Source organism: Carcharodon carcharias, chromosome 20 (assembly GCF_017639515.1).
Source record: "Carcharodon carcharias isolate sCarCar2 chromosome 20, sCarCar2.pri, whole genome shotgun sequence".
NCBI lineage: Eukaryota > Metazoa > Chordata > Chondrichthyes > Lamniformes > Lamnidae > Carcharodon > Carcharodon carcharias.
The window spans coordinates 12382508-12497746 of record NC_054486.1 but is presented as its reverse complement, the minus strand read 5'-3'; the positions used below and the strand labels follow the sequence as shown (position 1 = coordinate 12497746).

Sequence of the window (115239 nt, the reverse complement as noted above, 5' to 3'; positions counted from 1 at the left end):
TTACTTCTGAATGCAGGGCACGCATCTTGAAATAAAATACAAATTGCAAAACAGTTGTGATCACATGATCAAATTTCCCTCGTGAATTTGATCCACTTGGTAAACAAAATCTACCATGCCATAATACTAATGGTATCAAATATTATTTGATGACGTTCCAGTGAAGTATTTTGGGAAGTTTTACTATGTTAAAGTTGCTATATAACTGCAAGTTGTTTTGTTGTTGGAGTCAAAATACTGGTAACTTCTGTCTAACTCATTGCTGAGAAATGGTTTATGCAGAATAACATTAATGAAGATTTTTAATTTCCAATTCTATCAATATTCTTTTACATTGATGATAATCTAAGGACTAAACACCTTAGAGTAAATTATTCTCTTCACATGTCTGGGAAGAGTGTCCTGCAGTGAGCATCGTGGTCAAGCAGTCTGGGAAGAGTGTCCTGCAGTAAGCATCGTGGTCAAGCAGTCTGGGAAGAGTGTCCTGCAGTCAGCATCATGGTGAAGCAGTCTGGGAAGAGTGTCCTGCAGTCAGCATTGCGGTGAAACAGCCTTGGAAGAGTGTCCTGCAGCCAGCATTGCGGTGAAGCAGTCTGGGAAGAGTGTCCTGCTGCCAGCATTGCGGTGAAGCAATCTGGGAAGAGTGGCCTGCTGCCAGCATTGCGGTGAAGCAATCTGGGAAGAGTGTCCTGCAGTCAGCATCGCAGTGAAGCAGTCTGGGAAGAGTGTCCTGCTGTCAGCATTGCGGTGAAGCAGTCTGGGAAGAGAGTCCTGCAGTCAGCATTGCGGTGAAGCAGTCTGGGAAGAGTGCACTGCAGTCAGCATCGTGGTGAAACAGTCTGGGAAGAGTGTCCTCCAGTCAGCATCGTGGTGAAGCAGTCTGGGAAGAGTGTCCTGCAGTCAGCATCGTGGTGAAGCAGTCTGGAAAGAGTGTCCTGCAGTCAGTTCTTGTTGAAAATAACAAGAGTGACATCACAAGACAGCATGAGAGAGCTGCGGAGAGATCAGAACCAGCGCGAATGTGGGGAAGCTTCAAAAAGTGACGTCAGCACAAAGGTGAGAACTGATTGGTGAGTAGTGGGTAAGTTTTTTTCTCCAGTTATTTTCCAATTTAAAATAGATTAAGCTAAGAGTTCTAATTTTTATTTAAAGTACACAAATAATTTAATGTTTTTTACTGTATTTAACTGAAAGTAAGGGTTTTTTTCAACTAGAGGCCTGGCAGGGCAGCTCAGTCCCACGTTATGTATCGCCTGCAACATGTGGGAAGTCCTAGACACTCCTTGCGCTCTGACCGACCACGTGTGCAGGAAGTGCCACCAGCTGCAGTTACTTGAGCTCCGGGTTTCAGAGCTTGAGCGGCAGCTGGAGGCGCTGAGGTGCATCCACGAGGCTCAGAGTTTCATGGATAGCACGTTTTTAGACGTGGTCACCCCACAGCTTACGGAAGTGCAGACAGAGAGGGAATGGGTGACCATCAGTCAGAAGAAAGGGGTCAGGCAGGTAGTCAGGAAATCCCCAGGGTGCATCTTGCTCAAGAACCGTTTTTCTGTGTTGGAAAACAGTGAGAGTGACAGTTCCTCTGGCGGGTGCAGCACTGTGAGTAGCTCAGCTGCACGGGGCGGGGGGGAGGAAAAAGAGGGGAAGAGCAATAGTGGTAGGAGACTCGAAAGTAAGTAAAACAGACAGACATTTATGCGGCCGTAGATGTGACTCCATGATGGTATGTTGCCTCCCTGGTGCCAGGGTCAAGGATGTCACTGAACGGCTGCAGGGCATTCCAAAGTGGGAGGGCATACACACAGAGATCGTGGTACATATTGGTACCAATGACATAGGTAGAAAGAGGGATAAGGTCCTGCAAGCAGAATTTAGGGAGCTAGGAAGCAGATTAAAAAACAGGACCTCAAAGGTAGTAACCCCTGGATTACTTCTGGTGCCACACACTAGTGAATATAGAAATAGGAGATTAGTCCAGATTAACGCGTGGCTGCAGAGACGGTGCAGGAGGGAGGGCTTTAGATTTCCTGGACATTGGGACTGTTTCTGGGGGTGGTGGGACCCGTACAAGGCAGACGGGTTGCACCTGAACTGGAATGGGATCAACATCATTGCGGGGAGGTTTGCTAGTGCTGTTGGGGAGGGATTAAACTAACTTGGTAGGGGGATGGGATCCTGAGAGGAGGTTCAGCAGGAGGAGATGCACAGCCAAAATTAGAAGAGTGAGCAAGTAAGCTTGGAAGGCATAGAAATTATAGGCCAGTTGAGGCACAAGTGATGGCAAGGTTGGAAGGTATTTATTTTAATGCAAGGAGTCTGACGAATAAGGCAGATGAGTTGAGGGCACAGATTAACACATGGAAGTATGATATCATTGCTGTCATTGAGACATGGTTGAGAGAGGGGCAGGATTGGCAGCTCAGTATTCCAGGATATAGGGTCTTCAGGCAAGACAGGGAAGGAGATAAAAGAGGAGGGGGTATCGCAATATTGATCAAGGAATCAATTACAGCAGTAAGGAGGGATGACATCTTAGAAGGCTCCTCAAATGAAGCCATATGGGTAGAACTGAAAAACAAAAAAGGAGCAATCACATTGCTGGGAGTGTACTATAGGCCCCCAAACAGTAAGGGAAAAATAGAAGATCATTTATGTAGGCAAATTTCAGAGAAGTATAAAAATAAATAGGATAGTAATAGTGGAGGATTTCAACTTCCTCAATATTAACTGGGTTAGTCATGGTGTGATAGGTTTAGAGGGAGCAGAATTCTTAAAATGCATCCAGTAGAGCTTTTTAAGCCAGTATGTAGAAAGTCCAACAAGAGAGGGGGTGGTCCTGGACTTAATTTTAGAGAATGAAGCCAGCCAAGTGGTAAAGGTATCAGAGGGGGAGCATTTTGCAGATAGTGATCATAACTCCGTTTGATTCAAGGTTGTTATGGAAAAGGACAAGGATGGGCCAGAAATCAGAGTTCTAAATTGGGGAAGGCCGATTTTAATAAGATCAGATATGATTTGGTCAGAGTGGACTGGGAGCAGTTACTTTTAGGTAAATCTGCGTCAGAGCAGTGGGAATCATTCAAGAAGGAAATAGGGAGAGTACAGGGCCAACATATTCCAGTAAAGAGAAAGGGTGGGACCAAAAAATCCAGGGAACCCTGGATGTCAAGGGATATACAGGATTGGATAAAGAGAAAAAGGGAGGCTTATGGCAGATACCGAGGGCTCAAAACAGCCGAAGCCCTAGAGGAGTATAGAGTGTGTAAGGGGGAAATTAAAAAGGAAATTAGGAGAGCAAAAAGGGGGCATGAAGAAACATTGGCAGGTAAAATAAGGGAAAATCCAAAGTTATTTTACAAGTACATTAAGAGTAAGAGGATAACTAGGGAAAGAATAGGGCCCATTAAGAACCATTGTAGTAATTTGTGCTTAGAGCTGGAAAACGTAGGTAGGGTTATAAATGAATACTTTGTGTCAGTGTTCACAAGTGAAGGGGACGATGTGGGTATGGAAATCAGGCAGAAGGACTATGATATAATTAAATAAATTAGCATAGAAAGGGAGGAGGTTCTAAGTGGTCTGGCCAGGCTTAAAAGTAGATAAATCTCCAGGCCTGGATGAAATGTATCCCAGGCTGTTGAGTGAGGCAAGGGAGGAGATAACAGGGTTGCTGCCAATAATTTTCAATACCTCTCTGGCCACAGTAGAGTTGCCAGAGGCCAATGTGGTACTGTTATTCAAGAAGGGAGGAAGGGATAAACCAGGGAACTACAGGCCAGTCAGTCTAACCTCAGTGGTGGGGAATGTATTGGAAGCAATTCTGAGGGACAGAATTAATCTACACTTGGAGAGGCAGGGATTAATCAAGGTCAGTCAGCATGGTTTTGTTGAGGGAAGGTCATGTCTGACCAAGTTAATTGAATTTTTCGGAGAGGTGACCAGGTGTGTAGATGAGGGCAATGCATTTGACGTAGTCCACTTGGACTTCAGCAAGGCTTTTGCTAAGGTTCCGCATGGGAGACTGATAACGAAGGTAAGAGCCCATGGGATCCAAGGTAATTTGGCAAATTGGATCCAGAATTGGCTGAGTGGCAGGAAGCAGAGGGGGATAGTTGAGGGGTGTTTTTGTGACTGGATGCCTGTATCCATTGGGGTTCCACAGGAATCGGTGTTGGGTCCCTTGCCGTTTGTGATATATATAAACGATTTAGACTGAAATGTAGGAGGGTTCATCAGTAAATTTGTGGATGACACGAAAATTGGTGGGGTGGTAAATAGTGAGGAGGATAGCCTTAGATTACAGGAGGATATAGACAGACTGGTCAGATGGGCTGATCAGTGGCAATTGGAATTTAATTTGGATAAGTGTGAGGTGATGCCTTTAGGCAGGACAAACAAGGCACGGGAATACATGATGAATGGTAGGACTAAGGGAAGTACCGAGGATCAGAGGGCCCTTGGTGTGCATGTCTGCCGGTCCCTTATGATAGCGGGACAAGTAGATGTTGGTTAAGAAGGCATATGGGATGCTTGCCTTTATTAGCTGAGGCATAGAATATAAGAGCAGGGAAGTTATGCTGGAACTGTATAAAATGCTGGTTCAGCCATAGCTAGAGTATTGCGTGCAGTTCTGGAATCCATATTATAGGAAGGATGTGATTGCACCAGAGAGAATGCGGAAGAGATTTACCAGGATGTTGCCTGGGCTGGAGAGTCTTAGTTATGAGGATAGATTGGATAGACTGGGGTTATTTTCCCTGGAGCAGAGGAGATTGAGGGGGAACATGACTGAGGTATATAAAATTATGAGGGGCATAGATAGGGTAGGCAGGAAGGAACTTTTCTCCTTGGTGGAGGGCTCAACGACCAGGGGGCATAGACTTAAGGTAAGGGGCAGGAGGTTTAGATGGGATGTGAGGAAGGATTTTTTCACCCAGAGGGTGATGGGAATCTGGAACTCACTGCCTGAAAGGGTGGTAGAGGCAGAAACCCTCATAACATTTAAGAAGTATTTGGATGTGCACTTGCGATGCCATGGCATACAAGGCTATGGGCCTAGTGCTGAAAAATGAGATTAGAATAGTTAGGTACTTGTTTGACTGGCACAGACTCGATGGGCCAAAGGGGCTTTTTCTGTGCTGTGGACCTCTATGACTCTATGACACGGAAGGTAATTTGGCAGACTTATAGACACTTGTATCGAACCTTGGTTAGACCACAATTGGAGTTCCGTGTACAGTTCTGGTTGCCACATTATAAAAAGGATGTGGAAGTACTGGAGAGTGTGCTTAAAAGGTTAATCAAATATGATAGTGATATTTAAGGGTAAGCTAGCTAAGTATATGAGGGAGAAGGGAGTAGAGGATTATGCTGATAATGTTAGATGAAGAAGGATTGGAGGAGGCTTGAGTAGAGCCTAAACACCAACGTAGGCTAAAAGGGCCAAATGGCCTGTTTCTGTGGTGTATATTTCATGTAATTTACCTGATTTTCATTTCAAATATATGAATGAAATGAAAATCTGATGGGTTCTGTAAAGGGTGAGTGAACCATTCAGTCAGGTTACTGCCACAGTAGTGAGGATGGAAATTTATCCCCATGTTACGAGGAGAAATTGATAGAATTACATTTGTTTTTAACTGAGAATGGGTATGTTTCAGGTGTTCAAAATGCTGAAGGACAAGGAGGACTTGACTACTAGAGAACATTTATATTTTTGTCAATTGTACAAAATGCTGACTCCTCATTGACATTCCACCGTCTATTTGGCATAGTCAGGAGTACGATAGAATGCTTTCCACTTACCTGAATGAATGTGGCTCCAACAACGCTCAAGAAGCTCAACAGCATCCAGGACAAAGCAGCCCGTTTGATGGGCATTCCATTCACTAACTTAAACATTCAGTCCCTCCACCACCACTGCACAGTGGCAGCAGTGTCTACCATCTACAAGTAGCACTACAGCAACCTACCAAGGCTCCTTCAACAGCACCTCCCAAACCCATGACCTCTAGCAACTAGAAGGACAAGGGCAGCAGACCCATGGGTACACCACCACCTGCAAATCCCCCTCCAAGCCACTTACCATCCTGGCCTTGGAACTGTATCGCTGTTCCTTCACTGTTGCTAGGTCAAAAACCTGGAACTCCCTCCCTAACATCATTGTGGGTGTACATACACCAGATGGACTGCAGAGGTTGAAGAAGGCAGCTTACCACCACCTTCTCAAGGACAATTAGGGATGGGCAAAAAATGCTGGCCTAGTCAGCAACTCCCTGATCCCGTGGAAGAATAAAAAATGCAGTTCAGGTTGCTCAACCTCTCTAATTTTCTTTCCTGCTTTCTGTCGCAGTTCTCATTTCTGTGAAGCTTGGAATGAAAAGCATTTTTTAAATTATAGTTGTTAATAGCTGATAAATGAAAACAAAAAAAAAAAGCTGAAAAGAGATACACAGCCTTATCAGGATCTTCAAAGAGAAAAGATAGTTCAATTTTCAAGTCTTTCTGAACTGACTGACCAGTTGACACCTGCCTTATTGTACGATAATTCATCAGGTCTTCTTGACCTTTTCCTCACCTTCAATCCTGCAACAAATCATACTCTCTAAAATAATTCCCTCTGGTCTCAATAGGCAGTATAATTCAGCTAATCGTGACACTGTGATTTTTTTTCTTTTTTCCATTGTTCAATTACTGTTTTTATTTTCCTGATATTTACCATTGATTTCCTTAGCTGTTTGGTAATTTATATTGCTTCAATCGTGCTTGTCATTCTGATGTTCTCAAAAACACCATTAGCTAATTTTATCCTGCAATTTCTGTAAATTCACTATTTAGTAACTTTTAAAGAAAGTGTCAACTACTGCCCTCCAGTTTTGCCAGCAGTCATTCCTTCTTGTCTCGTCAAATCTTGTCTCTTGTAACTTCTATAGATCCTCATTCCCACTCCTTTTCTATTTGATGGCACAGTTGCTAGCTATCCTAAGGAAAAGGCTCACTTTCTCTTGCAGTAGTAGTAGAACCATAGAATGGTTATAGCACAGAAGGAGGCCATTCGGTCCATCATGTCCATGCCGGCTCTCTGCAACAGCAACTCACCTACTTCCACTTACCCTGTACCTTTCTCCTGTAGCCCGGTTATATTTTTTCTCTTCAGACAATTGTCCAATTCTCTTTTGAAAGCTACAATTGAATCTGCCTCCACACCATTCTCAAGCAGTATATTCCAGATCCTAACCACTCGCTGCATCTCAAAAGAGATTTTCCTCATGTCCCCTTTTTTTTGCCAATCATTAAAATCACTGTTCTCTGGTTCTCAACCCTTCTGCCAAAGGGAATGGTTTCTCCCTATCTACTGTCCAAACCTCTCATGGTTTTGCCCATCTCTGTCAAACCTCTTCTTAATCTTCTCTTCTCCAATGATAACAACCCCAGCTTCTCAATCTATAAAAGGATGGAACCATTTTTTTGGTACCACATGCCTGTATTTATATAGTCTAGGACTCTGAATGTTTTTTTTAAAACCACTTTCTCAACTAGCCCTGGCACTTTCAATGATTTGTGCACATATACTCCCAGGTCCCTTTGCTCTTGCACCTCCTTTAGAATTGTACCCTTTAATTTATATTGCCTCTCTTTGTTTTTCATACCAAAATGAATCACTTCACATTTCACTGCATTAAATTTCATCTACTTGTCCAACCATTCCACCAGCTTCTCTATGTCCTACTGAAGTTTATCACTACCCTCCAAAAACAGTTCCCAATATTTCCAAGTTTTGTGTCATCCTTAAATTTTGAAACTGTATCCAGTACATGCAAGCCTAGGTCATTAACATATATATCAGGAAAACCAGGGATCCTAACACTGACCCCTGGGGTACTCCATTGTATACCTTCCATTCTCCAGTCTAAAAAACAACTGTTCACCACTACTCTATTTCCTATCACTCAGCCAATTTTGCATCTACTGTCCCTTTTATTCCATGGGCTTGTAATTTGCTGACAAGCCTGTTATGTGGCACTTTATTAAATTTCTTTTGGAAGTCTATGTACACCACATTTACAGCATCGCCCTCATCAACTCTCTCTATTACCTCATCAAAAAGCTCAAGCAAGTTAGTTAAACATGATTTGCCCTTAACAAATCCGTGTTGCCTTTCCTTAATTAATCCACATTTGCCCAAGTCACTGTTAATTTTGTCCCAAGTCATAATTTCTTGAAGTTTTCTCACCACTGACTGGCCTGTAGTTACTGGGTTTATCCTTACATCCTTTCTTGAACAAGGCTGTAACATTTGCAATTCTCCAGTCCACTGGCACCAGCTCTGTGTGTAAGGAGGATAGGAAGATTATAGCCAGTTCCTCCATGATTTCAACCCTTACTTCCCTCAGTAACCTCTGACACATTTCATCCGATCGAGGTGACTTAAGTACAGCCAGCCTTATCTTAATGATCCTTATAAACAGCCTCCTTCCAATGACCTAAATCTGCTTGAACATCAATATCAAGTTCTATCCCACCCAGTTCTGTCTGAACCTTCTCTTCCTTTTCTTTTATTCATTCATGGGATGTGGCCATCATGGGCTAGGCCAGCATTTATTGCCCATCCCTAATTTCTCTTGAGAAGGTGGTGGTGAGCTGCTTTCTTGAACCGCTGCAATCCATGTGGTGTAGGTACACCCACAGTGCGGATAGGGAGGGAGTTCCAGGATTTTGATCCTGCGACAGTAAAGGAACGGCGATATATTTCTAAGTGCGGATGATGTGTGGCTTGGAGGGGAACTTCCAGGTGGTATTGTTCCCATGGCCAGAAATGCCCCACACACCCACGCATAAAATGACACGCGGTGACATCGGGCGAGCATCCCAACATCATCACGTGCCATCATAATATTTCGATGGGCAGGTGCGCATTGATCTCCAATGCATGCCCGCCATTAATTAACGGGCCACTTAAGGCCCTTGGGGCGCCAATCAACAGCGATTTTTCAGCGCCCGTGCAATCTTTGGGTCGGCGCACAGGCGTAACGGACAAGCAGGTAGGACACATTTGTATAAATCTTATCCACAGTTGGGATAACAGGGCTCAGTGGGGTCATGAATGTGCTCTGTCAAATATTGATTTTTCAAAGTTACTGATACTTGCCTGTATGATCTGCAACACTTCAAAACGCATCCCAGCTGCTTGGTCTGGACTCTCAACCTTCAGGCCAGCACTCTGCAGTGAGGAATCCTTTTTTGATCTGCAGGTTTCAGGAAGCCTTCCCTGAGCCTGGGAATGGGAGCTGAACTCTCCACTGGAAGCACCTCCTCTGAGGAGGAAGGGAGGGCTAGAAGGGGGAGGAGGCCTGGGGTGCACATTAGCCTCTCGGGGAGCCACCTTTGGGAGGACAGGTGCAGGCACAAGGGATGCAGGGCCAAGAGGTAGTCCAAGGTGGAAGGGGCCGCAGAAGACGCCACTATCCTGCTTCCGGGGTATACAGGCAGCGAAGCAGCTACCTCAAGGTACTGAGGTGCAATGCCAAAAGAGGCTCTATCTCTCAAGGAAGACAGTCAACTATATCTGTCAGATGATTGGGCCTGAGATCTCGGTGAGCGTATGGAGGCTCTAAAGGTCACAGCTGTCTTCAACTTCTATACCTCTGCCTCCTTCCAGGGCTCCCAATCAGCCGTCCACACTTGTGTCAAGCAAGTTACAGGCGCTCTGTTCAGGCGCGCATTCATCCACTACCATTGGGACCAGACAAACCAGACACAGCGAGCCAGAGGCTTCGCGGCCATTGCTGGCTTCCTCCGCATTCAGGGTGCAATAGACTGTACACATGTGGCCATCAAGGCACCAGCAGGTGAGCCCGGTGCCTTCGTCCACAGGAAGGGCTTCCACTCCATGAATGTGCAGATAGTGTGTGATCACAGAATGCTGATTCTACAAGTCTGTGTAAGGTACCCAGGCAGCTCCCACGACACCTACATCCTCAGACACTCCCAGGTGCCGAGGCTCTTCAGTGCTCCAGCCCGGCTGGACGGATGGCTGCTGGGTGACAAGGGCTATCCCCTCAGAAGGTGGCTCATGACGCCTCTCAGCCATCCAAGAATAGAAGCTGAGCAACGGTACAATAGGAGCCATGGCACCACAAGGGCTGTGGTGGAGAGAACCATCGGTCTTCTCAAGATGGGCTTCCGATGCCTGGACTGCACAGGGGGCGCACTCCAGTACACCCCAGATCGTGTCTTGGTGATAGTGGTTGCACACTGTGCTCTCCCCAGTCTTGCACTGGAAAGGGGGGGGACGCAGTGGACGATGAAGACGTCGACGCAGTGGCTGCGGCTGCACACAATGAGTCCAGCAGTGAGTCCGAGGATGAGCATGCACGGGAAATGCTGAGGGAGTAGATGCTGACCTGGGCATACTCCAGGGACCAGGAGGCTTTAATCCAGCTAGCACACCACACGTGGACCTCCAGGATAAGCCGGGGCTGTAGGCTCCATACTTGATAGCTAAGTGCAAAATCTGCCTGGTTAGGAACAGTAACTAAGGGCCTTGTTAATAGAGCTGAATGTCCCACAAATCACTCATAACATTTTTGGAAACCATCCACCTGCAGAAGGAAAGAGGCACCCTCAGCCATGGTGACATGTCTGAATTTAATATTACAACCAAAGAAACTTAAAGAAATAAAATGACAAAGTTGTTAAAAATCTCACTAACTCATAAAGACCTCATTGTGGGCCAACGCAAAAGCACCAGTGAAAAACCCGTGATGTGCCTAAGGTGCCTTATGTTTACGTTTTTGGGTGCTACGTCTTGGTGCTGACCCCTCGCTGGGAGTGGCATCTGAGACAGCCTGCTCACTCTGCTGTCCTGTTGGCCTCGAAGACCTTGGCAGTTGTCCTCCTGCCTGTGCTGGCCCCGCCTGGGAGGGAGCTGCCAGTTCCACAGCTGGCATCTCCCCAATCGTCGCTGTCTCACCGGATGCACGGTCACTGGCAGAGGGGCAGAGGAGCTGCTGCCTTCATCCAGAGCGCCTTGAGAGGAGCCCGCAGAGATGACAGGCAGCTGCTACGCCGACGTGAGGTCACTTCAGACCTCCCTGCTCACCTTGGATGGCTAGGCACCAAGCTGGGAAACTACATCACTGTCCCCCGGATCATCATGCGCACATTCTTTCATAAGCAATGGTCACCAGTGGACCTGGGCGCATGGTGCCTCTCCAAATCTAGGGCCTCCTGTTTGAAATAGCTCAGAATTGCCAACTGTGCCGAGCTGCTGCCAGTCCTCACCAGCTCGGCGGCATTACGTACATTCTTCTCTTGAAAAGAAGAGAAAAGCATTGATTAGTGCTACCTGTACCTGGACTTTCTTCACAGACCGCTCACCCTAACCAGAGCGGGACATTTCAGGGCTCCAGTGTCTCCTCACCCCGCTGCTGCCGAACACTCACACAAAGATGCTAGGCCTGACCCCACCCACCTCCCCCACTCCAACCCCCTCAGCCATATACTGCTTACATCACAATAGGCACCACACGGTCTAACCTTCCATAGCAAGGAGGCGCAAGCACTTGGAACGCAGAGGACAGCAGATTGATTGGTGCCACGCCACCTTAAAGCTCCCCTTCCAGCATGTCATCACCCTGACTTGGACATGTCCTGGAGTTCCAGCACTGCGCCCAGGTGCAGCTCCTCCAGGTTGTCCCCAGATCAGTCATGTGGGTCTCAGAACTCATCGCTTCACCACTCTCTCAGGATGACCTCGGCATGGGTAATATCTGCTGACTCACCCAGCGAAGGCCATATGCCGTCAATGATTCAATGCACTCAGACTTGGGGGGCGGGGAGGGTGTGGGGGCACCAAGGGGGAAAGCTGACCTGCTGGGTTAAATGCCCAATGCCAAAATGGTACTCACCCTTCCTGAGCGCAACAGGTCATTGAAGCTCTTGCGACACTGGATCCAGGTGCGCTGCACCACGTCACAGGAGCTCACCACCTCTGCCACCTCCTCCGAGGCATGTTTGGTCATGTGAGTGGGGGCTCCTCCTCCTGTCCTGGGGTACGAGGACCTCCTGCCGTGCTGCCACCTTCTCGAGGAGGGCAGCAAAGCAATCATCTGAAAAACGAGGGCACAGTGACCCCCTGCCCTACCCTCCTGCCTGGCCTACTCACCAGCAGCGCTCTGGGGAGCCCTTCCACTGGCCATGATTCGCAGCCTCTGAAAGGCTGCAGCAACTTTTTAAAACAGGCTGCCGGGTCATCATTGGACCTGGTGATCACAGCAGTCCCGCTGCCGCTTGCCCGCTGTCCTCGGGAGCCTCAATTCACACTGGACAGGTTTTAATTGACCCGCACGCTCAAAATGGCAGCGCGGACCCGATCATCGCCTGCGTCGACTCCTGCTCCACCCGCCCGATGGGCAGAAAATTCTGGGTCATGTGTCTGCTGCCCTTGTCCTTTCAGATGGTAGTGGTCATGGGTTTGGAAGCTGCTGTGTAAGGAGCCTTGGTGAGTTTCTGCAGTCCATCTTTTAGACGGTATATACTGTTGCCACTGTGCGTTTAACTACTGATAGTAGTTAAACCATCTCCATCAAACCATTAAACAATTAGTCAGATTTCCCATTTTAAGAGGAAATGAGACACCTTGATACATGAAAATTGACCCAGCTGGGCTGGTAGAAATTAGTGGCTAAGAGCAGACGATGAGGAAAACATAGATTTACTGGCGCAAGGTCAGAAATGGTGACCATGGCAGTCATTGAAAGACCTTGGTAATTATAGCCAATAAAATGAACACATTTTCCAAAAATTGTGATGCAGAAGATTATCCAAAATGGAACAATGGCTTTAAATGAGTTAAGAGCTTACAAGTTGCATACGATTTAAAACAAAAGACATCAGTGGAAAAACAGTGACCAAGGCTAATTGTAGTGCCCCTACTTCGACCACATCTGGGATTGGTTAACTAGGTCCAGGAATTAATCCCTAGACCTCCCTGAATTGTAAGGCTTGATGAATGTAACATTTGTTATGATTAGGCAGAGTCGCCAGAGAAACACACTATTTTTTACATAAGACTTACTTACTGTTTTCTTAAACTTATGTTTTTTATTATGTTTCACATATTTTAATATGGGCAATTTACTGGTAGTAGTGAGGTGAAAATGTGTTCTCGGCTCCAATCACTACTGACTAACTACTCACTAACATTACTGACTGCAAACCCCTCATGTTAAAATATATGTTGAGTGAAACATTGGACAAAAGTATTACTTTACAATAGTCACCTGTGAAGCATTCTATTCAATACCAAACTAGAAACTTATATTTTTGGATAATATTTAGTAATCTGATACTAAACATTTCCAAATATGTCAATTTGCTCTATTGCTACTGTCTTTTCCATACCTCCTCCAACCCCACCTCTCACCAGCCCCAATCCTCAAAGCTCAGCTGCTGACCTCTCCCCTGCACATACTAATGCATTATTTCCCCAGCTTTTAGGAAACTAATTTTCTCCATGAAGCTCGCTGCCAGGCTCTTTCGGCCCCCTACTAATCCAGTTCCTGACCACCCAAACTTTTCCTTTCCAATCCCAAGCTTGCTACCATTGTAACCTCTGCCTTCCTCCAGGCAGTGCCCACTCTTTCAGCCCTGGCATCATCACCATTCTTCTCATTCCTTCTAAATTGCTTTGGCTTCTGTTACGAGTGCGAGATTTTATAAGATGGTTACGTTTTAAACTGTCTCTTTTCATTCAACGTAAAACGAAGATAGACATGTGATCTCCTACCAGTTCAGCCTGGTGATAAGCCTATGTGACCTGGTTGCCATGGGGGCTGGAGACTCAGGTCAAGTCCTATTGAAATCCAAGTTTCAGCTCTTACACCTGGACGTAAAGGAAAGAGCAGCTGGCCTTTCTATTGCAGGCCTACTGGCTCAGAGACCCTAGAGAAAGAAGAACAGCAGCTGCTGCAAACAGCAGGGAAAAAGGCTGTTCTCTATTAGCCTCCAGGCAGGGCTGAGCATTGTAACTGGCTAACACAATGCACGTCTAGCCTGCACCTCTTAAAGCCAGCTACCCCTCTTAAAGGGGAGCTGCACTCGGTGGACTATTATGACCCCATAGCAGATCCCCAAATTCTGTTAAGGACCTGGATGAGACCCCCAAATTTGTTAACAATCTGGTTAGGGACCAGTAACTTTTTTTTAAATGTAGAGGAAATTTTAAATCCCCATTTCTTACTAACAGAATAAGCCCATAATTTTAAACACACAGAAGAAATTTTACTAAAATAAAACTCAGCAAAGCAAACAGTCAACACTATCTATCTTATACTCTAACATCCAGAATTAACATGAAGTAAATGTGAATTAACAGACAAACTGGTCAAACACACCACAAACTGCATATTAAATGGTAGACACAACCAAGACAGATTTCACAAATTTTCTCAGCGACCCACCCAGATATCAATGATCATGGAGTAACAAACATTCTTTAAACTCTGGGCGGAATTCTCCCAGATTTGAGCTAAGTGCGGTAGCAGGCGGGAAAAAGAACGTTTTACCTGTCGGCCGCAATGGTGACTTTTCACGCGGTATCGTCCCAATCCTGCCTCACTAATCATGCATTCCCAGGAAACATGCTGTTTCGATGGTGAGCGGGCACTCATTTGCCCGCCACATCGTCACCTCGCTGCTTTCTCACACTGGGACCCATAGTTAAAGTGCAACCACACACACACCTCTCTGTTTCCAGCCCAAGACTGCTGCACAGAAGACATGGCCCCAAAAGGCAAGAAGGCTGCAGCCGCTCGATTCAGTGATGCGTTCCTGGAATGCCTTTTGGTCACCATGGGGACCTCCTGTGATGTTCTCTACCCCCACTCTGGGTAAAAGCCAGCAAGCAGGATCACCAATCCAGCATGGGAGGCGCTGACAACAATGGTCAACACCAACAGCCTGCAAAAGCGGACAGCCACGCAATGCCAAAAGAGGATGAATGGTCTCATCCATTCCACCAGGATAAGTCACTCTTCTCATCACTCTCAGCTCACATAATCACAAACCCATCTTGCATCCACAGGGATCTCACACCTCAAGCGACAACACCACTAACTCTCTGTTATGACCACAGCAGATTTTATTGCTGAGCAAATCAAATCCCAGAGGGAAACTTGGCTAATAGGCCATACCCTTTTTGTTGTATTCTGAAAACGAGGAGAAATGTATTGATCTCAGCAGCAAGAAGTCCAGTAACATGTTTGGAATTTTAAAAATTAAAAGTTTTATTAACAAGAAGGAAAGAAAACTTAAGCACACAAGCTTGTACCTATACAGTTAAAGTTAGTCTTACAAAACATTCCCCCAGAAGACTCTCTACTTGGTCAGACTCACAAGTAAACAACTTCCAGGCAACACACCCTTATAGATGTTTAACTATAAAAATCCAGTAATATTACCCAAGGCAAACCACGGTAGCTTTAACAAAGGCATACTACATGACCTCTTAAACTTTCTTTCACTCTGTTGTGGAAATCGAAGGCTACAAAACAAGGTTTTTTTTTGCTGCCCAAGGCATTTCTGGCTTGACTGGATGGCTGATTCAATATGCATCTTCTCCTAGCCTAGGGCTGTTTCCAGGAGATCTTCCTCATGCCGCCAACAGCCAACCTCTAAGCTCTCCACAGTAATGCTAAAATACCTTTTCCCCCTTGTACCTCAGGTTCCATTGTTCTCACATCTCTTTGAAACTCAAATCTTTCCAAATATAAAATCTTTCATGTTTCTATTTTGTCTCTGCTTTCAGGTCAATAAAATGTAATCTACCCTCTTCTGTTTACCCATAGAACTCCTGTAAGATGCAAAAATGTTTCTTGTCACCTCTGACTTCCCTTTGATATTCAAACAAACTCAACTTATCTAAAAATGCAAACATCAGATCCAACCTATTTACTTGTACCTACAACCCACCATAATATCTTATTACAAATGCATACCTAACACCTCTATCCTTTCATGTCTTAACCTCCCAGACTAGTAACTTTTCCCCAGCTTAATAAAATCATTTATACACAGATGCATAGCCTTCTTCACAGAATAACACAATATTCCCCCAGAATATTTTTAAAAATAACATCCATTCTAACACTCTCACCCATATCCTCATCTCCATCAGGCTCATATCCTCGTGAGCTTGTGTCCTCATCCCATCTATGGTTCCGCTCACCACACAAACATTCCATGCACTGCCATGCGTCCTGCTCACACTCTTTTCATGCAGGGAGAGGTCCCAGGCCCGGGGAGGGGTGGGGGGCAGTGTATGTGTATGTATGTGTGTGTGTGGAGTGGCCCACATTAGGCTTCTCACTAACTTTGAGGAGCGTGCCATTACACTGACTGGTGAAGATGTGGACTGTGTCTGTGGCAATAGTGAGGTCAGTGGTGAATACCCACGTGAGGATCCTGCACCACATCATCCCATTCTCAATTCAAATGTGAATGCTCTTTCTCCTGCTTTTGACTCTGCTGCACTAATTACCTCTACTTTGGTTCACAGGGAGCTTTGCCAAGTGACCAACCCTCAGCCAGCCAATTCCTTAAGTCCATCCAGGTCCTCACCTCCAGCCAAGAGGACACACACTTCCTCCACTGAAGAGCTGGAAATAAGCAGCCTGGAAGACCCATCACAGCACTTACCCATGCCCTCCACCAGCACAGAGACATACACCTTGGTGGGACCTAGATCTAGAGCAGGCTTGGGTTCACAATCTGGTGGTAACCACAAGGACATGTGTCCACAGCAGGAGGAGGCAGGTTCAGCCGAGCTCCCCGGCACTCAGAGGACTGTTGGGGAAGAGGCATCTGTGAAGTCCGAGTGGATGACGAGCCTCTGGATTTTGCCTTCCAACTCATCGTGGACAGTCGGCAGAAGGCAGGGGAACATGTGATGTTGGAAACCCTCAACTAAGGGGCATGCAAGTTGGAGGAGTGCACCTGCCTGCTCTCTGTTGAACTGGTGCCCACATGTGCACATATGGAAATCTCCATGGGAAGGATGGTGGATGCCATGAAGGCCCTGGTCCAGCAGAACGTGGAGATGCATGCAGACCTGCACTCCATTGCAGTAGCCTTGAGTGACTTCCTGCAGTGGCAATGTGAGAAGGGAATGGGGCACATTGATGAGCCTCCAGGTGCTCCTTCCCCTCAAGGAGTCAGGCTGTGGCCCTCAGGGACCCAAAGGGAGGAGGAGTGGCAGCTGGACACTCCTGGGGCCATGCACAGGCCTTCATGCCATGACTTTGTTGGGGTGGAGCTGGGAAGACGGCAGGATCACCACACTTCCACCTGATTAAATCCCCCCCGCTACTAAACACGTTACAGGGAAAAGCACAGGATTCCGCTCAGTTTGTGAACATTCTCCAGTGATTAGGAGAGGGCATTAACTGGACCTGCATGAGCTGAAACAGCAGGTCATGTGCCAAACCAGTGTTAAATGCTATTTCATGTCATGATCCACCCACTCTGCACGATTTCAGCACTTCTGAGGCTTGTCCAGACTCCCGCCAGAAGTAGCTGGAAGTGTTCTGGCTGGCACCAGTAGCACTTTGGAGCCACAAAGTAAACTGCAGGAAGAAATTGCCAAGGGGAAAAAGAACAGTAGAACTGCTGATGGCAATGGAAGAGAAAATGATGAAAAGGCATAGTGTTCAATAGCACATACCAGACTTGATAATAAAATAGTGGGTGAAACAAACAGACCAGTCCTGATCAGGAAGTACAAAGCACCAGTTGAGGCTGAGATTGAGAGAGTGAGTGGCACTAACAGGTACACAAGGAGCAGAAGGTTATCTGCTGTGTGTGTGAAATTTCCTGATATGCTCCTAGCTGGTGATACTGCAATGGGTAAATTTATCTCTAGTTTTCATACACAGCCCAATCACTAGTTGTATCAAAAACAAAAATAGCTGGAAAAACTCAGCATTGTTTCAGATTTCTAGCATCCGCAGTATTTTGCTTTTATCACTAGTTGTATCACCTGGATCCAAACCTCACTCCAAATGGTTGGACATTCCTAACTTGAGGATTGGTTTCTCAGGTGCTTCCTTTGTCAGCTGCCCTCTGCTACTTACAAACTTCAGTTAACACAGAATTCAGTTGCCCAAGTCCTGTCTCGTGCAAAGCCTTGTATACCCAGCACCCTCCTCTCCCACATGTCTGCATTTCTTTACATGGAATTGTTTTATACATGCAGGTTTATATCATTGTAGTTTGACTTATTGGGTCTGATAAGATGATAGTGGGCATCCTCCGTCTTATCAGATGCAGAGCACTGGAAAACGCACAGGAGGTCAGTCAACATCTGTAAAAAAAAATAAATGGACATGTTAATGTCCCAGTACATGTCCTTCATCAGAAGTTGGTAATCCAAAATAAAACAGAAAATGCTAGAAATACATTTAAAAATGTGTATACATGTTTTTAAATACTGAAGCTACAAAAGGGCATGTGAATACAAGATGAATCAGGAACTTACCAGCCTGTACCAATATAATCCCTTGACACAGAGGAAGCCACAAAGGAGTCCAATGGAAATAAATGTGCACAGCTCTGAGAAAGACATTTGTAATTTCTGCAGTAGTCTGGAGCTTTTCGTGCCGTCCAGGTGCTATCCCAATGGCCTATTTTGCATAACCTGTTTGCCTGGCATTGGTGAGCGTCTGACTTCTCAGTTAGGTGGAAGAGGGGAGAAGGGATAAACAAGACTATTGTTTGCTAACTGGAGTTCTCAAGATGTTCTCATGGGTACTGGGCCAAATGCTGATGTGAATGCAATGGTGTGAGTCGTTTTCACTTAACTTACATTTTTGTTACTCCTATTTTTAAATGTTCAAGTTTCTCACACTGTTGCACTAAGAAATACTTCTGGTCTAAAATGGTAATTTCTAACCAATTCAATTCCAATTATAGTATTCTTTTTGCCGTTATGCTATTTGGCAGAACATCAAGTGTGTTTAGCTGAAAGGAAATTGCATAGCTAAAAATAGCTATTCATTGCTGCCAGTGTGGTCTTTCCCAAAAGACACAAGTTGACTGCCCTATGATGTAATTTTTCAACAATGACTTGAATTTATATAGTACCCTTAACCTAAAGAACAATCCCAAGGTGCTTCACAGAAGCATTATCAAACAAAATTTGATACCAAACCAGATAAGGAGATATTAAGTCAGATGATCAAAATCTTGTTCAAGGAGTTAGGTTTGAAGGAGTATCTTAAAGAGGGAAAGAGAAGTTGCAGCATCACTTGTGCTGTATATTGGGATCACTTCCATCTTATGGCACACACTTACCTCTGTTGTGGAGTATCTAGAAGACACTTGACACAGAGTCGACTGTAGGTAGATTCAGCGGTAGTTCTTTACTTAGTACAAGTGCACACAAGGGAAATGCTCTAAAAGACAATTTGAAGTTACAGTTTCTGTCTTATACCATCTTTGCGGAAACTCGTCATCAACTCACAATGTTCTTATTTTGTATGTCTAATTGTTACATCCTTAATTACGAATGAGTTTACGACATAAACAAGAAATGACCTGTTCATCACCTCCGCAGTTCTGGATGAATTTATAAAACAATCATGAAATGACCTGACTTTTAGCACAAACAACATTCACAATTCACTTCAAAACATAATCTTTGCTTATCTATCCTGATATTTTGCTGCTGTGCTAATTCATCTGCACATCTGAGGTTAAGGAATCCAGTTTATTACAGAATAATTCATAAACCATTCATCAAGTTATTTTATCCAAAAGTCACATTCCTTTAGCTTCATCATGGACTGACCCATGGGCTAGTCATTAGCTTCCAGGCCTGGCCAGGAGGTCATATTCATTATAGTTTTTTTTTAACTGCAGACACTTTAAAACTTATATCTGCAACTTGGTTAAACCTGGGTAATCCCATGATGCATCCTGATATGCCTCCTCATCTCTTTCACCTGCACCTGTGTTTTCAGACACTAACTGCCAATTGTGGAAAGAGTATTGCTTATAGTTTAGAATTCCAGTCTAAGGTTAAACATAATTCCTGCTGGAGACACAGTTCCATCGGCAGGAAGAAGTCCTGATAGCTCATCTTAATGTCAGCATTTGGCTTTTTTAGGAGATGTTAGCCATACCTAATCCGGTGCTTATCTAGCATCCATACGTACGCACTTCCAACATGGATTACTGGACAGTGATCAGAAGCAAGATCATTGTATGATTTTCCATCTCTCACTTCTTAGCCCAGGCAGTGTGGGTAGCTTCAACCCTCAAGAATGGGTGGATTAGGAGCAGCTGGAGGGTAAAAAAAAATTATATTTCAGAATGGAAGTTCAACCTAGTTTTAACATGCTTATTTCTAGGTATAAATGAGTCAAATTGAATGCTGATATATGCCTACTCTTCGAAGTTGGGGATATCCTAATTGGATGCCGGTGGTTATTTATTGGCGCAATTAACATCTATTAGAAGATGTTGATGAGGTCTTTTAAATTGTTCTTTTAACTTGGCTCCAAATTTTGCTTGTGCTGCACAGATTTCCTGGAACTTGAAAAACTGACCAAGGAATCAGAGGCAAGTTTGAGCAGAAGTTCAGGTTGGTATTTAACTTATCACTTCAAATCGATGTTCTCTGGGTCTGCCCTTGATCTATGTCCACCATCCATTCATCCTGAACACCCCCCCCCAATTTCGATTTATGCACTTTCCCATTAAACATAGTTAAGATTGCATCATGTGGGTGTGCATCATACCCACAATGCAGCTGTGAGATGCGAAACCTGGAGGTCAAAATTAATTAGTTTAATCTACTCGATTGACTTCCGGGTTTCCCACCCAATTCCACCCCCTTATACTTGGAAGCTGCCTTCAGATTAATATCAGAGCCAGTGAGGCCAGCTATATTGTATTGCACATGAGGAATTAAACCTGAAAGAGAGTTGGGGTCAAGTATCCTATCTGGATACAAGGCTGATGTGTTTCACATTGCCATGAGAAGAATTCAGAGTTCAAAATAGAGGCTTTCCTAAAAATCAAAGAATATCACAGACAGAGAGCTGTGTGATTTGCAGAGAGAAAAAGCTGTTTGACTTTGCGAGCTACCACATGCGGATATGGCAAGGAGACAGTCTATCGTCTAAGAGACGCATCCCGCAACCATCTAAGGATTCTGGGAAGAAGAATCATCAGAACAGGCTTTATTGCTGGTAGTGGATTTAGAAAACTCTCGGAAAACTAAGGAAAGTGCCTGGAGGCTGTCACCCCTAGTTGCTGCTCAGCAAAATGGGGAAATGCAAACCAGCTGGGAGCAACTGTTTGCTATAAGGACTGTAATTCTGTGGACAGTGCAATGTGTGATAAGTATAGAAGAAGAACATTCCTTTCTGTAGTTTAAAGTATAAGTTGCCTACGAAAAGATGATAAGATTTAGTCAATAGTATTCTTTTTAGCCCTTTGTTACAGTAAGGGTTTTAAAACATGAAATCTTGTGTCATTCTTTCAGCTATTAACTGGGAGTTTTGGATTTTTTTATCAGTTTGGACAGAGATCGTAACAATAGGCAGTGGGCACAAAACTCCTGTGCCATCAAATCTGACAGAATTATAGGGATCCACTCATTGGGAAACAATGGTCCTAACCCTGCTAGAGTATGGAGGATCAAGAATAAATTCCACAATTGAGATAAAATTGGTGGGTGTCCCTATCACGTTGTCATATGTTGAGGGCCTACTGAAGCAATATGGACAAGGGAAGTGGTAATGGGCAACCTGTCAAGCTTTCTCTGGTGTACGTTTACATTTTCAAAGGTTCTAATCTTGTAAAGTTGGTCCGTACTTATGCCAGGAGGAAGGGTGCCATGCCCGCCCAGCATAAGCTAGGCCAGAGGTTAGGTAATTGAAAACTGCCCAGAACCTCTGAGCATATGTCAGCATAAAGCCCAGTAACTGAGTTTTTCTCTGCATTCTTGCCCTTGAAAGACCCATGGAAATTTGAGCCAATCTCTTTGGAAGCTGCCAATTATTTCTCTTAACTGGTGGAACAGGGATGGAAGCAGTTAATATTGAAATGGCTTTTAGTATACGAGTAACTTGAGACATGATGTGGTAAGTGTAGCATGCTTGGGTGGAACAGCTGACTTTGGGCCTGTGGTTCTCATCTTCCACTACTGGGGATTTCCTCGCCTCATGTCTGAATCTGTTGTAGGCGCATTGATAGAGATTATTTGCAATGATTGGCCATCAACTCTATTATTGTTGTATCATGTGACTAGTAGAAGGCAAGCTAAATGTACTGTGGCCTTCTTCTCATCTAGCAATTCCTATTTTCCTATGAGGGTTTGTCAAAAAAGGTAATGCCATTAATACTCTGGTCACTAATCTCTGGTTAGGTTTGTGACTATTATAACACCTTGTCCGACTGAAATTCTGTCTTCCCTTGAATAGCTATCAAGACTTGAAGGATGTAAATAACTTTGAAGGAAGATGAGCCTTTTCCGCAGAACTCACGTTAGCTACTGCAATGTCATTGACTAATTTGTGTGCTGGATCAAACGCCTGCTACAGAACTTCTTAATTCTGAGCTTGCATTTGTGATTTGCATTGCAAATTAATTTAATTTTAGTAATGTATCCTAACTCAGAAATCCACATGAGATGAAGGTTTCTGGTGACAGTCAAGAACAACAATTTTATCCCAAGAAAAAAATGATACAAAATATTTGCAATCTTTTGTGGATTAAAGTGTTCAGACACGATTTGCTTTTATATCTTGAAATAATGGGCTTTTTGTTTGCATAAGAAAATATTATCCAATTCAAATGGAAACATTAAATTGGGAGTGAAAAACTGATCTTAAATTGCAAATTTGGTAGACGAGCCTACCTCAGAGGCTACTTTTTATAGCCACAAGCCCAATGACTGCTTTAACAAATTTGATGGTTACCTGATTAAGAAAATCTTTCTTTTGAAAAGACAAGGCTGAAGAATGGCCTTATAGAGGTCCTGATGAAAAGATTTGATAGGGTAGACATAGAGATGTTTCCACTTGTGAGTAAACCAAAGCTCAGGGCTATAGATAAGATGATGGCAGGGTGTTACAGTTCACTCAGGAGGTCCATGTTGTGGAGATAGCATGCACTTTTTACATGTTTGTTGTAGTCTGAAGATTTGGATAGTGATGGCAGAGGCTCCAACTTTCTTTCTATTTGAGCAGGAATCTCTCTCACTTTTACCACCTGCCATTGGCATGTATTGGAAGGATTTGCTGGTTGATAATCATCCTGTTTGACTGCATGATGAATGCATCTTCCTTGGCCATCAAGTCCTGGGGTGGAACTTGAACCCAGAGCTTCTGGCTCAGAGGCAGGGACACTACCCATTAGGCCACAAGATCTCATAAGTATAAAGTAGTCACTAATAAATCCAATAGGGAATTCAGGAGAAACTTCTTTACCCAGACAGTACCGAGAAAATGGAACTTGTTATCATTGGGAGTAGTTGAGACAAACAGCAGGGATATATTTAAAGTATTATAGATAAGCATTTGAGGGTAAAAGGAATAGAAATTCACGCTGAAGGGTTAAATGAAGAGGGGTGGGAGGCAGATGGCTAGGAGCATAAACACCAGAATGAATCAGTTGGACCAAATGGGCTGATTCTGTGCTGTGCATTCTATGTAACCTCTGCTCTCTGTAAGTCTGATAAAGTGCTTTTACTTTTAAAAAAGTGCTTGTGCTGAGTTGCAGCAGATGTTCCACCAGAGGGGAAAATCTCAAAATTCAAATTTGCATTGCAGTAGGGAGGAGTAAATCGACAGTGACCTCAGAATAGAATGGGAGTTTCTCATGTAAATGCTAAATTGCAGACAGCATTGAGAGTCTCACTAAAAGACTTCAGCGTGTTCAGGTACTACTCTTTACTCCTAAAAGAAGTCATTCAGAAATGGAGAAAGGGCCAGTAGGGAGAAAAGGCCAAATTCCTAGGTCCATTATACTGCTATATTGCTCTGAAGAATCATTATAGAAATATAAAACAACATATTTTGTTGAAGTACAGTGTTCCCAAGATTAGAAAGGCTAGAAACGGCTTATCCATTTTTCTTTCAGAAATAGTAAAATGGAAAGGTTTGCTTAATTAAAGAAAAGGGATTGCATTGTAGTCATTCTGTGTAGCTTGTCCACTGCACACTGGAGAACCCGAACTGATCTGTATATATTTTTAAATATTTTTAGAAATGTATAAGTTGTGGTGTCATTCTGTGGTCTCTGTGGGCGGAAATGATTACGTCTGAAGAAATTAAGTCACCGAGATAACAAGTAGATAATCTTCAGGAGTGTTTGTTTCTGTCTTTTAAAATTATTTTACAAACTGCTTAATGGTTAGTAACTTTTCAGTTAAATGTTAATGTTAAGATTTTTCTCCTGAATATATCAGATCTGATTGTCTTTCCCATCCATACATAAATTGGCTGTCACGTTTTGGAAAGTTCTCTAACGGCTGCTGAACCAGAGTGAAAGTTCAGGTTCAGCTCATTTGCATGTCGTAGGCAGGTGCCAGGCTGGATTTCCATCAAGTAACTGGCACATGTGTAAGTGTGAAGTGTGAAGGAATTCAAGCGCTGCAACAGATCTTAAATGTGTACAGGAGATTAAAAAGAAAATTACATTTTGGCATGGGAAATAACAAAGAGCCTCTGAACCAATTTGTGTGATAGCAGTGAGGGAATCCAAAGAAAGAGACTCCTTTTTTTGTTTTGAAGACCAGTTAAAATGTTGCTGTGGCAGTGCGGCTGAAGAGAAACCTGCTGTTTCCCAGAAATGGCTATGTTGTTAAAAAGGAGTGGCAAGATAGGGAACAAAAATGACAGGGTTTAATTAGACATTGCAATTGTTTACTGACACAAGGTCTTCCTTCAGACCCATGTATTTCTTTGTTATGTCTGCAGCTTCCCGTGGCTGCAGTGTGCACTTTCCAGCACCTCTCCCTTGCCCAGTATCCGTCCTTCAGAGAGGGCCCCAAGAAAAAATTCACCAGTGCTATCAACAACTCATGCTCAGCACCGGCATGTTGCATGCTATTGACTTCTCAGTATCCATGTGTAGCATTCTGATGCAAGGTTTGCCGGATATATTCTGGCCATGAATCTCAACTACTTAATACATGCATTTGATTTATAGAAGAACAGCAGCACATAACAATAACAACGACGATGGAAGTCCTGCCAAGCTACATTTTCCTGCTCCTTGTTAAGGAACATGCCTACAAAATATAAGGCCAGGGATTGGACAGAGCAGGAGATGGGAAAGCACAGGATTTGGCCCTTTGGCTTTGTTTGTCCCACACATCTGTCCTTCACTCTCCATCTTAAAGTAATTTCTATTACATATATAAAAGGTTGGAATAACCAATAGCTTGGTATCAGCATTGTGTTGAAAGTTGCATTGAGGACTATGGATAACAGTGTTTCGCTTCCATTTTCTGTGTCTGCACATATAGCAGAAGAAGCTATGAAGAGGCCATCTGAATTGCAGTCACCATCCACCTTACATAAACCACCATCCATTCCAATTCAGGTAGTTAGTTTGAACCACTGAGCATGAGTGAGCTCCACTTGGCAGATGTGGCGCAAGAAGGAAGCATCTGGAAGAAAGCATTTTTCATTTCTATTCGCAGCTGATGAGGGCAGGGATCCTAGATTCTGCAGCTCAACTTTCAAAATAAAGGATGCTTTCAGAACATGGGAGATTGTTAGGGTCTTTGAGGGGCTTGCAAGGGTCTTTCAACATACAGTGGTTGGTGTGGAGGATTCCACAGCCCACCTACGAGGTGCTCATACACAAGATAGAAGCTTTGGAGTGATTGGCGTTTCCAGTGCTATCTATAATGTAGTTCCTCACAGTACTAGAATCAGAGACAAACTAAGTGACAGCATTTCACAGGGGTTCTGTTGGTCTCCTGGAGCTTCGATGGGACACTTGTGAAACTCTCTTGGAAAATTTGGGGACCCCATCCATCTCCACCTTAACAAACAAATGACAACAAAAGGGCAGAACAAGGGCAGCCTCCAGGAGTTCTAGCTCCCTTATTATAGTCAGGAAAAAACAGTACGAGTGGGATGTGAGCCTTGGTGGTGGGGTCCAGGCCAAGATATCAGGTGGATCCCCAAAGAAAACGCCGCCATTTTTTTACAAAAAGATTAACCCCACTGGGAAGACATGGTCAGTGTTGTTGTGGGATGGGACTGATTGTGACTTAATACATAACGTGGAGAAGATTCAGGAAGGACTGGTAAGGTGAAGAGTCCATGGGAGCATTAGAAGAAAGAGTTCTGTTTCAAGGTCTGCCAAATGGCTGCTGTAGCTGGGAAAAGGGAATAGAGTATTGCCCTTTGAAATTCCAGGCTCCTGTGTTATCTCCTCCAGCTGCTTTATGGAGGCTTCTTACCACATCTACTCTCTATGAGTGCTTCTTTTGGTTACCAGCCTATGGAGAATGCAGCACCTTAACATTTTTCTAGAAATCCTCTGGCTGGGTTAGACTAGAGGGCACCCCCTGATCTGTCAAGACATTTAAATTGCTGCTTCAGTGTCCCTGTGGTGTTATTGATGATGGATCTGATGAGGTATCCACCTCTATACTCCATTGGTGTCCAGATCGGGTTGCTGAAGATCGGCTTACAAGTTAAATCAGTAGTCAGCTGAACTGCACTGTAACAATTCTGTGATATACCAGGATTTAACACTTGTCTTGTTGAATGTCACCAAATAATGGTGACATTGTGCAATACAGTAAAATGAATGTATCACAACTGCTGCTGATGCATTTATCTATCTTGGCAGATTATCACACACAAACAGAACTCTGGAGCAAAATCTTTTGGTGATTCAGGAATGGGAGACCTGGCTCTGCAAAAATATTTACGAGGCTTTTGAAAGCAGAGGTGGGGAATGACAAGGCAGAAGTCTTGGTTGAGAGTGTTCCAACAGTGGAAGCAGTGCCTAATGAGCATAAAATTAGATTTTTGGAATGTTTTGAGGGCTCAATTTAGTTTATTTGATTAAATTAACATGGATTGGATTTGACAGCAATGTGGATAATGTTACTTTGCTCATTACAATGCAATTATCTCATCTGAGACAATAGTTGAATAGAAAATAAAACAATTGGCAGTGAACACAGCAAGAATGGGTAAACACATATATTGTACACCATTTCCGATAAAAGAATGGTGAATTTGAAATTGAAAGTGTGAGCTTGTTTGCAATAGAATTAATAAAGACTTCTAAAGTGCAATGGGTAATCCTTTAATTATTTATGTAGTGTTCAAGCCTCTTGTAGTTAAAATGCTAGAGGATTTATTCAAAATATTTACCAAAGGAAAGATCCACACTACAAAGTGGATTTTACTATATGCTTTTACTTGCTTCTGATCTTCAAACAGATGAAGACCCAGCAAACCTTTTCTGCTATTTTCATGACATGTAGATGGAAAAAAAAAAACTCTTATTTGATACAACTAGGTGATCATTTCACACAAGAAATGGCATTGCTTTACGTTATGGCCCCGGAACTCCTTGGGAATTCCATTGATCACCCACTGTAACTCCAGCACAACCTGTTCTGCACAACAATCTAGACAGGGGTTTTGGGGATAGTCTATTCTCCCTAAGTATGCTGCTCCGAGTCTGTAGTTTCTTAAAACCATTAAGCTTTATTTACAGCAAGTATTTATACATTTGGACCTCTACATGGAGGTTGGAGCTTCTCACTCAAGATCTCTCTTACTTCTTAGTCATGTGATCTGACATCATTATTACATCAGCATCATGTATGCTTCTAATGTTAACTCTTTACTGTACACTTGCAGGAACGGTGACCCTGCTATAGCCTAACTATAGACTTACTATAGTATAACTTTTCCAAAGGTGTTTCTTTAATGTTTTGTAAAGGGCAGAACATTTATTTCCCCTTACAAAGTGAATGGCAGGCTAGGCTAAGTAAGGAGTTCAAGGAGCGGGTTATCTTTTAATGAGAGGCTGAGTACATTGAGTCTACACTCCTTAGAGCTTAGAATAATGAGAAGTAATGTTATGGAAAGATACAAGATTTTGAAGGGGCTTGACAGAGTAGATACTGAGAGGTTGTTGCCCCTCGCTGGGGAGTCGAGGACAAGGGGGCAGTTTCAAGATGAGGTCGATCATTTAGAACTGAGGTGAGGAGAAACTTCTTCACTCAGAGGGTTGAGAGTCTTTGGAATTCTCTACCCCAGAGGGTTGTAGATGCTCCATTGTTGAGTATATTTAAGGATGAGATAAATAAAGATTTGGTCTTGTAGGGAATCAAGGGAAATGGGGAGTGGGTGGGAAGGTGGAGTTAGAACCATAGAAAAGTTACAGTGCAGAAAGAGGCCATTCAGCCCATCGTGTCTGCGCTGACCAATAACAGAAAAAAGAAACTAGCCACTCATTTTAATCCCACTTTCCAGCACCTGGTCTGTAGCCTTGCATCCATGTACCTCTTAAATGAGTTGAGCATTTCAGCCTCAACCACCAACTTAGGCAGTGAATTCCAGATGCCCACCACTCTCTGGGTGGAGAAGATTTGAGGCAGAGGATCAGCCATGATCATTCTGGTTTAGTGAAGCAGGGTCAGAAGGCTGTATGGCCGATTGGCCTCCTTCTGTAATGACTATGATTCTGTGGTCTACTTTTCCTATTTATGTTCCTTTGTTCTTTAGGTATGTGTCCTATCTAAAGCCAAGTTCTCTACCATGCATGGGGGCAAAAGGATATGATGAAAATCAAAAGCAATTATTTGGAATAAATCCCAAAAAATAAATCTTGGAGTTTGTTCATTGACCTGTACATGACCAGGCCAAGTGGTTACTTATCACTTAGACTGTGTAACTTTATCACATTATCAGCAGAATAGTAGATGGATTTTAATTGATTTATTCAGGTTAATTTACTGTTAAATATATATATAATTTAAATAAACAAATGGTACAAACAGCAAAACAAACTAATGTGCAGAAATGGTATAAATCATGCCAAAAATAAGTATGCAAAAGCACAATTCATTAAAACAGAAAAACAAAGCACAATGCTACTTCCATGGATGTGATTAAGATTACCTTTAGGTGAGCAACTTGAGTTAAAATGGTTAGTATTGGTTTGGGGGACACAACCCTTTGGAGCCATTTGCTTTGGGTGGGAAGCCAACCGACTGTGTTTAACGAGGCTTTTTGTATTGTGTAAGAGACCAAGGTCTGAATCATCAGTAAAATAATTAACCAAGTATTAGGCTGTGCAGACTAGGCTCACCCAACCTTCACCTTATCAAGTTTTCCATTTTCTCTGCAGCATGCAATTTACTTTTGTAATATGAAACCTCGAACATTAATCTTCAGAAAAATTTGGGTAAACAAAATGTACTTGCTATCCTAATGTATAGCTTGTAAATCACCATGTGTTAGTCCCATTGTTGGGGTGGAAGGCACCATTAGTTGCACAGTTTTGTCTTCTCTTATGAATTTGGAAGTTCATTTTCCTCAACATCTTAAGTAGCTGTATAATGCTTTGTCCTTACTGACTGCTGATTATATTCTGGATGGGGTTCTTTTATCTTTGAGTGGGGAAAGTGAGTCAAATATAATAAATAAATAGTTGCTCGGTTGAAAGGGAGGCCAGCTATGGTGCTCATGCAGTTATTTGTAATCGAAATCTAATCATTGAGTTTGTTTAGCTAGTAAACCGGGTTGTTGAGATGCCAAGGTTTGTCACTGTGGAAGGAGACGGAACTTGTTGACTGTGATTGATTCTACCATTGTGGCACCGCCAATTCAGACACAAGATTTGTTCCATGTCTGGTCCAATAACCAGTTCTCCACAAAACATTCCATTGACTTGAAGTATAGAAATAATTTGTTTTAATTACCTACTTGTTGAGTAAGAAGCTATAATCTGCAAAGAAATATGCCATAGGAAAGGATTGTTTGATCTGGAGTGACTTAAAAGTATATAGTTTTCCCAATGCTGCATTTTACTTGTTTCAATAATTTCTTTGAGATGGTGAGACAGGATTCATGCAAAAAATTACACCTATGGTACAATCTTCACAGGCTCATTAAAAGATTCCGAAAAGGATTCGATGATTCCAGAAAGTATTATTTTGGGTTGAGAAAAAGTTTAAATTAGTACCTAAAGCAAGCACTGCATTGTGAATTATTTACTGTATAAACTTCTGTTTTTGTGCAGTTGAATATTTGTAAGTAAGTGCACAATTATAAGTACAGATGGAAACCATTTTGCCAACTTCCAATGAAACCTATGATCTCTGCTTACATGTGTTTAGAGTCTTTGCTATCTGATGCTGAAGTTAATTCCAGGTATTAGTGCTATGTGTGAACCAAACTAAAACGATCACTTCTGAGACTATAGGTTATGGGCTGAATCATCCCAGATTTGCACTAAGTGCGGTAGCGGGCATGAAAAACAATCTTTTACTAACCAGCTGCAAAGGCGGGTTTTCACATTGTATCAGCCACTTCCTGCCTCATTAATTATGCAGGCACAGGAAACATGACGTCTCGCTGGTGGGCAGCTTCTGAATCGCCCGCCATACTGTTACCTCACACTGGGTGCCATATCTAAACTGCAGCCACGCTCACAGTTCTTAATGCTTGCAGCCCAGGACTGCTCCAGTGAAGATATGGCCCTGATAGTCAAGCAGAGTTCAGTGACCCATCACTGGAATGCCTTTTGGTGGCCCACTGTGATGTCCTCCACCTCTGCTCTGGCCGCAGGAGGTCCAGCAATCTCACCATTCCAGCTTGGGACGCAGTGGCAGTAGTGGTCGGTGCCAATGCTGCACAGAAGAGTTGGCCATCCAGTGCAGAAAGTGGATGAATGATCTCATTCATGCCATCAGGGTGAGGCAACCATCTCATACTCTAAACATACACTCACAAGCCCATCACACACTCACTGGCATCTCACTCACTGCCAGCTCAAGGGACATCACCACTCACTCTCTCACAAACAACCTCACATCTCCATCTGGCCTCATCTCCTCTGGAGGCTGCCTCCTCAGCTCTCAGCATCTTGAGGCCACATGCACAGATCACATGTGTCCTCCCCACACAGCCTGGGATACACCCCTTCCCCAGTACAGTCCGCACTCTGTAGCCTCTTCCCTTGCTTGGGGCCACTTCTCCTCCTTCCCCAAGCAAGCTGTAGCCCTGCAGCCATTGAAAAGCTAGCCCCGCCTTATGGCTGGTCTAGTAGGTAGAGACCTGCCCATGATCTTCCCTAAAAGTGGCAATGCTGCCTGCGAAACCTGGCGTTGACGACTGCGAGTGCTGCCTGAAGCAAAATAAGCAAACAACCCTCAAAGTCCCGAGTGAAGCGCAGCTCGCCAGGTGCATGTCGCTTATGTACAGTTGTGAAACATTTGGATGATCCAGCGTGGGAGGACGATTCCGGTGAGCAGGGCTTATAATGAGATGCTAAAGTATTGAAATTAGGTTCCTGATGTGCACCATTGATGGGTGGGGTGGATGATTGCAAGCTGGTTTCACGATGGCGTAAAATCAACTTTTGGCTTTCTTGCCATATTGTCCGCACACGTTGCCAAACACGTCCACTGCCAAAGGGAGCAGAAAATTGTGCCCAATGTGTTCAAGCTCCATGCTGGGACTTGAGAAGAAGACTAATGCACCAGTGCAATACTGAAGGAGAGTTGCATTGTTGGACATTAGGTGAGATATTAAATTTACTGTTCAGCTTAACTACCTTGTCGATCAAAAATCTGTCTAACTCAGCCTTGAATATATTCAATAACCCAGCTTCTACTGCTCTCTATGGAAAAGAATTCCAAAGGCTAATGGCCCCCAGAGAAGAAATTCCTATTTAACTCTGTCTTAAATGTGAGACCTCTTATTTTTAAACTATTTCTAGATTCCACGAGAGGAAACATCCCCCTAGCATTTACCCTGTCAAGAGCCTTCAGCATCTTATGTTTTTCAATAAAATCACTTCTTATTCTTCTAAACTCCAATGTGTCTCAGCACAACCTCCTAAATCTTTCCTCTTGGAACATCCCAGGAATCAGCCTGGTGAACTTTCTCTGAACTGCTTCCAATGCAAGTAAATTCCTCCTTAAGTAAGGAGCCCAAAACTGTACATAGTATTCCAGGTGGGGTCTCACCATTGTCCTGTATGGCTGTATCAAGATTTTCCTTTTTTATACATCCCCTGCAATAAAGGCCAACATCCCATCTGCTAATTACTTGTTGTACCAGCATGCTACCTTTTTTGTAATTCACGTACAAGGGCACCCAGATGCCTCTGTACTGCAATGTCTCTCAATTCAAATAATATTATGCTTTTCTATTCTTCCTGCCAAGTGGACAACCTCACATTTTCCCACATTATACTCCATCTGCCAATTTTTTGCCCATTCATGCAACCTATCTATATCCCTTTGCAGATTCCTTATGTCCTCCTCACAACGTGCTCTCCTACCTATCTTTGCACCATCAGCAAATTTGGGTACAATACAGGCTGTTCCATCATTCAAGTCATTACTACAATTCATCAATAGTTGAGGTCCCTTCCTGCAGCGCTTCATTAACTACAGTTTGTCAACTTGAAAATGACCTATTTAACCTGACTCTGTTTCCTGTTAGTCAGCCAATCCACTCTCCATGCTAATTTATCACCCCAACACCATGAGCTCCAATCTTATGCAGTAATCTTTTATGTGGCACCTTATCAAATATATTTTGGAAATCCAAATAAAGTACACCTACCAATTCCTCTTCATCCACCTGGTTGTTACATCCTCAAAGAACTCTAATAGATTTGCCAAACACGATTTCCCTTTCACAAAACAATGTTGACCCTGCTTGACAATGTTATGATTTTCTAAACATCCTGGTACTACCTCCTTAATAATGGGTTCTAGCATTTTCCCAATGACAGTTGTTAGACTAACTAGCCTACAGTTTCTTGCTTTCTGACTCCTTTCTTGAATAGTGGTGTTACATTTACGGTTTTCCAATCTACTGGGACCTTTCTAGAATCTAGGGTGTTTTGGAAGATTACAACCAATGCATCCACTCTTTGGACATTCAAGACCCTAGGATGCAGGACATAAGGTCAGGTCAGATTTGTCAGCCTTTAGACCCATTAGTTTTCCTAATACTTTTTCCTCTTGTGATTATTTTAAGTTCCTCCCTCCTTTTTGCGTCTTGCTCTTCACTTATTCTTGGGATGCTTTCTGTGTCTTCTACTGTGAAAGCAGATACAAAATATTTGTTCAAAGTCTCCGCTATTTCCTTGATTCCCATTATTAATTCCCCAGTCTCACTCCCTAAGGGATCAATACTTACTCTAGCTACCCTCTTCCTTTGTGTATACCTGCAGAAGCTTTTACTGTCTATTTTTCTATTTCTTGCTAGTTTTCTCTCATACTCCAATTTCTCCCTCATTACTATTTTTCAGTCATCCTTTGCTGGTTTCTAAATTTTTCCCAATCTTCTGGGCTACCAATAATCTTTGCAGCATTGTACATTTTTACTTTCAATTTGATACCATCCTTGACTTCCTTACTTAACTTTGGACGGTGTGTCCATTTCATAGAGTCTTTATTTCTCAATGGAATATATTTTTGTTATGAAATATCTCCTTGAATGTCTGCCACTAATTCTCTTTCATCTTACATTTCAACTTATTTTCCCATTCCATTTTAGTCAACAGTCTTCCCCTGTAATTGCCTTTAGTTAAGATTAAGGCAGTAGTTTCCAATCCCAAGTTTCTCACTCACAAACTAATTATGAAATTCCATCATGTTATGATCACTCTTACCCAGTGGATAGTTTAAATTACTATGTAAATTAGGTAAAGTTAACATTTATTCCTCAGCCATCACCACCAAAATCACTAACAAGTTTGCTGTTTATGGGAACTTGCTATACACAAATTGGCTACTGCATTTTCCCACATAAAAGGACAATATAGCAAAAGTGTTTAATTGGTTGATCAGTATTTTGGATGTCCTGAGGATATAAAATGGCACTGTATAAATGTGTTTCTTTCAAGGAGTACTTTCTGGCATCAATCCTATACTTGCCTTTTACAAATTTGTACCTATGTCCAATGAGATGGTGTTCAAGTTTAAACTTTTCTATTCTTTGGAGTCTTATGTATTTCCATGAGGCCTTCTCTCATATCATTTTTAACTGTTCCTCATAACTGCGAGTTCACAGTTTCAGTGTTTCCTGCAGCTCACTGACTAACCTGGATCCATTATTGAAGTTGCAACATGAGCTGAGCACTTAGCAGCTTCAGCAATGGCATCTTCAGAATTATATTCTCCTGATTTGGCAATATAGCATTTTCTTTTGCTAAGTGCTGCTTTGCAATACCTGGAGATGGTCAATGTCAAGTACAGTACTGTATTTCCTCTCTTTTGAGGATTTGCAGCTGAGCGAAGCCTGATCCTTCCTGCCTTTCTGGATGGCAGCCTGTATATCTGCTGCCAAAAATAGCTTAGCAAAATGGACAATTGGTAATAAAAACAGAAAATACTCAACAGTAGCAACTAGTCACTTCTGGCAATAGGTCATTAACCTGAAACATTAACTGTTTCTTTCTCCACAGATGTTGCCTGACCTGCTAAGCATTTGCAGCATTTTCTGTTCTCGTTTCATATTTCCACAGTATTTTGCTTTTGGACACTTGTTACTCCTGCACCAAGCATGCTGACTCACAGGATGCCAACAGTGTTCACACTGCACTGCCTTTTGGATGAGTGTTAATCTGCCTTCTCAGGTGGATGTAAAAGATCCGGTGGCACGATTCGAAGAAAACAAGGGAATTCTCCTGGCTGTCCTGGCAATTATTTATCCCTTGCCAAAGATCTGGAATACATTATCAAGTCATTGTCATCTTTTTCCCACAAAAAATACTTTATACATAAAATTTGTAAAAGTATGTTATGACTACATAAAAGTGCAAAAGAGCTCAATTTCTTTCAGTATAGTATTTTGCCCTCTAAGGTACCTCACTGCGCTTACAATTACAGGTTATATTTACAATGTACATTTACACTAGTCAAACATTCTCTGATGCATATGGCCCAAGGGCTTTTACATGGATTCCAGCCCCTCTGGCACAAGAGCCTAAGACAGTGCCCTCTCATTCTTGATTCTTTCACAAGTAGGAACAGTCTCTCTGTTCTTACCTACTCTGTCCAGGCCCCTCACGATTTTGAATACCTCTATAAAATCTCCTCTCAACCTTCTCTTCTGCAAGGAAGACAGCCCGCAGTTCTCCAATCCAAGGTGATCATATCACCTGGCTATTTGCGGGAGCTTGCTGTGCCGCATTTCTTATATGACAGAAGGGGAAACCCATCCCCCAAAAAAGAGAAAAAACAAAAACAGAATTACCTGGAAAAACTCAGCAGGTCTGGCAGCATCGGCGGAGAAGAAAAGAGTTGACGTTTCGAGTCCTCATGACCCTTCGACAGAACTTGCGTTCGAGTCCAAGAAAGAGCTGAAATATAAAAACAAAAAAACTGCGGATGCTGGAAATCCAAAACAAAAACAGAATTACCTGGAAAAACTCAGCAGGTCTGGCTCCGCCGATGCTGCCAGACCTGCTGAGTTTTTCCAGGTAATTCTGTTTTTGAGCTGAAATATAAGCTGGTTTAAGGTGTGTGTGTGGGGGGCGGAGAGATAGAGAGACAAAGAGGTGGAGGGGGGGGGGGGTGTGGACTCCATTGAGCTGTAAAGGACTTTGGGACGTCCAGATGTGGTGAAAGGCGCTAGAGAAATGCAGGTTCATCTATTCCTCACAGTCGTGTTTCGGGTAAGGATTTGTCTTGGTGGTGGTGGTGGTGGTGGTGGTGGTGGGGCGCGGGGACTGCAAGTTGCTACGAATACAAAACAAAATGAAAGGGTCAGGAGAAATCTGGAAACGGCGAATGTCTTCAAAGTCGAGAAATGAGGCTCCGGAAGGCGAAGTAGGCCGTCCGTTTCTATGGAGACGCGGCCGGAAGTGGTGACCTGTGACCCCGCCCCCCCCCGCGCGGGGCAGATGGAGACCCGGCGCGACCGTCACGTGACGCGGCCTGGCTTGAAGTGGGGAGGAGGAGGAGGAGGGGGGGTGGGATGAAAGGAGGCCGTTCTTCTACCCAATTTTAAAGCAGCGTCCACGCAAGCTGGTGGTGTTACCCCGCCTCCCCCAATCACCTCCTGGTTTACCGACAGTGACTTAAAGTAAGGCATTTGGGAAGTGACGGTCGATCGTGGGGGGGTGAGGGGTGGGGAGCGGAGCTCCTCAGAGGAGAGATTGCGGGTGGGGAGAGTGTCAGTGTAAGAGTGGGACCTCCCTTTTCCCCTTCTATCTGGGAAACACACTCATCCCAGGCTGATTAACAAGGGGGAAAAAAAACCCAGTGAAACTTGGAAATGAAGGGCACCAGTAAAACTTGTCCGAACTAGTCTTGTATACCTTAAAATGAAGCCCCGTACTGATGCCAGTACCACTGATTTATACTGGGATTTGAAAATTTTGATCAGTTTTTTCCTTTTGGTCATTGACCGAATCCATACAGAACAAGCACTGTGATTGGGTGAATGTCGGTGCTCAACCACCTAAGCTGGGAGAGAAACGTTTCGAGTCCAATATAACTTCAGATCCCAGTTCCAATATTGGACTTGAAATGCCATCTCTTTGTCTCTCCACGGGTACTACCAGACCTGTGGAGTTTTTCCAGCACTTTGTTTTTATTTTGGATCTCCAGCATCTTGCTCTTATTCATCCATTTAAGTTGTTGTAAAGCAAAGTGTGTTTATAAACGTAGTTTAGTCTTCATATCTCCCTTGCTGAAACTTGCTGCTCGGTAACTTTGAATTTTGAGTAAGTATGAATTGTTGTTCCCCTTGAAATTTGGTATTCTTGTCTCTGCCCTGATGAGTGCAAGATGAAAAGCTTCGACAGTATGTCTCTTTTTTCAGCAATAACTTTGAATAATCATCCATTCAAGTTTTAATCTTTGCTGCAAATCTGGACCACGCTGTCACTTGTTGCACTTTCCTTGCAAAGGTATTTGGTGACCTCGCTAGAATGTCCGGATCTTGCATGTCAGCAGGTGAATTGACTGTGGGGGACAGCTCAGCTGATTGCAATCCTATCCTCAATGATCACTCATGTACACGCTGCATTTTCAGCAGGAGTCACTGCATAGTGATTAGGACTGGGAACTCTATCTCTCCCACGTCTTCACACATTAGAGGCCAATTGTAATGCTATTACTGACCCAGCTGAAATCAGGTATCTCAATCGTTTTTTAAACAAAACTATGTACTTTTTAAGCCACCCGATTTCAAATTGTGCACTGGCAGCTAAATAAAGAACCTGATTGTGGGTTTACATTGAGACTTCACACTACAACCAGCGCACAGTATTTATGTAAGTAGATCATCGTAACAACTTTGTTTTGCAGCTGTGGCAACATTGTGTTGATCACTTGGTAAAATTTCCTTAAACTGCCCTGTCCTTCAAGAAACAATTCCCAAAAATTGCTGCAAGCGTGTCCTGAGTGTTTGGCACATCAAAACTTGGAGGGAGATTCTGTTTTCAATTGTTCAGTGAGTTTGTGATAACATTCAATGGGAAAATTCATTAATATTTTAATTTGATTTCTTAAAGTCTATTAAATTCAGATCTGTAGCTGTAGATTTTCTGCTATGATCAAGACCATTCTTCTGAATGTATATGGTGTAATACAGCTAAGGATTTGATTTTAACATTTCACTGTTGTGGTGAGAAATTGGGAAACCAAGTCTAAATTGCAGACAGCTGGAGTGTGCAAAATTGACAGAATTGAAAACTCAGTTTGCACAATGGCAGCGATCAATCAGTCCAGCACAGGACAACCTATCTTCATTTTTGCCCCTCTGATTGTTTGGGAATGGAGAAGTGTTTTATGGCCTATAGTACATTTTATATTTTTTATTTCACCATTATACAGCTGTTTGTGTGTTGTTACAAAGCTATTTCCAATTGTTTACGTAGTTTATAATTACTTGGATAGATAGATTGTTCCTATAGCTTCAGCTCTTGACTTATTACTAAACTTTGTGTTTGAGAGTTTTGATGCTGGTAGAATGTTGAAACGTTGGCACTTTCTTAGCCTGGCACTGAAACAAAGTGATACACCTCTGGTCCAGATCAGCATTGATCATTATTAGGATTCTTGAAAATTCCACAAACAATGGATGATTGAAAACATTGCAAATGTAAATTAGAAAATTTAACCTCCCTTAATGGTAATTAAATTAGATTCTCAAAATTCTGATTTCAAAGCTGCGTGCACTCACCATTTCATTAGTGATTTTTAATTATGCAGAAGTACAGGCATTTTCCTGTTTCATGTTTTGAAAATTTAGAGCTTGAAATTTCTTGATGGACACTTGCTTCAGTGTATAATTTTAACATCAGAGGCCATTTATTGGTCCTTTTCGAAGGAGAATAAACTATTATGGAGGGAACAAAAAATTTAATTTAAAATTTATGGCAACTGTTGCCTTTGTGCTTAAAGCATGTCTTCTGCTTCATAATACTATTGCACATACAAATAAGTTCGGTGGTTTTATGTAATTTCCTTATTTTCAGGCAATGCATCTTAAATGGTTTATTAGCCTATAGTGCAAAACATCTTTGCCATGGAAGAATCTTCGTCTAGCCTGGCCACTGTGATGAAGGCTGCGAACATACATCCATTTGGGAGAGAGGAAGATGACTCACTGGAGAGGCTGTTTATGTTCTTTTGTGAGCATTTGCGGCAGGGACACTGGGCCTTGGCACAAGCCTGTATGCCCCAGTTAAGGCAATGGCAAAGTGGTGGTGCAGAACAAGTGAAGGAAATCCTTCAGGCAATCGTCGTCTGTCCATACAAGCTAAGGTGAGTAATCTGGAAGAGCTCACAGAAGCATAGAAGTTTGCAACAGCGAAGGTCACACAGTTTATTGTGTCTGTGCAGAATTTTAGCTAGAACAACCCTAAACTGATCCCACTGTCTGATCTCTTCTCGTAAGCTTGTATTTTTCTCTGCTGTAAATCTTTATCCATTTTCCCCTAAAATACTTTGAATTTTACAGCACAGGCCAGTTACCCAAACAGTCCACGCAATGCACTACCCTCCTCTCACCTTACTTCATCTCGCCCCATCAATATATCCTTCTGTTCCTTCCTTCCTCATCTACTTAACTAATTTCCTCTTAAATGCATCTGTGCTTTTTGCTTGAACAATTTTACTTGGTAGCAAGTTCCACATTCTCATCACTCGTTCAAGAGAGATAAAGATTTTTCCTCAACCATGCCCTGTGACATTCTGAACTTTAACAACGTTCTGTGTAGGGACATTTCTCTTAAGCTTTCCCCTGGCTCTTGGTTGTAATCTTAAATTGATAATGCTGATCACTGACTCCCCAAGCAGAATTTTAAACACTTTTCTTCATAGTCTCTCTCAAGTCCCTCTTCATTAACTTAGTTTCTCATCTTTGGTATCATTCTGGGAATCTACACTGTATGCATTCTATGGCCTTAATGTACTACCTGTAATGGAATTCCCAAAACTGCACACAGTCCTCCAATAGCGGTCTAATCAATGCCCTGTATGAATTAATTATTCTTTATTCTTGCACTTTATGGCTCTACTTATAAAACGTAGAGCTCTGCTGGCCTATTTTTTTTGGCTTCATGTAATTGGACTTTCAGTTTCAAGAATTTTATTTTTGAACCCTATGGTCTCTGCTTATCCATATCCAATGTCTTTCCATTAGGTGTATACATCTTGCTTGAACAAAATACTGCAGATGTAAGAAATCTAAAACAGAAATAAAAGCAGCAAAAGAGCTCAGCGGGTCAGGCAGCATTGACGCAAAGAACAGACAAATTGATGTTTCGGGTATGTGCCATACCCAAAATGTCAACCACCATTCCTGGTTTTGTGCTCCTTCTAAATTCACTGAACCGTGATTAGGATTCTGGTTGATGTTTTTCCTCCCAAATCCAGGGGTGCTGGGGCCCATTTGATTGGCTAATTCAGCCCAGCCTCGGGTTCTTCCTGGTCTATAGGGATAAATTTACAGACCCATAACTAGAGATTTTTTAAAAAAATGCCTTTTTATGAGCTGCTGTATATTTTTTGGTTTCTCCCCTCTTCAAATACACTGTAACTCCTTCCATCCGGAATGCTTGGGACCAAGTCTATACCCGTTGGAGTTTAACAAAATGAGAGGTGATCTTATTTAAACGTATAAGACCCTGAGGGGACTTGACAGGGCAGATAGCAGGAGGATGTTTCCACTTGAGGGGGAGACTGGAATTAGGGGACACAGTTTAAGAATGAGGTTTCCCTTTTAAAACAGAGATGAGGAGAAATGTGACATGTCAGAGGGTTAGTCTGTGGAATTTTCTGTCCCAGAGAGCAGTGGATGCTGGGTCATTGAATTTATTCACGGCAGAATTAGACAGATTTTTGATAGACAGGGGAGTCAATGATTACGTGGGAGAAAAGTGGAGTTGAGACTACAACCAGATCAGCCATGATCCTGTTGAATAATGGAGCAGGCTCAAAGGGCCGAAGAGCCTACTCCTACTCCTAAGTCCTATGTCCTAAGTCATTTCTGGAATCTGGAATTTTCCGGATTACCGAATGACATTAGAATGCCTAATTGCAAGTGTGTGAACTGGAAAACACAATAGATATAAATATTTGCCTGAAGCATAAAGCATTATAAAGCAGTAATAAAAATTGTTTTCCTTATCCAAATAATATTTCTTCTATGTTTGCACTGCTGAAATACTGGACTAAAAAGCTGCTGTGAGTTGCTTGGGCCTGCTCAAAAAAATTTAGAACAGTTGGTGTTTCTGTACAGTAGATTTCCAGACTGGAGAGGTTACAGTTTATTTCAAAACTGATCCGAAGAAAATGTTTCAACTGTGGCAGACCCTATAGTTCAAAAATTTTAAGCGCATTTAATTTTCCATTGACTTTTAAAATGTTGATTTCTGACTGCTTTGTTGTGTGCAGGTGGGAGTCGGTTTCTAGTCCTCACCGACTTGCCTGGCTGTGGTTACTGGAGTTGGAACTTTGGTGGTCACATGATCAGGTAAATGGGCACATCATGCATTCAGTGATTCTGTGGATAACGTCAATTAAGCTTAAAATTCATTTCCAGGTGTATTATTCTTTGATTCTGAAATAGCCATTATTTTTTGCACCAGATATTGCTTCCACCATTTGTCAAGAGTGAGATTGAATTCTTTTTGCTCCTGGAGCAGCTGCAGCCACAGATCTCGCAAGATGTCATAAAGGTGATGCGTATATATTTTACTTAAATAATTTCAGTGACTTTTTTAAAAAAACTGAGCTGTTACTTGAGACAGCCATTCACTAATACTGAAATTTGTGGCTAATTTAATGCTGTATTATGTTGCTGCGCAGTTTTTAAATCAAGTGGCAGTGACGTTCCCCAGAATATTTGATGTATTGACGTGTTGAACTTTCATTAATATTCCTGGGTTCATGTATGATTTGGTCAGTTTTGGCAGAACTGGATACTATGTGGTGCTAATGATCCATTTTATTCCCTGTACAGGAGCTCCATGATATGTTTTTAAACTGTCATAATCCTGATCTGTTGATTGAGAAGCAAGAGGACCTCAGTGCCTATAAACTAAGTCCTGAGGCATTTTCTTCTTTGTGGGACCTTGTGCCCAGCAGCCCTCAGCTTGTTCAGGCTGTGGTTGCTTATTTGCTGGTCGAAAATGGCAACAATTCTGCTGTGGAATACAACCACAGGCTACAGAAACTAATGGTTGACTTTTTGCGGGATGGTCTATGTTCGCTGAAGGAGGCTCGCCAGGGAAAGGCCAAGACAGGATCTGCCATGGATATGGACGAGTGGACCAAAAACCATATCTACTCCGTTGTTTCTGTGCTTACTTTTGATATGGAAAGGCAGGCCTGTGAAATCCGACAGTTGTGTGAGGAACTGTATGATGCTTGCTGTGCCACAGAATACGGACTGAGTGAGGAGCGCTTACTTGGCTTTATGCTTAGAAAATCGAACCAGACTCTGATCAGTTTGTACAGCACTGTATCCATCCAGAAAAATAAAGAGAAGCTGGTAGCACAGATCTCACCTGAAAGAGGTAATCAGTAGCTTGTCCTTCCTTCAGATGTTCCACCCCCCCCCCACCCCCCCCCCTTGCAGTAACAGATAGAATTATATTTTGGTTTCCTTTAGTCCTTGGAGCCATGGAGTCAGAGTCATTCTCAAGCTAATAATTTACAAATAATTGTATAATTCTTTAATTTTCCAGTTATTTCCACCCTGCAACCCGCCACCCACCCTTCCCCGTTTTCCTCTTTCTTCCCTGAATGCAGAAACTTGCACGGGGCATGTCCTCTTGTAGTTTGCAAAGGTGGCTATTCTTTGTGAGTGAGTTGTTAGATTGTGGAGGTATGACAATCAAGCCTGGCATCAGACTGTCTCAGCATGCACACTGTTTCAACAGCTAGCTCTTTTCAAACGTCTCTCTGGTTCAGCATCATTTTTAACACACTTGTTACCACTCAGACTAAGACTGACTAAATCATCATGGGTTAAGAATGGACCTTGGTCTATATTACTCATCACCATCCCAGGCAAAATCTTTCTCCCCTCCCCCCACTTCCCAATATAGCAGCTGCTCCACACATTGTCCCCAGTTGTTAATATCATTATCCAGCACACAGTGTGTTTCCACCATTTAATGTTTTCTTATCAGTAGAGCGGGTGGACATATTAAACTTGCTGGCCTGAGTCATTGTCACATGTAAACTCAGTCTTCCTGTTTTCTGCTTGTGATGTACCTCCAAAAGCAGAAAATGACTTTGGCAAGTTTAAAAAAAAATAGAGAATAATTTACAGTAATAGTGCAGACGTTTTTTGTGACAATGAGGACCTCCACACAGGGAAGAAAAAAATTAATTGTATCTCTTGGTTTATAAGTTAGTTGCCAGACTCCTGTCTTTATGGCCTTGGGCTATATGATAATCAGGGATTTTGGCCCTCCTGGTCCATATGTTTCACTATTGGCCAGATGTTGGGTTAGTCTGATGAACAGCATTATTTGAAATATAGTTTGATCCCAAGAGTTGAAGCATTTTAAATTATTTGTATTAGGTTAATCCAGGTCTCCAGTTCAAAAAGGTTGTTTTAACTTTCTCCTTGCCAGCCACACATCTACCAGAAGGCCTGGCTTGGCAGTGGCCATTGATCTTCTGTACCAAGTTGCTGCAGACACCTTAGATGATGCTGTCAAGCTTGTCACTGGAATGTATTTCTAAACCGCAGTGTGGTTGTGTGTGTGCTAGTTGAAATGCACTATTTGTTTCTATTTTGTTTTCTTGTTTTTTTTTCCAGTGTCTCTTGGACTATCAGAGGCTGAAAAGGTTACATTAGCATCATTCATAGACTCTGAGGACCCTCCTTCCTGGAAGGCAGCTTATTTCTACAGCACAAGTACCAGTAAGCACTTTCTGGAGCAGGTTCTGGTATGTATTGGGACTAAGGGAGCAGGAAATGTTGATTTTGATTTTTAAGTCAATAGTCAATAATGAATGTGGAATAAAATTTATCTAGAGAAATGTGCACCAAGCACATATTGTCTCCAGGTTTCATGTATTGACCTAAAGAAGCATTTTTAAACCTCTGCGTCCCATGGTGATTTATTTTTGGAACAAAAAATCCAGAATTCTGAACTTGTTGCTACATTAATAATAATTTGATGGCCACAAGCAATGTGGTAAGTGTAGCAGGCTTGATAGGAAAATGGTGACTTTGGTCCTATGGTTCCCAAGGCGCTCCACCATTGGGGTTTTCTTTGGGTCATGTCTGGGTCTGTTGCAGACCAATTGATAGAGATTCATTGCTCTGATTAGCCAGCAACTTTATTATCATTGTATTGTGCAGTCACGTACCAGCATAGGTCAAGCTAAAGAAGATGGAGCATGGCCTTTTTTGATCTAGCATTTTAATCTTCTAACACTGGTCCCAGATGTTGGATTGCTTATGGCTGTTGGGTCATTTTATGTGCGTAGATCACTTATGTGTCTCATTGTAGGCAAAGTGCAGAATGGCGTAGTCTAGTCATGACCAGAGTGGTGGTGTGCTTTGACACCGAGCAGCTCATCAGACTGAAAGTTACTCTCTTGCAGTGATATATGTACTTAACTTCTGAAACAGTGAATTCTTGTTTTTGTTTCATGTACATAGTCTGCAGCCAACTGATTTCTGTTTTTTTTGGCAGACCTTAAGTACAATTTGTCTTCCTTCAGTTTCAAAGAAGAGTCATATTGGACTTGAAAAGTTAACTCTGTTTCTGTCTCCGCAGATGCTGCTTGACCTGCTGAGTTTTTCCAGCACTTTGTTTTTATTTCCGATTTCTAGCATTCACAGTATTTTGCTTTCATTTAAGCATAATTTGTCTTTTATTAAACAGTAAAACTCCCCATCAATCTTCTGTTATCATTTCTACTGTATCATTTCCTTGCTTTAGTATGCAGGAGCTTCCTTAGATTCCTGCTGGTGTAGTTACTGGAATAGTCGTTTGGTGTACAGAACTTGAGTGTTACTGAAAAAAGTGACGTTGAAGCATTTTGTCTTGTACTCATCAGGACACTTCGCAAGAATACCAATATAAAGGGAAAGCAACGATTTATACTGTATGTGAAGAGAATGTTGATTGGCTAGCAAATGGATTCTGATTGGTAGAAGCGTTGTCATGGAGAATGCACCAATGACGGTGACTGGCAGTTAACTGCCAAGCATTGTTTGAAATTTAAACCAGACAGCGTGATCCTGATTGGTCAAGGCATTGCCCTGAGAAATGAGTCAGAAAATGGCTGTCACTTACATTGTTTAGCTGAAACAGGCACAATTTGTGAACATGTTCTTTCTGTCTACAAAGGACAGGGCCCTGTGTATTAATATATGTAGCTTCCAGTACCTGCAAATGTGCCACACTGCAAGCCTGACTGACTATCTTAAATTGGTTGTCAGTGTAATTCTTAGCACACTGAGGATTATTTAGCAAATGTTGTCCAATTGTGGCATCACACCTAATGTATTTTGAGTTTTGCAAGCACGAGCTGGCTGGGTATGGTCTGTATCTTGCAAACAGTAGCTGGGACGTGCTGTTTGATACAATCTGCCAGTCTTTGGGACATACAGCCTACATACCTAGCATTACACTAGCACTGAAATTCATATACCACATTACTCATTTGTGTGATAGGCAGAACATCTTTTTGGCTTGACAGCAGCATCCTGTTAGTGGTGAATACCACTCGTGTTGCTACTGCATAGTAGCAGTGTGAAACAGCTAGCTTCACCTGTTGCTCAAACTTTTGGGATACCTTGCCCTTCCAGGGCCAAAAGTGATGGCTTTAAGCCTATCCATGATTTTGTGTGGTAATGCAAAATGATCTGATCAGGTTGTCATTATCCTGCCTTTGATGCCCTATTTCAGCATCAAGCTTGCATGGTGAGCAAATGGCTTGAGCCCTTTTGCAAGGTTGCCGATAAGACCAAACTTCTCACTTTGACATGTCTCTTTTTCAATTACTATAATATTCAGTCAATTATAGTATATAATGAGTAAGTAATCTGTTGCTGATCATTTCTTGTGTTTGAAGTTGTAACTTAAATTACCTTATGTGATTCTAGTGCATTAATGGCATTAAAACACATGGACAGTTGATGTGATTGTCATTGGCTGTTGTGAGATGAGAGTGACTGCCCTTGACATTTGACCCAGTGTGGCATCAAGGTGCCCAAGCAAAACTGCAGTCAGTGAGAATTATGATGAAAACTCTCCACTAGTTGGAGTCAGACCTAGCACAAAGAAAGATGGTTGTGTTGTTGGAGGTCAGTCATTTCAGTCCTGGGACATCTCTGCAGGCGTTTCTGAGATTGGTGTCCTAGGCCAACCATCTTCAGCTGTTTCATCAATGACCTTCCTCCATCAGATATAGAAGCAGTCCATGCTCACATGCAGCAAAACCTGGACAATATCCAGGCTTGTGCTGATAAGTGGCAAGTAATATTCGCGCCGCACAAATGCCCCACAATGACTGCCTCCAACAAGAGAGAATCTAACCATCATCCCTTGACATTCAATGGCCTTACCATTGCTGAATCCCCCACTATCAACATCCAGGGGGTTACCATTGACCAGAAACTGAACTGGATTAGCCATATAAATACTGTGGCTACAGGACCAGGTCAGAGACAAGGAATCCTACACTGAGTAACTCACCTCCTGACTCCCAAAGCTTGTCCACCATCTACAAGGCAGAAGTCAGGAAGGTGATGGAATACTCTCCACTTGCCTGACTGAGTACAGCTCCATCAACATCCAAGAAGCTTGACACCATCCAGGACAATGCAGCCCGCTTGATAGGCACCTCATCCACCTCCTTCGACATTCACTCCCTCCACCACCAACAAACAGTGGCAGCATTGTGTATACTCTACAAGATGCACTGCAGCAACTCCTTTGAGATTCCTTCGACAGCACCTTCCAAACCCATGACCTCTATCACCTAGAAGGGCAAGGGTAGCAGATGCATGGGAACGTCATCACCTGGAAGTTCCCCACCAAGTCTTGGCTTGGAACTATATCATCATTTCTTCACTGTCGCTGGGTCAAAAACTTGGAACTGCCTTCCTAACAGCACCCTGGGCGTCACTACAGCACATGGGCTGCATTGGTTCAAGAAGGCAGCTCACCACCGCCATCTCGAGGGCAATTAGGGATGGGCAATAAATGCTGGCTTAGCCAGTGACTTCTCGTGTGGGGGAAAAAAACGTCAAACATTGACCCAGAACTGAGTGCACCAATCCAGATAAAATTGAAGTTGCATATAAAATAAGAAAGTAACTTGTGATTGACTTACCTGAATTAAATTAGAGTGGTCTTATGACTTATTTACTACTTTTTTACTAATCCTTTACTTTAATGTTCACACTGCTGTACTTGACCTGAGAGTGCTTAATACTGGTAGTAAGTGCTTGACGAGGATGTGTCATTTTCATTACCTCCCATTAGGGGTATGATACTCCTTTTGTAAGCACTGTCTGCATCACTAATCTAATTTTGACAATGGTGCAATACCAGCATCATCATCTCACCTCCCCCCCACCCCCAGCCTCAAAATATCTAGCCGAGAGACCTAGAGCAGTGTGAGCCTTAATAGGAGGATCGCTTGGAAAGCAGCCTTCTTAGCATTCCAATTGAACTTTTTTGATTTAACATTGGCTGTTAAGTTGAAATGAGAGGTTGATTTGTGATCATATGGTGAATGTATCCTGCTCATTTTTCTCTTTTTTTAACTTTGGTAGATAACTGCCCTGCACTTAATAAAGCGGGAGGATTACAGCATTTTAAACAAATTGATGAAGAAGACGTTTAAACCCCTTTCACAGCTCGCAGTGTTGCTGGGCTGGACTTATTGCCAAAGTCTGGAATCGACTCAGGCTCTGTTACGCACGCTCCATCAAAGCAAGGTATAAATGATGTTGATAAGTAGCAAATTACTTTAGTTTCACAGCCACTGTGAAACCATGGTTATCCATTAAGGATGATAGCATAAATGGTTCAAATAGATTGCCATGTGAAGTAAACATGGTCACCTATACATACCTAGTTTCACTTTGACTTAATAGCAAAGATAATAAAATTAGATCCATATAAATGGCCTAACAATGCTAAATTCTCAGCAGGTTTTACTTTCTTGAACCAAATTCATTTCTGTATGGCAACATGTCTGATCTATTAAGTTACACACCTGAGTTCCAGTTCATTTATTTATTGACTTCGACTGTCAGATGAGGCTACTTGGAAGTCTGAAAATCGTGGGAATATAGGACATAGGAACAGGCCATTCGACCTTCAAGTCTGCCATTTGATAAGATCATGGCTGATCTGGTTGCGGTCTCACTCCACTTTCCTGTCTGCGCCTCATATGAATACTTCTGCATTTTATGATATAGTGACATTGTTTTTCTAACATTTTGGTGAATGTTCATACCAGTAGAGAAAAGTTAGAATTCAAACCATGGAGAAGGGATTAGGTGGGTGCAGTAGATTTGACATCTCAAGGACCTAAGTGCACTAGCTTGGCTCTAAAGGTGAAATGAATTTGGGCTGCCTTAGTGATTATAGACTTGTAGATTAATTCGGTGCTAATAACCCACAATGCTCCGCAATGACGGGTCAGAGAGAGTGCTTTGCTGGAGTTGATCTGATGCACATCGGGCAGAGATTAAGAAGCTTTTGGTTCAGTAGTAGAGCTACCATCCCTGATTCAGAAGGTTTTGAGTTCAACCTCACTCCAGGAACCTGAATGGCTGATACCCTAGTGCAGGACTGAGGGAGTGCTGCACTGTTTGAGGTGCCATCTTTTGGCTGACATGATAAAACCAATGCTCTTTGCTTTCGGATGGATGCAAATGATCCCAGTGGCACTCTGAAGAGGAGACGGAATTCTCCCAGCATCCTGGCTAATATTTTTCTCTTGATCAGTATCACTAAAGAGCCCCGATTATTTGATTATTTGTTGCATTGCAGCTTGTGGGACTTTGCTGTGTGTAAGTTAGGTGCCGTGTTTTCTTGTACTACAACAGTGACTATACTTCATTGGCTGTAATGTGCTCAGGATGATCTGAGGCCATGAAAGGTGTCATTTAAACACTAGTTCATTCTTTTTTTACTTCTACGTCTAGCTGTGCTGGATCTCATCAAGTTCTTTGAGCTGATTTTGCGAACTAGGAAGTCTAGGAACCACCTTCATTTCAATGAAAGTTTGAGCAAAAAAAAATTACAAATTCCATCCCCCAAAGTTGTAACCATTCTGTGGTTTAATCTATCAAAATGTTGCAACCTTATCTTTCTTATTGATTTGCTAACAAGATGCAGTATAGGACTGCTTTGTAAATAAGTAGCACTGTTCATGTCTCTTTTGGTGTTCCTCCCTTAGGAGCTATGTTGTGATGCTGTACTCCAAGAGTTCTGTGGTGGGTTGTCTTCTCAAATCGAGGTTCTTGAGTGGTGTTTGAAAAGGAACAGGTAATCATATTGATATAATTATTTTCCCGTCTTGTTTCTCTCCATTACCGTCTGTTGCTATCTCCAGTTTGCATCATTGAAATAATTTTTGCCCTATTACAGAGAAATTAAAACTAATAAATATTTACCGATAAATCCTCTTGGTCCTATGTTTGATTCATAGTCTATATTGAGTTGGCAAGAACAGTTTTTGGTTTAGGTGCCTCAGGGCTAAATATTGTAGTGTGGGAAGGGGTAATTGATTAGGATTGCTGCTCATCCTCTACTGAAAAATGCAGCTGATAGGAAGTTTGGGTATGGGTTGGATTTTCTTTTGGTGGGGTCCATGCGAAGGATGCCTGGCCCCATCGTTAAAAGATATTTCCTAGGCTCTTTTTGCCCCCCTGTCCAACCTACCTTAGAATTGGAATTGCAGTTCTGTGTACGTTGTATGTTCCTGATTTTCATACTTTAATGATTTTCATACCTGCCTTAGAGGCTCACCTGGCCAGGGCTCGTCAAGGGCCCCAAATGGCAGTAGCGGAAGCTTTGCGTGGGGACAAGGTGGGTAAACAACAGGCTTGCATTTATATAGTATCTTTCATGACCACCATACATCTCAATGTGTTTTAAAGCCAATGAAGTACCATAGTCACTCTTGTTATGTAGGAAATGCAGCAGCCAATTTGCACACTGCAAACTCCTACAAAACAGAAGTGATTAAGACAAGATAATGTTTTTTTTTTTCAGTGACATTGATTGAAAGATAAATATTGGCCAGGACACCAGGGAAAACTCCCCTGCTCTTCGAAATAGTGCAGTGGGATTTTTAAAATTCACCTGAGGGGGCAGAAGGGGCTTGCTTCCATTTTATGTCTCATCTGAAATATGGCACCTCTGACAATACCACTGGAGTGTCAGCTTTGATTTTGTGCTCCAGTAGTTGAGTGGGACTTGAACCTTTGTGACTCATGCGAGAGCACTATCAACAGAGCCATGGCTCACACCTAACTGCAACAATCCAATTTTAGGGTTCATGTGGCTTAGTTAAAATCAGTCCTCTTGTTTACATTCATAACAAACCAAGATATGTGTTCTGATTCTTGTTCCTGTTCTTTTTAAAAATTAATTTTCCTTAGAAACAGCATTCCTGAGAAGGATTTTGTTCGGCATTTGCACAGTCTGGACTGCCATTCTGCTTTGTATAGTCTGCATCACTTTACCGACCTGCCTGCACTGAAAGTGGAAGATGTCATTGACCTCCTTCAGAAGCAACCTGCTAATGGCAAGGATGATGACAATTGTTAGTTTCCTTAGTTACTTTGAGCTGTTATGAGGCATTTATTTCTGTGACATTACCCAGAATATTACGTGGTGTGCAAATCTGAAATTAGGGGGTTGAAGTGAGAGAGATTTCAGAAGATAATACTCAGTTGCAGTATATTTTGCATGAACTGGATGGAATATAACTCTATTTTTGGAAAACTGAATTGAATCCAGTATTCAGTGGATGTTAATTTCTTACCTTAACACGATATGATCAGCAATTTTATTCGACTTGAGTCTTCGTGTTTTAAGCATTCTCATTTGGTCAGGAGTAATGCAAAGTCTTGTTACGTTGATCACTAGGGGATGTACAAGAGTGACTGCATAAAACTGCCTTCTCCTAACAGATCTTAAAATCGGGAACTTTGGAATTGGAGGGCACAAGTTTCAATCTATCAGTTAATTTGTTGGTACCTTGGGGCACCAGTACAGAGCTCAAAGTTGACATATACAATCTATATAACTGGTGTGGCTGCGGAACTTTACACCAGATCAGTTGAAGTTTGTTCTCCTTGGGAACCTGTTGTATAGAAACAAGACATTAGTTTTTTCTAGAGAAAGTGCAGCAGGAATTTTGATTTGATCATTATTATTTATTCAGTATGACTTAATTGTCAAAATTTCATTAAATGCAAAATGTAGAGAAAATTTCTGTTTCCTTTGTGTTAATTGTTTTTGTTCTGTAGGTGCAAGATCTCTGAGCATGATTCAGAGGCGAAATGTGACGTTGTACCAAGCGTTGTGTGCCATCAAGTATGCCATATATGCACTCTGTATAAATGCACATCAGCGATCTTTGTGTAAGAACTGTCCATATTGGTTATTGGATGCAGCTGTTAAAGATGTTTCACTTGAAAATGATCAACTATGTAGTCAAGGTAAACAAAGCTCTGTACTTCAGTGAGCAATTAAATAGCCTTTATTATAACTTTTCCATCTAAAGTTCATGTAGTTTTTTTTTAGAAAAAGGTCTGGGTGTATTTAAATGATTACATTTATTTTAATTTTTCTGAATGTAGGATTAGTTTATTTTTCAAACAACATCCCTATTAAACAAAGCAATCTTTTAGGCTGAGTTGATGTTGCAACTGAGTTTGGGTCTTGTTGAGACACAACACACATTGGTGGCTCTATTAGAAAGAACTGCCAATCTGTTGGTGTGTGAGTGGGTGTTGCTCCATCTACACCTTTTTTTGGGTAGTTATTCTATTCAAAATATTTTAATACTGAAGTTCAAGTATAATTATCTTCCAATTCAATGACATGTATTCCAAAAAATACATTTCAATAGATTTGAAACTAGTTGAATTCCCTATTTTTTTTTGAATGATGGAGTTTTATTTTACATTCTAACCACTTTTATATATGAGTAGAATTACATTTTTTAAAAGTTGGAAGAATTACTCATGAGACAACAGAAACATTCAGCGGCCACACTTCCACTACCCCCTCCACCACCCAGCCGTCTGTTTTCTTCTCTTGAAGTTCTGACTTGTGGTGGAATCTGGTTTGTCAGCACCAGCAACCACTTGATACCTTAACCAAGAGGCCACTCTTGAATGAGACTAGACTGTGAGGTCACTGGGAAACAAGCAGGAAACTAGGTTGATTTTTATTTTTCCCTTTCTTACCTGTGTTACTCTTTGTAGCTAAAGGGGCTGTGGCCCGTTGTATCACTCATGCTGCAACCCATGCTGAGATTAGCTAACACAGCAGGGATCAAGCTTCAAATGTGGGACCACCTTCTATTTGTGACTGAGTTCTGCAGTAGCAACTATCTGAGCGATCAGAATACCGCTAGTTGGATTCCGTTTACATTACAAAAAGTTAACAATGTTTTACCAGCAACTGTGAGAAAAAACAGCTTTCAGAAATAACACATTAACTTTATTTACTCAAACAGGTTGTTCTCCAGTTTTCAAGTTGTATTTGTCCAGATGCCAGAAGTTTCTGCATGCGATCCCCGCGCCTTTCCGTTTAGAGGTGTTGGAGAATATATTCTCATTATTATTCTTGTCCTACAATGACCTCAATGGGAAAAAAACTGGACACGAAGGACAGTTTTGCCTTGAAGAACAGGGAGACACTGAACAAATACAGACAGGACCGGGTTTTGACAGTATTGTAGAACACTTAGAATCCACAATAGAAGTTGTGGGTAATGATGCTGTGCATTGTGAGCACTTGACCACTGGGTTGGAAGAGAAGGTTGCACAAAACAGCTCAGGAGGCCTTTATAATGGCTGCGCACAGAAGCTGAAGATGACAAACTTAATGCCCGGGTCTGCAGAAGACGATCCAACAGAACAGCTAGAATACCTGAATCTGAGGCATTTTACCATGAACACAAACCGTGGGAATGATTTTTTAGTGAATGCGGTGACGATGAACATATTTCTAGAGATGATAAAGGATCACCTGGAGGCAATGAAATGCCATATTCCTTGGACACCTGGGAATGTATCTAAAGAAGATGTGCAGCTTGTGGAATGCCTGAATTGTTCAGTTAGTGCAGACTCTTTTGGCAGCCGATTAGCCCAACTTTCCAGGTATATCTGTGAAGCCCAGTGGAGGTACAAAGTAGTAACAAGCAATAAAACGACCGGTAAGACTCTTGTAAATATTGAATATATGCAGGAAACACCCAAGATTGGTCAAGCTAAATTGTTTTTGCATTGGATTGTTCCTTGTTCTTTATCATAACAATTCTAAACCTAATGTTATGATCACTATTCCTCAAATACTTTTTCATTGAAACATGCTCCACTTGCCCCACTTCATTCCCTGAAAGTAGATCCAGCACGACGTTCTTCCTCATTGGGGTGGACACTGATCAACAAAGTTATCTGGTAAACGTTTTGAGGATTCCTTTTACACTGTTACTATCCCAATCTGTATTGGGATGCATGTGATGGCAATGATTTTAAGATAAGTAGATTAGGTATCAACTTTGGAGCAAGAAAACTCACAAATGGGCATTTGGGAGTGAAGCGGGGTGGGGTGGGCAAGGCTTGAGCCTTGAAGAGCAGGAGAGTTCCAAATTCAGTCTCTAGTATGGGCTTAAATAGCTTCTCAAGTCACAGAAGCTTTATAGCCCCTCAGTTATATAAAACCCTGGGAGGGGAAAAAAATTGGCCAGGGCAGCAACTCTTGATTGCTGTTTAGTGACCCTTGCTGTAAAGTGAGTATGTGTAGCTGTTAACTTGAAGACTAGGTTGGATTTAGCTCTTATACCTATGATTTCACAGCCTGAAAGGACATTGGCAGTCTCAGAATTCCTTTGGAACCATACTCCACCGCACATTGTGTCCTGGAAAAGGAGGAAACAATATAATCTGTCTTGTTTTTATGATATTGATAAATTACTTGTATCATGGGTTTTAATCTGGTTCCTGGAACATGTTTCACCTGGGGTGGTTTACGACGTTAAAAGTGCTGTTTAAATGCAAGTAGTTGTTGCTGCCTCACTGTCATGAATTGTGATAAGCAGTAATGGTCTTTTTTTGGTTTGCAGAAGGTGACTTGCCGTGCTTCACTAAAAAGCACCCACCTTCGTCAAAGCACTCCACACTAAAGAGGCGAAGCAGAGTACGAAGAAACAGGATGGGTAAGAAATACAATATTCTCCCTCCTCACTTTTTTCCACTTTCCTTCCTCTTGTCGAGGGTTGAATGTAATGCTGCCCCATTGATTCTACTATAAGCTGTCCTCACTGCCTCCTGGTGGCTTATGTTTGCTCATTCCTCCTTGTTGTTTTTCTAAGAAACTCTTGGTCTACCTTAGCCCCTTATACCATTGATATGGCCATTTACTATGGCTTTGTTTCTTTCTCACCACAATTTCCACTCTTTTTATTTCCTGTCTAACAGAACATCGAGCCAGTTCACACTTGACGGTGGAGAGCGTGAGTGGAGATTTAAGTACTAGCACCTCAGGTATGTTAATTATTATGCAAAAGAATTTGGTAGATTTCATCAATGAGATTTTTTATTTTGTTTGCAAGTCAGAACCCAGCAAACCCAATGCTGAAGTTTTACTGAGTTACTAGAGTTTAATTTCTGTAATAAACAACTGCAGTGCCGTGTAGAAAGGACATATACATTCATCTGACTTGGATGTAAACATCCCCTTTTTCATCCAACTAAGTTGGCAGCAAACTGTGTTAGATTTGTTGTGTAATTAATTGTTGAGGCATGTGGTTTATCATGACATCGAGATGGGGGTGTGTCCTGTGGATTTGCACTGCCAAATTATGCAATGGATTTGTTGTTTAATATGTAAATTTTTTAGCAGGGCTAAGTTGAGTATAAAATATCCTCAGAGTATCTTTTAGCAGCAGTTTTATTAAAAAAAATTGATAATATATCTTGAGTCTTGTTGTCATTGTCTCATTGATATCCTTCTATCCATGAAAGATGATGGACATGCAGCAGACAACCCATTTAGATGAGAGGGTTTCATGTGGTGCACCTCTGCTGATGGTTGTGAAGGCCAATCCTTGAGAGGGAGGTTCTGCCCCAAATGCTGCACATGAAGATGCCACATATCGTTGTGGGTTGTTGTTTTCAGCATCGGCTCTTGTTGCCAAGCTGCTGAAGCCACTGGTCATCATGGCAGTGCCAGTCCTCAGGAAGTATTATCAGCTAGTGACCCCCCAGGTGTGATAGTCGATGGTTAGGGCCTTCGTTTCACGCTTGCAAGCGCCCTTGAAATGGAGCCTTGGACGTCCAACTCTGGTTACCTCACCATACAGGAAGTCCTTGGTATGTGGGTGTATCCAAGCCAATGAAGCTGCCTCTGTTTGATGAGTGTTAGCAAACCTCTCAGGAGCTCTGCCTCAGAGGACAGTCACATTCATGATTTTGTCCTGCCAGGATATACCCATAATGCATCACAGAGAGCAAGGATGCAAATGATTGCATTTCTTTTCTTGATGGCTGTAAGTTACCTATGTTTGTTTTTATTCATTCACAGGATGTGGGCTTCGCTGGCTGGGCCAGCATTTATTGCCCATTCCTTGTTCACATGCATAGAACAAGTTGCTGAGAATAATGGCCTTATAAATCATCAGCTTGGTCCTAAGTGTCAGCTTGATATTCGTGAATCGACCAAAGGTGATAGCTGCTTTCCCTATGTGTGTATCAAGTTCGGCAAAAGGGTCAGCTTGTCTGCCATCGTGGACCTGAGGTAGCAGAATTTGCTAACCATTTCCAGTGGGATGCTGTTCAATGTGATCAGGAGCGGAGAAGCAACAATTTGTCCCATGACCATGGTTTTCTTGACACATAAAGTTCAGGGAGAACAAATTGCTGGCATGGGAGAGACTGTGCATGAGTCTTTGTAGCTGAGTTTCCATATAGGCGACTAATACAGTATCATCAATGTAGAGGACTTCTCTGTGTTTTCATCTTTGCTTTCAGTCTTGATAGATTGTAGAGCTTGCTGTCTGACCTCATGTGCAGGTAAACCCTTTCCATGTCTGCAGGGAAGGCCAAGGTCAGGAACATGAAGAAGATCATCCCACACAAAGTGGGGTTAAGAAACAGTCTTAGTTCACTCCATTCTTCACTCTGAAACCGTCAGAAGTGTAGCAATCAAACTTTACATTGAATGCATGTTGTCATGGAAAGATTGGATGAGACTGAGGAGCTTTGGTGTCAGCCAATTTTTCCCAAAACCTTGTAAAGTCCCACTCTGCTGGCTGTGTCGAATGTGATATATTTGCATGTTCTGGGATCACATATCAGTTGTGCTTATTAACGTTAATCTCTACAGATGGCGGGAGTGTCGTAAATTTGGCTGTAACAAATGAACAGGGATTTAAATCTCAAGTTCCCAGGCATAATCTTCTACTTCCCATGATGTTGGCTCCACCAGAGTCTCTTCTTGTTTCTTGCATCCTGAGAGGAAACTATGCTCAAGCACACCAGGTAAACTGAATTCTGTTTCCTGGGTGATAATTTAATATCCACCTCTAGAGTATAAACTAGAGTTTGCAAACAAGAACTTAATGTAAAGCGTTGACTGGAAATAGGTCATTCTCCTCCTCCTTTCATCTTGGGCAAAAAATATGCATTTTATGTGCTAACTAAAGTGATAATTTCACAGTAGGACTATTAACATTGTGATCACGTCTCTACCAGGCTAGAACATTTCTAGCATAGGTATTTTTAGGCAAGTTTGTGTTGGCATACCAATTGTACTATTGTGTGTCTATGTGCAAATTCATCTAGGAGAGAGGAAACTATAGACCAATCCATTTGCTGCCCCCTAAGGGACAGGTAACATTGACAAACTATATCTCAGGTTACAGACTATGTAGTATCTTTACTAAGACACCAAAATGGGGTCTCATTAGGGAAGTAAGCCTGCCATTACCTTAGTTGACTCTTAACCATGCTCTGAAGTGACCTAGCAAGCCACTCAAGAAAACAACCAAGAAAAATAAAAGCAGCTTACCACCTCGGGATGGGAAATGGATACCGATCTTGCCAGTGATGCCCGCCTCCCAAGAATGGAGAAAATATATTCTAAAAGCATTACTCAAATAACAGCAGAAAGATAAATAAATTACCTTCCTATTGTTTTCTCATGCCTACCCCTACCCTCCTCTCTCCTCTTCCTGCCCCAACCTCCCTCTAGCTGTCCAGTCATCCTTCATTTTAATCCCAATTTGACTTGAAGATTGCACTTGGTCTTCACTCCCCTGTGAGATGGCACGTGCTGATTGATGTTAAAAATGTTGTAAAGTTTAACAAAATGGAGCTTGTAATGAATTGTTATGCCACGTTACTTACAGCACAATGCAATACCTTGCTTGTTTTAAATTAGCTGGTTTCTCCCTAGTTTACAACTATGAATGTGGTCCCGTTAAACCATATTGTGTCACTTTACCGTTTAGCAGAAAGCGACTAAGGTAGTGATAACTGGATTGTATTTTGCTCTCTTGGCAGGTAGTGTTGATGTTTGAGTTGCAGTCTTCTTACAGCTATGGTGAACTGATCTTTATGGAACAGTACCAACAAGTAATCAATGAACTTGCCAAAGTAGAACAGAAAATGGAGAACAAAGGCATAGACAACACCAGTCGCAAATTAAGTGTTGGGAAATTCACACTTCAAGCAATTGGCGATGCTGCAGCAGCAGGTAGCTGTCGGGTTCCTCAGGGTGTGTTGTTATGAACACCTGAGTTATTAACACTTTGAATAACCTATTGTTTTAATTTTAACTTTTCAAAAATATTTCAAAAGGTTTTAGTTTTCCATGCAAAATTCTAGGGAATATTCTTTCCTTTCTTGGGAAGTATCCTTTCTAATTGAGTCACTCCGTCACCATGCATTGTAATGTTGGTTTAATGGTAACTTGGCGAACAGTAATGTTCATCCTAAAACCTCTCCCTATGTAGGTATGGTATTTTATTCCATTTCTGATGTCATTGAGAAGCTGATTAATTCATCCGCGGTTGCCAACTCAGCATTTCTAGAGGACTTCTGGAAGAGTAAAGTACAAATTGAACCAACTAATCCTCTCCATGAGATTCTGGAGGATCTTAGTGGTCCTTCTATGGCTGTCTTTGACCTGGCTTGTACCCAGTGCCAATTGTGGAAAACCTGTAAACAACTCCTGGAAACTGCAGAAAGGAGACTTACTGCTACTTTTGAAGCCAAAGGTAGGAGAGGTGTTTTTTTTCAAATTTGAAACAATGGTTCACAAAGACATTGCTAAGAAAAGTTTGAATCAGTCATATATTGTTTTGATAAGCTTGTGAATGAACTTAGTTTTGTGAAAATGGCAAAATGATGTTGCTATTGGTTGAAGGAAATACTTAGATTTTGTTATGAATAGGTTGTATCAAACTTTGTGCATTAAGATTGAACCTCCTATGCAGGTATTTAGATTAATTGTAAAGTAGTTGTTTTCAAAGCAGCCCTCACCTCAAATCAGCGGGGATCTGCACTTTAATAGGCCTCTCTGTAGCATTTTGAATCTTGAGATGTATAGCAGTGAACGTAATTCTTTGAAGTACACAGTGAGTTCAGTTTTCACCTTTCCCCACCTTTTAAAAGAAAATCACCTTCATTAAATGAAAAGTGATGCTGACATAATTACTTAACTGTGTTTTCTTGCATCATTTAAAAAAAAGTCAATAATTACCTGTCCAATCCATTGATGCAAATATACATTGTATGTCCTGCAGGCAGAAAGGTTGACTGTGCTCGTCGTCATCCTGATGGAATCCAAGGTTTTCCTACAATCCTTCAACGAACGAGCAAGATCCTGAACTATTCCCATAGTTCGCATGGACCAACCAAAGCCAGTACAGTAACCTTCCTTGCTCTTAAGATTATGGAAATAGCTTGTAACTTTCTTTCCTTTTGCCTGCATCTCTCTTCAACGTTAACTCTGACCAGGTCATGGTTCAACAATCTCCATTTGCCTTCCACTACCTGACCCAAGTGACCATCCTCGTGAATGAGCCTTGACTGTGCATGTGGAAGGATTATTTAAACCTGGGAACAGTGGAGCCAAGCCTGAGGGTATCTTCAACATTTGCACCGTTCTAGCAGGTGTTGCTGGGTAGCAGTGAGGAGTGGGAATCCCTTCTTCCCCCTTATCCAGGGATGAACGATGTACAACCAAAGTTGGCTAGTTCTGCACGAAACGAGATATTTCTGTTTTTTATGGCTCAGTAAATTTAACAAATGAGTGTGCTGGGGAGCTGAATTGTGCTTTACCATAAATTGATGGAAGTAACACAGTGAAATCATCTTACGTGCCTGAGGTTTGGCCAGCTTGTTACATAGAGACAATGGGGCAGTTTTAGTTGGATAAAAATTCAGATGTAAGTGCCCCAACTGTAGCTGCAGTATTAAAAAGAAAAGCTTCCAAATGTGGTTAGTATGCTGTTTAAACGCATGGGTTAAAATCATTATGGGCATTTATACAAGGTAATGAGTAACTGGGCTCTAACAGAGTTTAACAGGAAATTTGAGGCTTTTCCTGAGTTAGATGGGTTTCAAAGTTAGTTTAATATCTGTATTTAGATAAATTTGAAGTAGAATCTTTGCAGGACCAAACTAAGTGCACTCAAAGGATAAAAGTACTGAATTTGTAACCACTTCCATTTTCCATCCTTTGTCTACTGTAAGAGTAAAGAACACAATGCAGTTTTAAATTTCATTTTGTGCCTTAACCCAGTGTGTGCTAATACCTGTTTGTTTTTGCTTGCTTTATCTGAAACCTGTAGGGAGTGCAAAGTTGATTGCCGGTGTTAGCTTTTCGCTTAACGAGCACAGCTTTTCTTTGTCCTTTATTGTTTGCTTGTTCTGAAAAGGGCAGCTTGTATAATGTTTTATGGAGGTTCATCGTCTGATAGCAACATCATAGTCTTCTAGAAAAAGAAACAGAGAACTGGAAAAAATTAACATTGGTAGATGTTCTAACCCACTAGAGATAGTTTCCCAAACATTTGATGAGGAGAGGAACAGATTAATCTTTGGCTAGTGAAAATTGAATAGGTGCAGTGGTTTTCTACAATACAGAATCGCCTAACTCCAACATGAGAATGACACTATCATATATGTACTCAGCAAATGGTTTCCTCAGAACCTGTCCAGCTGGGAGATACTCATGGTTGGTGGAGACTTGTATGCCATTCAACGATGACCCTATAGCAGTTTATCTTTTTTATTTTTTGGCAGAGCCTACTGAGGACAAAGTCGCCAGCCACCTCAACTGCAGTGTGACAGAGCTCCTACTAACATGTTACCCTGCACTTTCCGAGGACTGTGTCACTTCACATCTCAGCTTATCAGAGCGCTTGGAGCAGATCACAAAGAAACTTCAAACAGCAATAACGTCTCCTGGTTAGTAGCAGAACTAGAATCCGTCTTACAACCGCATGTGCGTTCTGCATTTCAGAGTGGTTCCCCAACAGTCGTGCTATGCATGCTAGCAAGACGTGGAACTGACTCTGCCTGAACTCTTGCAAATAGAAACCATCCTAATACAGGGGCAATGTTACAAAAAAAAATCAGTATTGTTTATAATTCCCGCATTTTTCTTTTGAATTCATTGACTTGAACTAAATATTTAGTAGAAAAATAGCACTGATAGCCTAATGGAATTATGCTCCCTGTTATCTGTCTCTTTAATTTTCATAAATTCTCAATTGCCATATAATCAAATGGGAAATATTAGTGCTTGCAGCATGCTTTAGCTGTAGATGATTAAACTAGAGCACATCGGAGATGTTATTTGTCTTGTCAGATCTATTGTATAACCTCATGGGTTGAGGTTACCAAAACTGGTAATATTTAGAAACAAGTAAACCCTGCAAGAGTTTAATCTAACTGTTGTCATGTTCCCCTATTTAGTCAAAATTATTGCATCAAACACCTTTGTTTCAGACTCAGTAGTATTGATATGAGCATTTGATCAGATCACTACATTTGCATAAACATGCTGCCAAATTTAAATGTTGGAGTTCAGAGGTTCCGAAATACCAATACCACAGAAGTTTGATTTTGGGTTAAAGTTTGAACAGCCTGCCTAGCAAGCAAATAAAGTTTTGGAGCAACCATCCTTTTCAGTTGAACTAATATTTAGCAGAATAATAGCACAATTTTGCACAATCTAGCCCATAAAACTGGATTGGTTTGGCACCATTCCTTAGTTGCTCTAATGTCCCCTGTGTCACAAGGAAATGAGCAACCAATGAACAATATCAAGTACAAAATTCCCCCTCCTCAAACAGCTATGAATCTACAAGTTGATGCTACAGCTTGTAATGCTGTTATTTTACCTGCATTTAATCAGAATTCGACACAAATCAAAATGTGCTTCAGAAATACATTCCATGGGTATTTTGAAACCTTTTTTGATACTGAATTACTTGTTCTGTTTATTAGGGGACTGTCTAATGAATGCACAGATTTTTGTTTTCCTCATCATTTCATATGTAGGTACATTGGCTTATAGCTTCTATCATTGCTCAGTTGAAGCTTATGATATAGCTCAGGCAATATCCATAAACTTTTCAAAATCAAAGAACTGAGAGGCCTCTGGAACATTTTTAGAATTTAAATTAATATTTTGTAATTTTTGTAAAAATACTTTGGTTTTTATAAGACTTATTTTAAAAATATTGACTGGGAGTATTTACATTTCAATTAACAACTGTAGCTCAACAAAATAAAATCATCAAAATTTCCCAATTGTGGAATGGTTTGCCAACTGGTATGTAGCTCTATATTTTAAAGCCATTTTTTTAAAGAGTAGCTTCCCTTGCAGAAGTCGGACACTGGCTACAGGAGTTTCTCATGCACTCTGGAAAATAAACAGCTCTGCACAATACGTGCCATGTTTAATGCTTTTGTGGATTAAAAAAAACCCTAAAAACCATTTTACTGTTTTAGAGGCAAAAGGAAATATACTCAACTGCTTGGAACAAACAAACTCTCGATCTCAAGATCCAGAAGGGCACACCACCCGGAACCAGATGAAGCAATTGCTGAAGAATCTAGACCAGCAGGTCCATGATGTGATAGAAAACCAGAAAAGAGCAGACTATGTGCGTAGCGTGTTTGACTACATTAACACGCTTGCAGCAGTGCTTATTCGAAGTATGAACCGAGATATGGGTAAGGCCCATTGCAAATTGATTTAAAATTACAGCAATGATGTTGCTTATTTCTAAAGTAAATCAGTAACTGATGGTTGAGTGCTTTTGAAAAAGAATCAAATGCAAAGAATGACATATTTACAGAAGGTTAGGAGGAAAGGAGAGAGAGGAACGTGATAACACTGTGTGCAGTAGAAAGTAACTAGATGTTGCTGAATGTAGGACCACGAAGCTGACGTTCTTGGGCAACGTGAACAATTGCCAAGTCTAATTGTATTTTCTTCATCTTAGATCGATTTGCAGAGGTAAAAGTAGGAAATCCCTTCATAGTTCTGCAACAGACTCCATCACAACTGCTTGCACATCTGCTTTTTGAGAAATCAACTTCACCTGAACGGTATGAGTAATGATTTCAATGATTGTTCTGATACTTGATGCAAAAAGCATGAACTGTCAGATTTTTGTATGATGTTTATTGTCTCCTTACTTCCCTTTGCTCCTGCCATTTTTAGGAACACGAGTAAGCTTTTTAACCCCTTAAGCCAATTCCACCTTCAGTTAGATCTGCATCTTGATTTTATTTCCCCTCCTTGGTTTCATATCCCTAAATACTCTTGCTTAACAAAAATAAATGATCAATCTCAGTTTTGAAAATTAGAATTGACCTAACTTCAACGGTGTTTTGGGTGTGAGAATTCCAGATTTCCACCATTCTTTGACTGAAGAAGTGCTTTTTGACATCATCCCTGAACTACCAATTTTGAGGTAATTCTGGACGACTCCATCAGAGGAAATAATTTCTGTTTTTGCATCCTATCAAATCCTTCAATCATAAACACCTCAGTTAGGCCCCCCCTTTGAGCTTCTATACTCATGGGAATACAAGTCTAGTCTATGCAATCTGAGCCAATAATTTTGGCTGTGCTATCATTCTGTTGAACCTGGGCTGCATCATTCCAAAGTTAATATATCCTTCCTGTGCCCAGAACTGAAATCTTGGGTAAAATACCTTGCTCCTAAGCTGCTGAACACATTGTAAAGAGGTGTACAAGTAACCTGGGAAATTCTTTAATGTTTTTCTCCCCTTTTTAGAGGCAGAAGCTCTTGTTGGGCAGTTAGTTGACATACTTTGTGTTGTATATTAGAAATGTGCATTACTGTAGCATTCTATATGCCACCTAGGTAAAAAAAATCTATTTTGAAGATTTTTATTTGTGGAATAGTAATATTAAAATTTCTAATGCATTGACTGTGAAATTCTTGAGATGTTATGATAGGCACCACATAAACACTAGTTTATTTATTCTTTGAACTCAGTAATGGGAGCATTCTAAGTACAGGATAGGTTTTTAAGCGTGTTATTATATCTGTTGTAGAGAAAGAATGAGAAACTTAAACTTTTCAATCTTAGAAAACCAAACAGTGTCTTTTGAGAGGTTTATGAGATGGCAAATAGAACAAAAAGGTATACTGGGAAGCATTTCAGTAGGGTCGGAAGCCACAAATTCAAAATAGCGAAAGGCAAATTTAGTAGTGGTAAACCTAGGAAATGCATTTCCAGGTTTGTTCATGGAGATAGAAACCCTGAATTAATTTAAGGAATGTTTGGTTTCTGGTTCTTTACAGCTGGATGAACCATGACAGATCATTGGCCTTTCTTGTCCTTAAGTAGCTTTCAATCTATTCATCTATTTTAGAAATTGAAAGAAACATGTCAAAAACTGGATACTAATTGACTTGTTCCATTACTGTTTTAAGAGGAGGATAATTTTGATTATATTTAATTTTATGTGTCTCTGGATCCAGGACCAACTGAAGAAACAGCTGCCAGGTTTTTATAAGCATTGAAAAGAATTGTATTTCAGCACTGTACTTGGTCTATATGCAGTGCTAAAAAATATCCAATGAGCTGAACATAAGATGCTGCTGTGAAATACTATATGCAAAAAAGGTGCAAGGCTTGAACATATTCCTTTTGCTGCAGAGAATAGGTCCTTGCATATGATGAATATATGTTGTTCCTGATAAGCGTAAATGAGCCACATTATGAGATAATCAAATAAAAGCAAAAAACTGCAGGTGCTGGAAATCCAAAATAAAAATACCTGGAAAAACTCAGCAGGTCTGGCAGCATCTGCGGAGAGGAACACAGTTAACGTTTCGAGTCCGTATGACTCTTCAACAGAACTAAGTAAAAATAGAAAAGGGGTGAAATGTAAGCTGGTTTGGGGGGGCGTGGGACAGGTAGAGCTGGATAGAGGGCCAGTGATAGGTGGAGATAGATAAAAGAACAAAGAGGTGTTGAAGGTGGTGATATTATCTAAGGAATGTGCTAATTAAGGGTAGAAAGCAGGACAAGCGAGGACAAGGGGGTGGGGTGGGGTGAAGGGAAGGGATCGAAATAGGCTAAAAGGTAGAGATAAAACAATGGATGAGATAATCAGTTGATCTAAATTGGTTGTTGGTGCAGCTATTAGCACACTCAGGATTGTTCGGAAAGTGCTGCCCAATCAAAAGGACGAAAGGAATATGTTCAAGCCTTGCGCCTTGTTTAAATTACCCAGGAGCTTAGGGGGCCTATAGCTCCCCATGGCACAGCTGCAATCAATTGGAGTCGACTTGCCAACCAATCAGCACCCTTTTCTCCTGTAGTGTAAATTGTTGTGATCGTTTGAAATTTGGCATTTTTGCATTTGTTCTGATGAGTGTAAGACGCAAAGCTTCGACATCATATCTCTTTTTTCAGCATATGCTACCAAGTGACTGTTAAAGTACTGAAAATCTAATAACTACTGAAAATTACCTTTGTATATTCTGGACTTGGCCTAATTCTCTCACTTGTAATTCCGTGGCAGCTGAAGATATCTGAATGGTTTTGGATATAATGAGTGCTATATTTAAGAAATTGTATTTACATAACATTTTATCACATTGTTGAACATCTTAAAGTATGCCACTTGCTGAATTACTACGTTTTTGGATTGTGGTGATTCTTACTGTTGACAATATGATTGCAATTCTGCACGTGAAATGATTCTCAACAACAGTTTAATGGCATTATTGATTGCACTGATTTTGTTTATGGTTACCTGAAATGTATTTTCTTCCTTAGGTTGTTCATGTTACTGCACAACGAAGAATTGAACCTGAGTGTACAGCAGATTATAGTTAACTGCTGCTGTGATTGCCTTCCTCTGTGGAGCACCAGCAAATTAAGTCAATGCCCAACTTTTCTCGGTGAAGTAACTAAGCTAATTGAAGAGCACACAAAACACTGCCTGCCTGATTTGGGAATCATCTTCCCAAGTTCACCCCATCTGGCAGAAGAAAATCTGAAAGATGAATCCCCAGATTCTTCCTTGGGACCATATTCTCTCATTCCCTCTGCCCTGAATTTCATCAAGTCTCGTTCAAAGTTACTCGCAGTCCTTGTCTGTCTAACAGTGACACAGGGTCAAAGGGCATTGAAACATGGTCTGTCATGGAAGGAGCGCTTGAGTGGTCGCACGGAGGCACCCCTTGACATGGAACAGATCTCCAAGGAGTGTGAACAGTTAATGAAGGAATTTCCAGTCCTTGAGCACTTTCTTTCTACAATGGCTGAACCTTTTCCTGGAACTCATGAAGGAGCTGCCAGTCTTGAGGACTCTTTGTGTGGTAACCCGTGCACGACCCTTTTGCTGTCAGGCCTTCGTTCTGAGGTAGCTGTAAGCACACTCACAGAAACCTTCAGACAAGTCCTGTGTGATGGTCACTGGCTCAGAGCATTGAAAATTCTTGATTTGTATGGTGCTGAGACTGAAGAGTTTGAGAAACTGAAAGATATCCTGCTTAGCTGTGCTGTTGTGGAAGGTAAGGCTACAATACGTTGACAAGTGACTGTGAATCGTCAGATCTACTATGCATTTAAGTCTAATTTAATATGTAAACACCTGTCTGGGAAGGGTAGAATAGTTCCCGGGGGAGCAGAGTCTAAAATATGTGGATTAATGGGGTTGGCAAAACGTATTTGGTGTTTTCCCCATTACACCAGTATTGAAATTGTGCACATACTGAGTGCTTTTTAAAAAAACCCTGGTCCTTTTAAGGGCATCCTGATTATAGCTCCATAAAATTTAAAAAAAAATATTGTCCTCTTCTGATCATTGCATTGAGTTTTTCTACACTGTTGGGTGTTACAGTCATTGATCCTCTCTGTTCCTTTTATATATAAAACATTAAGCAATCTTCTGGCAAAGTTGAACTCCCAGGTGTAATCTTTTTTAAAGTGACATTAGTAATCTTTTCATTATTCCTGATTACTTTATAACTAATTAGTACCCCCAGAGTACACAGTTTCTTTATACATCCATTTGTGCTAAAACATCTTAATATCTGCAGCCTCTTTCTGTCAATATTTTCCATTCTTCGTTCATTCCCTGTTCACATTTTGGGATACTGCCTATGCTTACTTATTGCTGTAATTCCACCTTCCTGCCAGTGGAGGCTCTGCACCACCAATGATGGGGGAACTAATTACTGTGCTATAAATTAATGTCGGTAGTTTCCATTGCAAATGTAAGCAAAGGAACTTATAATAGAAGTGTACGGAAATGAAGACAGAATATAAGAATTCAAAATGGGGACTGAGTTATGCCTGCCCACCCTGGTCCAGTTAGCTACACTTGATTTTGATGCCCTATGTAACATTGCAGGATATCAGCTAATAATATATTCAAATTCTTAGGTTAGTTATAAATTCCAGTGTCCATGTTTATACTAGTAACTGTCTGTGTAAACTTATCATGCTGCAATAAAGTCCTCCTGCTGCTGGAAACGTTGCATAATGTGATGAACATATTTGCCAATGTTGTGTAACCAAGCAATGGAAGCAATCTCCTACATCAGCTGTCCAGTCCAGTCCAGCCCAGTCTAGTGACAATACCACTATGCAACCACCTCCCCACTGGTGGTGAAGTGGTTCTCATTCGTAAATGAGGATCACTTATTGCCTCAATACTTGATGTTATTTGATAATGGATTTCTGTTACATCAGCAGAGAAAGAAGGTTGGAGGTATCTGTTCCGTATAAGAGATGCAATTCTACGGGCAAAGCTTGTTCTCCACTGCTCAGAGAAATGGCCCCTTGATGCTTGCCTTGAAGTTCTGTTGTATTGTCTAAGTGACCCCAGTACAGATAAAAGCGAGTTAAAATCAGATCTGCACACCAAGAAGAAGGAACTGCAGGTTTACGAGAAGGTACGGGGCACTCATTTAAAATTAATTGATGCGATATTATGAAGGATAATTGATTGCACTGGACCACTAGAAATTATTGGCCTAATGATGTCAAATCATGGAATTTGTTTCAACCCTGCAACAGGATGGTTTATTTTCTATCACTCTTTAATTGTTGCATTTACATGTGACTAGCAGCAGAATCATTCTTAAAAACAGATTTTTTTTTCCGCATTAACATGTCGTTTAAAAAATATACTGTTTTGTCACTGGGGCCCTTTTATGAAGTACTTTTGACTTTCTTATTGCGTCTGATGCTTTACGGATGGTTGCAAACACATTAACGTGTGTTTCCTAGTGTGGGGGACACAGCACATGGACTCTTGGAAGTAGCAAGTACATTTCTAATCTTTTTTATGCCAACTTTTTGCTGTCATTTTGTCAGGTGCTGCTATACTTTTAAAATCCAAAGTGATATTTGTAGTCATTAAACAAATGTATATATTTTAAATTATATGTTAATAGATGACCTGTAGCATTTTCAGAATGGATCAGAATATTGGTAATTTTATAATTCAACATTTGGAATGTTTATACCATGCAGGGGAAATATCACCAACACTAATTCACAGTGACTAAGTCAAATTTCCTTCATATAAATGTGCTATATATTGTAAATGTACAGCATATCAATGCAAGTACTTCTTCACAATGGCAATCTCGATAGGGGGGGGTGGCACAGTAGACAGTAACTAGTGAGAGGGTGAAGAATGGATGCATGGAGTGATGGTAGTGTAAGGGCAGACAAGTTAACAATTATAATTAGAAAGGTACCTTGGATGAGAGAGTAGAGAAGCTGGAATTGTTCTCTTCCCAGCAAAGAAAGATAAGGGGGGATTTAATAGAGATGTTTGTGATGGGATTTAATTGAGAAGATGAGAAGAAGCTGTTTTCGCTAGCAGCTGAGTTGGGAATCCAAGGAATAGATTGACCTATTGAATAGCAGTGCCCCGAAAATGTAGTCGCTAGCCCACAATACGCACTAACAATCACCTCAACTATACCCAATGATTTCAAGTTGATGAGAAAACCACCAAAGTACAATCAACAACTTGCCATAAGCCTTGTGTTTACTTGGTTTGGTTGGCCGGCAAAAAGGCGGAAGGGTGTGCCGGATTTTTTTTTTAAACTCTCTCTTTACTCTTTAGGGTAACTAGAGGTAAGAATCAACCAAGACTTAAAACTTTTTAATGATTTTTATTCACATTAAAACACAACAGGTTTCCAGTTGGAGATGCATACAATCTCAAGTCAGTTGTACAACTCGAAACTCGGTGGTCTAATTCTTCTGTTTCCGAAGACTGAGGGTTGGTGTCCCTCCGGGCCATCTTGTGAACTCTCTCTAGTCTGTCCCTTTTGAACTTAATAAAATGGATGATTTTATACTGTACTTGCTGATACAAATACAAGCTTCTCCGGTACTTTTTTTTACCTCTTTTCTCATGGTTTAAAACAAGTTGGTGCATACAACATCTGGGGCAGGATTTTTCAGTCAGCGTGTGGGGGTGGGCCCGACATGCCGACATGTAAAATGACATGTAAAATGATGTTGGGCGTGCATCCTGTCGTCATCGTGCAGTCCTGCGATATTTTGTTCGGCGGGTGCACACCAGAGTTGGCTGAGCGCTGGCTGAAATGTAAACGGCTTGTTAAGGCCATTAACAAAGCAATTATTGTAATTGTTAATGCTGCCCATCCAACCTTAAGGTTGGCGGGCAGGCGAAAAGCCCAAACGGCCTTTGTGACTTTTAGGATACCTCATCCACGAGCGGGATGAGGTTTCCTAAAGCTTTTATTAAATAAATAAAACATTTTTCATAAATATAAAAACATATCCCATTTCATGTGACACAGTCACATGAGGGAACATGTTTAAATACATTTTTTAAAGCTTTTATTTAATAATTTTAATACTGATTCAATCTCCCTGAGGCAGCTCTGTGCCTCAGGGAGATTGAAGCGTGTTTCGCACGCATGCACGAAAGAGAGCTGGCCTCAACCCTCCCTCCTCCCACCGCCCGCACAGATAACGCTGAGCACTACAACTCACATCTTAAGCTGGGTGGGCCGTAATTGGCCTGCCTGTGTAAAATGGCGGTGCAGAGCCGATTGCAGGCGGCAATCGGCTCCATGACCGCTCCCGCTGAGCCCGCCCTCCATATGAAAAATTCTGCCCCTGATGTTAACAGCAGCTTTCCAGTCTTTCGAGGCCTATCTCAGCAACTGTCTCCTTTAACCTGATCTTCCAGAATAAATGAGGTGAAATTCAGCCTCCTAAACAGCAATAGTTTTATGATTTATTCTATGGTGTCAATATGGTGTAATTATATTCTGCCCTTCTAGGAATTAATCCCATGTTTCTAGCCCATCATTTTAATTTTCTTAAAACTGACACTTGGGTTTTACGTTGATGGTCCAGAACCCTTCAGCTGGATGGGTGAGTGAGATCTGGGTCAGGTAACCTGGGTGAAAGGCCACAGGAACTGGTGAAGCAGTTGCCAGGTGGAGGAGGTATCAAGGAAAGAATCGGGTCGCGTGAAAAGGTTAATTGAGAAAGCTTCAGAGCTCTCTGGGCAGAAGACCTAAATCTTTGGAGATGTTGGGAGAGTGGAGTGGTGAGCTCTAGGTGGGGGGGGAAAAACAAACAAAAAGGAACATGAAATTAAAAACAGACAAACGGTAATATGGATAAAATCTCAACTGGAAAGAGGGTTCTAGAAGTGAGTATTGGAAAACTTGCTCCACAATTCTTCCATTTGGCAGGAACCTGCAACTTGCCGGTGATGAATTGGAAGGTATGTTTACGTTTTCTTTAGAGTTTAAGGTACTGGATGGGCTAAAAATTGATAAGGAGGAGGTATTAGAAAGACGGCCTTACTTTGTTAGTCACCATGCATCCAAAGATGCTGAGGGAATTAAGGGCGGAAATTGCGGAGGTCCTGGCCGTCATCTTCCAATCCTCTTTCATGTGAAAGTGATACGGGAATACTGGTGAAATAGGTATTATTGGTTAATGCATTACTCCACAGGAATTACATGGAACTTACGACACAGAAACAGGCCATTTGGCCTAACTCCGTACCAATGTTGATGTTCCACACTAGCATCAACTTGCCAATTTATAATGAGCATAACCATCTATTCATTTCTCCCTTCTTTGTTTACCTAGCTTCCCTGTAAATGCATCTATTTCAGCTACTCCTTGTGGTAGCAATTTCTCCATACTTAACCTTTCCCTGGATAAAGAAGTTTCTGTCGAGTTAGTGACTCTGTTATATTTGTGACTTCTAGTTCTGGTCTCAGCAAACTGACATATCTTCCCTCTGTCTGACTTATTAAATCCTTTCATATTCTTAAAGATTTCTATCAGGTCATCCCTCAGCTTCTCTTCTGAAAACAAACTTTCAGCTTATGAATTGTTAGATCTGTACAGTGCAGTCACAGATAATGAATTATTCAATATGTACAATACGATCACATCAATTATTTCAAATTTATAGTTTGTCAAATTTTATCACTGGGATTTAATGTAGTAAAATTACTTTTGTTGAACCTTCGAACAGTACCCTCGATTTATATATTTCACTGTGTATGTTTTTGTTCCAGAAATGACTATCAGAATATTGTAAATTGGTACCTTATTTCTAAAATGGATGTTTGTGTTGACAGGTCCTCAATCTGAGATCTCTGGTACCTTGGTCTAGCTGGCAGGAACTGCGGACTGAATCCACTGAGAACCCACAGGCTGTGATGGACGTCATTTTGCAGGCTGGGGTAAATTAAGTATTTTCTTAGTGTTTATGATCTCCCTTGCAGAACCGTTGTTGTTGGCACGAGAATTAAATTGCTTTGTAAATGTTGTTAATATTGACTGATTATTCATGAAGTGGGACATATTACCTGACTTTGGGTTAGTGAGGTCTGCATTCATCTAATGACTCTCAGCTATTTAATGCCTCATAGGCTTCAGGATTAGTTAATAATGACTACATATTACTTTGCAAAAGGGAGAGTTATACTCCAGTTAGCTTTAATTTATAAAATAAAAACAGAAAACGCTGGGAAAACTCAGCAGGTCTGATAGCATCTGTGGAGAGAGAAACGGAGTTAATGTTTCGAGTCAGCACGACTTCTTCAGAGCTAAAGAGAAGTAGAAGTGTGATGGAATTGGGCACAAGACAAAGTGAGTGTTAAAGGTAGTGGTGAAGCCTAAAACAGTGCTGATATTGGCATAAAGGTAAGAAAGCAGAATGTGTCAATAGCAGAACAAGGGTCAGCACTCTGTGTAAGAACAACATAGAACAAGTAACAGATAGCTCTTTTTAGTGGGGGGAATAGTGGTAGGGGAAAAAAGACTTTTAAAAAGGGATAAAAAATTACTTATTTTCATTCACTGTTTTATCCCTTTTTATCCCCCTTTTTTTATCCTTTTTCCCTGACCACCACCCTGACCTTCCAAAAGGGCGATCTGTCCTTGTTCTTTGTTGTTCTTCCACAGAGTGCTGACCCTTGTTCTGCTATTAACACATCCTGCTTTCTTACCTTTATGCCACTATCAGCACCTTTTTAGTCTTCACCACTACTATTAGCAACCCCTTTGTCTATTGCCCATGTTATCTTTGTCACTCTCTCCTTAGCCCCTACCTATCGCTGACCTTCTATCCCGCTTTACTTGCTCCACCTCCCCCAAACAGTACAAACTCCATCACATTTCTACTTCTCTTTAGATCTGAAGATGAGTTTTTCCAGCATTTTCTGTTTCCAGCATCTGCAGTATTTTACTTTTAGCTTTAATTTATATTTGCTGTGGAGACAACCGATCAAATTTACTGCATTAGAATGGATTGTTCTTGCTGCGTCTTTAACAAAAAGAAAGTTTATCGAATTTTAAAAGTATATATTAATATAAATGACATAGGTTTAATGGAAAAGGGACTAAATTAAGTGTGTTACGAATACAAGATTTATAAGATTTCCATGTTTTGGGACTGTCTTTAGTTTAAGGTAAATGGAGGAATGAAGGAGATCATGTGATCAGCTCTGAATTCTGCCTGGTGACAAGCCTGAGTGGCTTGGTTGCTCTGGGAACAGCTCAGGTTGACTTAGTGGGAAGAAGGTGCAAGATGTTCATACCTGTAGACAATGGTAAGAGCAGTTGTACTGACTCTGGGTAGTGTGTTAGTCTCCAAGTCTCGTAGGGAGGCATTAAGAATGTCAGGCTTTATTAATGTTTGTACTTTAGGCTATCTGATAAATTCCCAGATAGAATTGAGTTGCGAGTTTAGAAGATAGCTAATTGGCATTCCTACCTGGAGACAAGGCCCAATTGATTCAGGTTGCTGTGATGATGGGCTTTAGGAAGCCTATTGGGGGTTTTTCTAAGATGTCTCCTGAACTCACAGATACAAGTCAGACCGCAGCCATCTCAGAGGCAGAGAGCAGGAGATAGAGACACGCAGTCCTGTACTTGAAGTAGGGATAATGCTGATCCTGTCATTCACCATGCATAAGAAGTCAGGTGTGTGATGGAATGCTCTCCACTTGCCTGGATAAGTGCAGCTCCAACAACTTTCAAGAAGCTTGACACTATCCAAGACAAAGCACACTTGATTGGTACCCCATCCTCAAACATTCATTCTCTCCACCACCTACGCACAGTGGCAGTAGTGTGTACCATCTACAAGATGAGCTGCAGGAACTCTCCAAGGCTCCTTAGACAGCACCTTCTAAACACATGACCGCTACCATCAAGAAGGACAAAGGCAGCAGACACATGGGAATACCACCTCCTGGAAGTTCTCCTCCAAGCTACACACCATCTTTACTTGGAAATATATTGGTGTTCCTTCACTGTTGCTGGGTCAAAAACCTGGAACTCCTACCCTAACAGCACTGTGGTGTACCTACACGACATGGACTGCAGCGGTTCAAGAAGGCAGTTCACCATCACCTTCTCAAGGGCATTTAAGGATGGGCAATGAATGCTGGCCTTGCCAGCGATGCCTACATCCCATGAATGAATAATATAAAAGAATTAACGTGAGTGAGAGCAAACGCCCAGATTGAAGGGACAGGGTTTGAGAGGATTTAAAGGAGGCTGGAAGATTTACCCAGCTTGGGCTAGAGGGAAGAAATCTTCATTGTAACCCTCACAGTGAAAGTCAGTTCTGATATTAGAAGTTATCTAGGTGGGAGAGGAAAAAGGAAGCAGGCCCTGGGGAACAGAGAGTAAATTGGGGCTGGGTCCTGGAGAATAACGTGTCTATTTAACGGACAATATAGATTATAATCGTAGTGTTATATTTTCAGTTGTTAAAAACTAAATGGTGAATTTCTTGTTTAGGGAATCAGTTGCCTGCTGCATAGTGTTTAGACAATGATGCTTTTAGTTTTTTGTTATAGTAGAAGTCTTAAAACCTGAAATCTTATTGTGTGATCCTTCCAGTCAGCCATTGGGAGTTTAACTATCTTTTTAAAAGTTATTGATTTTGTGGGGATTGTAACAAATGCGAGGCTAAGCCATGAAATGCAAATAGTTATGATGCCAAATAACTGCGGAAAATTAAAACTGGTGCACTAATGGAATGTGCGAATTTTGTTAAAGTTGGGAAGAAAAGAGAGACTTGTTTTGTGGTATAAAAGCTATCAAAGAGCATACTCTGAGGATCGGATGAGCTTCTGAATGAGAGAGTTGAAGTAGGAGATAGATCTGAAAGCAATTCCATTTTTTGGTCAGTGGTAGAATATAATTCCTTCGAAACCTCAATTTGCCAGAATCTTAAACCCCAGAGTAACATGTGGGGTTCCCATTTTATAATTTGAGAGTGATATCAAAACAAATTCTCTTTTAAATTCATGTTGGTATTAACCAATCAGCTAGTACCTGGAATGAATTGGATTGTCCAATGACATTGTTGCTTTCATTTTGCATGTGCATTGGATTCTGTTTGCTAAAAGCTTGATAAATTGTTGTGTGCAGGAGTTTGAGCTTTGCGAAGCTTGGATCCAGCTGCACCCTGTATCAGTACACTTTACGATGAAACTCAGGCGTGAATATCTCCTTCACCTGCTTGAGAAAGGAGACAGAGAGAGAGCGTTCCAGGCAAGTACTACAGTAGAAAACTGACTTTGTTGTTTGTTGAACAATAATGGTGAATTTGTGGTGTCAGTAAAGCATTTTGTATAGTGGAACGTATTTCCCATTAATCCGCAGCTGAAAAATCTGTTTTGGTCTGGAACTTAAGACACTTCATCTCCTGTACAGCTACTAGTATTTCCTCTACTCACACCATATTGCTTCCGCTGTTTTTAATGTTTATCCCCAATAATGACTAAGTTGAAAGAAGAATAGAATACATTTAAGGCAGTTAATCAGTCCTTGTATTCATAATCTAACATCATCAGAGCTTCTCTTTTAATTAGTTCCCTCAAAGCAGGCTCTGCTAGCATAAAATGACTTGGGATGACGTCAAGCGGAACTCCCAATGTCACCCCACGTCATTTCAATTTTCAGGTCAGCGGGGGCTCAGCTGAATCAGCTGTGCGCCCGCCGACCTGTCAACGGCCAATTGAGGCCATTTAAAAACTAATTGAACTAGTTAAAGGACCAGCCATTCCAACCTTAAGGTTGGCAGGCAGGCCGGGAGCCCTGGTGGGAATTAGAAAAAGCATGAAACCTCATTCATGTAGGCGCCGATCTCCCTGAGGCAGCACTTAGCCTCAGGGAGATGAGCGCGTTCTTTTGCGTGCATGCATGAAAGAGCGCACTCTCGGCTTAGGGAATCCTAAGGGAATCTTAGGAGCACATAGCGCTTCCTGGCAGACGTCACACTGGGTGGGCCTTAATTGGCCCACCTGCGTAAAATGGTGGCGTGCCCCCAATCGGGGGCGCCGATCGGAGGCGTACCCACTCCTGAACTTCCCTCCCCCAATGGGGAGGGAAATGTTCTGCTCTTTATATCTAGAATACAACGCGTAGAGATCAAAATCAGAATTCCGTTTGCCTTTTTGATTACGCTTCCATCCACGATACTTAACAATGCCACCTATCTTTGTGTCATCCGCACATTTGGATATGTGCCTTTCTATCCATTATATAGACCGTTAATAAATGGTATTTTTTAAAACAGCTGGAATATGCAGAATTTTGACTCACATCATCATGTTCCACCAGCTCTTGCAGGGAATCTCTGATTCTGATATGTGCCAAGCTGTATGTGAACAGGCTCTGGATCAGCATCCAGGACTAGCTGCTTGCCACTTTCTGGCCAATTACCTTACCATGCACTTTCATAAGAATCTGTCTGCTGCACGCCATCATGAAATTCAATCAATGCGCATTGGATCAAAGGTAAGGAAGAGTCAGCATCACTTGTCCATTGATTCTTCACATTATCAGAAGGTCCACATTAGTGGTTTTTATTTATGGTTGTAAGTATCTCATCGACTATTGGCAACTACAATTATGATTAACGAAACCCTTAAACCTTCAGGAGAATGCCTAAGTTGAACAGTAATAATTCTGCATCGCTGTGATGTAAATGTCCAGATGCATATAATTTTGATTATCTATCTTCAAATGAAAATGGTCTGTTTGGCAAGAAATCTATCATAAAACTTGTTCTGAAATTACCTTTGGGAGTTGCACAGAATGCATTTTCTGGCAATGAATGTGTTTGTAGAGCTTGTATTTCATATTGTTTGTTAATGGGGAAATATGAGTGATAAATATGAGGCTGTGGTACCATAATGAGGTGCAAAAGCATTAACTTTTACTGGCAGGATGTGTTATGTTACCAACCTAACAACTGCTGCTGCATTCCAAAGCTTTGAACCACTATTGAACATTTTGACAGTGTGATCTACTAATGTCAGCTTTGTTTAAAGTTAATTATGCGAGTAAGTTTTAAAAGTGTCGAGGAATTTTTTTTTGCTGTACTCATTCATAATAATGATCCATTGATTTTCTGTTTGGCCCATATATTTCCTTTTTGGTAGCTTTTACTAACTCTACCAAATTCAGCACGCGATGTCTATTCACATCTGTCATCGAACCCATTGCTGATGCTGGAGCAGCTACTCATGAATATGAAAGTAGATTGGGCATCAGTGGCTGTGCAGACACTTCATCATTTGCTTATGGGGCAAGAAGCTGGTTTTGCCATTGAAGACATTGATAGCCTTCTTTCTAAATATGCAACCAAGGCCCTTGAAGTTCCATATGCGGTGCGAGAGAAAGCACGATCAGGTAACAAAAATTGTTCTGCTTTTATTTCTTTGTGAAGAAGAATTTACTTTTAAAAAGAGTTTATATTAGACCGCTCTGAAAGCTGTAACCATCGTCCTTAAATTTAGAGCAATCTCAAAAAGCTATGTGGAGGAGTGATTTATTTGTCAGATTTTATGGTGATATTTATTGTTTGATGAGAAACCTTGGCAAAACCTATTGCCATGTTGCAGAATCTGTTTTTGAATGGTCTGTCTGTCCTCTGATTACATAAAATTGCTTTGCTATGTTCTATATTTGGGTTAGAAATTTCCATCTGTTAATGAGGCTAGGACCAGAATTTTCTTGTCGGCATGGGGGGGTGGCGAGCCCTGCATGCCGACGTGTAAAATGATGCACGGTGACATTGGGCGTGCGTCCCGACATCACCGCACGTCATTCCAATCTTTTGTTCGGCGGGTGCGCGCCGGCCAAACTGTCAAAGGCCTGTTAAGGCCATTAATGAACCATTTTAAGTAATTGACAGGGCTGCCTGTCCAACCTTAAAGTTGGCGGGAAGGCGAAGAGCCCAAGCAGCCTTCGCGTTTTTCAGGAAACCTCAGGGATGAGGTTTCCCGAAGGTTTTATTAAATAAATAAAAATCTTTTTGACAATTCATAAACATGTCCAGCTCATGTGACGCTGTCACATGAGGGGACCTGTCTGAATAATTTTAATCTTTTTTTCAAACTTTAAATCTGAACTTAGTCTCCCTGAGGCAGCTCCTCAGGGAGCATGCATGAAGAGCGCAGGCCCTGACTGTCCCTCCTCCCCCCCGCCCGCACAGGTAGTGCTGAGCGCTACCGGGCGCGTGTCATGCTGGGCGGGCCTTAATTGGCCTGCCCACGTAAAATGGCGGCAAGCAGCCAATCGTAGGCGGCAATCGGCTCCGCACCCGCTCCTGACCAGCCCGCCCGACAGATAGAAGATTCTGCCCTAGGACAAGTTGCTTTCTAACCTTGGTGAGCTGAAGAAATAATTAACTTGCCAATATTATATCCAGGTCTGTCAGTTTTAATTTTTCCTTCTGTGGCTTTCCTTTGTTGCCTGTCCACACCCTAATGGATAGGGTTGTTTGGTCACGCAGTATACGAAGTAATGTAAATGAGCTTGTGGCGCAGATTGAAATTGGCAGGTATGATGTGGTGGGCATTACGGAGACTTGGCTGCAAGGGGATCAGGACTGGGAGCTAAATATCCAAGGATATACGTTCTATCGAAAAGATAGGTAGGTTGGCAGAGGGGGTGGGGTTGCTTTGTTAGTAAGAAATGAAATTAAATCGATAGCAAGAAATGATGTAAGGTCAGATGATGTAGAATCTGTGTGGGTAGAGTTGATGAACCGCAAAGGTAAAAAAACCATAATGGGAGTTATGTACAGGCCTCCGAACAGTAGTCAGGATGTGGGGCACAAGATACACCAGGAGATAGAAAAGGTGTGTAAGAAAGGCAAGGTTACAGTGATCATGGGGGATTTCAATATGCGGTAGACTGGGAAAATCAGGTATTACAGTTGAATAAAGGCAACTACAGAGGCATGAGGGAGGAGCTTGCCAGAATTGACTGGGAGATGAGCCTAGCAGGAAAGACAGTGGAACAGCAATGGCAGGAGTTTCTGGGAGTAATTTGGGAGACACTGCAAAAATTCATCCCTAGGAAGAAGAAGCATACTAAATGAAGGCCGAGGCAACCATGGCTGACAAGGGAAGTTAGGGACAGCATAAAAGCTGAGGAGAAAGCATACAATGAGGCGAAGAGCAGTGGGAAACCAGGAGATTGGGAAGCCTACAAAGACTAACAGAGGACAACTAAAAAAGAAATAAGGAGGGAGAAGATTAAATATGAGGGTAAACTAGCCAGTAATATAAAAGAAGATTGCAAGAGTTTTTTTAGATATATAAAGGGTAAGAGAGAGGCAAAAGTGGACATTGGTCCGCTGGAAAATGACGCTGGAGAAATAGTAGTGGGGAACAAAGAAATGGCTGAGGAACTGAATAGCTACTTTGCGTCAGTCTTCACAGTGGAAGACATGAGTGACATCCCCAAAGTTCAAGAGAGTTGGGGGGCAGAGGTGAGTATGGTGGCCATTACCAAGGAGAAGGTGCTAGGAAAACTGAAAGGTCTGAAGGTGGATAAATTACCTGGACCAGATGGATTACACCCCAGAGTTCTGAGGGAGATAGCTGATGAGATAGTGGAGGCGTTAGTGGCTTTCAGGAATCACTGGAGTCAGGGAGGGTCCCAGAGGACTGGAAAATCGCTAATGTAACCCCCCTGTTTAAGAAGGGAGTAAGGCAAAAAACGGGAAATTACAGGCTGGTTAGCCTGACGTCGGTCGTTGGTAAGATTTTAGAGTCCGTTATTAAGGATGAGATTTCAGAATACTTGGAAGTGCATGGTAAAATCGGGCAAAGTCAGCATGGTTTCATCAAGGGGAGGTCATGCCTGACAAATCTGTTAGAATTCTTTTGAGGAGTTAACGAGTAGGTTAGACAAAGGAGAGCCAATGGATGTTATCTACTTGGACTTCCAGAAGGCCTTTGGCAAGGTGCCGCACAGGAGGCTGCTCAGTAAGATAAGAGCCCATGGTGTTAAGGCAAGGTACTAGCATGGATAGAAGATTGGCTGTCTGGCAGGAGGCAGAGAGTGGGGATAAGGGGGTCCTTCTCAGGATGGCGGCCGGTGACTAGTGGAGTTCTGCAGGAGTCAGTGTTGGGACCACAACTTTTCACTTTATACATTAATGATCTAGATGAAGGAAGTGAGGGCATCCTGGCCAAGCTTGCAGATGATACAAAGATAGGTGGAGGGACAGGTAGTATTGAGGAGGCGGGGAGGCTGCAGAAGGATTTGGACAGGTTAGGAGAATGGGCAAAGAAGTGGCAGATGGAATACAACGTGGGGAAGTGTGAGGTCATGCACCTTGGTAGGAAGAATAGAGGCATAGACTATTTTCTAAATGGGGAGAGAATTCAGAAATCTGGAGTGCAAAGGGAATTGGGAGTCCTAGTCCAGGATTCTCTTAAGGTTAACTTGCAGGTTGAGTCGGTAGTTAGGAAGGCAAATGCAATGTTGGCATTTATTTCGAGAGGACTAGAATATAAAAGCAGGGATGTGCTGCTGAGGCTTTATAAGGTCTGGTCAGACCACATTTAGAATATTGTGAGCAATTTTGGGCCCTGTACCTCAGGAAGGATGTGCTGGCCCTGGAGAGGGTCCAGAGGAGGTTCACGAGAATGATCCCAGAAATGAAAGGCTTAACATATGAGGAACATTTGAGGACTCTGGGTCTATACTCGATGGAGTTTAGAAGGATGAGGGGGGATCTGTTTGAAACTTACAGAATACTGAAAGGCCTGGATAGAGTGGACGTGGGGAAGATGTTTCCATTAGTGGGAGAGACTAGGACCCGAGGGCACAGCCTCAGAGTAAAAGGAAGACCTTTTAGAACAAAGATGAGGAGAAACTGCTTTAGCCAGAGAGTGGTGAATCTATGGAATTCATTGCCACAGAAGGCTGTTGGGACTAGGTCACTGAATGCATTTAAAACCAAGATAGATGGGTTCTTGATTGGTAAGGGGATCAAAGGTTACAGGGAGAAGGCGGGAGAATGGGGTTGAGAAACTTATCAGCCATGATTGAATGGCAGAGCAGACTCGATGGGCCGAATGGCCTAATTTCTGCTCCTATGTCTTATGGTTTTATGGTCTTGACGAAAACTGTATTTTATTCTTTTGCAGTGAATTTCCTCAAGTCTGTTTCTCTTTTTTTTGGCAAAGTCAATGTTCTGGGGTCTCAATGAATAAAAGCATTTTATCAGCATTATTTCTTCCACAATGATAATAGTTACCTTTTTTTAGCAAGTTCACAGGTTGAGTTAGCAAACATGCTACGATTTTAAATTAAATGTACATTCTGCTGCTGTTACATTGCAGAGTACTGACAGGGTTATACCTATGTGCTGTCATGGTTCACTCTGTAATTCGAATACAACTGTACCTATGTAGGCATGCTGACAGAAAACTAGAGCACCCAGGGTCTGACTTTCTTCATTTCATTGCACATCCTGAACCCTAATGGTCTGACGGTTAGAATGTTAGTGGATGCTCTCGTGTGTGTATAGCTTTGTAGTGTTCTATGTCTTTTCCATCTGTTGTTCTAGGATTTGGTGAAAAGTGATCAGCCTTGACTGATTGCCCGATGATATAAAAGCCTGTCAATAGCCTGTGTCAAAACTAAATCAGTACACCCTCCTTAATAACATATTCAAGTGTTTTCCGCCTCCCCCACCCCTTTCTGGCTTTCAGTATTCCCATGAAAATTGAAAAACACTGCCCTTTGGTTCATGCATCAAAGACTGAGCTGATAATTTATTTAGGTTTGCCACATGACGTTAATTTCAAGCTTGTATGATGTTGTTTTATGCCTTTCTGCCTAGATTCTGTGATCAACCTACAAGATTTGCTCACTCAGAGTACAGGACCACAGAATTTTACCTTGTCATCAAACATTGAGCGCACACCAAGTATGTCTTCTGGTAAGGAAAATGTTATAAAGCTGTACAGGAGGAGGTAATTTGGTCCATGGTGGCATCTGTGACAGCTCTTGGTTAGAGCAGTTCAAAGTTCATCCCACTGCTCTACTCTCTCCCAAATACATCCTTACATCCTTCTCTCTTCCAAATGTTTATGCAGCTTTCATTGAAAAAGATGGAATCTAGGCAATGATTGATAATCAAATCAAATAAAATGCTGCATGCAAATCAAATTTGACAGTTTCTACTTTTAAAAGAAAATGGAAAAACTAATGTTGATATTTTATTTTACCTAAAAATTAACAGTTTAAAAAATGAACAAATTTGCATTTGTATAATAATCCTGCACTCCTTTGCACCAGTCCTCACCATTCAGTGACTCACTCTGCCCAACATATTAGATTGGATACTTTGGGCAGTATAAATAGGACATAGAATATAATACATTAAGTAATAAATTTGGATTCAACATTAGAACCAGTGGGGTAATAATTCTGGGTTTCCCATAACAGGATTGACAGAGTACATTCATCAGGCCAATACCAGACATAGGAAACGACAATTATGAAGATGCTGAGACCATTTCCATGAGAGTAGAGAAGAACAAGAGGAAATTTAATAAAGATTTTTCAAACCAAGGATGCAGAGTATAACTTGAAAAACATTACAGTTTATCTTGCCTGACTATTTGTGTGTTTACATTTAGCAAGGGAGTGGAACATTTGGTATCAAATATCAGCCAGTTTTGCTTTCATCTAAACTCAATGGTATCTGAGAGCTGGCAGAGAAAATACATTTAAACATTCTCATCTGTGTTTGAACTCTGATTCCAAAGGGTGAAATAATAGTGTTCTAATCTGCTAGATTGCTCATCCCTTTTAACTGCTTTGTTTCAAATGCATATGCAGACAAACAGTTTTTGTGAAGCATTGAACTTTCAAAATTGGTCAATATATCCAATTTTGTAAAGATATAACTTGAATTCTGCCGTCAAGATGTACCACTCACTGGACATTGATTTTTGTTTCATTCTAATTCAGTGTATTTTATGTTGCAGTTAACTCCGCTCTCCACGGACCAACTAACCCTCAAGAAGGATCCCATCGAAGGTCTAAATCAATCGGTGAATTTGTTCCTCCAGAAAACCCACCTGCCAAGAAAGACTGGGTACCTGACAATAAGGCATTGTTTTGCATGGTCTGTTGGAAGGAGAGGTTCACCATGGTAAGGAAAGAATATAAACCAAACTTCATTGCATCTTTTAACTTTTTTTTATTATTCTCGTTCAATGGTTTCAGTGAACTGCCAGAATAGAAACTGAAACCAGACCCCTTGTACTGTAGCCTGTGTTGGTCTCTGGTAGCTTTGCACTTTTGAGCTTACCGGGCAAAAGGATGGTGAATGTTGAAAAGAATTGCACCCACGTCCAGAAGATTACCAAATATTTTACCATCCACAGTTTGAAGTATGACATACCATTTATCTTGTGGACTTGCAGACGCAAGCAGTTGACAACAGTTGTGCCGCAAATTATTTGCTAAGTCATTTTCATCTGGGGGAAGAAAAATCACTTTTGTCATTTTTATGATGATACAGCAGCTAATCATAAACAACATTGTGGACAGTTGTAAATGAGTTCTACAGTGGTCTTCCACCATTCTGTGGTGATTCCATTGTATTGGGGACTTTATGCTATGCAAATTCTCGTTCAGCCTTTTTTTAATTTTAAAGAGGCAGCTGGGATCCCCAACTTGGTGTCTTAGCAAGTGAAATAACACTGCTACCAAAGTGATGTTACAAGTGCCCGTTGAGCATACAAAAGCAGTAAGTGATTGCCCAGACCAATTGTTTCCTTAAAAGCCCCATAGTTTTTGCTTAAAGGTGGCTCTTGTGTTTCTGGAGTGATCTCAGATTTTTCCTCAGAGACAGATTAAGCAACAGTTTAGCAAAACCAACTGAAGAACACGATAAAAGTAATGCAGTTGGCCCTGATTAATCTCTGACTGGAGGGACTATGAAATAAAATAGAATGTCTGCAGTACATGTTAAAACTTTGGGTCCTTTGTGGCTCATGGATTGGACCTGGATATTCATTCTTTGTATAGTAATTCACACAGCTAACAGCAACTGGACTGCTGTTATTTTCTCAAACTGAAAAGTCCAAGCACGAATGTACCTTGAGTAATAGGGTCAGTTAAAAGAGATGAAGGGAGGAGTTTGTAACTGTAACTAGCAAATTTTAAGCCAATGTTTTCATGAGGGAGGATGAAAAACCTCAGTTATTGTTGTCTTGCTATATAAAAGGTGAACTTGTGTTGCACTTTTGAAGTTTTATCATTTTATTTGCATTCATTCTATATTTTCCCAAAAGCAATTTACACCCTGGACAGAACTTTATGGGTCCCTGTTGGTGGGTTAGAAGGCTTTCCTGCTGCTACCTATCCACTCCTGACTTGTGTGAAATTTTAAGGGGTTGGAGTAGGGGCGGTGGGGAAGGTGAGGCCTAAGGTGGCCTGTCCACCCTTGCTTCAATCGGGGTCCTTAAAAAGCCAGTTTTTGGCCACTTAAGGGGTGCTTCCCATCTGGCCATTGGGAGGTCAGGGATAGTGGGTGGTGCTGGGGGAGAGCCCGGAAGGTTACCCTGCTCGGGCCTCGGGCCAGAAAGAGGGCACCTCCCTCATGGGCCCCCTTTGCCGATCACTCATGCCATCCTCTCCCCCCCCCCCTCCTCTACCACACCCAGCCTTTCCAACCCAATCCCTCTCACTGGGCCTCCCCTCCAGTCCCTGCCATGAGACTCCCCTACCCCACACCATTTGCACTTACCTTAGACTGGGGCTTCCAGCACTTAGAATTTGGGGACTGCCTGTAGTTCCACCAGTGACCACCACTCCCAGTGGCAATGTTGGGAGTAGAGAGCTGTTAGTCAGATTGGCCAGCAGCTCTCTGAAGTGTGACCTCCTCCCAAATGAGGGTTGGAATCCCATCTCCAGCCAATTAATGCGCTATGGAGCATTAAATAGCTGTAGGGCTGCTGACATCGGCGGGATGCATTTCTCATCAATTTTTTCAGTGGGAGGAATCATCACCATCCAAAATGTCCTGCCCATTAAGTCTTTTATCCAGCCAGTTAATCTGCATTAGTAGCAATGTCTGGCTGTCATTAATTTAGATTGTTTAGTTTAGATTGTGACCTGACTGCAAGAAATGCACTTTCTAGGGTTGTTAGCCTCAAATATAATTTATTTGTTGCCTCAGTCTTAAAATACTTTTCTGTAGAACTGAAGATTCTGGCATTTTGCAACACTTTTCTCTGGCAGAATGCAAATTTTTCACAATAAAAGAAAAGTCTGAAAAGAACAAGAATTAAATGTTCCCTATTATATAGTGTTGATTGTCTCTGAGTCCGATTTTATTAGAGAAATCTCTTCAGTTCCTTCGCATCCACAATATTGTGCTTCCTTATACAACAGTTAGCCCTTAAAACCTTCCTTATTGACCAAGCTTTTGATCACCAGTTCGACTGTTTCCTTCTTTGGCTCATTGTCAATTGTTGTCTGTTTACATCCTTAAGTGTTTGGGATGCTCTACATTAGAGGTGCCATAGAAATGCAAGTTGTTGTTGTTAGGAATAGTCTATCACCTACCTTCTTGGGACACGCCTGTATTGTTAATGGCTATCTAAGTGTGTGGAAGATTCAAACCCAGGGCTTCCCTGATTCCTTTGTTGGTAAAGGCAGCTCATGGCTGCATGCAGATAAAAAAGACCAAGGTTTATGATTCCTGGTCTATGCTGAGTTACCTGATCTCTGCCAGGCCGTATTACTATTGGCGTCAGTGCCATTACATTAGGGAGGGGAAAATCAGCCATGGATAGTTGCTGATGATTATACAGTAGCCACTGCAGAAATGCGTGTGTGAAGGAATTGGCATAGGATAGGATTGTGCTGTGCTGTGATAGCATCTCCCTCCCGTCTCCAGTGATAGAATTGCTTGCTAATATTCATTATCTGGGCTCTTGCACCATAAAGAGCGGCATCTGAGACCAGTATACTTGACAATGCCCAGGGAACCTGTGGAGTCCATGTCTTGAGGAGTGTAATTTTTTTTTATTCATTGGATGTGGGCTTCGCTGACTAGGCCAGCATTTATTGCCCATTACTAATTGCCCCTGTTCAGGGGGCATTTTCAGAGTCAACCACATTGCGGTGGGTCTGGAGTCACATGTAGGCCAGACCAGGTAAGGACGGCAGATTTCCTTACCTAAAGGACATTAGTGAACCAGATGGGTTTTTACAACAATCAGCAATGGTTGCCATGGACTTTTAATTCCAGATTTTAAAAAAAATATTGAATTCAAATTCCACCGTCTGCTCGTGGTGGGATTCAAACCCAGGTTCCCAGAGCATTACCCTGGTTCTCTGGATTACCAGTCCAGTGATGATACCAGTACACCACCATCTCCATGAACTAACCAAAAAGAATACAGTGTTAATCTTTCTTGAGACCAGTATGCTAGAGATGCAGGCCATGGTGAATTTTGTAAGTGTTTTTCATTAGAATGCAGGACCTTAATACAGTGTTGTTTCAGTCATTGTACTGCATGTTAATATTTAGCTTTCTTTCTTGACCAGTTCAATCGACGACATCACTGCAGGCGCTGTGGGCGTGTCGTTTGCCAGTCTTGTTCAACAAACAAAATGGTGATTGAGAACTGCAGGGAGAGCCCAGCACGAGTTTGCGACCAATGTTATCATTCTTATCATGTAAAGTAAGTAATGCCTTGACTATAGTCTTGATTTCAAGTGTAACATCAACAATACAAGGAGCATCAGGGAAATAACTACTTATTTCCTAATTACACACAGTGACCATCTGTATTTTGTGCTTTGGGATAACCTAGTGAAAATCAGTACTGCTCAAATATTCCATGAAGGCAAGCTGTTATAGAGGTTTAATATCTCAAAATATCTCTTGAGAAGAATTCTAAAAGGTTGAAACTTTATTTTCCATGACAATACTGTAACACACTGTGTTAATGCTTTATTGCTGTTTCACAGAATGGTAAGACATGGATTATATATGTAAATTGACTCTGTGCACTCCTTGATGAAGCATTAATGTTGAAAAAACTAACATAGCTTTAAGTGTGTTCATGTTTCTAAAGCAAATATTTCTGAAGTGAAATCTGCTGCACTCTTGTTTTGGAGTTTTGTTTATGATTCCTTCACATTTTTCATTATGACAAGTATCCGCTACATCTACTGCAGCAGACACTTTAATTCGGTGGTTCTCAAATGTTTGTTGCTTGAAGGGCCCTTTTTAAAATGGATTAGTAAGCACAGATTCAGCGCCCCCCAGGTAAACTAAATTATGATGCTACCAGATTTCTTGCACGTTTACTTTTCTGAATGTGAAGTTCACTAGTGACCTGTTAAAGGGACTGGTATGAAATTTTGTCAGGGCTGTCTTATATTGTGATCATTGAGGTGATCAGTGATGTGAAAACCTTCATCATCTTATCAGGTTTAGTTCTCAGCAGTCTCATCATGCTTCCTTATTTTTTATGTTTCCAACATAAATTCTTGTATCTATATTTAAATTGCCCCATAGTACCACCACTGACAGGAGTGTGCAATTATAGAATGATTTCCTTCCCCCACGATAGTTCAGGGATATCATTCAGTGGTGATGAAGGGAAGATTTAGGGCCCTCACTGCTGCATGGTTAAGGTCTGTAAGTAGCACAGACTGGAGATTGAATCTTTAATTTGCTACTTTGGCTCAGTTCTACACCCTTTGGCCATTTAGTCCTACTTCCCCAGTCAGTAGAAAATGCCAGGCCTTGTACAACTATTTGCCAAGGGCACTAAAGAACAGATCCCCAGTTAAGCCATAGGAGAGAATTTTCTCCCCATCTTGTGTGTGTGTGTGTGTGTGTGTGTGTGTGTGTGTGTGTGTGTGTGTGTGTGTGTGTGTGGGGGGGGTGTGTGTGTGGGGGGGTGGTGGGGGGGTGTTGGGCGGGGGCAGATGCGGGTGGGTGCGCAGCCGATCACTGCCTGCGATCGGCTGGGCGTTGCCATTATGCGTGGGTGGGCCAATTAAGGCCTGCCTAGTATGACGCGCACCTGGAAGAGCGCAGAAATCTCCGAGGCACAGAGCTGTCTCAGGAATTTAGTTTGATTTTTAAGAATTTTAATAAAGAGAAAAAAAATTTTAAGACATGAACCTTCATGTGACAGTGTCACATGAGCTGGGACATGTCAATGAATTTTAATTGCCTGTGGACGAGGTTTCATGATAAATGCAAAGGCCGCTTGGGCTCCTTGCCTGCCCACCAACCTTAAGGTTGAACGGGCAGCTCAGTTAATTATCTTAATTGGAATTTAAATGGCCTCAATGGGCCTTTGACAGTTCGGCGGATGTGCAGCCGACCCCCTCTGCGCGTCTGCTGAACTGAGGATCTGAATGACGCATGGTGATGTTGGGACGCATGCCTGTTGTCATTTTACGAGTTGGCGATTGGGCCCGCCCCCACTTGCCGAACAGAAAATTCTGGCCATAGTGTTGGTTTTGAAACTATTCATTGGTTACCAGTGGAATTTGGTACAAACAGCCTCCAGAAAATGTGGATGGATGTTTTTGTTTATTGACGAATTTTAGTATTAACTTTTTTTAATAACAAGTGTATTTTTCATGCTGCTCTTCTGTGAATTTAACTTATTGACGAAGTGAATGATTCATGGATTTGTAAGTGAAGTCGTGTACCATTTTAACTACTTTGTGAATAGAAATTGTCTTGAAATTTATCAGTTATTCAGCATGAACACAGGTGCAGTACCCAAATTCCAGCTGTCTGAAAACCGGATGTTTTTGAAATGGCGTGCCAGCCTAGCTCCAGGGTGTGTTTTAGGTTTAGGCTCTGTATTAGCTTCAGGTACTGTACAGGTTCAATGCCCGAAATCCGGGAAAATCTGAAATCTGGCATTGTCTTGGTCCTGAGCGTCCCAGATGTTGGACATTATACCAGTATTCTATACATTATTTTACGATTTTTGTTCACCGTGTGTTTATTTTTATTTCCAATAGTGAGAAAGAACAACTAGATCAAGGAGAAGGTAAGAACAACAACTAGGTCATAGTTTGTGAACTATATTCTGATTTGTCTTCCCAGCTGAATGATCTATGTTTACAATTCTATTTCTGTGTAATAGATCCCATGAGTTGTGGTGAAGGTGGTTCGGATCTTGCTGTAGCACTGCAGATGCCGCGGGTTTCCGAAGTACAATGGAACTTGACTCTGAACGAAGATGAGAATGAAAATGAGCGCTGTGAGTTTTTCTACGAGCAGGTGAGAAATATAAACCTGTTGACTTCTTGGTCTTGTACCTCCCTTACACTAGTTGCAAGAGTGCCTGACGGTTACAAATTCAGTTAGATGCAGTTTTAGGAATATGAACCTCCGATGTGTTTTGCAACCTTAGCAAATGCAGTTTGCTTCAAAAGAAACCAAAATAAAAAAAACTTGCAATTATATACCACCTTTGTCAAGATATCCCAAAGCACTTCCCAAAGCCTGTGTAAGCAGTTTGACTCTGATGATAAATACGGTTTGCAGCATATGTCATTTATTGTATTCAACCAAATTGAGAGACACAGTCTTTGAGCTGTGCATATACAGATAAATAATGTTATTGCTTTTCCCCGGGTAGACGGGTAATCTGCGTTTTAACCCAGAATCTCTGGAAAATGCTACGAGAAACTTAAGATCTTTATACACTGTCTCTCTCAAACACTTTCATTGCTGATTCATTATGGCATGACAGTGTTACTGTGAACAAGACCCCCAGAAAGGAAATACTTCCTGCAAAAGAACTTATTTATCGTCAAATCCTATTGTCTCACTTCCTATCTCAAGACTGTCTTGTCTATCTTGTTTCGCAACATGGCCACAAAAGTAGGTCTACAGGCATGAATCTCACATCTTGCCGTTTCAGCAAGAATTACCAACTTATGAATTAGCAGCAGGAGGAGGCCATTCAGCCCCTTGAGCCTGCTTTACCATTCAGTAAGATCATGACTGATCTGATTGTGGCCTCGACTCCACTTTCTTTCCTACCCCCTGTACCCTTTGACTCTCCTTGTCGATCAAGAATCTGTCTGACTGAGCCTTAAAAATATTCGATGACCCTGCCTTCGTTGCTCTCTGGGGAAGAGTTCCACAAATTCGCGACCCTCTGAGAGAAATAAGTTTTCCTCATCTCTGTCTTAAATGAGAGACCCCTTATTTTTAAACTGCATCCCCCTAGTTGTAGTCTCTCCCACAAGGGGAAACATCGTTTCAGCACCCAGCCTGTCAAGTCCCCCCAGGATCTTATATTAAACAGCGCTATCAGCTAATTTAAACCCTGACGCATTAAATCCTAAAGCACCATGGGGATGGACAACTTTACTTCATTATTTTTAGCTACATTAAATCTGTAAGTAAAAAGAAACCAAAAACTTTAATCATATGCGATTTGACCACTTCCTAATCCTACATGTAAATGTATATGTAATTAGAATATCTTCTAGCTATCAAATTTTTGAACTGTAGTCACTCCTGTTTCATAGCTATTTGCATCAGCAAGGTTCCACAAAGCAGCGTTGTGATCTGTGACCAGCTAATCTTTTTTCTATGGTGTTAATTGAGGGATAAATATTTCACGGACAGCAGGAGAACTGTGCTTCTTTCTCAGATAGCATCTTTAGATTATGTATATCCACTTTGCCCCGTGGAATCGGGGCCTCGGTTTAATGAGTCATCTGAGAAAAGTCACCCCGAGCAATGTAGTATTCATTCACTACTACATGATAAGTGTCCGCCTTGATTGTGTGCCCAAATCTTGAAATGTGGCTTGCAACCACAGCCTTCTGACTCAGAAGTGTGCGTAGTACCACTTAGCTGGCATTTAGAGCATGGTAAAACATAGGAGACAATTTGGTGGAATTCTTTTAAATGTTCCCTTCTGAGAAGTAAAATTAAAGCATCTAAGAATATCTGTAAATAATTATAGTAGAGTTCCCCAACAGCTTGCTGGAGAAAGGCACTAGTTTGAACAATACTAAATCATTTCGAGCTGGAGGATGTTCCCTCTCGAGGGGGGATCTAGGTCTGGGGGCACAGTTTAAACATAAGGCATCTCCTGTTTAAGGTGGAGATGAGGGGGAATTTCTTGAGGGTTGTTAGTCTTTGGAATTCTCTACCCTAAAGAACAATGGAGGCTGGATCATTGAATATGTTGAAGCTGAGTAAGATGAGATTTTTGATCTACAAGGAAACCAAAGGTTTTGGGAGACGGGCAGAAAAGTGGAGTTGAGGCCACAGTGAGTTCAGCCACGACCTTATTGAATCAGGGAATGGACTCGATGGGCTGAATAGCCTACTCTGCTCCTATTTCTACTTTTTATGATCTTATGATGCAGTCATGATGAGCCACATGGCCTCCTTCTGTGCTGTAACTATTCTGTGATATATGACGTAGGTTCCAGGATTGATCCCGGTCTGTGCAGAGAGGTATCTCAACAGGGACAGCAGACAACATATCACAGTTGTTCTGAATGCCTGTGAACTAGGCAGGAGATATAATTATCTTAAGGTTTCTGTTCCTGGTTAATGCTTGTGACTCTTCCATGGAAAGCCCTCAATTTCCTGTGGCATCTTATCTACCAGCCATTGAGGAGACCCAGGTGATGGGAACTGAAAGACAAGCCGTTTTGAAATCCATTTTCACTTACTTGCAGTTTGTTTCAGACTGGGTGCAGAAAATGCTTGGGAAAAAATTGGTTTTCGAAGAATAGTAGGAAACCTATAGAAATTAGGGCATTACATAAAAATGTGAAAACTGTTTGTTGTAATCTGTTGTTTATCTGTTATTCTGTGAACTGTTGTTCACAGGCTCCCAGTGCTTCCTTGTGTATTGCCATCATGAATCTGCACAGCAATAGTATGGTGTGTGGCCATCAGTTGATAGATCACTGCAGCAGACTGTCTCGAGCATTAACAAACCCAGAAGTGGATTCCTGTCTTTTAATGGATATCATGAAGCAACTTCTTTTCAGTGCTAAAATGATGTTTGTGAAGGCAGGAAGGAGCCAAGACCTAGCCCTTTGTGACAGGTGAGTCACATTGTCATTATGTTTGGAAATACTTCCTTGAAAACTGGGATGCTCTTTATATGATAAAAATCTGCTGTATTAAAGGTTGGTGCTGTAGATCTGCAGCATACTATGACTTATCCACAGTTCTTCACTCATCCACTTGAATTTGTTTTAAATGTAGCTTGCCCTCTCTTTCCCAAGTGGCTCAGTAAGTTCACTGTGTGGCATTGAGCCACTTTTACCAGGAAGCTCCACTACCAGGCTTATGCACAGCAAGGAGAGTAATAAAAACAGAAAATGCTGAAAATACCCAGTAGCTGAAGCAGCATCTGTGGAGAGAAAAACAGAGTTAATGTTGCAGGTCGATGACCTTTCTTCAGATCCATTGACCTGAAATATCTTCTGTGTTTCTAACTCCATGGGTGCTGCCTGACCTGTGGAATATTTCTGGCATTTTTTGTTTTTATTTCAGGTTCCAGCATTTATGATATTTTGATTTTGTGGGTGTTGTTTGGACATTTCCTGGGAAAGCAGGAGAGAAATATTAGTCATAGCTTTCCCTCCTGATGTGCATTCAGCAACCCCCTCCTAGAAGTATGAATGTTGAACGAGGACAGATCAGGGTTGTTTATATCAAACATAGCTACAGCCCCTGCACACACTACGTCCACACTTTGACATGCAGAATGGCCATTTATTGCTGTGCTTTAGAGATGCTGCTGCCGCCAGCACCATCCTTAGATCCTTGCACCAACATAACTTGCATGCATCAAGGGAGTAAATGAGGAGGTTAGTAGTGAATATCTTGTGCATTGTAAGTATTGAATTCTGCAATAAGCGAGCATCACTGGTTTGTGCCCAGTTTTTGCCGCCTCTACTGTACAGTGTTATGCAACAAAATCAGCATCAAACAAGCCTAATTTTAAGCAAGATTTTATTTTGGAGTTGGAGCACAGTACAACAGTTGACTCGGTGCTTATTCACTTTCAGCCTTTGCTCAGAACACCTTATTACTTTGTTTATTAACAACTTGTGTGTTGCACTTTTTTCAATTCACTTGCTCCTCCTAAATCCATTGCATCCTTATAATCAGGTTTCTAGATCACCTTTAAGCAAGAATTATTTGAGTAATCATAAACTTTGATGCTAATTGTAAACAATTCTTATTTATGTCCAAATATGTTCTGGTTGTTCTGGACATGTATCTGAATCCAGCTTCAAGCAGCAAGCGTTAGTTTTCCTGGGTTTACTGCGAACAAGAAATTTGTCATATTCGTAATGTAGCCGACAGTTGCAGTGTAGATTTTAGCTTGACAGTCTTGTTCCATTTAGGAAAGTAGCAAAGTGCCTCGGTGGAAGCATTATTTAGCCATAGTTAAAACTTGCATTCGGTTTTGTATGAAGTCTAAATCTCGTTCATTTAAGTTTTGCCACTAAAAGGGAAATATTAAGTTCAGTGATAACTGAATAAAATGTAGCTGAAGGATAAATGTTACACTTGTATAATGCTTTAGCATGTTTTTAGATTCACATTGAAAGAGCTCCACAACCAATTCATTACTTTTAAAGCCGAGTCATTATTGTTTCCCTACCTCGTAGAAGCGACGGGACTTCAAAAGTAGATTGTTGTTCTTGAAGCACTTTGGGAAGCTCTGGGACAATTGTCACAATATAAATGTAATTTTATTTTAGCTACGTTTTGTCCATGTATTTGAAATGAGGTAGAGAAGGCATGTTGTGAATCTCACGTGCCTCAGTCCATTATGTTGTACTGCAAAACTTGATCACTTTGGAGAGTTGCAGACTGTAGCCTGCCCATGTACATCATGGTGACCCTGAAGAGCTAGTCTGAGTACTTGTTCCACTTGCAAATGTGTGGAAGATTTCTGTGGCATCTTTTTCTATGAATTTGTCACCTCGAAAGAAATAAAAATTAAACGAACTGTCCAATAAACTCTGCATTTCCTGTAAAGGCACTCTTTCAAGTTTAATTTTATGCTTTCTGTCACTTCATGCAGTTATATCAGCAAGGTGGATGTAGTGAAGATTTTAGTTGCTGCTAACTACCAGGATGTACCTTCTCTGGAGCAAATCCTTAAACCAGCAGCCATTACAAGATTGAGAAATAAGCTTTTGGAAACTGAATACTATGCACTGGCTGTTGAGGTTTGTGAATATTTTTTTAAATTGGAAATGCATTTGGTAGCTGACAAAATTAGAACAGTTGTGGAGATTTCCAACTATTGGGAAATTGCCTCTCTGGACTACAAGCTTCTTGCAGTGATACAAAAGCTTCACATTAATGATTGGAGAATTGTAGCTACTGTTGGTAGCTATGTTGCCACCATGCCTTTAGGCAGAATTTTGCTGTCGGCGTGCGGGGCCAGGCCTCTCATGCTGATATGAAAAATGACGCGCAATGGCGTTGGGCGTGCATCCCGACGTCATCTCGATACTTCGTTTGGCGGGCGCACGCTGGATGCGCTTGCCTCAGGGAGATTGCTTTGCTTTTGCACGCATGCGCAAAAGAGCGCAGGCACCAACTCTCCCTCCTCCCCCTGCCCGCACAGGTAGCACTGAGCACTACCGGCCACGCATGATGCTGGGTGGGCCTTAATTAGCCTGCCTGCATAAAATAGCAGCGTGCAACCAATTGCAGGCGGCAATCGGCTCTGCTCCCGCCCAGCCCACCCACCTCAGGAAAAACTCTCCCCTTTGTTACCTCTGGACTTAACTATTCCAATGCACTCTTGGCTGGCCTCCCACATCCTAGCATCCTTAAACTTGAGGTCATCCAAAACTCAGCAGCCTGTGTCCTTACTTGGACCTATTCCCAGAATACAGTACCTCTGACAATCAACCACTTCCTCAGCGATGCACTGAAATGTCATTTTAGATGATGCATTTAATATCTGTACTTGAGTCCCCAATGTTCTGACTGTCGGTTGAGCATGCTGCCAACTGAATGAACCTCTTGATGGTACCCTAGACTTTAGCTGTTTATCTATTGGGAAAATTTCAATTCAGCTTCTGAACTAACCTTTTAATTCAGTCCAGAGCGTGTTGATGCAGACTAATCTATTTTAAACAACCTCTAGAGTGTTTTCTTTCTCCCTGATCTTGTGAATAACTTCTGTTACTTGCTTGTTGCAGTGGATTTTGACAGTAATATTTTTGTGGTATGTTCTACTTTAGGAAGTTAAAGCAGTTACTTTAAGAGTTCTAATTTTGGAAAAAAGTTTTAATTATTCCCATTGTTCAGTTTGTGTTGGGCCAAGAGACTATTCGTTGATGTTGACTGCTTTCACATTTTAGGTTTCAACTAAGAGTCTACTGGATCCAGGTGGAGTCTGGCATGCTTGGGGGTTAGCCTGCCTCAAAGTGGGGAACCTGTCTGCAGCTCGGGAGAAATTCAGTCGCTGCTTAAGGCCACCATTTGACCAAAACCAACTGAATCTCGGTCCTCCACTCTTGCAAGAAATAATGCAGCACCTAGAGACATCTGTTAGACCAGTCTTGCCTGTGGTAATGAGCTTTTTTATTTTGCATCAACTTCTGAAAATGATAAAGCTGGTAATTTTATTCATTCATAGGATGTGGGCATCGTTGGCTGGGGCAGGATTTATTGTCCATCCCTAGTTGCTCTTGAGAAGGAGGTGGTGAGCTCCTTCTTAAACCGCTGCAAGTCCATGTGGTGTAGGAAGACCCAAAGTGCTGTGAGGGAGGGAGCTCCAGGATTTTGACCCAGCGACAGTGAAGGAACGGCGATATATTTCCAAGTCAGGATAGTGTGTGGCTTGGATGCGCAAGTTATGTCACTGTGATGACTAATTTTGCTTTGACGTTATCCTCTGAGACTTATGGTATTAAATGCCCATTGGTTATCTTTGCAAAATGGTTCCCCCTTCCCATTTGCAATGATCTGAGCATAAATAGCATTGGCAGAAATTAAATTGAGTAATCCAATCACATTTCTATAATGCCACGTTTCTGAATGAGACTAAATAGAGCCATCAGTAAGCAAGAGATATGCTCCAGGAGGAGTCTTTTGTCTTAAGCCATTGCAGCTATTTAGTTCATTATTTAGTTCAAAGCTGGGTGTAAAATGGTAGAAGAGTGGAGAGGCAAAATGTAAATATGAATATTTTGAAAGTTATATATAAAAAAATACTGACAGACATATTAGAACAATGAATTGCATTTTTTCCCCTAAAATAAGCTGTCTTTTTTCAAGATAAAATATCCATCAAGGAAAGCTTGTTCTTTGATGAGCTTTTTTGTAATTTGGTAATGACTAGAACTAATGTTAAGGAAAAGGAGAGACTGCAACATGCCGCTTGGCTGTATACAGAAGCTAGGAGTTTGCAGCTATTAAATTCAAGGCAGCTAAGTTGCTCTTCAACAAAGGTTTGAATATTGTACAGCTTGGAAAGCTCCAGCTGATTTACCATACATAGGGAGAAAGAAAATAAAAGCACATGGGAGAGGATTTCCTTCTGCTAGGTCTCTGGGCTTATGGGCCAGTTCCTGGAATTCACCCAGCTGCTTCTGTCCGTCAGCTCAAATTCCTCGTGTTGTCAATACAGAGAGAATCTCAATGAGGAAACTATTTCAAGAGGTGGAAATATGCAAGCTATACATGAGCATTATAGATGATTACATCTAGAGTCTCCTGTACATTGATGGAAGATTAAAGTGATGGACAAGAATGTCTGCTTTGGGAGCAATCAGCAATCTGGCGACAAATTGTGTTGAAAATTGAACTAGTTTTCTGAAATGCAGTTATGATTTGTATTTCTGTTCATTCATTTGCATAATTGCAAATGTAAAACCTTCCATGAACTGGTGCAATTGGTCTGCGTTTTAGTGTAATTTTTCCCTGGAATTAAAAATTAATCTCAATTTATATTGAAGAATGGTAACCTAGTGCAGTTCTATTAACACAGTTCGAAATGGGTTTATTACAAAAAAAATTAATAAGTGTGTCTAATCTACCACCCATGAGTATCCTGATTTTAAATAACTGAAAATGACTTTATAAAAACTGTACAGTAGTCAGTTTATTAGTAACTTCAGTATTTTTTTAAGATCGATGCTTTTAAAATGTCTTTTTTTTTAAAAAAACAATGCTTAATTTGAAGATTTTCTCTAGTTGCAAACGGGGAGCGGAAACTTGCCATGTTGGCTAAATCATCCTGGGCCTGTGAACAGTTGTGGAAGGGGCCGGCTTCCAACTTGCTATTTTTAAGCAGTCACAAAAGCGTATGGAAACTTGCGCAGGACGTAACTTGAGCTTAAACTTTCTTGATCGTTTTCCCTAGTTCGGCCAGTTTAGGGCAAATTGTGTGGAAGTGCTACCCTGCTATTTTGTTCTGATGGCTGTGTTTATTTCCATTTGTAATTGAGCAACAGGACGACGACATTCTTGCCTCCCTGAAAGAATTGGAGGCTGTTCTGAAGGGTGAAGGTGCAGGCTTTGAAACTATGGGGGATGGGAAGATCAAACATCAGGTCTTTTATCAAGAGTGCCTCTTCTACTTGCAAACTTATGGCACTAACTTGGCCATCATTAGTTTTTATATGAGACACAACTGCATGAGAGAAGCATTGCAGCACCTGCTGGATAAGGTAAGACATTGCTGTTGCCATACTTGGATTACTGCTTTACCAAACAACAATGAATACATGTTGCAAAAAATTACTTTGGCGTGAAAGGATGATTAGTAATGTGCCAAGCGATGTACCCTGGATACTGATGATGTGGATTCAGCTGCAGGATTTCCTAGCCAAGGCCAGAGACAGGATGCAGGCCGCCTCCTGCTTTTTCAACTGGGGAAAATGAGAACACCCACAAGCAGGAGAAAGCAATGTCATTTAACATTCTAGGAATAGTTTTTTTTAAAACAAATTCTGTGGCAAGATCTGGCAAAACCACTTACAAATGTGTTTTTCTTGAATCTCTACGTTACTGCGTTTGTTCCGACTTGAGGTTAGAAATAGAAAAAGTTAGCATTCCAATGGGGAATTCAGAAGAAATTTCTTTACCTGGGGGCGGTTAGAATGTGGAATTCGTTACCACAGCAGTAGTTCAGGTGAATAGCATAGAAGCCTTTAAGGCTAATTTAGATGAGCACATGAGGGAGAAAGGCATAAGGGGATACGTTGATAGGGTTAGATGAGAGATGAGAGGAGGCCTGTGCGGAGCATAAGCACTGGCATAGACCAGTTGGGCTAAATGGTCAGTTTTTGTGCTGTAAGTCAGTGGAAACCTGCTTAAGCTTAATGTTTCTGACTTTGAGGTTCAAAAAGAGAAAAGCAATAATGTTGGAAATCTGAAATAGAGAATATTCTGGAAATGAGCAGCAGGCCAATCCGCAATCTGAAAGAGGTGGCTAGGCTGCTGGTTTCAGACGTAACCCTTCACCTGGTTTAAACTTTCTTTTTCAGGTACTTATTGGCCTGCTGTGCTTTTCCAGCACTTTACATGTTTAATTCGCTGTTTCTAACTTAGTTCTTATTGAAGTACAGACTTGTACTTTAGATGGTGTGTGCCTCTCACTTTCAGGTTTGCCCTGAAGAGGTGTTCATACGAGGGATTTTCATACCAAGTTATGAAACTGGAAAACTGCATGCTCTAGAAAACTTGATGGAACATATGGATCCAAGCCTGGAGAGATGGAGTTGCCATCTAATTGCATCCTGCAAACATTTGCAAACAAGGGGTTTCTTCAACATTCTGTACGACCTGCAGCAATTTATGAAGGTAATTGCTATTTTTGACTTGAGCGATGAGCACTTTTCTGATGGATTTTAGTAGATGTATGGAAGAATGTGTTGTAATGTGTTCATTTCAGGATCACACGCGAGCAGCCATGACGTGCATCAGGTTTTTCAGTCACAAAGCTGAATCCTATAGAGAACTGGGAGCCAAGCAGGGTTGGCTGACGGAAGCTAAGGGTCACCTGAAAACATATTTGCAAGAAGTGTCTAACCGCAGCTCGTTGAGAAAGAAAATTATCAGCTCTTTTCGCAAAAAAATGTCTGCGGCGGATGTCTCAAGGTAGATTTTTAAAAATCTTTCAAGGTATGTCAGTATCACTGGCAAGGCCAGCATTTGTTACCCATCCCTAATTGCTCTTGAGCAGGTTGTGGTGAGTCGCCTTATTGAACCAATGCAATCCAACTTTTCTGTAGCGGTTTGTTGCAACTTAATGGATTGTTGGGCTATTTCAGAGAGCAGTTCAGAGTCAACCGCAATCCTATAGGTCTGAAGACATGTAGGCCAGACCAGGTAAGGGTGGCAGATTTCCCTCCCTTAAGGACATGAGTGAGGCAGGTGGGTTTTTATGATAATCAATGATAGCTTCATGGTCACCATTACTGAGACTAGCTTTCAATTAATTGGAATCTATCAACTAATGGGAGTTAAAATTCCTCCAGCTGTTGTGGGATTTGAACCTGTGTTCCCAGAGCATTTGCCTGGTCCTCTGGTTTACTGGTCCACTGACATTAGCACAATGCCACTGTCTCCACAAATGCATGCACGTACACGCACACACGCACTGGTCGACAGTGGGCTCGCACCACCGAACCGGAGAGCAACAATGCACCTATGGCACAGGCACCAATACTAAATATGCGTCTGCAATATTGCAATACTGGCAATGCAGTGTTTACTAAAAGCACTACCTTAGGAGTAATGCATGAAGCAAAAGAGACACAGATCCCAATTTCTTCATAATCATTGTATTAATCTCATGAAATTCCTGCCCAACCTTTGTGGGATCACCATCACAATACGAACAGCAGTGGTGCAAGGAGGAGTCGTCCACCACTGCCTTCTTGGGGCAGTTCGAATTGGGTAATAAGTGTGACCTTGCCAGTGTCACTCACCTCCTGAGAACAAATTTTAAAAAGGCTTTGATCAGTTCGACTGGCATTACCTAGGTTTTAGATTGGTCATCTGTAATTCACCTGTGTCGCGAAGAGAGTGTTCAAAGAGGGAGAGTTTGCATGCTGTCTTCAATGCTCACCAGGTTTTTTTGCTATTTGGTTGCACTTTTTAAAAGGGAGAGGGGATGGAAAGTATAATAAGTGCACCTATCTTTCATGTCATGATAAAACTGAATAGTTTACCAGTTTTGATTGAGCTGCTATGGGTAAAGCCATTACGGGAGTTTGAATCGCATACTACATGTGCATGCGATCCACTAACTAAAGTAAACCAGTCATAACTCCAGAGCTAGGTATTGCTTGTCATTTGAACTGATAGTTATGAGAATCTTTTTGCCTATTTATTATAGGTACATAAATACAATTGAGCTGCAGATTGAAGTAACCAAGTTCTTGCATCGGTGCGAGAACTCAGGAACTTCAAGGAGCAGTGGACCGCCTGCCAATCTCTTTGGGAATACTAAAATGAAGATGGAAGTTGCATGCAAGGTATGTTATCTTGATGTAATATGTTTTGAAACATTATTCACAGGAGCACACATGAAAATACCAATGAACAACAACCTTCTTTAATGCGTAACTAATATTTTCATCTGGTTGTCTGTGGTATTTCTGATACACTCATTCTCTGCTGCAGGTTCTGCTTGGAGGCAAAAATATTGAAGAAGGTTTTGGAATTTCTTTCAGAGTTATTCAGGTACTGAAAATGCTCTTTTCCATAATGTTATAGCACTCCACATTTAATTCAACAATTTTAGATCTTAACCTGTTGCCCCATTTTGTTTAATTTTTCTTTGTTGCTTTGGTTTTTTTTGCTCGTTTCTCTTATTTCCTTAGCTTTTAGATGGCAGCTATTCTGCCATTCACACCTCTTTTGGACTCAACTTTTGTTTCTTTACTTGTCCCATTACCACTCCCTTTGGCCTTACACCATGAAACGTTTGTCATTTAATCTCCCCTGCCTTCCACACCATCCCAGATCTTCCCTTTTGTTTTCCTTCCCAACTTCGCCCCTTTCAGTTGTTCAAAACTGTTACATTTATAACTTTTTTCAGTACTGATGGAAGGTCACAGACCTGAAACTTTAACTCTGTTTCTTTTTCTACAGATGCTGCCAGACCTGCTGAGTGTTTCCAGCATTTTGTTTTTTTTTTAATTCCAGATCTCCAGCATCTACAGAGTTTTGCTTTTATTATAAGTTTCCCTGATGACCTGAGCTGTACAGCTCTGAATGGTCCAGCTTTAATCCCTATACTCTGAGTTACTTAATTTCAGTAGGACAGATGTTGGGGGTGCTACAATTAGTCCCCCTTGCTGAGCTGGGGGAGGAAGAAAAGTCCCTGCAATTAATCTCTGGAGAAGGAGAGATCAATTTAAGATTCTGCTTCTGAATCCTATTCTAGGATAAGAAGGAGCTTTGCACAAATGTCCAGATTTACAGATTAAAAAATTTGCTCCTGGTTGAAGCATTGGAGAGCTGCTGGAAGCCATGGTATCTTATCCCTGCTAGATACCATATCATAGCAGTGGAGCAGAGGAAAAAGCATCTCCTTTCATGAATGAGCAGGGGCGTATCTTTGGTACAACAGGTGAACAGGGAGATGCCATCCAATTTGAAAGTGGAAAAGAACAGATAAAATGGAAATCTGAGACTAATATAGAAAAATTTAAAAATTACAAAAAGAGAAAGCAGGAAAACCAAGAAGGGGTAAAACAGAGGATATATGGCAATAAAAAGATTTTGAAAAGGTACATTTTTAATAAGATGACAGCGAATGCAAAGCTGTTAAGAGATAACAGAGGCAAACTGGCAGTGGAGAGTGACGATTGGAATACATGAATTAAGTACCAGGATCTTGTTTGCCCACAGGAGGTGGATATTGAGATTGTACAACTACCAGGTGTGGGTTCAATGGAGATTATACAGAGGAACTTATTTTCCACCACTTCTGTGATATTGTCCCAGTTTGTCAAGTTTCTCCTTCAAACTATAGTTTTGCTTCCATCCTAACGTCATAAATTTGGTTATTGGAAAGTTAACACATTTTTCCAAATTTCTATGTATTCTTAAAGAACAGGGAGATTATCATTGGTCATTTTTGTATTCCTCCCTTCCTACTTATTTTTATTTCTGACCCAGGACTTTCAGTTGGATGCAGCTGCTGTGTATGATAAAACCGCAAAACATCTTCTGCAACATCGCAAGTTCTGTCAAATAAAACAGTTGCTGAAATGTGTTAGTGAATCAGGAGTAGCTAGCGGCGATGACACCGATAACCTCCTCATCCGGTTTATTGAAGGTGGTGATGAACATCTTTCACAGGTGGGAACAGTCTAAACTTTAACCAGTAGGACACTGTGCCTCGTTTTCTATACTATAAATCGTTTCCTCTTTCCATCAGAGGGTTGCTGTTAGAAATTGCACTGGTCCTATAAGGAGAAATTTCTTCACTCAAAGGGTTGTGAATCTTTGGAATCCTCTACCCAGAGGGTTGTGGATACTCCAACATTGAATATATTTAAGGCAAGGATAGACAGATTTTTGGTGTCTCGGAATCGAGGGTTATGGGGAGCAGGTGGGAAAGTGGAGTTGAAGCCCAAGATCAGCCACGATCATATTGAATGGTTGAGCAGGCTTAACAAGGGTATGGTCTACCCTTGCTCTTATCTCTTGTATTTGTGTAATTCTTCCTCCGTCCAAGTCACATGGGTGGTAGTATTTGGCTTTGCACCATCCAATACCCAAAAATGAGGGACTGCAGTTGAGTAGAAACGTGCAGCTGCTGTCTCGCTGATCTATCCACATTTAAATTGCTGATTTTAGCAGTTTAATCAGGAACACAACTCTACTTAAAATTTAAGGAACACTCCTAGGAAAAACTTAAAAAAAATGTCTTACCTTTTGGGAATTTGTCAAATAAATTAAATCTAAACTTGCATAAGTTACTGAAGGCCAGTGGACATGCCCCGTGCTCATTTTTGGAGTGCCACAGCAGTTTTTTTATGACAGACCGCATATCCATTCCAGCCCTGTCCTCCCTCAGCATTGATGTAAGTTCATTGAGCATAATATTTTCATTGCAAAAGCACAGAATGCTTCCAGTCTTTTTTTACTTCTTGAGATACAAAAAGCATAAGTGCTAACTCCCTGGTGAGAAAAGAAGTTGCCAAGTTCAGGAAAAGCATAACACCATCAAGCTGGTTGTAACTTTGATCCCATCTGTTAAAACTTACTGGGAAATAAAAAAAAATCAAACCAATACGTCAAAATTTCAGTGGAAATGTTCTATTTGAATAATTCCAATGATCACATCTGCCAAGTGCTGTTCACTTGGAGTAACAGTCATTCACTTCAGTTTATTCGGGCTTATTTAGGTATAGATCACTCTTGGAAAATAAAATATCTGGCATCTATTTTAAACCTTAGGATTTCTAACTGGGATCTGTGGGGCAGAATTTTCTCGTTGGCATGCTGGGATGGGCCCCACATGCCAACGTGTAAAATGACATGTGTCGTCAGGCATGAGTCCCGACGTCACTGCGCGTCATTCCGATCTTCTTCTGTTCGGTGGGTATGCACCAGAGTCAGCTGCACGCCCACTGAACTGTCAAAGGCCGGTTAAGGCCACTAATAAACTAGTTAACCAAATTGACAGGGCTGGCCATCCAACCTTAAGGTTGGCGGGCAAACGAAGAGCCCAAGCAGCCTTTGTGTTTTGCATGAAACCTCATCCATGGGCGGGCTGAGGTTTCATGAAGGTTTTATTAAATGAATAAAAAAAATTTTGACATTTCCTAAACATGTCCCAGCTCAGCCATCTATGACAGATCACATATCCATTCCAGCCCTGTCCTTCCTCAGCATTGATGTAAGCATTGAGCATAATATTTTCATTGCAAAAGCACAGAATTCTTCCGGTCTTTTTCATTTCTTGAGATACTAAAAGCAAAAGTGCTCATTCCCTGGTGAGAAAAGAAGTTGCCAAGTTTAGGAAAAGCATAACACCGTCAAGCTGGTTGTAACATTGTTACACGAGGGGACATGTCTGCATAATTTTTATCTTTCCTTTTTTACAAACTTTAAAAAGTGAACCGTATCTCTTTGAGGCAGCTCCGTGCCTCATTAATTTGTTCTTTTCAATCTGAGTGCAAACTTCCACCCGCATTCCGTGCAATCAACCGTGGAGACTTTTGACCTTTAACTGCTCTGTCTTTCCCGAACCCTGGCAGACTGTGATATTTTGGGAAAGCCTGTAACCCGATATCACAGTGGCTTCCTCTGTACCCTTTCCATCTGAAAGCCCATCACCATGCTAACATGAATCACATGGGCCTTGTATCCAGGTGGAGATGCTGGTTAGCTATCCTTGAGAACCCATGTCTTTTTCATCTTGGAACGAAATGGACAATTTAAAGCATAACTGTTTGTAACCTGAAATTCTCAACAACTTTTTGGAATCTTGGAGACCTCAGTCTATCCACTGTTAACACACAACGCTGCTACCATCGTCTCCAAGTGTAAACAGCTAGCACCTTCTTCCCAGTAAAACAATCTGAGCCCCTTTAATCTCTAACAATCAAACTACCCAAGCTTGGTGTCAGGCAGACTTCAGGTCACATGACCCCCTTCATTTTATCTTAAATTAAAGACAGTATGAAAACATAACATTCTTATAAACCTCACAATTATAACAGTGCACATAGGCTAATAAAGAATGTTTTCTCCAATGATGGCAGTGATTTATTTGGGAATCTAGCACTTTTGGACATTAGGACTTCCAGGAGTGCATTGGTATATACAAAGGATCTGCAGGAATTTCAATATTTGTAGAGAGAACCACACAGGGACGAGTCTGAACATCACTGGGGTTGCAGCCTGTCTCACTGTTGCTTTTGAATCTCACTCTTGTGTTCCTGACCTTGACTGCTCTGTATCAGTCAAGTTGCAAACTTTGCTACACTTGTTCTCACCAGAATGTATTCTTTGCAGAGTGAAGAAGCAATAGTGTCTTCTGGTGGGAAAAAACACCATTTAGAATTTAAGCTACATCCAATAGATGCCAGCACGTGGCTCGGATCATTCTTCCTGAACACATTTTGGGGAAATCTTTTAGCTATGGATTTTTAATTTTTTACCTTCAAAGCAAATTGAGTCCAAAGTTGTTTTCTACCACATGTTCTCTATTCTTTGCTGTTTCTCATATATGAAAACCAAATTGAAAATAACTTTTTCTGGTACTGCAAATCGGGAACTCCTTGCCTTCATTTGCCATTTATTTTTCCTCCAGTCTTCAGGCTTTTAAAACCCAGGTTTTTTATTTCTTGATGCAAGTAGAATGATTTTATAAGCTTTGCTTGTGTGTCGCACAATGGACTTGGCTCTTGACCGTGGTTTCTCAGTTTGAGAAAAATCAATAATGAGCACCTTTCATAAACACAACACTTTTGTGCTAGAAAATTTGGTTACTTTTTTTTAAATCCACTGTAGAATAAATGGACTTTAGGAGTATGGCCAATCATGGAATACTTGGTTGTTGCATAATCCACATAAAGTAAGATTAGCTTTAGATGCATGAGTACTTGTCCCCAACTAAGATTTTCTTCTAATCTTTTGGTAGCTTGTTTTATTTCTTTTATAGAACACTAAACTTCCACATACCACTCTTTTAATGCTTCGACTTATATTTAAGAAAACAATTCAGAACAAAACCAGGGCAGCTCCAAAGCATTTAAAGCACCAAAGTTTTATTTATAAATGTTAGAAAAAAATGCATTGATTTCACTTGGTTTGAATTGATTTCAAGTTGTTTCTGAGGAGACTTTTCCTTGAGACATCTGTGCTTCCAGTGATCTAGCTTACATATGGAAAACATATGGTGCAATGATTTTACAATTTGCACAAGATGACCAAGGCCATTTAAGATCCTACTGTTCTGAGTCATAACCTTTGATGTTGAATTTCTTCTGTTATACCTTGACCACTGCGGGGTAGGGGGGGGTTTTATGACAGCCACTTTCTGAAGGAATTAACCTTATTTTCTTTCTTTCTGAGCCATACAGAGTGAGATACTCTACTGAGAATATGCAACACTCTGCTTTGTTTTATTCCCCTTCTCGCTCCATTTGGAAGTTTTAGATGCCTCATCTTGAGATCAGGAATGCTATATATGGGTAGTTGCAAGGTTTTCCCTGAAGACTGAGTTATGTTGCGTGTCATTGTGCTCTTAGAGTCAATTATTAAAAGACAGTGCTTTTGTAAGCCATACACTTGTTGGCCTTTTGTTGAAGAAAGCTTATGCATGAGTAACAAAACCAGTTGTTATTGATGTATTGAGTAATTTGCGATCAAGTATGCTCTTATTAAAGAAATACCACAAAATCTGTGTGATATTAATATAAACCTGTGTGTGACTTGAGTAAATGAAATACATTCAGTAATGTATCAACAGGTTGATTAATACATTCATCTTTCTGCAGTCAAAAGACCTAGAGAAACTGATTCTTGAAATGAAGAAAGATGAAAATAAGGTAAGCAAGTATCAGAAATAAGCTGAAACTTTTCTGTCATGTAGTAAAGACGTTTTTGGAACTCCCACTTAAAACTTTCCAAGTTAGAGGGTAAATAAACTCTTGGTTCAGCAAATGTATGCAGTCACCAGTTGAACTGTTTAGATTTGAAGATCCACAGTTCAGTAACAGCAATGTTTATGACCTCAAAAAGAGGTTACGTCAAGAACAGTGAATCATAGAAATAAATATTCCTGCATGGCAAGCAGCAAAATAATCATAAGCTCAGTCAAACAGTAACAGATTAACAGGCTCTATTTGTACACAGAATATCCAGACATTTGCTCAGGAACTAAACCTGTGTGGTAAAAAGAGTTTTTTTTCTCTCTGCCAAATTTCCTGCATCATCTCTTCCATGTATTAATTGGCCTCTATTTTTACTGCATTTGAACCTGTCAATCTGCTATCCATCCCTGTGGCTGTGCTGCAACAGACCCTAACCGAGGTCATAAATTACGTCCTCTTACTGTGACCGTGGTGCATTTCTCCCTCTTCAAACTCAATACAGCCTTTGACCCAGTCAACAACACCAACCTCCTCCAATGTCTTACCTCTTACCTAGCTTAATGGGACTGCCCTCTCCCTCTATTCCACTGTTACTTATCTGATCATAGCCAGAACACTTCCGACAATGACTTCTCTTCCAGATCTTGCACCGTTTACTCTGGAGCCCTCCAAAGATCTATCCTTAACTTCTCCTGTTCATCATCAACAAGGTACCCCTTGGTAAATTAATTTGCTAACATGGGGTCAACTTCCACACGTTATGTTGACAACAACCCAGTCCAATCTCTCCATGACATCTTTCACCTCATCCACTGTCTTCATGTTGTCTGTTGGTTGTACAGCATCCAGTTTTGGATGAGCTGCAGTTGTTTCCACTAATGTTCATCAGTTCCTGCCACAAACTCCAGAGTTTCACCACTGATCCCATACTCTTTCCTGGTTATTGTCTCAGGTTGAACCAAACTGTTAAGAATTTTTATGTCCTATCTGACCACGAACTGAATTCTGACTTGACAACCCCTCCATCATGAAGACTGCTTACTTCCATCTCTCTGATATAACCTGTCTCAAAATATTTGCTGCTGAAAGCCACAAAAGTGCCATTGTCACCTCCATACACTGCTCTTCCAATGATCCCCTGGTGAATGTTCTGTTCTTCTGTGAAATTCAGCGGATCTAAAGTTCTATTTCTTGTAACTTATCCAGCACAAAGTTCCGCTGACCGTTCACATCTGTCCCTGCCAATTAAAATTGGCTCCCTGTCCATCAACATCTCAAATTTAAAATTCTCATCCTCATTTTAAATTGCTTCATGGCATTGTCTTTCCCTAGGTGTACAATCTCCTAGACCCTACAAATTTACTCTGAATTCTCTTGCCCTGTTATGCAATCCCCTGGCTTTTCACCCATCATTGGCAGTCATGCCTTCAGCCATCCAGTCTCCATGGTCTTCCAACCCTCCCTCAACCTCTTGCCTTGACCATCTCCCCCACCTCTTTTAAGACCCTCTTCACAGTTTGCCTCCGTGATCAAACCTTTGGTCACTCCTACCTAATATCTTTGTCCTTGTCTCTATGTTCATTCTTGTCTGGTTATTTTCTGTGAACTGCCTTGGAATGATAAAAGTTCAATACAAATGCATGTTTGCTTTATCCTTTCACACGGTGTGGGCCAACATTTACTGCCCATCCCTAATCGCCCTTGAGAAGGTGGTTGCTGCTGTTGTCCAAGGTCCTGGTTTTGACATTTATCCTTTGATCCCTGCTGGAAGTGTTCATATTTATTTGTCACGTTTCCTAATACTTATTGTTTGGTCTCACACATCAATAATAGCCACTTTTCTGAGTTACTGGTGCCAAATGACTGCCAACAAGATTGGCCTAGTAAGTCAGCAATGCTGGGGAAAGAAGTTTAGCAGAGGAGAGCTAAATTTGCTGAAGGGAACCAAAGATGACATAAGGGAAAATCTTTTATTACACAGCATTTGGTTAGATTTGGAAGGCACTCCTAGTGTGTGCTGGAGGCAGGTTCATTGGTGGCTTTCCAAAGGGTATTGTTTAATTATCTGAAAAGAGAAAAAATTGCGTGGCAATGGTGAAAAGGTGTTGGGGGGAGCAGTGATTACCTGGGTAGCTCTTGCAGAGAGCCTGCATGGACACGATGGGCTAAATGGCCTCCTTCTGTGCTGTAACTATTCTATAATTCTATGAAATCACCCACCTAGATACGGTTTTAATTCCAGATATATGAATATATTGTGTAAAACTGTAACTCGTTTCTTTCTGTTACTGTTTGGCCATGTTTGTGATAAGTTGTTGCTTGCAGTGCAGGGAAGTTGGCATTTATTATTTGTTTAACTGTCCTTAGCCTGATCTCTGATTATGGTCATGAGTGAAAGACACAGCAATAATGGATTAGGATTCAGGATTGCATGTGTTGACTAGTTTGGTTCATGCATCGTCCTGCATAGAGTAATTTGGTTAAGAAGAATCCTCTGTAATTGCTGGAAACTGAACGGAATACACTTTAGCCACTTTTCTGCAGCAGCCTGGCAAAGTGAGGGAATGGTACCGCTTTCTCCTAGATTTAGCTTTGCAACAGCTTTCCTGTAAAATGGCTGCACAGGAAGAGCAACATTCCATACATTCACAGACTCACATGTGTTTACTGGCTTCAAGAAGATTAGCAGCGGCTGTGTGGAAGACATAAGAGGTTAGAAGCTCAAATGGAGAGATGGGTCTTTAGGATGCTGTTGAAAGTAGCAAGAAGATGACAAGGTGGAGATGCTGAGGGAAGGGATATTGTGAACGATTATGCAGGGAGCAAGAAGTCTCATCTAGTATTGAATAGATAGAGAGTTGAGGAGCATAAAGCTGGAGCAGGTTGCACAGCTGGAAAGACAAGGCTGTGGACGGAGTTGAAGGTGAGGAGGAGGATCTTAGAGAATTCTTTGGGTGACACGGAACCAGTGGAGATTGCTGGCAATGCAGGCTTTAGTGAGGTTGGATAACCCAATATGAAATCCTGGATTACACTGAGGGTAAACGTGTCTCATTGAGTAAAGTCAAAGGAGGAAGGCTTCACATGTTTCCAATTTAAAAACATAAAATGCTGGAAATATTCAGCAGGCCTGGCAACATTTGTGGAGGGAGAAAGTGTTAATGTTTCAGGGCAATAACACATTATCAGAACGATATTTCTGGTTGCTTTTGGTATATAGCCTTTTGGATGGTTTGTATATTGGGGACTAGGCGGAAAGATTGTTGGAGAGATCAAGCCTACAGGAGTTAAAAGGGTGGAGTACGATACTAATAACAAAATATTTCTGCAGTCTGTCCTGTAGGAATGCATGGACAATTACAAGACCAATTTACAATGGGAAAGAATCCACTTTATGTAATTGCTACTTCCACACACTGATGATGATTAACTGATGTTAACTTAAATGATCATTTAACTTAGACATTACACAAAACATGCAGTAAATGAGCTCATTCAGTAAGATTTGTAAAATGTTGCCGAGGTGAAGATCTCATAGGGGTTATGTTTTCCCTTTGGAAAAGATTATAACTTTGCATTGTATAACTAATAAAATTATATATGGATTACAGATATTTGAGAGAAGTCTTCACAATTTGTAACATTTGACAAATCAAGTTCTGTGTGATACCGTAATAAAACAAGCTTCGAAAACATTTTTCCAGGAATCTTAACACTACAAGATACGGGAGGAAGCCAGCAATCAAAATTGCTGAACTCCACCTGACAGAACTACAAGTGTGCTTTGGCATGTGTAATTTCTGCAAAGGTTTGATTTGTTCCTGCCAGAAGATATCTTATAACTCAATGTTCTGAATGCGTCCACAGATTAAAGCTTTCTTGTCGTGTAGTAAGTACCGTTCTGCTTACTTGGTTGCCGTGAAGCTTGACCTGGTGCAGGCAGTGCATGTTGTACGGGAAGTGCTGGAAGCTGCTGAAGGAGCTGGAGATGAACTCATACCGAAGATCTGTAGGGACTGGCTGAAATCACATCAGCTTAAGACTCTGTCACAAAAGACCCACAGCAAATGATTTGAAGGGAATGTGAGGACAAACAGAATTGTAACTACTACCTCAAGAAAATTTGCCATGAAATATTATTAGATTCAACAAAAAAAGAAAGAGAATGAAGTTGTAAAAATTCATTGTACAATTATGAGTATGGCGGTATAATTTTGTGACGTTACCTGATGAAGTGTTTTGTTACTTTTTTTTGGTTTGAATTTTAAAAAGTAATTGTTGAACTCTTTCTGTTCTCACCCACTCATCTGCAGCCTATTGATTCCGGACTTATTCCAAGTTAACTCACTGGTAAGCTGTTGACTTCTGTCAAGACAGGCATTGACTACAAACAGTTGTTTGGAATGTGGCACTGAAATGACTGGTTCAGTGTTAGCAGAGCTTTAGAAGAATGTAGGCTATTGACACTCCAGCTTTGTGAGAGATGTGATTTCATTCGAATGTAGCCTAGCTGGGTTGCCAATTGGGGTCAAGTTAACCCAATTTCATATTTTGGTGATTGTGGTCGCAAAGCCTGAACTCTGCTTGGTCTGACTCACCCTGTGACACTAATTTGGCCAGTTCATCTTTGCAGAAAACCTGAAGTTGCCATACCAAAACCAATTGTGAATTGATCTGTTTCCAAAGCAGTTTCCTTTGAACTTGAGGTGTAAACATGTGTCCAAAATTCTATTGTTGAATTTCACTTTTGCGCTGTGAACACCATCCCCTCCAAGTTGTTAAGCACAGATTCATAATTTTTAGTATCATAGTCAGCCAAGTTTTCACTGGTGTTCTTGAAATGAAGAAGTTGTCACGATTCCTGCTGCTGTCAATCAGCAGCTTTGTGAATCCTACTTGCACCCTCATGACTGACCTATCTAGAGGTGAACAAGGAAAAGCAATGCTTTTCCCTTCCTCCTTTTTGCATCTATTTCTTCCCCCTCTTCTTAAGGTATTGACTCTTCACTGTGTACAGTTCCACAGTGCCTGTAGACCTCTGGTACCTCTCACAGATACCCCATATGTGACCTGTCTAGGTGAATGCCAGCTGACTATTCCACTGTGGAGTCATCACGGCTTGCGCGTGACCCTGTCCTCACTCAATCTTCACACAGCGAAGGAGGAGTCACTGAATGGCAGAACCCCTGGCTTTTCCCCTCCTGCTCTTCTTCACCCCACCCAATGGTGTTGAGAAACTAACTATAGATTTTCTTCTGCCGCCTTGGGGAAGATTAGCTAATTCAATACAAACCTGAGTTATTACTGTTTGCACAGAAAGTATCACTTCACTGTCATCAAATGGATTCGGAGGTTAATTTGTTTGCATGTTCAAACTGAGGTTATTTTTGGAAGCAAGTTGGAGATTTATGATTATGGATTTATTAACTTCAAAATGGTTTGACACTTTTGAGATTGAATTGAAATACAAGGACAAGTTCCTTTGTATTTTAAGTAAGTAGCTTAAATCCTAATTGTGTAGATTCCGGTAAAATATGTACATTTCCATGTCAAAAGGTGTATATTTTTAAATGCTAAACCCAGTTTTCATGTTTGTGACTTCCTGATGTACGTGGATAAATAATGGCAGTGCAGCTATTGTGTGACATATTCATGAAATAGTCTTGTCATTATGCAAAAGCATAAAAATCGTGCTCCAATTTGCAGAATATCACAACAGACCACTGCAATAGTACAGATAGCTGGCAGCAAAGTCCAAAGACTTGCTGGCAAAGATGTGCCTTGTTTACCACTTTCAGGAATTGGGAGATAGATAATTTCAGCATACTTGGAAAGAATCACCTTAACTGCTTTTAACTGTTCCGAATCAATAATGACAGTTTGTTGCTGTGCTCCAATACCCAGATATACTAACTTCACATGTCAGTGGGGACATTTTATAAAAGTGCGTCACTAAATTTTCATGCAGAGTTTTAACAGCAGGTATGCTAAACTCTAAATATCGTAAAACCTTTTGGTGTTCTGAATGAGGACTGATTAAATACATTTAAAAATGATAGTTTGTCTCTTTGCACAAATAATGCAACATAATGTTGCAGCCAACTTGAATTAATAAAATACGTCTATAAAAATAGTATGTACCTTCAGTAGCCTGAACCAAAACCTGATCTTCTGTATTGATACAGTAACCATGTAATACAGGCACCCTCTTTCCTTTTCCGATTGTAATACTTTCTTCTGCTTTCCTAGAGGTGCCCTATTTTTATAATGTATACAATTTAAATTTTTATATTTGGAAGTTTTAAATTCTAAGGGACTATATACGGAGTCGTCAGTGTAATGAGCTTCACATCAGTTTTGTAAAGGTTGTTCTGTAAGAAGTTTATATTGGTGACGTGACTGATAATGTTGCATCATGCAGTAACTCCTGAATTAACATTCATTAATAGTGTATCCTGTATAGTACAATGTATGATATTGTTTGTAAATAGAATTCACATGCGATAACGATCCAGGGTTGTATATATGCTTAATAATATTGCTATCATATGCTGTAATTTTTGATGGTTCTGTTTAGGTAAAGGCTAGATTTATTGTATTTAGAGTGGGACAGGGCTGCAGTCACAATAAATATCCAAAATGTTGTTTTCGGGCCTAAACAGAAATCTCATTCTGCTTATAGAAATAAGTAGCACAGTGAAGAGCTGTGTCATAAGAGCAGGTGCTTCTCCTCATGGGAAGTTGTAAATCTTGCTGATGGGCTCAACTGCTTTAAAACAATTCTTTTGAAAAGATGCATAATACTGCACACTTTTTCCAAATTGCTGTGCAGTGAGGTTCTTTATTCAGTGGAACAATGGAATCCTACCCAATTGTCACCAGAAAATACATGCCTGTTACAATAAGCAGAGCCTTACAACAAACCTGTAATTAGAAAAAGAAATTGAGCAAATTGAACAGAATAAGAAACCTCCATGAAATGCAGCAGGTTTTGAAGTTCGAAATAAATTAAACTAAATGGATATGGTTAAAGAATTCAGATTGCCTTGGTTGCCTGTGTGTGTGCGTGCGTGTGTGTGTGTTTGTGGGGGAGCTGGACACAGCTCATGCCATTTGTAAGCTTAGTCATTTAATTCATTTAACTTTGGAAACCTAATTCATTCACTTAATTTTAAGCTTCTTGGGAACTTGGCTAGTTCTGACATTGAGTTAAGTATACATTGAAATTGAGTTGAATTGATCTGATGGAAATGTTTTTATTACAAGGTTATATTATTCACATTGAAAAAATAGTTTCCTATTTTAAAATTGTAATGGTTAAATTATTAACAGGTATGACAACCAGGTTCCACTGCGGTTTCAGTCGGCTTTGCTTTTTAATGCATTTGCTGATGAAAGTACAAAAGTAAAGACAATGCCATTGGTTCTTTGTAGAGTTCAGTTATCAGTGCCCTAGAGCTCTAGTATTTGTCTGTTTATTCTAGTTCTGTCTGTTTATTTAGAAACTCAACAGAAAGCAAAATGTGAAAAATTACTTGGGATTTCATTGCTGAGCAACTCAAATAAAAATGTATTTTTTGAATTGCCTAACTGCCTTCAATATCCACCTGCTTCCCATCTTCAGTAAGAGTTATTTTGTGGCACTGACTTCACAGATTCCATATGGAAGCAGCTGACTAGTTGGCAATTCTCTCCCTGGAGAAAATAAGTCCCTCACCATTTAACCTTTTTAAGAATTACAATGTTGAACATTTTCACTGCAAAGAACCTTCAAGGATTTGGGGATAGTGCAGAAAGGTGGCGTTGAGGTAGATGATCAGCCATGATCAAACTGAATAATGGAGCAGGCTCAATGGGCCGAATTGTTTACTCCTATTCCTATGTTCATGATTTTGTTTTTAGTGTGCCAAAGTTAGCCGGTATGTAATTAGAAGGTAAGGATTCATTGGGCTGTGTAGGGATTGGGATGTTGAACATTTCACTTGTATACATTTATATGACTGCTACTGTAATTGAAATTGCCTATTTCATCCTTTGTCTGTACAATAGTCTAATATTAAAATCTGGACAACAGTCTCTTATTTGCTTTTGTCTCTATGGTTTAAAAAAATATTAGGGTTATCATGATTGCTGGAAGATCAAATTATTTCACAGCTCTTGCCCGAGCGATCCAAAATTAACAATTGCACATTAAAGTTGTAGCTGTACGATGCTCTTTAAAAAGGTAGATGAATGTTTCAGAGGTTGGGCAGATTTTAATTGGCAATTTTAAATTGGGCACAGCAGACTTATGATGATGAGCAATGATTGCATTGTGAGGGCTCCACATATGAAACACTGCAAAGAAGTTTATCGTTGATTTGTTTATTTCGTTTTGCAGCATTCAAATAAACTGCATGTTTCTCTTTGTTTTGCTGTAAGGTATAGGTTCTGTGCTTGGTTGCAGAATTGCACTATAGAAAGCACTTTAAACTGTATAGCTGTTCAACTCGGCTTTATTGTGAGATTAACATTAAATGCCAAACACATTGGATTGTTTCTCTAATGTTTCCCAAACTGGACTATTATAAACTGGACTTTCATTTTAAGCAAAGCTCCAGATAATCCTTTAATAGCTATTGTGAATGTTTTGAAACTGGCATTAGCTTGTGGATTTTATCAGTTTTTGCTAAACTAGTAAACTTTGTCGATCAAAATAACCACTTTGATGCATAAAATTGTAATTTTTGGAATTTCAAATCTCAATTTTTTATGACTAATATAAATGTATTATTGTCAAGTGTATAACTTGTGGTTTATATCTGACATGTACTGCTTCAGATTTATATACAGTATTAATTGTGTTGAATTTAGATTTGCAGCTTTAGCCTACTAAAATATCTTGGTTCATGGTCTGCATTAATACACAGGGCCCTGTTCTTTGCAGACAGAAAGAACAAGTATACATTGCGCCTGTTCAGCTAAACAAAATAAGTGAGAGCTATTTGCTGATTCATTCCCCAGGGCAATGCTTTGACCAATTAAGGTTAAGCTGCCTGGTTTAAATTTCAAATAATGTTTGGCAGTTGACTGTCAGTCACCATAATCTGGTGCATTCTCCATGGCAACACCTCTACCAATTAGTCCACTTGCCAACCAATCAGCACACACTTCTCATACAGTATAAATTGTTGCTTTCCCCTCATACTGGTATTTTTGCGAAGTGAAGGATGAAAAGCTTTAATATGTTTCTTTTGTCAGCAATACTTTAGAAGTGTAGTCACTGTTGTAGGAAACATGGCAGCCAATTTGTACACAGCAAGCTCCCACAAATGGCAATGTTGGAATAACCAGA

At 41.3% G+C, this 115239-nt stretch overlaps 1 protein-coding gene and 1 long non-coding RNA gene across 7 annotated transcripts; one reads left to right on the top strand and one right to left on the bottom strand.

Moving 5' to 3' along the window:
- Positions 1-17053: 17053 nt before the first annotated feature.
- Positions 17054-35442, bottom strand: LOC121292241. Of its 3 annotated transcripts, XR_005946233.1 has the most exons (5): positions 35288-35442; positions 34717-34964; positions 20181-20340; positions 19351-19451; positions 17054-18361 (listed from the first exon to the last, which is right to left on the bottom strand). It is a non-coding gene; the product is annotated as an uncharacterized LOC121292241 (long non-coding RNA). The 3 variants fall into 3 exon arrangements; XR_005946232.1 differs by having other exon boundaries at positions 19351-20340; XR_005946231.1 differs by lacking the exon at positions 17054-18361 and having other exon boundaries at positions 19260-20340.
- A 777-nt stretch (positions 35443-36219) lies between these two features.
- On the top strand, positions 36220-113981 carry zfyve26 (zinc finger, FYVE domain containing 26). Of its 4 annotated transcripts, none has more exons than XM_041213789.1 (42): positions 36220-36326; positions 38728-39016; positions 41150-41228; positions 41344-41433; positions 41718-42273; positions 43530-43660; positions 47511-47675; positions 49148-49236; positions 50355-50518; positions 51228-51419; positions 52445-53146; positions 54056-54148; positions 54411-54476; positions 56317-56471; positions 57495-57687; positions 57947-58210; positions 58739-58858; positions 60243-60407; positions 61959-62183; positions 62456-62561; positions 65277-66016; positions 67200-67402; positions 71111-71215; positions 74421-74543; positions 75615-75791; positions 76439-76688; positions 81145-81243; positions 82298-82464; positions 85875-86011; positions 88329-88357; positions 88454-88590; positions 91177-91397; positions 93398-93545; positions 94695-94904; positions 96786-97007; positions 97945-98142; positions 98234-98439; positions 99683-99821; positions 99970-100029; positions 101473-101655; positions 105810-105860; positions 109773-113981. In XM_041213789.1, exons 2-42 carry the CDS (start codon positions 38778-38780, stop codon positions 109974-109976), a joined length of 7803 nt encoding a protein of 2600 aa, XP_041069723.1. In that variant the 5' UTR covers positions 36220-36326; positions 38728-38777; the 3' UTR covers positions 109977-113981. The 4 variants fall into 4 exon arrangements, with proteins under 4 accessions (XP_041069723.1, XP_041069724.1, XP_041069725.1 ...); XM_041213790.1 differs by lacking the exon at positions 36220-36326 and adding an exon at positions 36900-36969 and having other exon boundaries at positions 67203-67402; XM_041213791.1 differs by lacking the exon at positions 36220-36326 and adding an exon at positions 36902-36969 and having other exon boundaries at positions 96792-97007.
- The last annotated feature ends 1258 nt before the right edge of the window (positions 113982-115239 follow it).

What these genes read in the sequence shown, in the direction of transcription:
- zfyve26 (XM_041213789.1), top strand. Translation starts at nt 38,778, where the DNA reads ATGGAAGAATCTTCGTCTAGCCTGGCCACTGTGATGAAGGCTGCGAAC. An exon ending in TGGCGATGCTGCAGCAGCAG is followed by an intron (nt 57,688 to 57,946) that starts GTAGCTGTCGGG and finishes CTCCCTATGTAG; the next exon opens with GTATGGTATTTTATTCCATT. An exon ending in GCGAGAGAAAGCACGATCAG is followed by an intron (nt 76,689 to 81,144) that starts GTAACAAAAATT and finishes CTTTCTGCCTAG; the next exon opens with ATTCTGTGATCAACCTACAA.